Genomic DNA, 136,233 nt, shown 5'->3' on the forward strand with positions numbered 1-136,233 from the left:
AGCATTCGATCTACGATTTTGTTAAGTGGATCTTTGTTCTTTGACCGAAAAGAAAGGGGGGAAAATCTTTCTTCAACTTTGAAGTAGCCGTATCTTCCAACGATGGCGTTCATACTTTTCACCCAAAAAGAACAGTTGAGAGTCAACCTAATGAAGTCTCAATACAATTGGATCACATCAAAGATCATTTGAGCCTTTGTCTAGTCATCTGTTTGAGCACATCATGGATGAACTAATTAAAGACACCCAACATGAGCTACCTTGGTGCATGTTTTATGCTAATGACATTGTTTGATGGATGAAATATAAGCTTGGATTGATGCCCCCCCCCCCCAAGGTCATGGAGATCAGCCTTGGAGTCAAAGGTCTACATGTAATTAGTACAAAGCCAAGATATTTAGTTTGTAACTTCAACAACTCTAGGAGCAATATTTTGTTGACCAAGAATTAGATCTTACTCGATCATTACGGAAGATGATATTGAGAACAATGTCTCAAAGGGGATTAAAGTAGGATGCACGAAGTGGACAGAGGCAACCAAAGTGCTATGGGATCAACGGATCCCTTTAAAGCTTGAAGCAAAGTTTTATAGAACAATCATAAGCTAGGAATGATGGATTCCACGTTGTATTACATAGTTAATAAATCTCCTATAGATTAATGAAGTATCACGATGATGAGGGTATTGAGAAGGTTAAGAACTATCATAAGCAAAGCCTATTGGTGACAAGTACGGTGAGATGGATGAATTGGAAAACCAGAAAGAAAAATTCAAGATTGACATATTAAAGTTGGTTTAATAATAGCAAGGTTTCAAGAGGTTTGAGAAAGTCATTTAAGGTAGCTATGTCTTTTAGAAAGAGTAAGGTAAATGTAGCCAAGACAATTTAGGCAATGGATTATGACACGTGGCAATTACTATCCAAGGGTCATGATTAGAACCCATCTAAGAATTGAACATAATAAATTCCTAAAATTAAGCTTTGAGAAAAAGGAAGAGACTATTTTAAAATAAAGAGAAAATATAGAATACAAAGAAGAAAGACAAGATCAGTTCAGCACTTCTATTGAGTTAGTCATTACATATTTATAATGGAACTAGCATCTTCTCTGATATGGTAATGTCTGAGTCTACAAAGAAATACAATATATGATTCTCACACACAATAAAATAATATTGATATGGAATGATAGATTGCCACCCAAGATAGAAGGTGCATAAAATGGAAATATTGACTGTCAACATTGTGTAATGAGATGGCTGTGATCTTCAATTAATATTTGAATGTGAATCATCAGGATTGCGTGTTGAGGTGGCCGAGATCTTCAATTGGAAGTATAATCTCTTTGGGGGTAATGGACATCCATAAATAAATATTATTTATAACACTCCCCCCTTGGATGTCCATCAATAGATAATATACAACGTTAAAACCTTACTAAGAAAAAACCCTGTGGGAAAAAATCTTAGTGAAGGAAAAAGAGTATACATATCTAAATAATACGTATTGGTAGCTGCAGCATTAAAAACTTTACCAGGAAAACCCAGTGGGACAAAACCTTGACTAAGGGAAAAAGAGTGCAGCACGTATTTTACTCCCCCTGATGATAACATCTTGAGTACCTACATTCCAATATCATATACCAACTTCTCAACATTTGAAGTAAGCAATGCCTCAGTAAATAAATCTGCCAAAATATCACTTGAACGAATTCAATGAACATTGATTTCACCATTTTGTTGAAGATCATGAGTGAAGAAGAATTTTGATGAAATATGTTTCGTTCTATCTCCTTTGATGTATCATCTCTTCAATTGAGCTATGCATGCAGCATTATCTTTATGTAATATTGTTGAAATTCCTTTTTCTAGTAGAAGATTGCATGCTTCCTGAATGTGTTGTATTATTATCTCTGCATTATTTGAAGAAGTGACAACTATAGTTTTTGAACACCATAAAATAGCTAACATTCACTTGTGAATAAATAGACTGTTTGAGATCTAGCTTTATGTAGATCAGATAAATATCATGTATCTGCATAACAAGTAAGTTGATATCCACATTCATAAAATAATATCATGTCAATAATTTTTCAAATATACTAAAATATATTTTTTATAACATTTCAGTGTCTTTATATTGGAGAAGAGATAAATTTTGCTAATACACTTATAGAAAATGTTACATCCAATTGTGTATTATTAACAAGATACATTAATGCTCAAATTGCACTTAGATATGGTACTTTAAGACCAATAAGTTCTTCATGTTTTCATGGGGTTTAAATGAATCTTTTATTTATGTTAAACGATCATACAATCATTAGGGTACTCAATTGATATATTTTATCCATGCAAAATCATTTTAAAACCTTCTCTATAGAAGTTAATTAATGAACGAATATTCTATTTGTCAAATTATCAATACTTTGTCTCTCCAAGATTTTTCGTTTAAAATTCTTTCTTCAAATAGTCTTCTGCTTTTAAAAGCTCTTCAAGAGTTCTAATGATATTTAAATCATCATCATATACACTTATTAAAATTATATCTATATCTTTTAATAAATGCACAATAATAAATCGGATCATTTTTATATATTTCATTCGGTAAATATCCACTAAGGAGATTATACCATATATGCCATGATTATCTCTGATGCCTTATTAAACAATCTTCCTAGGAATTTTTATGTGCTTCTGGCATTTTGAATCCCTCAAGGATTTTCATATAAATTTTACACTCGAGTGAACCATATAAATAGGCTGTAATAATATCCAATAGACGCATGTCAAAATTTTTATATACTGCCAGATTAATAAGATATCTGAAGGTGATTGCATCCACCACAAAAGAACATGTTTCCATATAATCAATGCCAGACCTTTGTGAAAATTCTTGTGCCATAATTCATGTTTTATATATCACGATTTCATTCTTTTTTCATTTCATTTTTCGCACGAAAACTCAATTGTACCCCACTGGCTTTATACCTTAAGATGTTGAACTATAGGTCCAAAAATTTTATTTTTTTTAAGCGAATTCAATTATGCTTGAATTGCTTCTTTACATTTTAACCAATCATTTGTTGATGAAATATTGATTTATATCCATCAACAAATTTATGTTCAAGATCCTCGTCTTGTTGCATTATTTCAACAACAACGTAATATGTAAAAATGTTGTCGACAACATTATATTTTCGGTTCCATCTTTTTCCTGCAATGACGTAATAAATCGATATCTCTTCATTATTTTAAGGTATCCGAACCTCTTCCGGGGTTTTATAGAAAGTTATGTCTTCAGGATTTTCATTATCAATTTTCTCCATATTATGACCATCTTGATCATTTGCTCATTTCCTTTTTCTAGGATTTTATCCTTGGAACCGATTGATCTTCCACGTTTTGAACATGATTTAATTTCATTTGCACTGATAGATTGTCCTGCTAGAATATCAATTATAATTGGAGCATTTGTAGCTGGAATATGAGATTAATAATTCTTAGCAAGTCAACAAATCTGGCAGTTGATTCATAATATTTTGTAAATGCATTATCTTTTGAACTTCAAGTTCACATTGCTCAGTGCGATGATCTAATGAGATAATGATAATACATTACAAATAATCTCTTTTTCCAACTGTTTATTCTCTCCCCCTCATGTTGAAAAAATTAATTCATCAAAATAATACTCAGCAAATATTGCTTTAAATAAATCTCCTATCCTTGGCAAAATATTGAATTATATAAGGAGATTTATATCCAACATATATTCCCAACTTTATTTGGGGACTCATCTTTGTGCCCTGTGGTGGAGCAATTTGAACCTAAATCACACATTCAAAAATTTTAAGATGAGAAATATTTGGTTTCTGACCATAAGCCAATTGTAATAGGGAGAATTTATGACAACATTTTGGCCTGATGCGTTATTCTCATAAACAATGGTTTAACTATTAATTTGATACATTTAATAAATGATTTTACTAAACCATTTTGGATATAAACATAAGCAACAGGCTATCCAACTAGAATCTCAGTTGTTATACAATAATCATGAAGCTTGATATGTAAATTCACCAGCATTATCAAGATAAACAATCTTTATCTTATAATCCATAAATTTTGCTCTTAATCTAATTATTTAGGCAAACAATTTCGTGATCATTTTATAGATGCATCTACTAAAATCATATGGTATTTGAATGATCCACATGATGGATGAATGGGCCCATATATTTTACCTTGTATACGTTTTTCAAAGACGTAGAGTGTTCAATCTCAACTTTAGCTGGTGAATATCTAATAATAAATTTCTCTTGAGAACAAGCAGCACAAAAAATTCATTAATTGAAGAATCTTCTAGTTCTTCAATGGATGACAAATGAATTTTCAATAATTTTTTTCATCATACTTGATCCGGGATGGTTTAACCGATCATGCCAAATAATAAAACTATCGAAATCAATGTTCTTTTGATTTACTCAAGCATGTGTTTCAACTATGTGAATATTTGTGTAATACAAATTGGGAGAAAATATCTAAGACTTTTGTAGAAATGTATAGATATTCACTTTTGCCATTATTTGTAGTCTCAATCTGATAATCATTTTGATAAATAACTTCGAAACTTAATAAGTTTCTTTGAGACTTATTACAAAATAATGCATTATTTATTGCCAATTTGATCTCCCAAATAATAAAATATTAGCTCTTCCGGAGCTCTCAATCAATATTGTACTACCAATTATTGTATGAATATTGGCTTCTACATCATCAAATAAGAGAATTTTTTTCTCTCAATATAATATGCGTCATAGCATATTAAGAAATATTCATATTCTTCATCAAAATGAAACAAAATACATCAAAAGATGTATAAAAATCAACAAAAAAAATTAGAAAGGAAAAATATTAAATTTAAGATAAACTAACATATGAGATGAGATTTGAGGGGAAAGAATTACAAAGTAACATAATATCAATTTTATTTTTATTTGAACTCCAATAACATAATCAAATATTTAATTATTATCTTCCAAAAAGTCTACAGTATCTAGATGTGTAGTATCTGTAAGTTCATCAAAGTCATCCACATTATGGGCAAAAATTTGCTTCAATATCATTGCTTTGAAAAATCAAAATTTTCTCCACATTATCTTCATTCCTTTAACTGAAGCTTGACAAAACTTAATAAAATATTGTTGAGTATGACAGATACTCATCCCAATAACATTTCATACTCATCCCAATAACATTTCATACTCATCGATGACATATATTATCTTTACTCCTTGAAGAGTTATATTGAGAATCCTTATTATTCTCTTATTTATTTTCATCATAAGAACAGTAATATTTTCATCTTTTGCCTCTTCCACTTCCATAGTCATGACCATAATTATAATTTTGCCTTCTTTTAGGCATATCATGAATTGCTACATTCACTTTAGGGAATGAAGAAGTGAATGTAGCTACTAATAATACGAGCTTCATAACTTTTCATTAATAGTCTATTATTTTACTCAGCCACAAATAGGCATTATATCATTTAGAGAATTTCTTAAAACTCCTTTTACAATATTGCTATTGTAACAACAAATTTGAAGCTTGAAAATTTACTGGCATATTTTCATCAATAATATTTTCTCCACATAATTTCGATAGAAAATTAATTTAAAAAACTACAGAAATGTATTTATTTACAGTTTCAAATCTTGTAATCTCATGTGCATCTGCAGAACTGTATTCATTTACGGTTTTAAATCTTACAACTTCATGTGCATTTGCAGAACTGTATTCATTTATAGTTTTTAAATCTTACAACTTTATGTGCATCTAGAGAACTGTACTCATTTACAGTTTCAAATCTTGCAACTTCATATGCATCTATAAAACTGTATTCATTTACAGTTTCAAATCTTGTAACTTCATGTGCATTTAATAATATTTGTGGTGCAAGACTAACAACCACTATATACAATAAATATAATCATTATGTTTAGATTAGTTAATTACAAACCACAATTGTTAAGGCAACCTAATATATTATTTGATTCTTATATTCAATAAAATACATACTTTTTTTATCACAATGCACTTACATTTCAAGATGAAGAAGGTAAACGCCATTGTTTACAAAAACACATGAGGAGGTCGATCATTCTTTTCACTTTGGAATAGAAAACATAATGATATATAGTATGCTGTCCTTCTTTTCAAAACACAATATTTTGAGAGGAGTCGTTCAAAATTACTTTGAGCGGAATTGTGCTGATAACATGTTATAAAATAAAGAGAAAATATAAAATACAAAGAAGAAAGACAAGATCAGTTCAGCACTTCTATTGAGTTAGTCATTACATATTTATAATGGAACTAGCATCTTCTTTGATATGGTAATATCAGAATCTACAAAGAAATACAATATATGATTCTCACACACAATAAGATAATCTTGATATGAAATGATAGATTACCACCCAAGATAGAAGGTGCATAAAATGGAAATATTGACTGCCAACATGTGTAATGAGATGGCTATGATCTTCAATTAATATGTGAATGTGAATCATTAGGATTGCATGTTGAGGTGGCTGAGATCTTCAATTGGAAGTATAATCTCTTTGGGGGTAATGTATATCCACAAATAAATATTATTATAACAAAGACAAATTTGAGAGAAATTTTAGGGATTTATTAAGTTCAATTCTTAGTTGGGTTCTAATCATGGCCCTTGGATAATTAATTGTCACGTGTCACAATCCTATATAGGAATTACATGGAATTGTAGGAGGTGAGAAATGTAGAAAATGTGAACCCTCAAGGTTCAATTCCCCTTATTCACACATTTGATGGGTTCAATTCCTGTCATTCACACATTCTCTTTTTTCTTTTTGTTTTATATAAATGAAGAAAGATATTCATTTTTCTATCATATTTAAATTAGAACAGTGACATAAAGATATTCAATTTTCTATCATATTTATTGTTTTCAGGTTAAGGTCATGAGAGATTTCACAATAAGACCAAGTGTTCTTTAAAGAAAATAAAGCTCTTTAAGTCTAGAGAGCGGTGTGAAAAAGAATCAACTCAATCAAGCTAGTAATAATGGAGCTATGCTCCAAAAGTGGGAAGGATCAAAATACCTTGAAGGTAGCAGAGTAACTAACTTCAAACCTAGATTTGGGGAAGTTAGAGATGGAATTAGACCAAATATTTTTCAAATGAAATGAACCTCTTTAATAAGTCTATAAACTAATGCAAAAAGAATTAAGTCAATTGGATGAGTATTAGGGATTTATGGTCCAAATAGTGATTAGATGTCAAATTCTACCACTGTCAAATAGGGGGTAGCCGATTGGATGGGCCAATTGCTAATCAACCGGTTGGTTCCTAGACAATTGATCGGCTAGCTAATAATTTAAAACTTATGTATAAAAATTGACCGAAAATGACTCAAGTGCCCTTAGAGGTTGCCTTAAAGCCTTACTTAAAATCCCTAGTCTATTTTAGAGACATTTTGAACTTGAATAAGGGAGAAAGGGAGGCTATAGGTAAGAGACCTGGAATCCAATAGTTAGAATTACAAAAATTGTTGAGAACTATGCAATAAATCTTTAGATCAGGTACATCTCTCAACCCTTTACCTCCACGGATAACTTTGTTAAGTATGGTGAAGTTTGGAGGCATGAACTATTGGACTTGGGACTAACATGGGGGATAACCATTGGGCCTATAAAAGTGGGGAATTGTCGGTCAATCTCCTTTTACCATGGAGGACATGAAGAACCTCAAATCGTTGTAATAGTAGCAAAAAAGAACTCAAGACCAAGTTTAAAGTCATTTAATTGTTGTTAACCAATTATGGGAAGAGGTATTGTTGTTGTTATGTTGTATGCTAATGTATCTTGTATACTAATGTTTTATACTCAATCAATGGGCTAATCAAGCCTAAGAACTATCGAAAGGATGGATTAAAAATCAAGGTGAAGCCCAATAATGGGTTAGTAAAGTGGTTAAAGGCCCAACCTCCCTAGGGGAGGTCTTGGATTCGCACCCATTTGGCGGCATTAATTATATAAAAGCTCCCTTGAGAATGTAATCGTGGTGCGCGCAAGCTAGTCCTAGATGAACCTCATATAAAAAAAGAACTTATGGATTAAAACCCCAAATTTTGAATGTAGTCCTTGGCAACAATGTAAGCGTGTCAACCGGCTGCTCAGTTGCCAATCAATTGGTTGGTTACCTAGTTAATCGACCGCCCATTGCTGTGAAGCCAATTTGAGTTATGGAACAGTAAGGAATACCTAGACATATGTATTAATGTTTAAGCATCACTTTTATGAAATAAAATAGTAAATTGGAATGATACTTCTAGGGTTTCACCTCAATAAAAGTGAAATCTATACTATAAGAAGGTGAAGGGAATTTGATGCTACACTCTTGGTTGCTTATGTAAGATTGGTTAGAATTGTTTTTAATCTTTTGTGGGGATAAAAATTGGTTAGAAAAATTTAAGGAAAACTGAATAAGGGAATTTCAGATCTTGGATGTCATTGTGTTATTTGTTAAACCAATCAATAATATCATTTAATATTAATTTCAATTAGTATTAAAAAATATTAAAATTATTATGGTTACAATTACAATTATAGATTTATTAATTACATTCAATAAGTTAATGAGATGGAGAGTACTTTAGAAAAGAAAATGTAGCTATATTCTTTAGTTCGTACTTTTATAATGGTAGTATAATATAAAAATAAAAGAGTAGTTGTAAGGTTGACTTCAATTTTACTCAAGGTTTGGAACTAACTATGATGCTGCTCTTTCTACCTACCCTGGTAGGAGGCCCTCTCACCTCTATCAAAGACTATGAGATTGAAGTGACATTGATATAGAAGCTCTTGGGGAACTTGATTGGTTTGTTTCCATTCCAAAAATAGTTTTAGCGAGCACAAAAGAAAAGTGCTCCAAGGAATCATTTTCAGCCTATGGTATTGTTTTTACTTCCAAAAAGCAAGTTTGATTAAACACTTACAGGAATGTTTTTACTTTCAAGAACACTTATAATTGTATATGGTGTAAGCTACCCCCTAAGAATGTAGTCAAAGTGTTCGTATGTTAGTCGGAGCAAACCTCGGCTCAAAGAAAAGAAAAAAATATAATAACAAATTTACCCCAATAAAACTCATCCTCTTTCTTTTCTAGTTTAGCAAAAGTATAATTGGGTGAACTTGTCTTTTAAATAATATGATACATCATCTTTTTCTTGTAAATAATTATAAAAAGTGCAAGATTTTATATTTAATAATTATAATGAGAGTTTTTTACATGGCGTCCCTTTAAGTGGGGCTCAAATTTGGAACTGCCCCCTTAAGGGGGATATATTCCGCACCTACTTTGAACAAAAGTGAAAAATTCCAACTTACCCCCTTAACAGTCAAGCATTTTGACCATTAAGTTTGGGGTGTAAAATGTTTAATATACCCTCCTAAGTGTACAAAGACCAAAATACCACTTAGTTATCTTCCCTTTATTTTGCTCCCTAGGTGGGTGAAACCATAGAAAAAAATTCGAGGGAAATTCAAGTTTTGATCAGGTGAAAATGGGAAACCTAAGTGGGAAACGGAAAATTTCAAAGAAACTTATGACTTTTTCGTGCAAGTTTCGACAAGTTTTAAGGAGTATTTTAAAGTGGGACTCTGCATTTAAGCTAATTAGAGTATAAAGAACATATTGACTCTATTTTGCTAAAAAAATCAATGTAGATATGTCATTCAATGTACATAACATCAATGTAGAATTGTCTGAGAAGTACACTATAAACTTAACTACTTAAGTACATAACATTCAATATATAATTTCTAACTTCAAAACATTAAATACAAAGTAACTGACAATAAAAAGGAAAGTACAACTTAGTGCCAAGAGTGGATCCATCCTATGAGCTGAGTAGTACTATGCCTGCAACATCTTCTTTTCCAACCAACGAATATAGACATCCCATGACATTTTATGCATATGGTTGTCAAGATAATCGACAATTGCAACTTTATAAGTTTGGTCATCAACATGCCTAAGATAATTAGTCTAAGGGAATATGCAATTTGAATAGGGAAGTCATGCAATTTAGATAGGGAAGTCCTGATGGAGGGGGTATTTGTCGTGGTATTTGAGGAAACATGAAAGGAATAAAAAAATTGAAATTTTGGGAAAGCTACAAAACTTGTAGGAGAAAATCTCAAATTTCCACGAAATTTCCCAAGCTTCCACAAAATTTCTCAAGTTTTCACGAAATTTGGGAATTTTTTTTCTCATGAATCAACTGGTACAACTGGGTTGAACCAGGTTTCGACAAGTTTTGACGAAATTTCAATGGAAACTTAGAATTTTTTTCGGTCCTCTAGTTTTTCTTTTCGAGTTCCCAAAATGGAAAATTTCGATGAAAATTTTGCAAGTTTCAACAGAATTTTGTTCTATGGTGAAACCCACCCCTACCATTGATGACCACCCCTTGTCTCTCTCTCCAGCAAATAAATTGAAGAAATCTCTCTGGGTTTTCTTTTTCCTTATGATTTTTGTTTGCTTCATTTCTTGTCTTACTCTCTTAATTTCTGCTTCTTCTTCCTCTCTCCTCTTTCTTCTTCCTCTCTCTTCTTTTATCAGTTTCAAAACTTGAGACAAATATAATTTACAAGGGTGAAAATTAATAATTATTAGCACAAGGGTCAGAAACCAATAGAGGGTGAATGGGCTTACACATCTTGAATTAGATTACTTTTGTTGAAGTTGATTCCACCGAAGATATGGAAGGGTAACATTGCACCACTCTTCTCCTTCTATATATCTTGATTTTCTTGTTTTTACTTGTTTTTCACCATTAGAATCCTCAATTGGTTCTTGGGTTTGTTTATTTTTTCGTTGCAGTACAATGAAATCCTTAGCAAAGAGGTTCAAAAACAGTGTATGACCGCTTATTAAGTTTCGTTATCAGCAAAATTTGAACTTTTCTGAAGTGGGTCCTCGACCAAGAACCAGAGAGGCAAGAGAGGTGGAGCTATGTCTTCAAGGAATCGGAGAGACAATTTTTCGATTGGTTTCTCTACAAGGAATGGAAGCAGTTCCCATGGCGAGACTGGGTTGTGTTCCAAGAAACGACTTAGTAGTGTTACAGAGGAAGAGGAAGAGGACAACAATGAAGAATATTCTCCAAGTATGAGAGGGCGTGAATTTTGAGGTGCAGTTTTTTCTCTCTAAAAGAGGTTTGTTGGGGTAATTGTATTACAAATTCTTCAAACATACAAAAGTGAAATTGCAATACAATTGAGAGATGAAGATCTTTAGCAAATCTGAAGAGCTTGAAGTAGCAACCACTGATCGATGAGATTGAGTCACACATTGATGCTGTCTTTAAGGTAATTGATGCACCCTACTACCAAGGGTTCTTCGCACCACCACCTCCAAGATAAAGCAACCTCCAACTAGAAGATGAGGTAGTTCTTCTAGTCCCTTCAAGGAGCCAAAAGCTAGAGCACAACACTTAGACAACTCAAGAAAGAAATGAACTTTGTAAAACAAATAATGTGAGTGAGTAGTGTCACAATAGCACACAATATGCAAGGAAGGGTTGGGTTTATATAAGCCCAAACCACACCTCCTCACAAGGGGAGAATCAATTCTCCACTAATGGAGAATCAATGGTTTGTCCCTCCTCCACTAATGTGAATAAACCCCCTTGACCTAACCTCCCCACTACTTGGGGAAGTAACTCTCATATTCACTTCTTTGGAATGAATAGGCTTTAACCCATTCAAAGACCTTAACCCCCACTCATGGTAATGGTCATGAAGTTGAAATGAGAAATAAAGGTCAAGAGTTAGAATTTGAGTAATTCCACCATTCAAGTTAGCCCACCTCATCACCAAGATCAAGACCTTTAAGACCCATGACCAATGTCATGAAGAGCCTCATAACCAAAGTCATGAAGGGCCTCCTTTAACCATGGTCATGAAGGGTCTTCTTTACTCATAGTGCCTCATTACCACCCTTACCTCAAGGGTCCCACACACAAACAAAACAATTACATAAAAGAAATGCAAAAACTAATTTTGAAACTTAATATATAGATAATATAGATTTTAATAAAAAACCTAACAGAGGTTTAAGGGACTGTAATTTCAGTTTTGTAAAGGAACGTAGGGATGCAAATTTGAAGATCAAGGGAAAAAGCTTCAAAGCGACCTGGGGAAGTGCTGGCGATGTGGGTTTTAGGGGTGTAGGGGAAGAAGATGGGTGAAGAGAAGGGAGAATCTCTTCACCCACCTAGGTTGGGTCATTTAAGTTGGGAAATGATACTTTTGTACTTACACAATACCAGAGGTATATTAGAGATTTTACAACTTAAACTTAACGGTAAAAAAGACTGACCATTAAAGGGTAATTTGAAAATTTTCACTTTATACAAAGGGGGAATGTATCCTTCTTAAGGGAACAGTCACGAATTTGGGCCTATTAAAAGGGTGCCATGCAAACAAATCTTAAGGGCCTGTTTGGTTACATGAATTCACAGATTTGAAATCTCTAGATTCATGAATACTATATTTATACCCGTTTGGTTGTGAAAATCTCTAGATTCATGAAATCTAGATATTCATATTTTTACACTAAAAACGTGAATCTGTAGATTTATAGATACGGAGTGAAATCCAGAGATTTCATCTCTACTATAAAAACGCTAAATACTTGTAAATTCACAAAAATCACAGATGAATTCACATATTTCATTCCTCATATTCGGTTAACCAAACAGTTTAACTTTATAAATTATGACTTCATAGATTTCAAATCTCTAGTTTTTAAAATCTTCGAACTCATGTAACCAAATAGGCCCTAAAATAATTAAATAAGAAAGTGGGGATTGCAAACACTAGACATCCCCAATAAATGTGATGTGAGAGATTGCAAATTGTAGAGTTAAGAACTTCCACCTACATGAAGAAAAAAAAATTTCAATCCACATGGTTGTCACAAAATCTTATTTTTTAGAAAAATTAAAAAAATGTAAGAATCCAAATATTCTCTCTTTTCTTCAAAAAAAATTGTTTTAATATATGTCAATCATCCAATCATTTAGGTTGAAATTTTTGCTCTTCTTGACGATGGAAAAACCAGAACTTGTAAATTTTTGGGAAAATTACTTAATAGTTTTAAGTTTTCATTTACAAAAGTAATCACTCAAAGTTTCACTTAACAAAACTAACTAAAACTGAGTTTGGATTCACAAAACTAGCCAAAATAATGATTTCTCATCCATTTGGACATTTTTTACCTCTAAAATTAATCATACCAATATAGGGGTAAAAATGTCCAAAAGGAATGAAAAGTTAGTGATTTTTTCCTTTTAAACAAAATAATGATTTTTCCTTTTTAATGTGGTTAATTTTAGGGGTTAAAAATGTCAAAGGAATGAAAAATTACTATTTTTGCTAGTTTTATAAACCCAAACTTAGTTAGCTAGTTTTGTTAAGGATTGTTATAAATAATATTTATTATGGATGTCCATTACCCCAAAGAGATTGTACTTCCAATTGAATATCCCAACTACCTCATGATGCAATATTGGTGAAGATCACAACCATCTCATTACACAATGTTGGCAGTCAATATTTTCATTCTATGTACCTTCTATCTTGGGTGGCAATTTATCATTCCATATCAAGATTATCTTACTGTGTGTGAGAATCATATATTGTATTTCTTTGTAAACTCTGATATTATCATATAAGAGTAGATACTAGTTCCATTATAAATATATAATGACTAACTCAATAGAAGAGCTGAATTGATCTTGTCTTTCTTCTTTGTATTCTATATTTTCTCTTTATTTATAACACGTTATCAACACGATTCCGCTTGAAGTAATTGTGAACAACTCCACTTGAAGTATTGCGTTTTGAGAAGAAATACAGCAGACTATGTATCATTATGTTTTCTATTCCAAAGTGAAAAAAATGATCGACCTCCTCGCACATTTTTGTAAACAATAGAGTTTACCTTATCCATCTTGAAATGTAAGTGCATCATGATAAAAAAGGTATGTGTTTTATTGAATCTAAAAATCAAACAAATAATAAGATATTAGATTGCCTTAATAATTGTGGTTTGTCATTAACAATTGGTTTTTTTTTTTTTTCAAATACTGTTAAATGCACATAAAGTTGCAAGATTTGAAACTGTAAATGAATATAGTTCTATAGATGCACTTGAAATTGTAAGATTTAAAATTATAAATGAGTACAGTTCATGCACTTGGAGTTGCAAGATTTGAAACTGAGTTCTGCAAATGCACTTGAAGTTGTAAGATTTGAAACTGTAAATGAATATAGTTTTGCAGATGCACATGAAGTTGCAAGATTTGAAACTGTAAATAAATACAATTCTTCAGATTTGTTGTTACAATAGCAATATTGTAAAAGGAGTTTTAAGAAATACTCTGAATGATATCATGTTTATTTGTGGTTGAGTAAAATAATGGACTATTAATGAAAAATCATGAAGCTCGTCTTATTAATACTGCTCTATTCCCTTAAATGAATGTAGCAATTCATGATATGCTTGAAAGAATGCAAAATTATAATTATGATCATAATTGTGGAAGATAACGAGACAAAAGATGGAATAATTACCCTCATTATAATAGAAATAAATAAGAAAATAATAAAGATTCTCAATATAACTCTTCAAGGAGTGAAGATAATATTTGTTATCGATGTGGTATAAAAGCCATTAGACATGTATCTATCGTACTCCACAATATTTAATTAAGCTTTGTCAAGCCTTAATTAAATAAATAAAAATAATATGGAGATAAATTAGATTTTCCATAATCATGATACTTGAGTAATTTTTGCCTATAAAAGGGATGATTTTGATGGTCTCTAATCTTACAAATACTACACATCTAGATACTGCAAACTCCTTCGAATATAATAGTTAAAGATTTGATTATGTTAGTTGAGTTTAAATAAAAATAAAATTAAAATTATATTAATTTGTAATTCTTTTCTCTTCAAATCTCATCTCATATGTTAGTTTATCTTAAATTTAATATTTTCTTTTATAATTTTTTTTTATTGACTTCCTATATATCTTTGATTTATTTTGTTTCATTTTGATGAAGAATGTGAATATTCTCTTATATGCTACGACGCATATTATACTTACAGATATATATATATATATATATATATATATATATATATATATATATATATATAAGCTAATCTATTATTATCTGGGAGATAAAAATTAACTATAAATAATTCATTATTTTGTAGTAAGTCTCAAAGAAACTTGTTAAGTTTCGAAGCTATTTGTCACAATGATTATCAGATCGAGACTACAAATAATGGTAAAAGTGAGTACCTATGTATTACTACAAAAGTGTTAGACATTTACTCCTAGTTTGTACTACACGAATATTCGCATGGTTGAAACACATGTTTGGGTAAATCAAAAGAACATTGATTCTGATAATTTTATTATTTGGCATGATCAGTTGGACCACCCCGGATTAAGTATGATGCGAAAAATTATTGAAAATTCAATTGTCATCTATTGAATAACCAGAAGATTATTCAATTGAGTGAATTTTCTTATTCTAATTGTTCTCAAGGAAAATATATTATGAGATATTCATCAGCTAAAGTTGAGATTGAACATTCTACGTTTTTCAAACGTATAGAGGGTGAAATATATGGGCCCATTCACCCATCATGTGGACCATTCAGATAATATATGAATTTATAAAATGGTCACATATATGTTCATTATGAACTCGCATTTGGTATTTGCGAAATTGATTGCTAAAATAATTAGATTAAGAGCACAATTTATGGATTATAAGATAAAGACAGTTTTTCTTGATAATGTTGGTGAATTTACATCTCAGTTTGTTGGGATAATTGTATTACAAATTCTTCAAACATATAAAAATGAAATTGCAATACAATTGAGAGATGAAGATCTTTAGCAAATCCGAAGAGCTTGTAGTTGCAACCGAACGAACCACCGATCAATGAGGTTGAGTCACACCTTGATGCTGTCTTTAAGGTAATTGATGCACCCTACTACCAAGGGTTCTTCACACCACCACCTCCAAGATAAAGCAACCTCCAACTAGAAGATGAGGTAGTTCTTCTAGTCCCTTTAAGGAGCCAAAAGCTAGAGCACAACACTTAGACAACTCAAGAAATAAATGAACTTTGTAAAACAAATAATGTGAGTGAGGAGTGTCTCAATTGCACACCACATGCAAGGAAAAGTTGGGTTTATATAGGCCCAAACCTCACCTTACACCCCTTAATTAGGATTTTTAAGGCAATGAATTGGATTTAATCCATTCAATAACCTCAACCCCACTCATGGTAATGGCCATGAATGGTCATGAAGTTGAAATGAGAATTGATGGTCAAGAGTTAGAATTGAAGTAAATTCCACCCTTCAAGTAACCCCACCACACCACCATGATTAAGACTCATGACCAATGTCATGAAGAGCCTCATAACCAAGGTCATGAAGGGCCTCCTTTACTCATGGTGCCTCATTACCACCCTTACCTCATGGGTCCCACACACTAACAAAATAATTAAATAAAGAAATGCAAAAACTAATTTTGAAACTTAATATAGATTTTTTAATAAAAAACCTAACACAGTTAAATAGCCTGTTGTTCTTGATAAAATTATTTATTAAATTTTTCCAATTAATAGTTAAACCATTGTTTATGAGAATAAAGCATCATTTTTACGCATCAGGCCAAAAGGTTGTTATAAATTCTCCCTATTACAATTGGCTTATGGTCAAAAGCAAAATATTTCTCATCTTAAAATTTTTTGGATGTGCGGCTTACGTTCTAATTGCTCCACCACAGCGCACAAAGATGAGTTCCCAAATAAAGTTGGGAATATATGTTGGATATGAATCTCATTATATAATTCAATATCTAGCCAATGATAGGAGATTTATTTAAGGCAATACTTGCTGATTAATATTTTGATGAATTAGCTTTTCCAACATGAGGGGGAGAGAATAAACAGTTGGAAAAAGAGATTGATTGTATGCATTATCATTATCTCATTAGATCCTCGCACTGAGCACTGTAAACTTGAAGTTCAAAGGATAATGCAATAAATATTATGAATCAACTGCCATATTTGTTGACCTACTAAGAGTTACTAAATCTCATATTCCAGCTGTAAATGCTCCAATTAGAATTGATGTCCCAGCAGGATAATCTTTCAATGCAAATTAAATTAAATCACGTTTAAAACGTGAAAGATCAATCGGTTCCAAAGATAAAATCCTAGAAAAAGAAAGGAACAAATGATCAAGATGGTCATAATATGGAGACAATTGATTATGAAAATCCTAAAGGCATAACTTTCTATAAAACCCCACAAGAGGTTCAGGTACCTGAAAATAATGAAGAGATCTCGATTAATTATGTCATTGCAGGAAAAAGATGGAACCGAAAATATAAAGTTGTCGACAACATTTTTTGTATATTATATTAATGTTGAAATAATGCAATAAGACGAAGATCTTAAACATAAATTTGTTGATGAATGTAAATGAAGAAATGATTGGCCAAAACGTAAAGACACAATTCAAGCAGTATTGAATTCGCTTGAAAAATTAAAGTTTTTGGACTTGTAATCCAACATCTAAAGCTATAAAGCCAGTCGGGTACAAATGAGTTTTCGTGCGAAAAATGAAATGAGAAAAAGAATGAAATTGGGTTATATAAATCATGAATTATGGCACAAGAATTTTCGTAGAGGCCTGGCATTGATTATGTGGAAATATGTTCTCTTGTTGTGGATGCAATTACCTTCAGATATTTTATTAGTCTGGCAGTATATGAAATTTTTGACATGCGTCTAATGGATATTATTGCAACCAATATGGCACACTCAAGTATGAAATTTATATAAAAATCTCTGAAAGATTCAAAATGTCTAAAACATATAAAAATTCCTAGGAAGTTTGTTTAATAAGACTTCAGAGATGATCATGAAGGGGCTAAATAATATGCTATTGTAAATTAAAGAAACAAGCAGAGAAGAATTTTAAAGTGGAAGAAACCCGCAAGGGAAAAAACCACGGGACCTTTATCGGAGTCCACCCAAAACTTCCACTATTAATAATAATGCGGCAACCATATATATAGGAGAGTGAGGTGGCAATAGAGTTTCAAAGAAACCCTACTACTTCACTTAAAGCTGGGCCCCACATGGCTTTAATGGGCCACGGGCCGGACCCAACAGATCATGACATATATGATATAATCTCCTTAGTGGATATTTACTAAATGAATAATATATGATCTAATTTATTATTGTGCCTTTATTAAATGAGATGGATCTAACTTTGTTATAATAAGTGTATATATTGATATCATCGAAACTCCTGAAGAGTTTTCAAAAGCATTATATTATTTGAAAAAAGTTGAAATGAAAATCTTGAAAATACAATATTTTGTCTTGACTTGTAAATTGAGCATTTGACGAATGAAATATTCGTTCATCAATCAACTTATATAGATAATATTTTGAAACGATTTTTCATAGAAAAAGTACATCCATTGAGTACCCCAATGGTTGTGAGATTACTCAATATAAAGAAAGATTCATTTCGACCCCAAGAAAACAGAGAAGAATTTCTTGGTCATGAAGTACCATACTTAGTGCAATTGGGGCATTAATAGATTTTGCTAATAGTATAAGACCAGATATAGCATTTTCTATAAGTGTATTTGTCACATCCCGCCCTAAATCCACCAAGGGGGTACCCTATCTGGATTACCCGGGGAGTGAATCACTGTCCCGCCAATCAAGTTTAGGAACGATCATAGCCACTTAGCACAATAATATAATCAAAAGCAAGAACAATTATTTTTATTCAAATAATTTAATAATAAAAGTCAAGAAAAGATCTCAGAAGGATTCAAAAATAACATCAGAGTGCGAAAATGATTCAATTAGGATAAACAGCCAAGTGTGAAAAGGAAGGAGGAAACCCATCCTATAATAATAGCGGAAGATAGATCGACTAAAATTAAGGGTTACAACCAGTTCCCAAAATGACAAGGGAACAAACTAAACTACGATTTCGACGAATCAAATAAAAAGGTTAAAAAGAAAATGGGACGATATCCCAACACTAGCACACAAGTGCAAAGGCCGAACTGCTCCAGATAAGTGATAATCTCGGACTGCTAGTCTTCACCAATGTAGTCACCATAATTAGTAGTTTAAGAATCATCAACTTAGTCTTCATAGTGTTGACCATCATAGTCAATAGTAGTAGTACCTGCAGTAAAGTCTAACAAAAGATGTTGCAAAAAGGAGTGAGTTCAAAAGAACTCAGCAAGACAGGTTATTCCATAATAACATAGATACATGATACAAAGCATAGCACGATGCAACATGATATGAAACACATGATGCAATTATGATTCTAACTCTATGTATGCTAGTCTCTATAGTAGACATGCTTTAAGTCATAGCACCATACTTCTTTGGGTCGTCAGTCACTCCCCCTCAACCCATTCCGTTTCTTGGGACTGCCGTGGTATTTGGGTAAAGTGCTCTCAAACCATGGTAGGGGATTCGGTCACCACTCTCTCACATCACCATTTGGTCTACGTATTGGCGCATGTCACGGCAAAGCCTAGCCCAATGAAAGTCTTCTACTCAGTCATATCATGTCAGATCCAGATACGTCCATTCCTCGCCCCAGGCAATCCATTCCGGTATCCTTCACACTAGAGTCAGCATTGTCCTAGACTACAGACTCATCAACCCTATTGGTCATCCAAAAATAATAGACGGGAAGCTCTCACGTCCTCTCACAGGTTGGTTACCGGTCTTGAGCGCCCGTGAGCCCAAGTTTAGCTATTTGCAACCCTACCAATAAATGGCCCCTTTCGGGTATCCGTAGTATGGTTTATGTCTTCTCACGGGTTGGTTACTGGTCTTGAGCGCCCATCAAACCATACCCTACCATGGGTCATTCGGTCTCAATTCCCTTCCGATTCGGGTCTGATACGACAGGGACATCCTAGCCAAACAACTAGACAGTCCTATGTATGTCATCCAATAACCAGGGAAAGTGTCGATAGGCATCTTCGGAGAACATCACATACTATTCCCTCGATGCCCAAAGACCAGAAGCGTCAATAGGACACTCCCCAATCCCAATCATACATATTCAATCACATTCTCAATTCCATCACATCATACATAAATGATATTTTATCATATGAAACGAAATATAATATAGCATGATCAATGACATATGTAATTAACAAGAATACATAATCATGATAACCAAAATATTATATAACATGGTACTACTGTCTTGAAGTATATACAGCAGTCATATGATGTTAGAAATGCAACAATTAATGTGAATCTATCAAGTTTCCAACATAGAGGCATAATTCACATAATCCATGTAATTATGGTAATAACCGTCCTTACCTTAAGTCGCAATGATGATAATCCAATAATCTCGAAAGAATGATCCAAAGATGGTATTAAAACCCTAGACAAACATAAATGAAAGATTAGAAAAGAAATCGGGAAAATCGGAGGTCGAATGGTCAAAACGGAGAAAATTTGCTGTCAACATGTTTGGTTGATGCTCTTTGGTTGATGGCATCGACCAAATAGCATCGACCAAAAGTGGTTTCAGGCAGCAAGTTGGATTTTGGTGATTTGGTCCGAAATCGGTTTTCCGGGGCTCGAATCAATCCGAAACTTTGAGGGATGATTAATAACAATGTAAGAACACTACCTAGCAAGTATTATCACAATCCAATGGTCCAAATGAAAACCCCTAAATTGAGGTCCTATGTTCTAAAGACAAGAAACCTAGCATTCATGAGAAATCGATGTAATTAAAAGGGAAGCTAAAGAATTAGTTGGGGAATAGGTTAGGAACAAGATTACAATCATTTGCAAGCCAGAAATTAGATTAATCATACTCTACATTTCAGTCTAGTATAAGAAATCAAATTGTTAAGCAAGGAATCATGGTAATGTATATGCAAGGATCAAGATGCAAGTGAGGCATAGCAAGAATGAAGGAAAAGCAAGTATAAATGGGAAGAGACATTCATGGCAAGGTGTTTGCAAGGTTGTAGCACCTTGGCCATGGTCTCATCATTAAAAAGAAGAAGAGAAGTGAGTAGGATAGAAAGCAAGAGAGAGAATCATACCTTGGAAGATGATAATGGGGTCAAGAGACAATGATTGCAATGATTGGGAGCAAGAGTCTTTCACAAATACTAAGAGAGTGCATTGGGAACCTCCACTCTCGTTCTCAATGGTCTAAATGAGTGTAATATGGCTCAAAACACGAGGCTAGCATATATAGATAAGAGAATATTCCAACAGCATCTTTTACTCGAATCTGGGCAACTTTGGTCGATGCACTTTGGTTAATGGCATCTACCAAAGAGCATCGACCAAAACAGGTTTCAGCAGAAAATCCAGAAATAGTTCAACAACTTCGGACAGGGATTCGGAGGGCTATACGAGGTCAAATTGAGTGGGGTTTTCTCCTACAAGTCCATCAAGAAGTCTAGTTTCGGGAAATATCTTCAAATTGAGCACGGGAGTTCATTTGGTACTTCAACTAATTCACTCCTTTTCGGTGCACAGGTTCTCACTAAACATCTACAATGTACCCAAGTAAGGGGTATCATCGTCAATGTCCATGGGTTTCGGGTCAAACACCATGTCTTCCATAAAGAGGGCCCACGAGGACTTCTTCCTTCACTTCGGGACATTGGATCTATTCTAAGGAAAAAGGTCGGACATAACCTCCTAAAGCTTTCAAAGATAAAAACACTGAAATCAAGGTCTAATATTAAGGTCTAACATCAAACAAGTCTTTCTTTATCTCAAAGCAATTAGGGTGTCCTGGTTAGGCTTGGGCTGGATTTCATAGTATTAGCAAGATTTATCTCTTCTCCAATACGAAGACACTGAAATGTTATAAAACATATATTTCAGTATATTCGAGAAATTATTGACATGATATTATTTTATGAATGTGGACATCAACTTACTTGTTATGCTGATGCAGTATTTTTATCTGATCTATATAAAATTAGATCTTAAACATGCTATTTATTCACAAGTGAATGTTAGCTATTTTATATTTGGTTAAGATCAATGATACAACAAATTCAGAAATCATGCGATCTTTTACTAAAAAAAGAAGTTTCAACAATATTATATGAAGATAATGCTACATGCATAGCTCAATTGAATAAATGATATATCAAAGGAGATAAAACGAAACATATTTCACCAACATTCTTCTTCATTCATGATCTTCAATGAAATGGTGAAATCGATGTTTAACAAACTTGTTCAAGTGATAATTTGACAGACTTATCTACTGAGAAATTGCATACTTCAAATCTTGAGAAACTGGTATATGATATTGGAATGTACGTACTTAAAGATACTCAATGATGTTATCATCAGGGGGAGTAAAATACGTGTTGCACTCTTTTTCCCTTAACCAAGGTTTTGTCCACTGGGTTTTCTTGGTAAGGTTTTTAATGAGGCAGCTACCAATACGTATTATTTAGATTATTTAGATATATATATATTCTTTTTTCCTTCATTAAGATTTTTTCCCACAGGGTTTTTCTTAGTAAGGTTTTAACGAGGTACATAATCTATTGATGGACACCCAAGGGGGAGTGTTATAAATAATATTTATTATGAATGTCTATTATCTCAAAGAGATTGTACTTCCAAATGAATATCTCAACTACCTCATGATGCAATATTGGTGAAGATCACAACCATCTCATTACACAATGTTGGCAGTCAATATTTCCATCCTATGCACCTTCTATCTTGGGTGGCAATCTATCATTCCATATCAAGATTATCTTATTGTGTGTGAGAATTAATAATTGTATTTCTTTGTAGACTCTAATATTACCATATCAGAGAAGATACTAGTTCTATTATAAATATGTAATGACTAACTCAATAGAAAAGCTGAACTAATCTTGTCTTTCTTCTTTGTATTCTATATTTTCTCTTTATTTTATAACAGCTAAACATTTGTACATTAACAAAAATCACAGATGAATTCACAGATTTCATCCCTCATATTCGGTTAACCAAACAGTTAACTTTATAAATTATGACTTCATAGATTTGAAATCTCTAGTTTTTTTAAATCTTCAAACTCATGTAACCAAATAGGCCCTAAAATAATTAAATAAGAAAGTGGGGATTGCAAACACTAGACATCCCCAATAAATGTGATGTGAGAGATTGCAAATTGTATAGTTAAGAACTTCCACCTACATGAAGAAAAAAATTTTCAATCCACATGATTGTCACAAAATCTTGTTTTTTAGAAAAATTAAAAAAAATGTAAGAATCCAAATATTCTCTCTTTTCTTCAAAAAAAAAATTTATTTTAATATATGTTAATCATCCAATCATTTCTGTTGAAATTTTTGCTCTTCTTGACGATGGAAAAACCGAACTTGTAAATTTTGGGGAATTACTTAATTAGCTAGTTTTAAGTTTTCATTTACAAAAGTAACCACTCAAAGTTTCACTTAACAAAACTAGCTAAAACTGAGTTTGGATTTACAAAACTAGCAAATATAGTGATTTTTCATCCATTTGTAAATTTTTACCTCTAAAATTAATCATACCAATATATGGGTAAAAATGTCCAAAGGGAATGAAAATTAGTGATTTTTCCTTTTTAATGTGGTTAATTTTAGAAGTTAAAAATGTCAAAGGAATGAAAAATTACTATTTTGGCTAGTTTTATAAACCCAAACTTAGTTTTAGCTAATTTTATTAAGTAAAACATTAAGTGGTTATTTTTGTAAAAGAAAACCTAAAAGTGGCTAATCATGTAATTTTCCCAAAAAAAATTTCCTTGTCAAGTTTGAGATTTTATTTTGCCAATGGTGGGTTGAGCAGTGAAAAGTTCAAATTCTCCTAGGGAGTTCTTGGATTTGCACCTATCCTGTTAATATACCCCTAATATAAACTAGGGGTGTCAATGGTGCGATTTCGAGCTGAAAAACACCTAACCCAAAGATGGCCCATTAGCAAAATAACGGTTTCGGACCGGTTTTGGTTTGCTGCGATTTGGGTTTGGGCTAACTAACGGTTTAAATTCGGGTTGACTAACAGTTTATGGTGTGTAAGAAAAAGAACATGAAGAAATAATTGAGCATCCTACAACAAAAGCGAAAATTATATGGAAAGCTAAGTTGCTATTGGTCAATTTCCATTAAAAAAAAAACCACCCATTTTATAAATCAAGAACCTAGATTTTAAATAGTAAAATGACTATTTGATCTTTGAATTCATGCTTAATTTTTTTAATTGTCTATATCAACCAAGGTTCGACATGTCGTCGTGTCGGACCCTAGCAACACAGCAACACGGGAGACATGTCGCCAAAAGTCGCCCGATATATTGTGAATAAATTAATATTTGAGATGCCGACGCTGTTCTTGACGGTGATCCTTTCATCGAGTTTCGACAGTTATCTGAAAGACTAAAACCCCAATTTTTCCCAGTGTTGGAGATATCTCTGTTTCCCTTCACATTTTGATCTCTTCATGGAAAGATTCATGCATGAATATCGTGTGGAAAAACATAAATTATCGATAATGGGTTTCGTAAAGCTCTTTGTCCATCGAAGCGAGGGATCCATTGCCTGGCTTGAAATTCTGTACTGGTGCTCTAAGTTACAGTCATTGGAGTCTCTCTCAGATGAGTAAGTTTTTATTTAGAATTCTTTCCCATACGTTTTCTATTCAATGAAAATTCTGAGAGATGGTTTTCAAACCCAAGAACTTCAGCGATTTTCCTTTTTTTGGGTAAATCGGGTTATCTCTGCAACAAAAAGATAAAGGCCTGAGTTCTAGTGAATTGAAACATGGACTCTGGTTAGGCAATCCAGCTTCTTTGAGGAAGAATTGCTTGCTCTCTTGCCCCATTTCGTCTCCATGGTAAACAGTAAACCTCTGCACTTGCTCTGATCTCGTCTGTCACTAACGACGCCTTTTGCTTCTCCTTCTTCTTCATCATCTTGGTTTCAGTCATGTTGAGGTTGCAGAGAAGAGGAAAAAGATACAATACTCATTGACGACGTCGTCGACTTTTTCGACCGTCGGCGATATAACAAAGGGTAAAGTCGATGTCGCTGGGGGGTTTCATGTCGCCCCCCAGCGACACCTCGAAATATCGCCCTCGTGTCCGCGATTAATCGCCGACACGAGGTACCATGATACCAACTACCTAATGGTAATATAATAATTCAAATATTATTTAATGTAAAATTACAAAACGAGTTGCGGTTCGGTTTCAAGTTGGTGCAGGCTCCACAACCCTCAGCCCAATTACGGCCCATTAAGGTTCGGTTCGGGCCTTTAATTTTTTTAGCATGGATCTCTATAATGATTGATATCCGTTTTGATTCGCGAATCATATGGACAAATATCGGGTGGGGAAATGTGGATCCACTTTGCCAAAAGATTTTTCTTCCTTTATTTTTGGCATGGATCTATTGATATCCGTTTTGATTCTATCGGGTGGGGAAATGTGGTTTTTGCCCAAAAGATGAAAACGGAAAAGCAGGATGTGCAAATATGTTTAAAGTGCTGGCTGTGGGGTTCGAACCCACGCGCACTTATGTGCAGAAGATCTTAAGTCTTCCCCCTTAACCTCTCGGGCAAACCAGCCGTTCTTAAAATGTCCATACTCCTCAGTGGAAAGGTCTTGGTTTTAACCCTTGCAGCGGCATTACATTTCCAAATATTAAAAAAACACCAATACAAAAAACAAAAAACAAAAAAATAAAAAGAAGCAAGATGTGCTCACATGTGACAAAATGTCGGCGACATATCGCCGACACAGGGCGATATGTCGCCATGTCGCTCGGGGGCGATACGACACCCCCCAGCGACACCGACATCGCGAGAAGTCGGCGATTTATCGCCGACTTCTGGCGACCGAATTTCGTTCGAATTTTTTTTTAATTTCTCTCTCTTCTCTCTCTTCTCCAGAGCTTCTCTCTCTCATTTTTCGCACTTTTCACTATATTTTCGTCCGATCTTCGACATCTACGGGTACATCTTGCTTCCTTGTTGCCGGATATCACGTTGTTTCTGTCGATCAGTAGCCGTTTCGCATGATCCGAGAGTTTTTTCGTCAAACAGGTAACCATTCTTATCCAAGTAATTTTTCACAAAATGCATGCTATATGATGTTGGATGATTTTGAAATTAATATATGTTGAATACCATGTGACGATCTACGATTTCACGGAGTCGGAATTTTTTCCCAAAGTATTTAATTTTTTTATTTTTGTGGGTAAAAAATGATATTTTGATTATCTTGTATGATTACTTTTTAAGTGATACAGTGGTTGTATGATGATAGAAAAAACATATGTGGAACTCCGTGAGCCGATCTATGGACTCACGGAGTCGAAATATTTTTTGACCCAAAAATAAGTTATTTTATTTTTCAAAAAATATCCTGATATTAATAAAAATATCAATAATTATGAAAAATGCAAAAAATAGGGGAAAATGGGGGGGGGGGGAATGTTTTGAAAATTATGGAATAATTATATAAGTATTTTTCAACTGTTGGTTGTGTTGTCCATGTGGCTTCATCGCGGTTTTGATATATGGGCAGCTATTTTTATAATTATATCATACATGCAATATTCATAATTTCATATATGATTGTTTATATGTGTATAAACAATTATAATGATGTTGTTATTTGTTAATGTTATTTGAATGCAACAGTCATCATGTCTGCTAGTGGGAGTCAGAGGGGAACTGGGTCTTCCCAGGGTGGACGAGACCAGGGACAGGGACAGGGTCAAGGACAGGGTCAGGGACAACCTGAGAGATCAGCAGTAGGAGGGAGGACTGACCCAGCATGGCAATATTGTACGGCTATTGATGGAGACAAAAATAAAACTGAGTGTAATTTTTGTCACAAAAGAATATACTCAAGTGGCATCAGTAGGTTCAAGGGTCACATCACTGGGAGTTCAAAGGATGTGACTAAATGCACAGAGGCCCATCCAGATGTAATCAAGTTACTCAGGGATTTACAAAAACAAAAGGGGAAGAAGAAAGATGATCGCAGGAAAGTCAACAAAGCACTAGATGATGCAGTGCGGGGGCCGTCATCATATGTGGATGATTCAGATGATGATAGGGATGTTGATCCTGTTGATGTGGACAGAGATCAGGAGGAGAGGGATATGCGGCGGGCCATGGCAGAGAGCAGACGATTGCACCATCGGGAGCGGGATATGGCCGAGCTAGAGCTACGGGAGCTGGTCCATCTAGGCCTACGGGGGCTAGACCTTCCGATTCGGGGGGAGGGGTGGTGTATTTGGCATGTTTGGCGGATCACGAGTCGGCGGGCCCCTCATACATCGGGTTCGGGACCGTTCGGTGCCACTACCACGGCAACCATCGATTATCCACGCCGTCCGGACCCGACCATGGAGCAAGATCCCGATACATTCGGGAGAAAAGGGGCCAAGCAGCCCAAGATATCGGTGCATGGAAAGGTATGGCAAAGAAGGTAAAGAAGGCAATGTCAAAGTGGATTTATTACAATCACATCCCAACAAACACAGACAGGGGTCCATACTATACGAATATGATTGATACTATTGCAGCGGCAGGCCCGGATATAGTGGTCCCAACCCTACGAGTTGATGACCACCCTCCTTCAAGAGGAGAAGCAAGAGCTGCAGGAGTATATTGATAGTATGAAACCCTTTTGGGATACTTATGGATGCACCATCATGTCCGATGGATGGACCGGCCCGACGAGAAAGTCCATCATCAACTTCATGGTATCTTGTGATTGGAGAACTGTCTTCTTGAAATCGAGTGGATGCTATCGGTCATACGAAAGACCACGGATATATCATGGGTCTCTGCAGGATGTGATTGACCAGGTTGGTAGGAAAATGTGGTGCAAATTGTCACCGACAATGGCTCCAACTATAAGAAGGCCGGTGAAGTGTTGATGGCTTCACCGATTATAACCTTATGTGGACACCTTGTGCTGCACATTCAATTGACCTAATCTTTGAAGGACATTGGAAAAATCAGCATTGTCCACAACACCGTTGAGAGTGCAAGACAGGTAACCAACTTCATCTACAATCATAACGTTGCTTTGGCAATGATGCGGAGATCATGTGGAGGTGAGTTGGTGCGACCTGGTCCGACAAGATTTGCGACAAATTTCGTCGCCTTGAGCAAGCATGCAAGATAAGAAGTCGGGCCTCGGATCCATGTTTGCATCGCAGAGTGGTTTGATTGGGTGGATCCAAGTAAGATAACTATCTACTATTTCATCTTATAAATTATTATATTTATATTATGAGTTTATGATTATCTTGTATGATATTTATTGTCTATTGACTTAATGAGTTTGTGATAATTCAGCACGACCAATGGGCGCGCCGCACACAATACACAATATCATCGATGATTTCCGGAGATGTGTTCTTGTAGTGTTGCGACCATAGATCCTATAGTAAAGGTCTTGCGTATGGTGGACTCTTCCTTGAGGGGACCCACTATGCCCCACTTGTATGCATCCCTTGAGCGTATGAAGGATGCTATAAAGGCGACAAACCCTAGAGGACATCGGGCTTTCTTAGATATTGTCGATGCACGATGGACGACTCATCCGATGCATCCTCTTCATAGGGCCGGTAAGTAAATATTACGGGTTGTTGATTTGTAGTTGTAGACTTGTAGTCTTGTAGACTTGTGGGCTTGTAGCATTGTAGGTATTGGTACTTTGGTAGTTGGTACTAATTTTAAGCTTTTTTAATTATGCAAGATATTTTCTAAACCCTAAGTATCAATATAGTCAACATTTAGGGTTGGACACAAACCTATTGGATGCCCTGATACAGGTGATAACGAAGTTGGAGCCAGATGAGATGGTCCAATCATTTTGCCACAATGAGGTGAGACATTGGGAATTTCAAACGATTAGTGAGTTGTATTAATTGTTTAAATAATTTAGATAACCAATCAATACTAATGATTGTATTATTGCAGATCAAATTGTTTAGAGATGCATTTGGGTCTTTTAGTGGAGTGGTCAGTGTCTGCAGGGGCGAGAAACCATGGATCCAGGTTAGATACTTATATAGTTAGATCCTTAGGGCTTAGATGCATAAATGTTTTGAGTCTTTTGACTTTTGAGTTTCTAACTTAATGTTTTTGTGATAATGCAGCTGAATGGTGGTATCTCTATGGCAATAGTTCATCAAACTTGCGAAGATTGGCAATCAGGATCCTGTCTCGGACTTGCTCGCTTTCCGGATGTGAGAGGAATTGGAGTACATTCAGCATGATCCACTCCCAGAGGAGGAACCGGTTGGGAAGCCTGGCGTCTAAATGACCTCGTATTTATTCACTATAATATGAGGTTGAAGCTGCATATGCCAGGGAGCAAGCTCGGGAATGAAAGGCAATACATCAATCTCGATGATATATTTGATGTTGCCAAAGATGACCAAGATCCCCTCACTCGGTGGATGTTGGACGGGGGTGAGCCGGTATTGGACCAACCTGGAGGGAGGCCCGACCCGGAACTAGCTCAAGTCGGCAGGGTTAATGTGGGTGATTATATGGCCACCGAAGAGGGTCGGGCACATGCAGAGGCAGCTGCCACTGGCGATGAGGATTGGATGATGGCACCAGGCACGGAGGAGCCGCAGGACAACAATCCCGATGACAACTCTCGCCTAGTCAGACTGGTGGAGATGATGATGGTGGTGGTGGTGGTAGTGGTGGTGGTGGTGGTGGTGGTGGTGGTGGAGGAATTGGAGAGCGTATACATGTTCCACTACCAGAGACACAGGAGCCCCCACCCAGATACACTGGGGAGAGTCATTTTGATCATGCCACTCAGGATTATGATCATGGTGGTGATTATCAGCGTGGTCGTCAATATCCTGATACGAGGCCAAACCACCATCAGAGGGGAGCTGGCCATGACTATGTTAATCCTTGGGATGCGGCGATTGCGTCAATGGGGTCCATGAGCTTGGATGAGTCCGTAGGCTCCACACCGGGTTATTGGCCTACGGGTAATTATGGTGTCCCTCTCCCTCCTTCGGATGGACCGGATGATATGGGAATTAGTAACCCCTCTAGTTCTTCGTATCGTGGGAGCTATGGTGTCCCCTCTAGTTCTTCGTATCGTGGGAGCTATGGTGTCCCCTCTAGTTCTTCGTATCGTGGGAGCTATGGTGTCCCCTCTAGTTCTTCGTATCATGGGAGCTATGGTGTCCCTCTCCCTCTTTCACAATCAGAGTCATTCGTACCAACAAGGGCATCCGATGGCATGCAAGACGTTCCTTGGCCCTATTCTCACTTCCCTCAAATTGGAGTTCTCACGGCTGAAGATGACCGCTATAGAACTGCAGTGAATGATTACTTAGACAATTTTCAATATCGTATGAGATGGGATGAGTATGTGAATTTGTTGGGGGGCATCAATGGAGACAGCCGAGTCGGAGGAATTCGATCCACCTAGGCACAAGATTTGGTAATGCGAGACCGAGAGTTTCAGATTTTATATGGTTGGATGACTTTATGTATTACAGTATTTGTACAATGAATTGTAGACTTTATATGATTTGGTTTTATGAGTTTTTAGGTTTTTAGTTTCGGGGCTTTCGTCCGCGTATAGTAGGACATGGGTCGATTAAGAACATTAGTTTAGGTAATGTTTTAGATCAAAATAACACTACCAATGTGTTTATTAGCCTCAAATTAGGCTACACATCAAATTTCAGGTCAAAATGACCAAAAAAACCCATCGAAACAAGGGTTCGATTTTTCATCGAACCCCTACCAAAAGTCGCCCGACTTTTGGCGAAATTCCGCCGTGTCGCGCCAAGACGCCAAACAACCCCCCAAAACCCCCACCCCAAAAAATAAAAAAAAAATATTTTTGTGTTTCTTTTTCCCTTTTTCAGCATAGAACAAAGTTTAACGAATCTAAATTCTTTTTCGCCCAACCTAATGGTGTCCTTATTCCTTCATACTCACATGAATGTAGGGCTCAAAAAACTATTATTTTTTTTTTTTTGTAAAGAAAAACTAAATTATTCAATTTGTTAAGCTGCATTTGTTTGCTGGAATAAAGTGGGGTGGGAAAATTTTTGAAAAAAGTGTATATTTCTTACTTTTCCCTTAAATTCCAAAATTGTAAATTGTTTGGTTGTTTGTAGTGGGAAAGCAAGAGACAACTTTCCTTGAATCAGGGAAATTTGTCTGGTGACGTGGCACTCCAACTTTTCCATCAGTCATTTTAAAACCCCACAAATTTTGTGAGATTTTATGGAAAAGTTTGAAAAAGTAAAATGTGAAATTCATTGCTATCACTTTTCTACAAAATTCTTTCTCTTTCACCTCACTACACATGGGATTCATATTTTTTTTTTCCACTCAATTTTTTCCACCCCCACCTTTGCAAACAAAGCTCAGCTTTACTTTTTAATTGTTACTGGATTTATCGGAATGCAAGAGTGGAGTCACGTGATCTTCGCCGCCACGTGAGGAGGTGGTCGCGGAAGTAAGCAACTCAGCACATAGGCATAAATGATAAATCATCCATGAGAGCATCGTTGAAGTCGTCGCGCTGGGAATGGCGTTCCGTAATTTATTTCATTCGATGTTTATCGTAATTCTAGGATTCACAGTTTTTCTCGAAAAACAAAAAAAATAACGAAAATCTAATTACACGACGCATGATGGACTGAAAGCGTATAATTACAGAAAAAATAAAAAAAACAAAAAAGACTGAAATGAACCCCATCCCACAATAATGAATTAAGATGGATCGGATCAGGCCATTAGGGTCGGGTAGAGAATTGGTCCCCAAGTCCTCCCACGTGTGGCCCCGTGAGGGTCCATAACCACTCGTACAAATGAGGCTTATGTGGGTGTGGTTGGATCCCTAGGAATATAATGCAGCCATAAAGGATAACCAATCTCCTTGGAGGCCACCATGCCCATGCTTTAACCCTACATATAATGACACATTTCATGTTCTTGTGCTACATTTGGGTCCCATTGAGAAAATCTCCACACAAATCATCGAGTTTAAATCTTCTACTCGCATGGAGAGGAAACTATCCAAACCCATATTGGTGTGTTTTTTTATACATGTTCAATCTCGAGAGTGTACATCCTCTTCATCAACCTATTCGGCTATTCCTCCATCCATCTTTTCACACTCACATGAAGTATAAAATAATGTTAAAAAATACAGTGTAGATCTCACATTCACATGAGGCGTAAGATGATGTTAAAAAGCACAGTGTAAGTTCTACACTCACATGAGTGTAAGATGATGGGTGAAGAGAATCTCTGCTACAATCTCGAAGTAACATTCTCCTTTTTTTTATAAATTTTTTAAGGGTCTGTTTGGTTACATGAGTCTGGAGATCAAAACGAAATCAAATATAGACAAACAGAAGTAAAATAAAAAGAGTGGGGGAATGAAATCGAGGACAACAAAAACATGACGACGGATGGAAGCAAAGAAGGAAACTCCGGACATCCCACCCATAAAATACAATCACGAGGAAAAGGAAACAGACAGAACAGAGAACAACCAAACGGAAACCAAAAGACAGATCAAACCCGGAAGCCCAACCAGGACAGAATTTAGGGGGGACAGAACATAGATTTGAAACCGGATCAGAAGCGAAAAACCCGGGAGGAAAAAGATCAGAACAGGATTCATCTACACTAAAAACGACGAGATTAGGGAGGGGGAAACCAAGATTTCATCATGCTATAAAACATGAACATGCGCACCAAAACCAAATGAATCCATAAATTTTTTCCACATACCGGTTAACCAAACAATTAGTTCATAAATTATGACTCCAAAATTTGAAATCTCTAGATATTTTAAATCTCCAAACTCATGTAACCAAACAGGCCCTTAGAGATTTAAAATCTCTACATTAATGAATGCGAGATATATATCCGTTTGGTTGTGAAAATCTCTAGATTCATGAAATCTAGAGATTCATCTTTTTACATTAAAAACGTGAATATGTAGATTTATGTGTATGGAGTGAAATCCATAGATTTCATCCTTACTATAAAAATGATACACATTTGTGCATTCACAAAAGTCACAAGATAAATCCAAGATTTCATTCCACATATTCGGTTACCAAACAGTTAATTTTATAAATTATGACTCCATAGATTTGAAATCTCTAGATATTTGAAATGTTCAGACATGTAATCAAACAGGCCCTAAAATGATGGTGACTAATGATGTAGGTAAAGATATACTTTGCCTTTATCAAAAAAAAAAAAAAAAAAAAAAAGATATACTTTGCCAACAAAGATTGGTCAACGGGTGAAACTCACAGCCTCTTAGTTAAGAGGTCTTCGCAGACAAGTCTCTTACTGATGACATATGTAATATCTCTATCTCCAATTTGTAAAAATTATTTTAAATTTTTTTTTTAAAATAATGAATATTGTGGTCGGAGGAACGGACCCTCATCATTGATCCCCGTGGACTAATTTCTTTATTTGGTAACTCTTACCTATTTACCATCTTCACGCCTCCCAACCGTTCGCAAAATTAATGGTATTAATTTCTTACAGCTACAGGCTTTCAGGTAAATTTAATACACTGTATTAATTTCGATATATAGAATAAAGGACTAATGGGTCTGATTGGTGTGACAAACCTGACTTGGAGAATGGAGAGAGGATGTCACACCTAAGCAGCTAAGCTATACTGGTGAACCAACCGGAATTGAACCAACAACTTACACGAAACCAAATCGAACCATAATGAATTGATACTGAAACTTTCCGTACTGGTTGAATCTAGCCTGGACCAAATCCGGCCCAACTCAATTGACACTGAAAATATTTATATGACCCTTTTATATTTTGGTTTTAAAAAAATGTAAAACAATATCATTCTTCTCAAGTCCGTAGAAGGATAAGAGGTATAAATGGATCGGATCTGTCTTGGAGAAACCGGAATCTAAATTTGATAGACAAAACTACTATTCGAATCCGAAACTTTATCGAATATTATAATAATCCGATTCAACGAACCATCTGATTACTTGATTTCTGATTTTTTTCTTCTTTAATTTATGATTTTCAAATATCGATTTTGTGGTTTTTGTATATATTTGTAAGCCATTTTTAGAGAATTTTTTTTTAATATTTTCCTATAATTGGATAAATTTATATCTGGATATTCATTTGATTCATAAGGGCCTGTTTGGTTATATGAACCCAAAATTTTCAAATCTCTAAATTCTATAACGGGAAATTTATACCCATTTGGTTGTGTGAATCCCTATACTTATGAAATCTAGAAATTCACCTATTACACTAAAAATGTAAATCTATAGATTTATGGGTATGAGGAGAAATCCTTACTATAAAAGTACTAAATATTTGGGGCATTTACAAAATCACCTTGACAGAAAGAACTATAGATTTATATTAACTAAACAATTAATTTTATAAACTATGATTTCATAGATTTGAAATCTCCTGACTCAAGTAATCAAATCGGCCATAACAATTATTCAAATTCAAATCAAAATTACTTATCATAATTATACAAATATTTTGCAGTAAGAAAAAAAATCTAGATTCGAACACTCTTAAATAAATACAAAGAGTCTAGATCCTTTCTATCTAAGTTGTCTATATAATCATACACCCACACTTGCATGAGCGTGGGACCCAGTTTTTATGAAGATATCTAAATTTTATCAGATATGACAATAATTCGATTTGATAAACTATCGAATTGCCAATTTGCTAATTGTGATTTCTTTTAGTTATTGATTTTTTATTACCGATTTTCCAGTTTTCCTTTGTTTATCAGCTATTTTTAGAGAAAAAATATATTTTTTTTGGGTAGAAAAAAAAAATTAATACTTTACTTGATTTTTGGTAAACCAAATACTTTACCTTAAAAGAATAAATTTGTATATGGATATTTATCCGATACGATAGTAATTATCGGATTGCTTACCAGACCGATATGAATAATTTATGGTAAAAAAAATCTGGAATACGAATTATTTGGAGGTGTCCATTTATAGGTATGAGGGGTTTTAGACGAAAAAAGGGGTAAAACTGAGGGGCAAATTGGTAAGAATAGAAAAAACAGCGTCCCCTCGTTCCCACTCAAAAACCCTCGCGTCCAAAGAAGTTATCAGTGATAATTGAAGGCTATCCGGCCAAAAGGAAGAACAAACAAGCAGAAACAGCAGAAGCCATTTCTCGCATTCTCTCTTCATCTGAACTCACGCAGAGACTATCACAGTTTCGTGTCTTTAGGAGTTTTTCATTCTCTCAAAGATGTTTTCTTTGGGTTCTGGGTTCCTTGTAGAAGAGTTACTTGACTTCTCTTCTGACGTAGGTGAAGAAGATGAAGGAGAAGACAATAAACAGAGCCACAACATCGATTCCTGCAGCACTACGACGAACAAGAACAACAACAGCAACAAAGCCCTTTCTTCTTCTTTATCATCTTTGGCCATGGACACCAAACCCTCAAACTCTACTAATCATCCAACCCGTCAAACACAACATGAAGCACAAACTGTGTTCAACATTTTCGACCCAGATGATGACAGCCACCACTCTTCTTTTCCCGTAAGTGGAACAAAAAATCTCTCTTTTTTGTTTTCTCAGGCGTTAAACTTCTTCTTGCCCTCATTTCTGCTGGCCTGATGAGTTTAGAGTTTAGACTCGGCCGAGTTTTGCGTTGTTTTGGCTTTCCATGCTTTGAAAAGCCTACTGACTCGGTTGGAGTCCAAATTCCAAAAACCTAATGAGAATCAGAGATAGGAGAACCCAAATGAGGTGTAGCCCAAAATGGCAAAAAGAAAAAAAAAAATTTTATTTTATTTTATTTTATTTTTGGTTGAATTTTTTGTGACTCGTTCGAGTCCGAGCTGAAGCGCTGAGTGTCTTCCGAGTGGACTGCTAGTTTTCACTTGTTTCTCGGTTCTGTATTCCCCCTGTACTCAGGAATTTTTAGAAGAAGAACTGGAATGGTTAACAAACGAAGACGCTTTTCCGGCAGTAGAGACATTTGACGACATTTTCTCAGGAAAGCTCAGTCAGGAAACAAAGAATCAGAGCCCTGTATCGGTACTTGAGAACAGTAGCAGCAGTGGTAACAATGGCATTATGAGTTGCTGTGATAACCTTCGTGTCCCTGTTCGAGCCAGGAGCAAGAGGCAGAGGCGGAAATGTAATGGGTTGTCAGATGTATGGGGTAAGCAATGGTGGTGCTGGGGCGAAACCAGCAACAAAAATGACACTTCAGTGGCAACCAGTGCGACAATGATGAAGGCTACAATAGGTAGGAAATGTTGGCATTGCGGGGCTGAGAAGACACCGCAATGGCGAGCGGGGCCTTATGGATCAAAGACACTCTGCAATGCATGTGGGGTAAGATACAAGTCAGGCCGGCTCATGCCTGAGTATCGGCCGGCGAGTAGCCCTTCTTTCTCTAGTAAATTGCATTCTAACTCTCACAGGAAAGTATTGGAGATGAGAAGGCTGAAACAGAAGGAATGTTTGATGGACTCTATGGATAATGGATAGTGCTTGTATTCTTTTATTGTTAGATATTAGAACAGATTTTAGGGATTGTTGTATTGGATGCTTGTTTGGATGCTTCTTTTTCCAACATTAAACCAGTTTTAGTAGGAAATTTGGTGCTTCTAACATAATCTGTTTCTTCTTTTAATATTCATTTATTCATTGTTCAATTGCAACTGGGAGTGGTGATAAACTTTACATGATAAGATTGTTTATTTCAGAAAATGGGTTCACGGATAGTCTTGATTCGCAGACTTGGTTGTCTCGATTCACCTACTTATTGCATTTTAGTTGTTGGTCGATAAATCAAGGAAATTGGCATTGTTTGATTGTTGAAGTTGGTTTTCTTCTTTGGATGCAGTTGGAGATGTACAAACATACATGTCTGTGTGTGAAGAAACAGACTTTTATACCCATTTGTTGTTCTACAGTAATGTTTCTGAGTCGTTAAAGATAATATGCTTAATTCCAGTCCGAATAGTAAGATGAGCTTACGTTTTGTTGATCATGCTCATTGTCTTCTTGGCTTGTATGAACTTTTTTAGTGGCTTACATTCAATCTATCAATTTTAAACACACTAATAGATTTGGAATGGATCAGATGATGCTGCTTGTAGGTGATTTTGTTTATACGTTTAATGCTTCGCTTGTCAGTTGAGTTTGCATTTCATGACTTTCTTTGTTGAAAAGGAAAATGTCGATATTTATGTTGCCATTGGATTGAAATGGATATATTATGGTAAGGATTTGACATCATACTCATATCCATGTCCCAAAAGAACATTTCAACAAACAAGGGATGAGAAAGGGTTAATTTGTTCACGGAATTGCAGAATTCAAGGACTCAGACAGGGAAATTACTGGATTCAAATGTGGAGACGTTGCATCTGACTTCCTACACCCTTTTGTTCCTTCTGTTCCAATTTTTTTCTGGTGAAGGCTACATAACTATTTGATGTTGGTATTCAATTTTGTTCTGCAAAATCAAGTGGTACTTTGTCTGAAATGTTAATGTGCAAGGAAGCTGTGAATACTTTTCCCATCCATTTATAGTTTTTTGTCTCCTTTTCTTAACTGCTTTCACATGTTGCAGCTTTGACAAGGTATCATGCTACATGTGATCTATGATACTAATGTTCTTTGTCTTCTGTTGTATCAGATTCTGCTGAGAATAAATATATCTTTGTCAAATCCTGTCTTTGATCATTTTCCTTTCCGACTAAAATAAATGGAATTCACCTGGAACATGGCTTGCTGCAAATGCTCTCTGTCTCTCTCTATTTCTCTAAGGGAGCCTCTGAAAAGAACAAACTGATTTTCTATCACATTTATTCTTCAAATCTATGCATTTTCCTTAAGTAGAGTGCTTTTGATTTTGTTCTCATTATCATTTGAACTGTGCCATGCATGCATTTCATTGTTCATTGCAAATTGAGCTACACTTCAGTGCAGGAATGGTTAATTTGCGTCTGGTGTTATATTGGTTTTGTGGGTCTACTTTCTAATAGTGTCGTCAAATCCCCCCAGTTGCTGATATGCTCTCTTTTAATCTACTTCAGTCTTGTTGTTCAAGTTATTTGTTGATTCTTTTCTATTTCTTATAATATGCAGTTGTTCTAAGTTAGAATGCAAGGGAACTTTGGTCCCTAGCTTGAGCGTCTTACAGAGACTAAAAAAAGAGAACATATATGGTGCATGAGACTCTTGATGTACTCTTGATGTACTGAAGAGATACATTTTCATACATACACACGTGCGCGTGCACACACACACACACACATATATCCCTGATGAAGTTGATTTTCTGGGATCCCAAGACATATTTGGGTTATTTAAGTTGTGTCCTGCCTTTGCATGGTATGTTTGGATGAGAAGTCATGTCTGGAATGAACTTAACATTCATGTCGAATAGCACAATTACCTGTTTCTTTATTGGAGATCTCACTTTTAGATCAAAATAATGTAAAAGGGCAAACCTGGTGCCGAAGCCTTCAAACAAGCAGAATCCAGGGGGGGGGGGGGGGGAGGACATTTTGGGTTAGTTAAAACCCATCTGTGTTAGATATTAAGAAGCCCCTCAACTTACTCTATAAGGAGTTTGGTAGTAATTTTGCACACCCTAAGTTTTATTCCTTGCTGAATAATGTTGTTCTTTCATCACTATACTCTACACTTCTTGATCACAACTTTAGTTCTTGATATCAATGGATGCTTATTACAAATCATCCCAGAATTTGTTTTTCATTTTCTAGGTGGTTGGTGTTGCTATCCTTTTACTAATCAAAGTGGGTTTCATGTTTTTTTTTTCTCTGGGGGGTGGGGTAATTCATGGGTGAAAAATATCAGGAAGTGGAATTAGAAGCTTTGAGAGCTTAGGCGTAGCTTTTACAAAATAGGGCATGTTCTCACACTTACAGATATGGGGTATGTGGTATGTGTATGATTTAAATTTCTCCCCTTTTGCTACTTTGAACATAGTGGATTTAGATTCATTATTCCTGGATTAAGGGGATTTACATCTAGATTGGGTCAGCCTAGTATGAAATAGGTTGAAGGGTTTGAATCAATTCATTCTATCATCTTTGGATCTTTTTGAGCATTGGAAGTACCCAACATTTAAGTATCAAAATTGACATCACATCAAGGATTTGAACTATGGAAATGATTACCTGAAGTAGAGTGAAAGTTGTTTCGAGTGAGAGTCATTGAGGGCGACAATTGTGGATGGTTTTTATGAGCTCCAGTTTTAACATGCTCAAGTTTGCTCATGTTCGCCCTTAGATTAGTGATAAATGTATTGTTTTGTTCCAAGGGAAAATAATTTCTTAACAATAATATTTGTTCACTCTCTCTCATCTTCTTCTCTCACAACCCTAATTCCTCTCAGTGTCCCTCCTTAGCTCTGGCATTGACATTGGCACTGTCTGATCCTCGAGTAGAACCATGATAGCTCTGCCATCAATGCTGTCGACGGAATCAAATCATCAGTCATCTCCGCACATTACTAATGCTTTTGTTTGAATTTCATGACCTCTCATCGACACTCTTGCTTCCATCTTGCCTTCCTCCGCCTATCAAGTCTCCTCCCCACAAAACGACTCCTCTCTCCTCATCTGAATTTGGTTTCTTCCAACTCACAAGCCACTCAATCCCCTCCCAACTAGCTCTCGCAGCTAAGCTCGAATCACACTCCCTTATTAGTCTCCTTGCTGAATAGAAACAAAGGTTATTCCCAAGAAATTGACCCCTTGGATTTGACTAGGATGATGAAGACAATGGAGATAGAAATGGTGTGTTTCCATGCTTATTCACCGATTCTCCAATCGAGTTCCAACCAAGTTCAACTTACCATCTCTTACTCTGGAGAAACTTGGTTTGGAGATTGTAGAATCATTATCACAAGCCCTAAAGTTTTGTGGATCTTCTGCCTGTAATCAAAGAGACCGGAAAAAAATTCTCAATCTCATCCATAGAGTTCCTTGTGGATTTTTGAGGGTGGTGCAAGGAACAAACCCTATGTAAGAGCTAAAGGAGGGCGAGGTGAAAAATTAGGGTCGTGAGGGAAAGATGGGTTAAAGTAGAAAGGAAAAGCAAATATTATGGTTAAGGGTTTAGAAAATTATTGATCTTTGGATCAAAATAAAGTCCTTGTTATTAATTTAAGGGTGAAGATAGCAAACTTAAGAATGTCAGAACTGGAGCTAATAAAAATCTGATGGTATATTATGTCTAATGGGGCTCACTTTGATGTAGAGATGTTAGGCCAACGTATCATGGAATGTGTTAAATTTTGAGATTTTATAAATTTGGATACAAATCAGTGGTCCTTGCTTTATGAAAATTCTTGAATGTTAATTGATCCGTCTACAAAAGTGATGTAATTAAAGCCTAAAGGCTTAAAGCTATGGGTCTTGTTTGTATATTGCGATAAGGAGAGTGTCTCTGTCATGGTTGGATCTTTATCTCTTAGCTTAGCTTTAGTTTGTCTTATTTTCGTTATAGGTTAGATCTCCGTTTTCTAGTTCGAGTAGGATATCTTTTTCAATACAAGGATTCTTTTCTTGTTTAGATGTGACTCTTTTGTTTATTATTATTTATTTTTTGATAAAAATATCAACTAAATTACTAAGAAAGATAGTTACTTGCTTACTTAAGGGCTTGTTTGGTTACGTGAATCTAGAAATTTCAGATCTTTGGATTCATGAATGCAAGATTTATACTCTTTTGATTGTGAAAATCCTAGATTTATGAAATCTAGAGATTCATTTTTTTACACTAAAAATGTGAATATGTAGATTTATGGGTATGGGGTAAACCCCGATTATAAAAGTGCTAAAAATTTGTGCATTCAAAAAAATCATGTCGACTAAATAGTTTTTCAGAATGAATCCATAAATTTCATTCCATAGATTCAGATTGACCAAAAATTTTATGAATTATGACTCCATAGATTTGAAATTTATAGATTTAAAATCTCAAAACTCATGTAACCAAACAACCCATAAGTCAACTACATTCCAATCATTCTTAAATTCTATTGACGATCTATATGCTAAGTAGATGAACCATAGCTGAAGTTGGGATTTTTAAAACTATTGATGTTTAGATTCTTAATACAAGAAGCTACATTTGCTAAAAAGGGGATTTGACCAAGCAGCCATTGTTTGTTTTTCAGGGTCCGAATTAGATCAATCACTTCTTGCATGTTACACAAAAGTTCGTAAGCTTGACTTGTGAGTTTCTGGTTTAGTCTATTCTAGACCTGTAAATGGATAGTCGAAATCCGCCTCCGAATTCGCATTCGTATTCATTTAAGGGTATCCATATCCAAAAATTTTCTTACCGGAAAATATCTGTATCCATCGGTTAAGCAACCGGATTCGGATTCGGATAATTGCTTATCGGATAGGATAATATCCGGATAAATTTTTATCCGGATAGAGTAAAGTATTTAACATTTTTTCTTTAAAAGTAGATGATAATCGGATTCGGATACGGTAATCGGATTCAGATAGTGGTATTCGGTAATCGGAAATTAGAAATTTATAATAAAAATGTAAAAAAGTGACAATTATCAATCAATAATCGGATATTTTATTGGATCGGATTATTATCGGATATCCGATAAAGTTTCGGATTCGGATGCCTTCTCTAAATTTTTGCCGGATTCGGATTCGGATAACGGATTTGCTAATCGGATTCGGATACTGGTGTATCCGAGCCGAATCCGGTCCGTTTACAGGCCTAGTCTATTATGGTGCAAACTCCAACAATTGAAGCCTTAATAATATCTCGATCCATTCCCTAAGTCTCCTGTGCTGATATACTTAACTTGGCCTTCCCAACACAGACCCACACTTTATCCCGCAATGTTTAGTTGTGAGTTATATACCCTTGCACACAATAAAATGGGTGATTGAAACAAGTTAGTAAAATTCATACTTAGGCAAAAACAGGTAGGTCTTTACACATAATCCATTGTATTGTTTTGGACTTAACAGGATCTATGATCCATTTGGGAGTGAGATTTAGGTTACTAGAGATATTTTGTAAGACTTTGTGGGGTTGGGTGCTTGTTTATTAAAGACTTTTTGGTTAAGTTCTTGCCACACATAGTAACAAGTAATTATAAACACAGAGATCAACCACTGCTTTAAATTTTTATCTAGAGTATTGATTGAGAGGAAATACGTGCATAGGTGTAGGATGGATTGGTGCATAAGTCCTTATGTTCGCAGGCCTAGAGGGTCAACTACCCAAATTCTCTTAGTCTAATCACATGAAATGAAAGTATGCTAATATGATTCTTCACCATTTTCACACAATTCATGATTACCAAATGATGTTGTCCACTGAACAAGTATTGCCTTTACCGGAAGTCCTGCATTCAAGAGACGCCAAAATAAAGTTTTAAATTTGGAGTATAAGGGTAGTTTTCAAAAAAAACTTCCACCATAGTTTTGAGGTGTTATTTCTTGTGGCCATTCTTGATTTTGACAACACTTGTACTACCAATTTGATTGAGAAAATTTTATTGTTTGAAATAAGAGATTGCCAGGAGTCAGCTTTTGCTTATTATTTGATGCCGAAGGCTTCCACACAAGTAATTGTTGAGTTTGTTGCTTATTGACTATGTTCAAATTAATGATAATGACCAATAAGGGTGTTTAAACACCAAAAAAAAAAAAAAAGAGAAGAAAAACAAACAAACAAGGTGTCAATTTAGTAAGGGATTTGCATTTGGCTAGGTATCAGACCTCAATATCATTACCATACCAAATATCAAACAATACAAATACGTCATATCACTACCGAACTATGTTTATTTAGTACAAAGCGGTTTTTATATTTGCCATCATATATAATTTATTTGTATAATTTTACATGCCATTATTATACCATTGTTAAATGGTATAACTATATCATACTGATACCATATTATATTTATTCGGTATGGTATGACATGCTACAAGCAATATGGTTTTGGTAGATGGTACAAAGCATGAGTTGACACCATTACAAACAAAGTTATAAAGGCCAATCTTAAATCTAGCTTTATAGTGTTGCACTCTAATACAACACAATTCCTATTGACACAACTTGGGTTGTTGAAGAACTTGAAGGAGCTAGAGGCTTTTCTCTTCTGTTGAGAGGACAAGGCGATTATTTGTAGACATTGATATCCCGTTATTCCAGACAGTCAATGAACGCAACATGAAGCACCACATATTCCTCCCCACTGGCATTGAGCTATCTTCCTCTCCTTCTCCCACCACCAATGCCCTTTCATCGTCTAGCGGAGATTACGAGATGATTGAAGTCAGCTCTAATACCTAGTTGCCCATGAAAAAGATGTTAAGGATAATGGATGCACAATTACGAACAGAGAAGAATACAAGTAAAATACACAAGAGGGATTTAACGTGGTTCGGCAAAACCCTGCCTATGTCCACCAGAGAGAAAAATAGTTCCACTATTTCCAGGAAACTACACACCACTCTCACACCCACAAAGTGCTACCCTTTGCTTGCCCCCCATCCTTATCCTTAGAATAGGTTCACAATCCTTGTACAGGGATTGATTCCCCAATCTCCTACAGAGATTGATGCCTATAGGTTATCCCACAGAGACTATTTATAGGGAAACCTAAAACCCTAATCCCAATGTAATTACAATTTCACCCTAGTATTAGTAATTGACCCAAACCCTATTTCAATTACAAATACAACCAAAACCATAATTACATGGATCCACAGAATACAAGACACTCAAACCCAACAGAAGAAGCCCAACTCTGTTTTTTCACTCTACATCGAGAGTGACATCATTGGCTTTGCTATCCTTCCATGGTTGGGGTTTCTGAAAGCCTTAAACCTTGATTCTCATGAACAGTGCATAATCAAATACAAAAGCAGTTCATTGTTCCATCATATCTTACAAAATGAGGGGGTTTATATTCTTAGGAAAGGGTTGGGTATAGATTGGGCACGCCATATTTTTGCTACAATCTAGTAGTGTGGGTGTGTGTGATGGAGAATTGAGAAAGAAAGAATTACATCCCGTACTATTCAATCTCATATTTCGAATTTTTTAGTTTTGAATTTGTCATGAAGTTTGATTGGAGTCTGAGTCAAGGGTATAATATAGTGAACTCAAAATATTAAAAACTCTTGAATGTAAAATAAAGAATTATGAATTACAAGTACACTCGTCTTTTAAATATACATTGTTAGATCTAATTGGACTTAGATGGCACAATCGTGATGATTGATGATTGCAAATAAAATCCACTGCATAAGGATATTTAGTCATAAAAAATGACGATCTATCCTTAATTTTTATTTTGGGATACTAAGGGAAAGCAAATACATGAAAATGACCCACTAAATAATAACAAATATTCAATGAGTAAAGTCAAAACAAATCAAGGTCTCCAAAAATACCTGGACAAAATAACTAAACCCAAATATTTTTTTCTTTTGAATAATAGCGATATCTCACTTTTTAATTTATTTTTGAAAGCCCTCTTATATCTTTATTTTACAATTGAATAGATGAAATAAGACAAATAAAAACTAAAAATTTTGAATTTATCTATAAATGCATCCTTAGATACTCCCATTAGATAAGGACATAATCTTTGTAATATTTCATATAATCTATTAGAATCCTAACAATATCAAATCCAAAGGACATAAAATAGAATGACCTAAAGTTGAAGATCACATTGAGCATGAATAATGCATTTCATCTTAGAAGAGAACGACAAGAAGTAGAAAATCACATTAAGAGCATGAACAACGCATTTCGCCTTAGAAAAGAATGACATATTATATATATACACATTAAGAGTTATCTTTCAATTAATCAAAAGAAGCATTTTTTTGGTTAATCAAGATTTCATTGAGAGGAAGGATGAGAAAAACAAAAGGCTTCCAAGTTACGTAACTTAAGAAACCAATGAATGGTATTAGGCCAGAATGTTTTGCTTGCTACAAACAGGATCTGCGTTGCTAGAGATTCGGCAATAAATCAACTCAGCAACAAAAGAAACATAAGTACTAGAGAGCTGGAGGTGGTAGATGGTAGGAAAACCAAAATTAAATTGAAAATTGAAAGCATAAACTACAATGGATCATGAGAAATGTAAAATTATCAAAGCAATCCAAAGTAGCTGGAATAGTATGTTAGACTTAAGAACAAATTGCAATGGCACCCCTTAAAGCATTGACACCCCACTTTATGTTTAAAAAACACAGAAACCCCAAAATTGGATTTTCATTGGATATATTTGTCCAATTTGTCATTGAAAACCTTTCAGACACTATTTATTATAGGGATATTTTTAAAAATAAATAGTGATTTAACTATTTTCAGTGATAAATTTGACAAATACATCTAATAAAAATCTAATTTTGGGGTTTCTGTTTTTTATTTTAGAGCAAATTGCACAGACACCCCAAAATGGAGGCATTAAAGCAATGACACCCCATTTTATGTTTAAAAAACACAGGCATCCCAATTCAATAAACATACTAGTCCATTCTATTATTGAAACCATTAGTCCACTAGTTATTTTTATAAAATTCCAAAAATGCCCTTATGTAAAACAAAAGCCAAATGTATTCTCTCTCTTCACTCAGCTCTCCACCTCCGTCGTCGATTACCGCCTTGCTCATGAACACCGTCTTCTCTCTCTTCACTCGGCTCTCCACCTCCGGCGTCGATTACCGCGTTGCTCATGAACACCGTCCTTTGGCGGCCTACGATGATGGATTCTGAAATCTTTGTCTCTCTCAGTTAACCTCTTACTATATTTTCATTTGATATACCTGTGACTAACTAGATTTTTTCCGAAAGGTAAAAAAGGATTCGGTTTTAATTAGTAATGGGTCAAGTGGCTTCTTCTGCAAGTGGTTTTAATATTTAATGTGGTTATTATTGATTCCTTTGAATGATTTTCAGGTAGCGAAGAGAAACAGAGAGAGAGGAAGAGAAGCTCTCCATAAATTTTGGGAAGAATCTCACATGTGTCTATTATTTTGAAAGTATCCATTGCCGTTTGGGTGGAATTATACAAAATTTGGATGAACAAGAAGGGTTTTGGGTCGACTGAAACCTCCTTTTTTGTGCTTAGTTTTGCATTTCGCATATCGCTCAAAACCTAGAACCAGAATGAGATCTTCTGGTGAGTTCGATATCAATGACTGGGACAAGATTGTTCTTAGAGAGTTTCGCAGGAGTTCTGCTGAGGTAGGATGCATTAATGGCTACTTGTTTCTAGTTCTTTATCCAGTTAATGGATCCGATGATATTGTGAATGGTTTCCTTTTAATGGAACCGATTTCTTGAAATCCAATGATTTCCTTTTTAACGGAACCTGGTTACCTGAAATAAAATGATTCCGTTTTAATCGGAACTGACTTCTTGAAATCTTCTTGCTCTCTTTCCCTCTAGGCTTATTTGTTAGTTTAGGTGAACAAGGAGGGTGGAGGTTTTGGTTTTTTTCTTCTGAAACTTTTTGTGCTGTTGATTTTGTAGATAAACGGAAGCGAAGAAAAGATATTCCAAAAGGCATGGTTCTAGGTTTTGATCTATATGCGACAAGCGCGACGGGAAGCAATGGAGCGGATTGATCGAAGCAAGATGGTATACATAAATATCAAATTTGGGTTTATCATCTTGATTGCATTAGTAGGAAGAAGGAGGGGAAGAGGGGGGGGGAGGAAAGGGAGAGGAGGAAGAGAGAAGAGACAAAGGGCAGAAAAAAAAAAAAGGGAAGAAAGAGGAAGAGGATTGGGGGTGTTTTTAAACATAAAGTGGGGTGTCGTGTATGGGGGGGTTTCTTTAACGTGGGTGCTTTAAGACTTCTATTTTGGGGTGCCATTGCAATTTGCTCTAGATTTAATTATAAACTCATGGGTCATAGTCTGAGCCTAAAGATAGCTATCCTCAACAGATACTTAAAAGAGGGAGTTGAATAATGAATTTAGCTTTTACAAATGGCAGGTTACATTGATTGGTTGGGCCGCCTCCAACGATCAAGTCAATATTTCGCACAACAAACAGAAGACACTAGTCGTGAGTCTTTAAACAGTAATAGTATGAGCAAATTGAGTTACTTTCCCTTAGGCTGCGTTTGTTTGTTTGAATAAAGTGCGGGTGGGAAAATTCTTGAAAAAAGTGTAGATTTTTTACTTTTCCCTTAAATCTCAAAATTGTAGATAATTTAGTTGTTTGAGGAGGGAAAATGAAAGACAAAATTCCTTGAATCAAAGAAACTTGTCTGATGATGTGGCACCCCAACTTTCCCACCCCAAACCATTTTAAAACCCCATAAATTTGGTGGAACTTTGTGGGAAAGTTTGAAAAAGTAAAAAGTGGGACTCACCACTATCACTTTTCTACAAAACCATTTATTTTCTTTTCATTCTCCCTCACCCCATTAAACATGGGACCCACATGTTTTTTTTTCCCCACCCCTTTTTTCCCACCCCACATTTGCAAACAAACGCAGCCTTAGTGTAGGGTATTTATAGTCTAAATGGGTGATGGATCATTGTCAGATTGGATTGGCTAGCCGCTTTCTTTAGCATCCAATCTATTACTAGAGTTAAACTCCTACTAAGTCATGGAGCTTGGTTATGCATCGTGTGGGAGGAGTGTTCCTTGCAATCGACATTTCTTTATAACTGGGCTCTTACCCAAACCACTCGTATAGGGAAACGTGGCGTGATCTCACCGTGAGATGGGTACCGAACCTCCTGAGCTTGATACAGGTTCAGACTGGGTTGGTTTCTAGCGAATCCACTCCGGTTGAGCCCTTTCGGACAATCCGGGCACAAGACCTTTCAACCAAAAGAAATCATAACTTTGGAATTTGTAACAAGCTTCTCACCTTTAAATGACCAGGAAGGCAAACTCTTTCTTTATAATTTATAGAGTTTTTTTTTTATAATTTTTTTTTAGAACAAATTGCATTAGCACTTCAATGTTGATGCCTTAAAACATTGATATCCCACTTTATGTTTAAAAAGCACATACCTTAAAATTGAATTTTCATTGGATATATTTGTCAAATTTATCATTGAAAACAGTTAAATTACTGTTTATTTTAAAAAATATCCCTGTAATAAACAACGTCGTAAAGGTTTTCAGTGATTAATTGGACAAATATATCAAATGAAAATCCAAATTTGGGGTTTATGTGCTTTTTAAACATAAAGTAGAGTGTCAGTGCTTTAAGGCCTCTATTTTGAAATTCCGGTGCAATTTGCTATGTTTTTATTTTGTCCACTTAAATTAGGTGCAAACAAGACTTTGGGCCCAAGTTAGGTGGCAAAATTAAATAAAAACTCTATTTATATTTCAACTTACGGCTTGAAATCCACAAAAAAGTACAACCATGAAGCTATTTCAAAAAACTTACCTACTCTATCGGCGAAAAGACGCCAAAAGTCGGCAGTGGTGACAAGAGGTTGTTACTTGCGTTAGGCGCAAGGTTTAAAGTATCCCACGATACCATACGATACTAGTTGATACGTATCCATATTTGCCCAACCGATACGATACATCTCGATATGTCTCTCTATTAAATTACACTAAAATACATTAGCAAGAGTGATACAATACTCGATACAGGACGATACATCTCTTAAAATCACTTGATCGATATGATATTTAATACTGATACTTTAAACCTTGGTTAGGCGCATTACACTTGTTTATTTTTGTATTATTATTTGAATCCAACGGATATCGGTTACTGAGATTAAAGATCCTAATCCAGCGCTTTCTAGACTTGGAGTTGCAGTATCTGCTGCAAGCCCAGGTTTAACTCCGTTTTCCTCCCGCCATTAAAATCACTTCTCATTTCTTCACAAGTCCCAATCACCTCATTGAGACTTTGTTCTTGGGTATTCAGAGAAGAGATGGAAAACGGTTTCGGATATGCAGGAGTTCTGCCAAACCATCTTTTGTCCCCTTTATCCAGTGTCACCAGACTCCTCTTCCCTGCTTCTTTCTGGGCCAGAAATCGGTTACCTTCCTCATATTTAAAGGTTTATCTCTTTTTCTTGGTCTTTTGACTTCAATTTCCCATTTAGTTTTTGAAAAAATGCTTATGATGAGTATCGCTGGAAGTGTTTGCTTATAATCTGAAATGTTTCTCGTTGTAACTTCAGAATAACCTCCGCTTGAGCTTCTCTGATCATCTCCAAGTGATCTCCAACACGCGTTGTGAAGCAATGCCATTGTCCACTCCTGGGTTTGTTCTCTTTAGAGTCCTTATTTCATTTTTCCCTCTGGCACAAAATGCTCATTGACTCGATTCATATAGTTACAATGGTATTACTAGTTGCTGTATGCTCTAGGACTGCAACAGGGCAGGGTTGGGCCGGGCTTTTGCAATCCCAAGCCCAGCCTTATATATTCTAATCTAAGTCTATTCCCGCCTTGACCCTAATTTAGGGCCAAGGATTATTGTCCTTGACCTTAAGCCCTACAGGGCCAAGCCAAGCCCATTTCTGCCTTGATTGGCCTTGGCCTTGCCTTGATTGGCCCTATCCTTTTCCTTGTTACTAATTCATTGAGATCAAGCATCAGGGACAAAATTAGGGCCATGATTAAGGCCATAATCATGGTCAAAATTAGGGTCAGGGGTCAGGGCAAAAATCAGGGATGGGTCTGGACAGGCCCGGTGGCCTAAGAGTAATCCCAGGCTCACCTTGGCCCTAACTTGCCCTTAGGGCCAAAATCTTAAGCCTAAGCCTTATTCGGGTTCAGGGAGGGCTTAGGGCGGGTCAGGGCCATTAGGGCCAAACTTGCACCCTTAGTATGCTCTATTTCCCGTCTATAGTGAGGTCCCCCCCCTTGCCGGCTTGCCCCTTGTGTTTTTAGGCATTTTCTACTGATCTAGGAGGACATCAAGTGGTGCTTATGGAAGAGAATTGTGTGATTGTTAACTGAGAACTCTGAGTAAGTAGGGATATCTTATCAAACACTGGAACTTAGGTTGGAGTTTCATTCTATTGCATTTTCGGTTATGACTCGACCGCCAAAATATCTGCAAATAACGGGCTGACCTCAGTACTTCACACAATAGGAAGAAAGACTTTGGTTGCAAAAGTAGTGTGATAGAATTCAGTTACCTTTACCCTGTTTGGGTCCAGGGTTTATATAGTCTGACCTGTGTATTTCGAAGTCATCGGATGCAATCCTCTTGCTTCTGTCTCAGTCGTCCTATCCTTGTCAAGCAGATAGACTCCTCTTGGGTTAGGGAGTTCGGATATGTGTCATTTTTTAGGACTTGTCCCAGTAGTCCATATTCTTCAGAGTAAGGGTTCTTATCCGAGCTGCTCATAAGGGTGGAAGTGGGCGCAATCTTGGCCATTAGATGTTCTCTGTGCTACTTTGGTCTGAGCCCAATTGAGATGAGGTTGGTTCCTTCATGAACCTTCTCCAATTGGATTTGTTGAGGCAAACTGGGCATAACACATTCCTTGCAACATTGGACATTTTCAACTTTGGCTAATCGGAGGTGATTGTTTCTCAAACCTACATAGACTCTATAAAGGATTTAGGCTTGCAATAAGATAGTTGAACATTCGATGATCAATGTAATAGAGAAGAGAAGTGAAGAGTATGAGAAAGATAGAAGGAGATGAGTGGAAGAAGGGAAGGGAAGAGATAAGGGAAAGAGAAGTGTAGTTGTGTGGGGAGATAGAGGGTGAACTCTTCCTACCCATATCAATTTATTAACATTGTAGCAGGAATTATGTTTATCTCCCTAGGGAGCTAAAAAGTTAAGAAAGAAAAGTACAATACATGACAATAAGAAGTGAACATTTTTTGAAGTAGTGCCTGGTGCACTCGGTCAAGTGCTCACTTCATAACGCTTGGCCAAGGGTTCATGCCTTGGAAACAAGGTAAGACTGTCTCTACATTGGACCTGTTTCATACCTTGCCAAAGATGGAGCTTTGTGCACTGGGTACACCCCTCCACACCTCCTCTCTTTTTTATGTTAAGATGCTAATTCAATTCACAAACTCCCTAACACTCTCCCTCAAGATGGAGAACAAACATCCTACCCTTGCACAAAAGGGTAGTAAACTAATTGGTCTGGCGATCCAAAAAAAAGTTTGTGGCTTAGGAGTTTTATGCCCCTGGAAGAAGGGCTCTTAGGATCAGGTTTATGGGAGAAATTACGAAAGCTTTGCATCATGAAGCTTGGATGGTGTTAAAATTGATACATGAAAGAAGGTGCTTTGTCCATGGAAGGGTATTTGGAAGAAAAAAAAAAGAAAGCAAAAGGTGTAAAAGGCCTCTCATTGTAGTTTATTAGGAATGGTACTGGGTTAATGGTGCCCAGAGATAAACCCTTTGGTGAAAACATCTGCCAGCTGATCACCTGTCTCTACAATAGGCGTGCAAATGTGTCTAGGGTCTATTTTCTCCTTTTGATGCATTTTGTGCCTTCTGAGATAAACTAATAGAGAAACATCGACGTCTAGAACCAGCACCTCTAAATAGGTCTAAATGCCACTGACAGGCCCCTGGCTTGAGTCTACACCAGGAAGAATTGACACAGGACAGTGGGCCAGCCAATGTAGGAAATTAGTTTTGCTCTCAGTTACAGGTTCAAACTGTTAATCAGTTAGTGAGGTAGTTGTTTGTGATGTATTTATCGGGGGTGGGGAGGATATCAAATTATTGTATTGGGCTATAGGCAAGGTAATTTGCAGGGTAGTGTTACTTGGTTTCTGTAACACTAAAGTCTTTAGTTGCTGTTATGCCCTGTTCTGGGCTGAACTATTGCATTCCATAATCTAATCTAAGTGAATAACAAGAGGAGACTACATTGCTGTAATTGGGTTCCTAACAACCACGAGAAGCATTTGTGCCTTCTGAGAGAAACATTTTTTGTTCTTCCCTTACTTTTATGTTTATGTCATTAATTCATCACTAATCTGGTTTGGTTTCTGTTAAGACCTCTGTGTAAGTTGGTGAGGCCTCTGTAAGGGTGCTCTTCTGACAGCCAAACACACAATTCACCAACCACACATGCACGCTGCAGCCGAATGGTATAACAGAGCTTGAAGAAGACTGTAAGGAGATTATCTAGTTTAATTCAACAACTAAAAATGCAATACAAGACGTCCCAAACCTGAATAGATTACTAGAATGCCCCTACCCGAGAGTCTTTCCTCTCTCTTGTGAGCTTAGCTTACCCCTTTCTGACTCACTTCTTGCCTACCCATTCTCCTCCCTTCCCCCTACCAGAACCAAAGCCAAATCCTGACTAACTACTTCCATATAGGCCATATCCCTGTGAAATCCCAGCACGAGTGTGGCTGCTCCCCGAAGGTTCCTGCCACCTGTCCCTGTTCCTTGTAACTGATTCTGTCCCCACATGGTCATTTGGGTTTGATCCCCTATAGCTGCTCTATCCCTACGATGTACACCACCAACATTACTGACTTATCTTCTCTCTTTTAAATTTTGTAATTGAGTGAAATTTATTTACCATTATGATTCCCTTTGAGTTCGGTGTTACTAATAGAACAACATATTAACATTGCAGGTCTTAGTTGTAAATCATCTTGCATCTAACTGATGTTGGATGTGTTATATAATTGGTGGGGTGCAAAGAAAAATGAAAATATTCTTTATTCTGTTATTCCATTGGATGAAATTAAGTAATTTCAAGTTCCACTTTTTTGTTCATCTTATACATTTTCTTATGAATATTGAAATATAATTTTGGAACCAGCAGTGAGACATTGGAGTTGGCTGATATAAATTGGGACGATCTTGGGTTTAGTCTTGTGCCGACAGATTATATGTATGTCACAAAATGCACCAAAGGTGGCAACTTTCCTGATGGTGAATTAGTGGGTTACGGGAACATTGAATTGAGCCCATCAGCTGGAATTTTAAATTATGGCCAGGTTTGTTATTTGAAGTACTGCACAGGGTTCACATATATTTTGTGGGCTGCAACACTTAAATACTTGTCATTTCCATGTAAGGGAATTTGTATCTATTGCATTCCATTATATTGTTTGCTCTTCTCTTTGTCCTTTAGGGAGTAAAAAAGTTATAAATATGGGGTCTCATTGTTTTTTAGATCTTCAATTTTGTTATACTTTCTTGTGTCTTCAGGGGATTTAGATCTTACTGTTTGTGTTGCTCTTCTTCCTTTTTATTTTTGAAGTCAGAAATAATTATATTCTGCTCTGGCATTCTTTGTTGTATTACCTGTAGTTCCTCTAGATACAGAATTTGGAAGTGCAATGGATTTGGATCAGAGTTGCAATGAATTTTATGAATTCAAATATTAAAAGTCTTATAGGGTTGAGTTTTGCTTGAATTTGGCTTGGTTTCCATCCCTCATAAACAGTCGCATTGCTAAGGAATCTTGTGTTGGGATAGCACAAGGCTTTTGTATTTGGTGAAGATGAGATGAAAGTCTCTGGTATGGATTATTTGGATCTTGCCTCACAATGTTCATGATGTAGTTAATCTATCTGGTCAGGTTTTGCTGTAGTTCTGTTGGGAGTGTTGTACTCAACAGTCTCAACGAGAATAATGGGCACAATGACTTACCCAAAGAGGAGAAAAAAAGAACGTAGTCAACTCTTTGTTTTTTTGGCAGTGAATAATATTTGTATTAATCAGAAGTGAAAAGAAAGAGGAAATCCCCTAGGGGGTGGTGGGAAAGAAACAATAGTACACACAAGGGGAAAACCCTTTACCCACGCCTGGGGGGGGGGTAGTGAGGAGAGGGAATGGAAGACCTAGTGGGAGCGTGATCATCTCATATCATGGGAGGAAACTTTGCACAGAGTTCCATTATTATTAATGGGTGGTTCCGTGACTTTTTATGGGCGCAGGCATCCCAAGTAATTCAGTCTTATGGTTCTTCATTATCTGCATATGGCCTTTTTTCCCTAGGTGCTCATTTTGTATGGGCTTTGAGTTTAGTGTTTCTCTTCAGCGGCCATGGTTATTGGCAAGAACTTATCGAATCCATTGTTTGGGCTCATAACAAATTAAAAGTAGCTCCTGCTACTCAGCCTAGAGCCTTGAGCATTGTACAAGGAGGTGCTGTAAGAGTCACTCATTACCTTCTGGATGGAATTGCCCATGTCTATTCCTTGGGGGGCTAACAAGAGTGAAGGATCCTAGGAACTTTGCTGAATACATCAAAGAAGATGAGATCAAATTCTGACAGAGGGATTGTGAGTTTAAGGTCCATTTTCTAATATGGCCCCATCCATATAGAAGATGGCTACACAAAGAGCAAGCTTCCAAATCATATCACAAAAATACTTAAGAGGAATTTATGTCATGTCCACTTAAATCCCCTATGTATTGAAGGTAGTGTGTAAGCATGTACTGCCTCTGCCCTTGGTAGGTAGTTTGCAACTCCATGGAGCTTAGAAATAAACTGGACTTTTTTATTGTCTGTTGGTGATTTTAGGATCAGCCAGGAAGGCAACTGACAACAAGGCCCGGGGGGAGCTGGGGGGGGCCCTTCCCCCCCCCCCCCCGGGGGGTAGAATGGGAAGCTAGCTTATTTATAATTAAGGGAAAGGAATATACAAGGAAAGAACATAGAATACAAACAACAACCAAACAAGACAGAAAACACTCCCCGGAGGAGAAACGAACGCACAAAGGAAGGAAACAACGGAAACAGAGGCGGGAACAAAGGAGGATAAGCGCCAACCCGAAAAAGCAAAAGGAGGACAGGCGGAAAGCAACAAGAGCCGGCCAAAACACGGGGGGAACGGACCAAAGGAGACAGAGCAAACCACAACAAGCCAAAGGACGAAAGCACACAGACCAAGAAGAACCAATAAAGGGAAGAAAGACGGGAGAAGAGAGGGAGACAGAACGGGGGGACAAAGATGAGTCAAGAGAGAAAGACAAGAGAAAAGGGAGCAGAAGACTAATACCACAGTAAGAAGGGCGGGTGAGACAAGTAGATAAGCTTCACGGGATCTCCGCACGATCTCCTCTTCTAAGTTAGCTAGAAGGGGACAACACACACCAACATCCACCGATAATAGAAGGACAACCGGGAAGGAATATAAGAGAGAATAGAAAGAACCCTAGATCTAAAAACGAGAAGCCAACTGAACCACAATCCGTGATGACAAATGACAAGACAATGAGAAGTGTGATGTTAGACTTGACTGACAAAAGGAGAGAGGGAAATGAAGATGAAGGCGAACAGAGAGGAAATATATGATAAGAAAACTGGATGTCATCGGAAAAAGGGGACCAAAGACCGAACCAGAAGAAGGCACGAGGGGAAGTGGTGACAAGAAAGAACCGGAAGTTGAAGGGGAAGGCGATAAAACAGGGGGAAACCCGAACAGAGCTAACGGGATCCATATAGTTTAACACAATACCCAGAGAGGCGGAGGAAGGAACGCTCCAGGATAGGATACCATAGCTTCCTTATCTCTATCAAGATAGGCTTGCCAACTTAGGAACAGACACGGATGAGAGAGAGGATATAAAAGCACGGAGGAGTCGGAAAAGAGTTATAAGAAACATATTAGCAGGGATGTTGAGAAAGAGACCCTTTAAGAATAGGAAGATGAAGAAGATACCCGAGAACGATGGAGCGGAGAGAGGGAACGATCCAGCGGGGATTCTCCTCGATAAGGACATTTGGAACGGTGAAAGACCCAACAGGTGTCTAAGGAGGGCTCCGGAGGTTCTCACATGGTTGAAATTGAAGGGGAGGATAGAGCGGAGGCGAAGTCTCCCCGGTGGGAAACTCTCGGGACTCTAAGTGTGTTGGTGTGTGAAAGGAAGATTAGAGTGGAAAGAACACCCCTCGGACTCTCCCCGGAGAGGTGTATAGAAGGGCAAAACCAGAAAAAGTACACCATGGATACAATGGTTTTCTTGGAGGGAGGATGATAACATGACCCTCCGAGAGCGAGAATACCCAAAATAGAGCGAGGGCGGGGAGAACTACTCGGGGGGGGGGATTGGCATAACACACGCATCCAAAACCGGGAAATAACAAAGAAGAGGCTCCGAAGAATCTCATTAGGACATTTAAAACCAAGATCCTCGGGATCCTATTCATAAGGTAGAAGCGGAGAATAGCATCACAGCGGTCAGGACATCAAGAATCATAATAGAACGGGTATCTCAAGAGATGCGATTCTTCGGCACCCCATTTGGGCAGCCGATCAACGCAACAGTCGATGTATTATGCGAGTGGAGAGATATCTTGAAATTCACCATCAATATACGGATTGTCAGCGAAGGATCTTAAGGGCATTGAAGAGTTTTAATCATATTAGAAAATCACGAAAACATGGAAAACTTCATTTTTGTTTTAAAAGATAAATCATGTAGAACGAGAGTGACAATCAATAAAAGTAACAAGTACCATGGCGTGATAGACACACGGGGGGGGACCCCACACACGATGAATTAACATAAAAGGAATATTTTTCTATATGAAGAGAAGGTAAATAAGAGAACGAGGGAAAAGAGCTCACAAAAAATCATCCTCATTACAGAAGAAACAAAGGAAATATTTTCAAGAGTTCGAGGGGGGAAGCTACGGGCAGATGAAGGTGAAAGAATGGACCCGATTAGAAGATGAGTGAGGAGTAGATCCTAATGGCTCGAGCAAATAAAGTCCATTGTTAGTTTACCAGCCAATCTCCTCGTAGGATCCGAAAGACACAATAAGATGGGAAAAATGTCACTTACAATTTAAGTCATGTGAAGGTGCTGATAGAGAGCAAGTTAGTAGAGAAAGAGGGAACAGTAAAACTGACAAAGAAGGGATGGAGAATGTTGAATGGTCCTTTTCCAGAATGGAAGAATAGGAGCCATCAGAAGAACTTATCCTTCGAAGTTGGAGAATATTGTAAGAAAAAGAGGATAAAGAATGATCGGGCTCGGATAATAACCAAGGAGGAAGCGAAGAAAGGAAGCGTAAAAGTTTTACCGAAGAGAAGGTAGGAGTTGGTGATTAGTAGAGGAAGAGGGAGAGGGGGAGAGAAGAGGGAATACGGAAGAAGTTAACCCTCCCGTGAGAGACCAACACCGGAGGGGGAAACCGGGAGAAGAGCTGATGGTCTTTTCTCAAAATCAGAGGCTTCAGGAGTTTCCAAAATTCCTTAGTATGATAGGGTTGGAGGGAAGAAAAGGGATGATTAGGGAGACGAAAGGATTTCTCCAAAATAGGAGAAAGAGAAGAGACCACACGAACAAGAGCAAAGACGCAGAGAAAGGGAGAACAAGAACACAGACACAAACCCAGAAGAAAAACACAAGCAAAGACACACGAAGGGGAAACAAAGACAACGCCAAAGAGAGAAAAAAGCCAAAGAGCAAACTTCGAGCTCAAAACGAATAACGCATATGTTAGTAGTAGCACAGGAAAAAAGAACCAAAAGAAAAAAAAGAAAGAAAAAAGAGAAGAGACCAAAACGCGGGAGAAGGGAAGGGCCAAGAAAAAAAAAAAGAGACCAAAAAAAACCCAAAAACGAAAGAGAAAAAACAAACCAAACAAAAAAAACAAAAAAAAAAAAAAAAAACAAAAAAAACCCCTTTAACCAAAAAAAAAAAACGAACAAAAAAAAAAAACACAACAAAACAAAAAACAAAAAAAAAAAACAAAAAAACCCAAAAACAACAAAAACAACGAACCCACACAAAAAACAAAGAAGACGAGAAGAAGAAAAAAAGGAGAGGCAAAAAACAAAAGGACAAAAAAAGGGTCCCCTCCCGCCAGGGGAACGAAAAAGACGGGAGGGTAAAGGGAAAATCAAAGAGGGGAATTAGGTGTAAGCCAAGAAAAACGGAAGGGTTGGGAAAAAATCGGGGGTATAGGTTGAAGAAAAAATAAGAACAATAATCGAATAGGTGATGCATGTGAAAGAAAGTGTAGTAGAATGGTATGTCCATGATCTCAAGCCTTATTTATAATTAAGTGGAAAGTAGATATAAGGAATAAATTATTTACAAACTAAAACTCTACAAACTTATTACTAAGTAACAAAGTAGTTTGAGAGGTAAATTTTGATAGCTTGGAATTTGATATTTTACTGTGGATTAGCATTAGACTGCCATAAGTAGGAGTCTTACGAGGTTTGAGATTATTATTTGAAATTTTAAGTTTGAGACTTGAATTTGATTAGTTGTTTTGAGTGTTTTTCATGGTTTTAGCGATGGTCTGATTGGTGCCAGTCAGGATTTAACTCTGACCTTCATCTGGGTTTGGGTTGTGATAGAAAAACTCCAAAAACATAAAGTTAGCAACTAACAAGAAATACAAATTTTAGCAAATTGGGTAACTAAATGATTACCAAGTATCCAATGCATACTCTACTCTCCTGAAGTATAATTATAATTAAGATTGCAATGGAATACTAAGATAATCCAAATCTTCTGTATGATCCCACGTGTTACTGCATCACTTGTCATTTGAGGGTTGGCCTCCTTGAAAAAACCCACTTGTAACGTAAGGAAGGCTGACTGTAATGTATTAAGTTCTCGACTCATTTATTTTGTTTAAAGAAGAAAAAGAATTGGCCCCAGTATGATTTTTAAATAGTCGTTTAAATGGTTAAAGGGGTCAAAGCAGTTTCTTTCATGTTATGGCATGGAAATTGTTAGAAACTGAAAATCGGGCCAGTCTATTTTTTTCTGGGTTGGATTTATTTAGTCATTTCTGGGTGTATTTCTTTTGCTTGTTTTTATTTGTAAAATTCTTATTTTTAGTGATGAAGGAGTTTTCAAAGTTTTGAGTTTCAAGATCCAAGAGTTGATTTTTTGAGGGAATTCCAGCTGGAAACTAGGAATAGCTCTATGCATATAATTTTAGTTTCTCTTTGTTTCATGTGCTTGTCGTTAGACGAGATTGGTTTTGTTGATGGAGATTCAGTTAATAAGTGGCCAGGTTTTTCGTGTCATTTCTTTTTGTCCTCATGAATGATAAAACTTTCAGCAAGTGCAACTTAGATCCTGCAGAAATGCATCTTATCTGTATAATGTTTACTGCAAGCATACCCACATTGGCGTGTTTTTATTGAAATCCTTGTAAATTGATTGTCACTTGTATTATACAAAAATGTTGATCACATTACTGTCATACGTGAAGGCAAAACTTAGTTTCTTTAGAAGTAGTACTTTATTGCTTCATTGCTATTTTGACGATATTTTTCTGTGGGGGGGGTGTTTTAGGGATTACTTGAAGGTTTGAAAGCATACAGGAAACAAGATGGTTCTATTGTACTTTTTCGTCCCATGGAGAATGCTTTAAGGATGAGGATGGGTGCAGAGAGGATGTGTATGACGTCCCCAACTGTTGAACAATTTGTAGAAGCCATTAAGCTCACAGTGTTGGCAAATAAGCGTTGGGTAATTGCTTTGTAGTTCAACATATGGTTGGCAGTAATGCTATGTTTTTAAGCTTACAAACCTCAGTGCCTCACTGCAGGTTCCTCCTCCAGGTAAAGGCTCCTTGTATATAAGACCACTACTTATGGGGAGTGGAGCTGTTCTTGGTGTGGCAGCTGCCCCTGAATACACTTTTCTGATTTATGTTTCTCCTGTTGGGAACTATTTCAAGGTTTGCTAGTTAGCTTGTGTTCTGTTACATGCAGGCATTGAACTTGATCTTATGTGTGAATATATGTCTTTCTTTTAGTTTTGGCACTCGTTTTAACTTCTTTCTATGCCTTCCTGTTTTTCTGTATATCTACCTGTATGGAATAATTGCTTTCACACTCTTTAGCGGCAGCAAGTTCTTGCTTTCCTTGTGCTGAATATGATTCTCCTTTTAGAAAATTCAAACTATAACTTGTTTTATGCTCTTTGAACATCTTATTCCTTTTCACATTTTTACTCTGGTTCATTCCTAGTTCCTTCCTACAACCCCATCCTGGTCATCATCCCATCAACCCCATTATTATCCAGTGTGGAGGTGGTGAATATGAAACCATGTACACTTTGAGAGCCAGCCAAATAGGAATTGGGACATTGGCACATTGTGACATTAGTCAGAAATTTAATTTGCTGGAGTTCTAGTCAAACCTTGTTCTGTTACTGATTCGACAAAATCTAGGTAAATCAGGTCTACTAGTAGTAGTCAAACGGGACTGGATTTGTTGCTGCCAAACAGACCCATCTCTGATCAGTCCACACCACTATCTTGAAAGGATAAGTGAACTTAATGCCTGCTGGAAGGGTAATAAACATTGTCTTTAACTAGTGTTTGCAATTGTTTGCATCTTGGCTTCCATGTCACATTATCAAACATTGCCGTATTCTCATAGTTTTCTCACCCAAATTTGTACTTTTGTAAAGCCATATGATCATGGAAGATATGTGATTGCTGGTACTGTCTAATTTGTCTTTTGGAAGATTGGTCAATAATAGCTTAAAGGTAAGAGGGTACTCTGAGCAAGCGGTGTAGGAAATCGCACCAATGAGGTTTGACAAAATGGTGTTTTACATAGGAGTCTAATGAGTCATTTCATGTGAGAAAATAGACATTGAGATGCTTGCATTCCCTGCCCTGGTAGCAGAGTGCCTTTTCCCTAAAATTCTTATCTGCTTCCTCACCCTCTTATTTCTGTTTTGTGCCCTGAACTTTTCTTAATGCATATTGTCATTCCACAGATATTTCCATCATATTACTGATCTCTGCACATTTATTTAATTGATTGATTGTAGGAGGGTCTAGCACCAATTCATTTGGTTGTTGAGAATGAATCCCATCGTGCAACTCCAGGTGGAACTGGAGGTGTAAAGACCATAGGAAACTATGCTGCAGTAAGCTATCCATCGATTATATCCTTTTAATGAGCATGCTTGACCGTCAACTATATTCGTAGTTTCTATGTTATTCATACAATATGTCTTCATTCTTGTGATGAAAGTTTTTAATAGCATTTATACATGGCAATCCTTACACACTGCATATTTTTATATGTTGCATTCGTATCATGTTAATGAAGGAACACGATCACCACCATTTGTTGTGGCTTGATCCATTCCAATGAATGGTACACCCTGTATGTCAAAGGGAGGAGATAGAAGAGTGAAGATACTGATACATGAGAAAGGTTATCTCATTGGAAGGAAAAAATTGAGTCCATTGCAACTAGTAGTGTTACTGCTTATCTTCAATGATATAATGTTTGTGTTATAAAAGAAACACCCCCAACTAACGTGTATTTACACATAAGTATTAATAAATTAAGAAACTTAGTTTTGGAGGTGAACTGAAATTAGAAACCTAGTGATATACGAGGGACTTCAAGTGATGGAGGGGATGGAAAATGGATGTTTTAACTGATTAAATTAAGTAAACTACCTGGTTTGGTTGGAGGAGTAGCAGCAACTCTATATTGGCATTTCAGCTAGATGGTCTCAGCAGCAGCAGCAATTCAGGAACAACAATAGCAAATAGTGATGAAGAGAAGATGGATATAATCCTCTCAGCAAGGCTCCTTCAGCCTAGGATTTAGCTGTTGACATCAAGATTCCCTAGACCCTAGGTGTTTAGGTCTCACACCAAGGTGCTTGTCCTTTTTGTCTCCAAACAGGACAAGAGAATAAAATACTCAAAGCATAGTTCATTAATCAATATTTATATAATCTTGTAGGGTGGGCTTTACAGCCTTCACAAATATATCAAGCTTAAATGGCTTGTTGCCTAGTGATATTGAATATAGAAGCTACACATTACTAAACTACCAGGCTTTATTATTCAGCATTACCCACAGTGGAATGTTCTGTCACTTAACAGTTAAAGAGACAGTGTAGTGTGTAGATCTGTAAAAGACAAGGTGAAAGAAAGAAGACCTTGGTCAAACACTCAATCCCAAGACCCAAAGAAAGATACAACTAAACTCTCTGCACATTCCTTTTAAATACGGCAGGAAATTGCTCTTTTGAATAAGCCTTGTTGGCAGGCATGAACAAGTTAGGTGTTGACCAGCAATATCATTGTATTTAGATATTTAGAACACCTTGAGAAGGAAAATTCAAGTTGGTGAAAGAATGAAAACAAGGTTTGATGACTTGGGATGAATCAATGGACTCCGGTATTCTGCTCTCGAAGGCATTCCCTGGTTTTGAAATACCTTGCTTTGCTTCACAGACAAGAGTGTGGACAGTATGTTTAATCGCCTCTACTAGTGTAAGTGCAGTTCTCGCTGGTCAATTATATAGAGTGGGCTTTTCTTTGTCTCGCCCATGTGTAACAGAAAATGGTGAACAACATGTAGTCTCTTCTTGGGAAGCGCAATACTCATAATGATAGGTGGGAGAATTCCAGGTAGTGAGCATTCCACATTTCCTATTGAAGGCTGAAGGGAATCATAGAATTCAAAGGCAATTGAATCTTACTAGAGAGGCAGATGCATTCAGCCGTGTGTGTAATGTTTATGATGTAGGCACATTTCCTATTGAAGGCTGAAGGGAATCATAGAATTCAAAGGCAATTGAATCTTACTAGAGAGGCAGATGCATTCAGCCGTGTGTGTTATGTTTATGATGTAGGCTCAATGGACTGACAGTTTGATGCAAAGCATCCAGCTCATCCAAGTCATCGTCCACCATCCAACAGGCCTGATCAACACTTTACTAAGAAGTATTCTTGAATGAATACCCAGCCCAAGTTCATGCCCACAATCAAACACAAGTTTAAGGCCCAACCTAAGAAATGAGTTGGCCTACAAAGGTCCAATCCTAGCCTAAATGGTAGACTTGGTCCAAGGTGGACTTTTATGATTTGTTATCATTAAACACATTTTATTTATGGGTAGTAAGTAGTCAGTTGGGGGGAGTTTATCAATAAAAAAGGGATGTTTAGCTGAAGTTAGGCTGTAGTTGAGCAAATGTTGGACTTCGTAGTAGTTTTTCGTTACTGGGTTAGCCTATGACAAAGATGGGCTTCTTTCAAGAAGCACAAAAATTTCAAGAATTACCAAAGTTTTGTTCTCTTATGAGATTGTTAAAACGAAAACCAAGAAATAGCAAACTGAAATCAAAACAAAATAAAAACACATAGAAATTTAACATGGTTCACACATCAACATGGTGTGCTACATCCACGGGGGAAGAGAAAGAACTTTTCACTATGTGGAAGAAAAAATATTTGAGATCTCACAATCAGTCCCCAAACACGGTGTTACAAGAACTCACCCAGACCCTAAATCTCTAAATCTCTCAATAATCTCGTAGACGAACATAAGGCACATATATAGATTCCAATCAGGTAAGTGGGTTGATCCATTGGGTCGGGGCGTACCATATTGAAACACCCCTCCATGGATCTAGATCAGTAATGGGCTCCGGGCTTGGGTATCATTGTAGATCTCCAAAACTAGTCATTTGGGTCACCCCTCAAACTATATCAGTGCGGGTCCATCTTCGAAGTCGGGTATAAGAATTTGGGTCGCAACATAACAAATCTCCACCTTGGCCTGAACTCACATGTAAAGTTAAATAATCTTCATCTTCTCCAATAGCCCCCTTCATGGGCTAAGTTCTAATGCAACAAACTACAATCATGTCCAAACAATGCATGAACTTGGTAGTACATAAAGGCTTTGTCAACAAATTAGTTGGATTGTTTTTAGTTCCAATCTTCAACACCTATCTCTTTGACATAATGATATCGAACATCAAAGTGCTTCATCCTCTCTTGATACATCTGATCTCTAGTCAAGTGAATAACACCCTGGCTATCACAATGGACAACAACATCTCCTAAACCATCTGAGTTCTCCAATCAACCCTTTAAACCAAATAGCTTCTTTAATTGCTTTAGTCACCATCATATATTTTGCTTAGTAGATAATGCTAACTGTAGCCTGTAAAGTATGTGTTGAAAGAAACGATTGTAGTAGAATGGCTTGTTGATCAATGATCTCAAGCCCTCTATTTATAATTAAGTGGAAAGTAGACTATTACAAGGAATTGAATTTTACATAAATACAAACTCTAATTTAACTCCTATACAAACTCTAATTTAACTCCTAATAGAATCCAACACTCCCCCTCAAGTTGAGGCATAGATATTAGTCATGCCAACTTGCCTACAATAGGGAGGAAATCTCTTTCTTTCAAACCCTTAGTGAAAACATCTGCTACTTGGTCTCCAGATCTTACAAAAGGCATGCAGATAAACCCTTGTTCCAACTTTCCTTTGACAAAAAACCTGTCAATTTCAATGTGCTTAGTTCAATCATGTTGCACCGGATTATTAGCAATACTAATAGCAGCCTTGTTGTCACAATATAACATCATAGGGTTTGGAACTTGGACTCCAATGTCTTGCAGCAAGCCTTTCAACCATAGTAGCTCACAAACTCCACGAACCATAGCTCTATATTCAGCTTCGGTACTAGATAAAGCTACCACATTCTGTTTCTTACTTCTGATTTTGATGATATGGAAAATCACAAACAGGTCCCTGAAAGTTTGTAAATTTACAAACCTAACCCTCAAACATCGTGTTTACGTTTTCTGTTTTTCTTTTTATTTTGGTTGGGCTGATCGAAACAGAAAACATAAATACAAAAGCAGTAGTCTTCACTCTTCAGGAGTCTCTTTCAGCGGAAGTTGCAGAAGCTCCGGCAGTAGAAGCAGCAATAGCAGGAGCAGTGGTAGCGGAAGTTGCAGAAGAAGCAGCGGTAACCGATTCTAATCTGCGATTCTTATCGCAAGAAGCAGCAGCAGCAGGAATTCTTGTCGCGAGAAGCACCAGGAAGCGTGGTTCTTTTTCTCTTCTTCTTCCCTTTTTTTCTTTTCTTCTCTGGTCTTCGAGGTGGAACTGAAACGATAGTGCAGCGGTGCGATGGGTTTGAAAAGGGAAATACAAATTCTGCCAAACGATGGTTGCAGAATTATGGTTTGAAGAATTGATTTCTGCGATGGTTGCAGAATTAGGTTGTAGAAGAACAAGAAAAAACTGCGAAGGGTTTTGGAGAAAAAAAGATAATCTGCTGTGGGTTTATGGGTTTGAAGAAAGAAAAAAAATAGAAAAAGATCCTAATCGAACTTAGGCTCTGATGCCATGTTGAAAGAAACGATTGTAGTAGAATGGCTTGTTGATCAATGATCTCAAGCCCTCTATTTATAATTAAGTGGAAAGTAGACTATTACAAGGAATAGAATTTTACATGAATACAAACTCTAATTTAACTCCTATACAAACTCTAATTTAACTCCTAATAGAATCCAACAGTATGTTGTGTTCGTATGGGCAAGTGCACAAGGTTGCCCAAGTAATATGGTGAAAGAAGGAATATCACTCCCACGACGATCGGATTGAGCCAATCACTTCTAAGTTCCAAAATACTTATAATTATCTAGTCGATCGAATTGCTATGAATGAATTAAGATTAAGCTACTGACTATACTAACAAAAGCATGAAACAAATCAATTAACAGAAAAACATTAGAGCTTCAATTTCACCAAACGTCATAAGTTATTGATTCAACCCCCCAGCCTTAGACAATCAATTTACTTTATTCCCTTGTCAATCAATCTAATATGTTGCATGAAACATAAGAAACCCACAAAGAATGTCGAATAAACTGCCTAACTTATTATGCATTAAATGTAATTTATCATTCTTCACCCAGGTTTAGCATACATTCTCCACTATTACATGTATGAAAACATACCATAAAATTCATAAATGTTGATCAAGCATTTAAACATTAAGAAAAAAAGTGAAGAAAGCAAAGGAGATAATTAAATTGCATGAAGGGGAAAAAATCAATAATTTAATTTATATAAGGATCCATCTACACTCTAGTAATAGAAAATTAGAACATAGAAGAAGAAGAAGAAGAAGAAGAAGAAGCAACTCCAGCAGCAGCAACTCTCCAAAGTTTGCCCAAGGCAGCAGCTTCCTCTCCAATTCGTCCTCTATTCCTCTAGCCAAAATTGTCTCTTGAAAGCTCCTCCTCCTCAATTCATTCAAAATGGTCCCCTCTTCTATAGCCTTTTAGTGTTTCCCATATTAAATAGGAAAGGAATCCTAGAACTAATCAAATTACAAATTAATTTCCTTTTAAAATTTCCTAAATAAAACCTAACTTAAAACATGGGGAAGGCTAGCTGGCATCCCCTAGTGCTGGAGTTTTTCCTTCTTTTTTTATTTTTAAAAATTTTCTTATCAAATTTCAATTTCCAAATAACAAAGTAGAAGAGAACCACATGTTTGTGGAGTCGTTGTCTCCATATGAAACCTCCATAACTGAATCTTCTATAGATGTGCCAAGAATGCCCCTGCAACTTGTTTGGTAATATTCCTCCATTGTTTCTTCCATAATTAACCTAATAAAGACCACAAAATTATTCGTCCACATTAAAATAGGATAGGAAAATATAGAATTAGCATAATTGTAGAAATTTAGAGAGGGTTTGTCTAATATGCAATTTTTTTGTAAAATGTTAATAAAATAAATATAAATCAGTGAGCCATGCTTGAAAATATAGCCAATAATTATTCAAAATAATATTAATGAAATGAACCTGTCAAAGTAGCCTTCCAACTGATCGCACAACCTTCGAAGGTAAACATATATCTTGTGAGTGACCTTCTTTTGTCAAGATCACCGGCATAATCTGAATTAATACAACCTATTAATTTGTTAACACTCCTCCCAAACTCCAAACACACATCCAGAGGCCCCCTTCAAATACCTAAGTATGCATTTCATTGCTTCCCAATGAGTTTTACTTGGATATGATAAATATTTGCTCACCACATTGACTACCTATAAAATATCAAGTCGAGTGCATACCATAGCATACATAATGATAATGGAGCCAACTGCACTAGAGTATGGCATGAGACATATAACTCACCTCTTCATCTGTCTAAGGTGATAAAGTTGTTGAAAGTTTAAAGTGAGATGCAATTGGAGTGTTAACAGGTTTTGCATCTTTCATGCAAAGATGCACCAACACCTTCTCCATGTATTTTTGTTGAGATAGCTATAGCTTCCTTGCCTCTTTATCCCTCTTGATTTCTATACCAAGTATCTTTTTTACTACCCTTAAGTCTTTTATCTCAAATTCAGTGCTTAGCTGTTGCTTTAACCAGTTAATCTCATCCATATCTCTAGTGGCAATCAACATATAATAACAAATATATGAATGGACCATCAAAAAGTCTTCTAAAGTATACACAACAATTATACTTGCACCTACTGTAACCCAAAGTAGGCATGACAGAATGGAACCTCTTATACAATATAAGAGACTGCTTCAAACCATATAGGGACCTTTTTAATAAGCAAATCTGGTCCTCATTTCCTTCTACAATAGAACCTTCAGGCTAATGTATATAAATTTGTATTTTTAGTTCACCATGCAAAAATGCAGTTTTCACATTAAGTTGCTTTAACTCCAAATTATTCATAGCAACTAAAGCAAGCAAAACACGAATGGAACTATGCTTAACAATAGGTGAAAATACATCATTAAAGTTAACACCTTGTGCTTGATTGTAGCCTTTTGCAACCAATAGTGCTTGTATCTAGCATCTTCATCATTTGTGGTGGATTCTTTCTTCTTGTAGACCCATTTGCAACCAACAATTTTCTTCTCTCTTGGCGACTTGACAAGCTCCCATGTCTAATTTTCATGAAGAAACTTATTCTCCTTATTCATAGCAAACAACCACTTTGAAGAATCAATTGAAGAAATAATGAAATAGCTTCTAAATATGTTGCAGGTTCGCTGTTATCAATTGTATATGTAACAGACAATGCATAAGCAACAATTTTAGCATACCCATATTTTTTAGATGGCCTAATGTTCCTCTTTGGCCTGTTTTTGGCAATGTCTTCCTGATATGGAGCACCTTCTTCTTTAGTAAGAGTGTGCAGCTGAACTAAAGATAATTCTGCTTTCTTTGAAGATGGATTATCCACTTCACCTTCTCCCCATAATTTTTCTGACTTTCATCTCTATGAATATGGTTTTCTTTTATAGGGTTCAACATAGTAAACTCATCAAAACTTACATCTTTGCTAATAATGAACTTATGATTATTTTGACCAAGACACCATAACCTGAATCCCTTAACTCCAGATCCATATATAAGAAATATACACTTTTTAGCCCTAGGTTCCAACTTCCCATCATTCACACGTGCATAAGTAGGACATCAAAAAAGTTTTAAATTACTGTAATTAGCAGATTTACCTGACTATACCTCAATAGTTGTGTAGGAAGACCTATTCACCAACCATGCTACTGTGTTTATTGTTTTTGCTGAAAATTCCTTCCCAAGCCCTGCATTTGATAGCATGCACCTTGCCTTTTCTAATGAGATTTTGTTCATACGCTTTACAACTCTATATTCTGCTGAGGTGTCTTCACAATTGTTGGTGTCTTGCAATTCCCTTATTCTTGTAGTACTCATTGAAGTCTCTTCACAAAATTTTTGGTTATTGTCTGTTTTCAATCTTTTAATTTGCTTCCTGGTCTACTTCTCAATCAAAATTTTTTATTACTTGATTCATTTTTTTACTTTAACATTTAGACCCAGACCTTCTTAGAATAATCATCAATAAAAGTAAATACTTGACACAGTTCCCTTTGAAGGAACCTTGGATGGGCCCCACAGATCTGAATGGATATAGTTTAGAGTTCCTTTAGTCCTGTGAATAGCAATATTGAAGCCGACTCTCTTTTGTTTCCCAAACACATAATGCTTGTAGAATTTCATCTTTCATGTACTCTGACCACACAATAGACCTCTTTTGCTCAAAACAGCCATTCCTTTTTCACTCATATGGCCTAGTCTCATAATTTTGGAGTATCTGAATTTGAAATTGATGAGCTGCTGCAACAGATCTAGTGACTGTAGTACCCTGTAAGATTTACAAATTGCCAACCTTCTTTCCTTTCATTAATAAGAGAGCACCCTTATTGACCTTCATGACTCCACCTTCAGTTGTGTGTATTTGCACCCGTTTGTGTTGAAGGTCCCTAAAATGATGAGATTTCTCTTCAACTCAGGAGTATGCCAAACATCAGTTAGAGTTTTGATAATGCCATCATACGTCCTGATTCTGATATTTCCCTTCCCAACTGTATTGCAAGGAGAATTATTCCCCTTTAACACAACTCCACTTCGAAAAGGTTCATAAGTAGAGAACCACTTATGGTGGGAACACCCATATCCAAGGGTCCATTCATCTTGTGATCTAATTTTGTCATTCAGACACCAATAGCATTTCATAATCACTCCCATCTTCAACAACACTAGCCTCTGCAGAGTTTTTTCCCCCCTTCTTTTTTCCTTCTTTTGTTGGTTAGCACCACCACTTGCTTTTTACTTGTTTTGAAGCTTGTAGCACTCAGATTTGATATGCCCCCTTTTTTTTTGTAGTAATTACATGTCAAGTTGTTATTCTTTGACTTTGACCTAGACTTCCTCTTTTCACTGTCTAAATTCCTCTTAGTAGTTCTACCCTTAACTGTCAAACCAACACCCTTAAATTTAGTTGTTGTCAATTCATCATCAATTTTTTGTTTACTCAGAAGTTTCGTTTTTACATCCATAACTGGGATGGTCTCTTTACCATAGATCATGGTGTCTTTAAAATGCTTGTATGACAGAGGCAGTGAAGGATAACAATTGCAGGGCTAAATTTTCATCCTCAATTTTAACACTTATCTTTTGCAGATCAGTAACGATAGAGTAAAAAGTAACAATGTGAGATTTGGGAGAAGAACCTTCACCCATACACAAGTATATAATTGTTGCTTTAACCTTAACATGTTAGTGAGGGATTTTCTGAGGTACAAACTTTCCAGAGCCAACCACAGTTTTTCCGCTGTCTTCTCTGAGAGAACTTCTCGCAAAACTTCATTCAATAAGCATAACTGAATCACAGTCAGGGCTCTTTCATCCATATCATTCCAATTGTCTTTAGGCATAGCCACTGGTTTCTTTGTCTTTTCAAATATGGCTTTCTTCACTCCTTGCTGAGTAAAAACTACCAACATCCAAATTTGCCATAAACTAAAGCTAATGTTTTTGTCGATTTTTTTAATATCGTATTTGTTGATGTAGAAGCCATAGATGTATAGATCGAAAACAACCAGGAGCTCTAGTACCATTTTGTTAAAACGAGCACCAAGAAATAAGGAATTGAAATAGAAATAAAACAAAAATACAGAGATTTTACGTCGTTCACTTACCAATGTGGTGTGCCATGTCCACGGGTGAAGAGGCAGAGCTTTTCACCATTTGGAAGAAGAACTATGGAGATCTCACAACCAACAACCAAGAACGACATTACAAAAACTCTCACCGAAACCCTAAATCGAATCCCCAAATCTCTCAATAATCTCATAGGCGAACATAGGTTACATATATAGACTTCAATTAGGTAGGTCATTCTATCGGGTGGGGCCATACCATACCGTGAAGGCTACGTCCCTGCACCTCCTCCATAGATCAAGATCAGTGATGGGCTCCGGGCTTGGGTTGATAACAAAAACGGATCATCGCATATCTAAAAAAAAGGGGTTATTTAGGTTGCCCATCAAAATCTGTCGGTGTGGCTCCATCTTCGAAGTCGGGTACAAGAACTCAGGTCATAACATAATAGAGACTCTTGTAGCGTTGTAGGTCTGCACCAAGGCCAACGATCCAAGACCTCAAATCAGTAAGTTATCAGGGCCAGTTACAATTACAGGAGAGGCTATAAACTGTTGGGGTCTATTGTTTTGGTTTAAAACAGGGATCACATTCAATGCTGGTTACCTCCATTAGGGTCTCCAAGTTTAGGAAATCTCTGATGGATGATTGCTGAATTATGTACTTTCAAATTCTGGACTTGGGTTAGGGTTCTTTGGATTAGGACACCACGGAATCAAGGTTTTGAATTGGTCAAAAGGGCTCTAACTGGACTTGAGTGCTCGTGGGGATGTTAGTGTAATGGGCTGGTAGTTCAGGGAAATTTTGATTGGGGAGTGGCTTGATATGAATGTGAGGTTTGTAAATATGGAGAAGGATTTTTATGGGATAGGATCCATAAAGAAGCAAAGTGGAACAAGAAGAGGGGAATGTAGATTGCTGCCTGCCCACCTTGGTGAAGAAGCCTTGTTCAATGCTGTGGGGAGGGTGGACTCTGGATGCAGGCTGAATCCACAGGTATAGAAGCACCTCAATTTGACTTCTCTAGAGACCCTTTACTCAAGCACCTGGAGATACTTTACCATGGCTGGACTATTATTTTTGAAGAGCAACAATGGAATTTGATTGAAATAGCTGAATTTAATATACTAAATTCTTAGCCAAATTGGGAATTAATTGAATTAGAAACAGTTTTAAATTAGAAGTCCTAATTGCACTCTTAGAAGTAGCTTTAATTAGAAACTAATCTATACCAAAATTATATACTAGTTAGGGCTGACTTTAGAACCTAACTAGGATTATATTTTTAAGTAACTAATTGGACCATTAAGTCCCTAACAAAGGAATTCATTCTGGAGTACAATAATATGGGCAGAGTTACCATATGTTGTGGTGAAGACCAATTTTCACCATATGAAATGTTCCGGGGCTCACTTGGGCCAAAACATGCTGAAAGATTGCATTGAGTTGGTCCATGTAGGGACGCTGGACACAAGGAAGCTGTTGCAAAAGGCAAGATTGTGTTGACTTGGAGATTCCATGTGTGGACAATGCACACAAGGAAGTTGTTGCCATAGGCAAGAGGCAGAATCTGTGAGGGGCCCCCAGGGTATGTCAATTGGGTTGTTGGGGGTGCTAACCCAAAGCAAAGGCCGGATATATGAGGAATAGTGGCCTCTAGCCTTGAGCAGCACAATGGGTAGATGACTTATGATGGTCAGGTAAGATCCTTAATGCATGCCAGCCCTGGTCGTGCATTTTCTTTCAATGGTAATGGAAAGGGAGTGGACTGAAAACCCCTTAACCCGGTTTTGATGAGGAGTGGTGACCAAAGCCCTTTTATTCTCGGTCGATGAGATGTGAGATAATGATTGGAGACCCACCCAAGAGGGGGTGGTTCCATCAACGCGTGTTCACTATAGATAGAAGACTAGCATCTTATTACATGTATCATTGTGACGGCGTATACGTTGTAACTTGCTCATGCATCTGGATGTTGTCTTTCCCCTCACGAGTTAGGTGGAACTCACCCTGTGGATACGCTTCTTTTTATATAATGGAGTAGGTCATGAGGTGCCTATTGAGTAGGAGGCATTTCCATACCGCTAATTTGCGCAAGTTTGTATACAGCTGCAGACCAAATTGGATTGCTGCAGTCTGGAGTTTCCTTTTTGCATACTTTCTATTTTTCCTTTGTTTCTATTTTGACTACTTCCTATTTCTGTTTGTTTCTGTTTTGGACAGAATTTTCTATCATAGTTCTTTCCTTTTTTGAGTGGATATAGAATAAGTCCTTAAATACCATGTTAGAAATCGGACTTCAGGAATCAAACCAGATGCTAAACTGAAGAAGAAAGCAAGGAGAAGAAGAAGAAGAAGAAGTAGAACCAGCAGGGAAGAACTGCACTCTGTAATTCTAGATTAACTTTCCAGAATTGCAGGCTCTTTATTTATGTATCTCAAATGCTTAATTACAAACTTGTGGAACATGTAATTGTGCACACTCAGAAAAGGAAACAACCATGACAGAAAAATCTGTCCAAAATAGAAACAAACAGAAATAGAAAGTACTCAAAATAGAAAGTATGCAAAAAAGAAACTCCAGACTGCAGCGATCCAATCTAGTCTGCTGCTGTATCCAAACTTGTGCAAATATTAACACGTACGATAGAGACCACCGAGCCGGTGAACTCAGGGCATGATGCCTTGTGTGCCTGTTATACTTGCTCGTATGGTACACATTGGATTCATAGAGCAGGTATACGTATAGTTGATGGAGAGATGTTAATGTTTCTTAGATGATTATGTATTTGGAAATTGGATGGTGGATGTGTTGGATTCTATTAGGAGTCTAATAAGAGTTTGTATAGGAGTTAAATTAGAGTTTGCATTCATGTAAACTTCTATTCCTTGTAATAGTCTACTTTCCACTTAATTATAAATAGAGGGCTTGAGATCATGGATCAATAAGCCATTCACCACAATCGTTTCTTTCAACATGGCATCAGAGCCTAAGTTCGATTAGGATCTTCTTCTATTTTTTTCTTTCTTCAAACCCATAAACCCATAGCAGATTATCTCCTTTCACAAAAACCCTTCGTAGTTTTTTCTTGTTCTTCTACAACCTAATCTGCAACCATCGCAGAAATCAATTCTTCAAACCATAATTCTGCAACCATCGTTTGGCAGAATTTTTTTCCCTTTTCAAACCCATCGCACGCTGCACTATCGTTTCAGTTCCACCTCGAAGATCAGAGAAAAAAAAAAAAAGGAAAGAAGAAGAGAAGAAGAACCACGCTTCTTGCTGCTTATTCTGCAACTTCCGCTGCCGCTGCCGTTGCTCCTGCTATTGCTGCTTCTACTGCCGGAGCTTCTGCAACTTCCGCTGAAAGAGACTCCTAAAGAGTGAAGACTACTGCTATATTTATGTTTTCTGTTTCGATCAGCCCAATCAAAATAAAAAGAAAAACAGAAAACGTAAATACTATGTTTGAGGGTTAGGTTTGTAAATTTACAAACTTTCAGGGACCTGTTTGTGATTTTTCATATCATCTCAAAATCAGAAAAGAAAAGAAAAAAAATGTTACTTCGAAAGGTTGAAGATTGAAGAACTGCAGATAATTTTGTCAACATGACAACTAGTGACGGTACAACCTCGACCACTGCTTCCTTTACTATCCATACCAACTCCTACCTTGCTATATCAGGTAAAACTTGTACAAGCTTTCAAGCTTCTTCAGTTTCTACTCCTTGGATCATTGATACAGGAGCCACAGCTCATATGACAGTTTTATCCTCTTCTTTCTTACAATATTCTCCAACTTCTGGAAAGGATAAAGTTCGAATCGCTGATGGCTCATATTCTTGTATTGCTGGAAAAGGAACCATTCAGCATTCTCCATCACTTTCTTTGTCAAAAGTTTTACATGTTCCCTCTTTCTCTAGTAACTTGCTCTCTATCAGTAGTCTTACACATGACTTGAATTGTAAAGTGATTTTTTTTCCATCTTACTGTGTCCTCCAGGATCTGGTCACGGGGAAGGAGATTGGACGTGGTAAACTAGACAATGGACTTTATTTGCTTGAGCCGATTGGAGAATCTGCGTCTGATTTGACTGCATCTTCTAATCCGGTCCATTCGGTAAAATCAGACCTTCATCAGTGGCACCCTAGGCTAGGTCACCCCCCTCTAGGAACTCTTAAGAAAATATTTCCTGATTTGGTTTCTTCTTATAATGAGGATAATTTTTTTTGTGAAGCTGCATTTTTTGCAAAGCGGACTCGTTCTACTTATTTACCTTCTCTTCATAATAGAACACCTATTCCTTTTATGCTAATTCATACTGATGTGTGGGGTCCCTGCCGATGTGTATCTATTACTGGCCATAGGTACTTTGTTACTTTTATTGATTGTCACTCTCGTTCTACATGGATTTATCTTTTAAAACAAAAAAATGAGGTTTTTCGATGTTTTCGTGATTTTCATAATATGATTAAAACTCAGTTCAATGCCATTGTAAATATCCTTCGCAGTGACAATGGCACCGAGTATATTGATGGTGAATTTCAAAGATATCTGCATAATACATCAGACCAGTTGCGTTGATACGGCTCCCCAAAATGGGATGGCCGAAAGGAAGAATCGGCATCTCTTAGAGATAGCCCGTTCCATTATGATTGCTATGAATATACCTGACCAGTATTGGAGTGATGCTATACTCACTGCTTCTTACCTTCTGAATAGGATGCCCAGTAGGATACTTGGTTTTAAATGTCCTAATGAGATTCTTCGGGGAGCCTCTTCTTTTGTTGTTCCCCCAAAGGTTTTTGGATGCGTGTGCTATGCCAGAATCACAGCCCACCGGAGTAAGTTGGCTCCCCGTGGCCTACGTTGCATATTTTTGGGGTATTCTGCTACTCAGAAAGGGTACAAATGTTATCATCCTCCCTTCAGGAAAACCATTGTATCCATGGATGTAATTTTTCATGAGTTTTGCCCTTACTATACACCTCTCTGGGGGAGAGTCCTTGAGGAGAGGTGTTCTTTCCGACTCTAGATCTTCCTATCATAGACCAACACAACTTTAGAGTCCCAGAAGAGTTTCCTGACCAGGGGGAGACTTCGGCCAGTATAACCGAGGACTTTAATCCACCCCCTTCGTTTTCTGAACCATGTGAAGAACCTAGCTAAGGGGAGACCACTCCTGTGAGACACACTGTTGGGGTCTTTCAAAACCAGATTGACCAGAATAAGGAGGTGAAGACTTATCGGAGGAAGAAATACAACCGGCTAAAGCGGTGGAGAAAGGTGATACGTTACCACTTTAGTCTCCTCGCTCCCGGAATCGGATTCTACCGAGGTATCTTCTTCCAATCTTCCTATTCTTTGTTAGAAAAGGGGTCGGATCTTGTACTCAACATCCCATAGCTAAATATGTTTCTTATAACTCTTTGTCCGACTCCTACCATGCTTTTATATCCTCTCGTCATCATCGTATCTGTTCCTAAAAGTTGGCAGGAAGCCTATCTTGATAAGAAATGGAAGGAAGCTATGGTAGAGGAAATGCGAGCAATGAAGAAAAATGACACTTGGGAGCTAATTACACTTCCTCCAGGAAAAAAACCAGTGGGCTGCAAATGGGTATTTGTGGTTAAACAAAATATGGATGGATCGATCAACAAGTTGAAAGCTAGACTAGTTGCAAAGGGGTTTACCGCGATCTATAGGATTAATTATCGGGAGACCTTTGCCTTTGTTGTGAAACTAAATACCGTCGAGTTACGTTGTTGTCGTAACTGTGAACAAACACTGGAACTTGCACTAACTAGACGTAAAGAATGCCTTCTTACATGGGGAGTTAGCGAAGAGGTCTATATGGAAATCCCACATGGTTTTTCCGATGACAATATCTGCGAGGAAAGTTTGTCGATTGAAGAGGTCAATATATGGGTTAAAACAGTCTCCTAGATCTTTGGTTTGGACGCCTTACGAAGGCAATGACTTCTATTGGGTACAAGCAAAGCAATGCTGATCATACACTATTTGTCAGAAGTCGGTACTAACATCACACTTCTCATTGTTTATGTAGACGATATTGTCATCACAGGGAATGATGGTGAAGAAATTCAAAAGTTGAAAGACTTTCTTGGCAGAGAGTTTGAAATTAAAGATCTAGGAATTAGGTACAATTTCTTAGGGATTGAGGTGGCTCGATCAAATAAAGGTATATTCCTATCCCAAAGAAAGTATGTCCTAGATCTATTATCAGAAGTGGGAATGTTGGGGTGTAAACCAGTTGATACCCTTATTGAAGCTGGAGCTAAACTTAAAGAAAAAGAGGGAGAACCAGTGGACAAAGGAAGATACTAAAGGCTGGTAGGGAAGCTTATTTACTTGTCCCACACTAGGCCAGACATCGCTTATGCTGTAGGGATAGTGAGCCAATTCATGCATGATCCATATTTAGCTCATATGAAGGCTGTTACCAGAATACTACAGTATTTGAAGGGAATTCCTCGAAAAGGAATACTTCTATCACCCACCGATAATCTAAAAGTAGAAGCATACACTGATGTAGACTGGGCTGGATCTCCAGATAGGAAGTCAATTTCAGGTTACTGTACCTTTGTTGGAGGTAATCTAGTTACTTGGAGAAGTAAGAAACAGAATGTGGTAGCTTTATCTAGTAACGAAGCTGAATATAGAGCTATGGTTCGTGGAGTTTGTGAGCTACTATGGTTGAAAGGCTTGCTGCAAGATATTGGAGTCCAAGTTCCAAACCCTATGATGTTATATTGTGACAACAAGTCTGCTATTAGTATTGCTAATAATCCAGTGCAACATGATCGAACTAAGCACATTGAAATTGACAGGTTTTTTGTCAAAGGAAAGTTAGAACAAGGGCTTATCTGCATGCCTTTTGTAAGATCTGGAGACCAAGTAGCAGATGTTTTCACTAAGGGTTTGAAAGAAAGAGATTTCCTTCCTATTGTAGGCAAGTTGGGCATGACTAATATCTATGCCTCAACTTGAGGGGGAGTGTTGGATTCTATTAGGAGTCTAATAAGAGTTTGTATAGGAGTTAAATTAGAGTTTGCATTCATGTAAACTTCTATTCCTTGTAATAGTCTACTTTCCACTTAATTATAAATAGAGGGCTTGAGATCATGGATCAATAAGCCATTCACCACAATCGTTTCTTTCAACAGGATGTTATGGATAGTTGTCATTAAAACTTCAACTTGTATTTTATTACCTTACTACTTGGGTATGTAAATAACTCTTAATTTCTTTCAATATTCATATTACCATTTCTATTTCTTATTTGTTGCCTGTGATTGGTATTATAAGTTGATGATTGCCTGAATGAAGGTCTACCTTTGAGAAAACCGTTGCCCCTTGCAACTAGTCGAATAAATCATCAGGAAGTGACTATTGGTACTTATTTTATATGAACCCCATTAAGCTCCGACGTTTGATGCACAACCTCATTGGGCAATCCTCTTTTACAAATAAAACAGGATCACCCATGGTGATGCACTAGGCCGGATGTACCCCTTATCAAGCAAATTCTATAGCTGCTCCTTAAGTTCCTTTAACTCAGATGGAGCTATATGGTAAGTCGCTTCAGAAATTGGTGCCGTACCAGGACCAAAGTCAATGGTGAACTCGTTCTCTTAATCAGGTGGTAACCCTTGCAACTCTTTTGGGAATACATCTGGAAAATCCCCAACGACTGAAATATCCTTGAGGGTTGGCCGTTGGCCTCAACATTGACTAAATTAGCCAAAAAGCCACAACATCCCTTCTTAAGTAATGATTTGCTTTGAGGGCTGATAAAGGTGGAGGAGATTTAGCTTTAGCAGAAAAATCGAACTCAACTTCTCCTTGAGGTTTAAAAACTGTCTCCTTCAAACAATCATTATTGGCATGTATGCGGGCAACCAATCCATGCCTAGAATCACATTAGAGTCTTTCATGTCTGACAAAACAGGTTTGCAGCTAAATTATGACTGTCTACTTTCAGTAGACAAGACTCAAATATCATAAAGGACTCCATAACATCTCCAGATGTGGTGGCCACAAACAAAAAATTCCTTATAGTTACCTCTAATGTTTATCTTTGTTGACAAAGCATGCGAGATAGAAGAATGAGTAGATCTAGATTCTAGAGTAAAAAAGAACGCAAGCTGGTTGGTTGGAATCAATTAGTGTACCTGTCACCACATCAGGTGATACTGCAGCATCATGCTTTACAATTGCATAAACTCCTTCTTGTATCTTGGGCTTTTGACTCTCTTGATTACCCTGATCTTTTTGCTTGGACCATTCGGGACAATCTTTGATCATATGTCTGTCCTTCCTGCCTGCACTTGAAGCAAACCAGTCCCCTTTTCTGTTTTGTACAATTATTAGCATAACGTCTCATTTTTCCACACTTGTAACACTTTACTGACCCCCAAAGACACTCTCCCAAGTGGGCCTTGCCACTCTTGGATCAATTTCCTGAGAGCCTCTTGCTGGGACCAGAATCTTGTCCTCCCTTAGTGCCACTTTGGTAGTTGTTTGGCTTAAATTTCTTTTTTGGTTAATTTGCTTCAGTGTGGCTGCCACTTCACATATTCTATCTGCTATTAAGACTTGCTTCAATATGCTACTATAGCTTTTTGATTCAAGGGGGAGCAATTACCATCTTAATCTTTAGTTTCAAGTCATCTTCAAATTGTGTAGCCTTCCTTTCGTCAGTTTCCACCAGATGTGTTGCGAATTGAGCTAGCTGTTCAAACTTCCTCTCATACTCAGTCACAGTAACACTCCCCTGCTGTAGTTGCACTAATGCTACCTGCTTCTGTTGACGGACTGGGGCTGGGAAATACTTATCATCGAACATTTTCATAAACTCCTCCCAAATGACTGGCTGGTTCTGTCCACACACCTAGTTGTATGACTTGTATCCCACCAGTAGCCTGCATCTCCCTGCAACATAAAAGTGGCACACTCCACCTTCGACTCATCATTGATCCTCATTAAGCTGAAGACCTTATTCATCTCTCTCCCAGTCTTCAGCAACTGATGGATCTGCGGTACCCCCAAAAGTGTGTGGCCAAAGCTTCCTTAACTGTTCAATCATTCTCATTGGTTCGTCGATAGCTGCTCTTCTCTGTTAGTAAGCCATTCCTTATCAACAAAAGAAATCACTCCAAATTAAGACAAAATTTTCCCTAATTAACTAATTAGTCTATCAACAATGCCATATGCTATGAACTATTCTATTCATTATGGATGTCCCTGTGCCACCAGACTCAATCTTAACCATACTTTGATACCACTTTTGTCATGACCCAGACTTGGATGAAGGTAGGGATGCAACCCTCATGGGCATTGATCAAACAGTCACTTAACAAAACCAGTTATGATAAGAATCACACCACTTGTACCACAAGCCAAAACAATCAAATCATAACTTCAAATTCCCAGATAATTCCTAGTGGTAGCAAACTAAATTCTTGTCCCAACTAATAAGTGTTCCGAATTCAAATGATTATAAAGTTTGCATCTCAGTTGTACCCTAGTACATCAACTAATGAAATAAAATAAAAAATAAAAATAAGCTTCATCTTCAAGTCGCCTTAGAATCTCTCCATCCGAATTTGAACTTCACCTCAATCCTTTGTGATGTAAGAAAATTGGGTGAGCTATATAGCCTAATAAGTTGGAATATAAAAGAATCACCGCAAAAGAAAAAATAATAATAACATAAATAAGAAAGAAAAAAGCACCATCAAGTAAAACAAAACGGTGGTTTGCAAACATAACAATTCAGTAATCATTTTGGATTTCTATAGAGTCTTGTTACTTTAGTCTATATAGAGGGAAGATACATAGCTACCGTGATGAGGATATCAGTGGGCCATTTTGAGTTTATCAGCGACGCCGACATAGAGATCATCCCACGGCAGGATCTATGTGGATGGACGACGAGCTTGGAGGTTATCGGATTGTTGGATCCTATGGTTCGATGAGAAGCACTGCTTATAGGCAGTTTGTCATGTTATTTTCCTTAGGCTTAGTGGGTTGGGTAGTAGTTTGCTATTGAATTTTTTTAATTTTATGTTTGAGTCTTTATGGGGCTGGGCATAGAGTCTATTTTGGGCCCAATTTTGAATTATTTTGGGTTCGGGTTATATTTGCTACTTAAGTTAGGGTTATTTTGGGAATTAAGCATGTAGGGTTGGGAGGGATCAATTCTTTTATTTAAATCTTGTATGGAATTCTTTTTTGGCAGCATGAATAAATGAAAAATTAAAAGATTTCTCTCTCTCTTGCATGAGTCTCTTTCTTGGCGTGGATTCTTCTCTTTCCGAGTAAGTTCTCTCTTCTTCTACTTTCTCTCTCGTGGATCAGTTTTTCTTTCTTCTTTCTTCTACATATTTATCTTCTTCTCTCTTTTCTTTTCCTTTCTATCGATTCTTTCTATTCCTCTTCTCTCATTTTTCCCCCTCTTTCTTCCTCTTTCCCTACTATTCTATCCGTTAGAATTTTCTTTCTTCTCTGTCATAGCTTTTTTTTGGTTCCCCTCTCCTTCTCTATTATCACCCCTAGTACAACAGTCTTGCTGTGGTTCTCCATTCTAACCCTACTGTCCATTCTTGGGTTACACCATTACTTAGAAATATTTTTCTCTCTTTTATTTATGCTCCTAGATGTTTTCTAACCCCTGTTTTGCAGCCAGGACCTGCAGATAACTTTATTAAGCCTCTCTTTGAATATTTTTAATTTATCTTTCTTCCTTTGCAGTAGTTTCTTTAAAAACAAAACCTCCACAGATTTCTTTGCATTCTTAATTGCTGAATTCTTTGTTAGAAACCTGATTTTGACTAGGACAGTACTATTTTCTTTAGAATTCTTGATATTCTTGGATTCAATTTAGAGTTATGGTGCCAATATCCCCATTCCCTTGTTTCCCCTATTGATTCTTGTTTAGTTGTTTTCACCAGTTAGGACTTATTATGTTTCTTTCTCTGCTTTAACTGTCTTATAAGCATGCTTAATCAGAATTCGGGTGCTGCAATTCCTTTTTTTTTTTTTTATTACCTGTCAAGGATAGGTGTCTCATTCTAAGAGTCTAATGGCCCACTTTGTAGGTCCCTTAGTTTCTAGGGTTTCCCTTACATCATACCGTCCATAATACAAGTGAAACCTGCCCACACTAATGTCACCTCCTTTGTGGCAATACGTACATCATATCACCCACTCGACTAATGCGCACAACCCATTGGCACCCACTCTGCACCAATGGGTGTTTCTGCGGCCCCACAGATTGATTATTGTACAAACAGCAGTTCCAAGTACATTGAACAGTAGTAATAAACAGCATTAATAATCTTGCAAGACAGTAGAATTCCTTTTACAAATCAGCGGCAGTAGGTTCACAAAAGCATATGATAGTGTCTGCACCTAATATATCCCACTTACTTCGATTGTAAGATGATCCGTCCACTTCTCGTGTTTCAAGCGCTGAGTTTATTCTCAACCTGCACAATATATTCTTTATTAAACACCTGCTCACCAATAAATTTACTGCTCTAGTTTTCCCCAACAGGTAAGTCAATCATCAAAAATTGATGAATTGCAGTGTTTGTCTCAAGCAGAAAAACTAGTTCCACAATGAAGAATCTAAGAAATCCATGGTAGGGAAAACCTGTTTATGATTTGGATTAAGAGAGTAAACTAAAACCAGAATTTGATCAATAAGAATACTCTTACCTAAAACCAGTATTTGTTCAGTGAGATCTACTCTTACCTAAAACCAGAATTTGATCGCCACTCCCTCTTCTCCTTTCTTTCTTTCTAACTCCCTTTTGGTCTACTTTTTTGTGGCTGATCTCTTTCTTTGTTATGCTATCCTGCCAATCTTCTCTTTTATATCTCACAATTCCCACTCTTATTTCCACTCTCTTTGTTTTTAATTAATATTCTTTCTCTTCCTTACCTTTCCGTCATGATCTGTTTTCCCTTGTATTTCTCTTTTAGCCCTATTTCGTTTCTAGTTACTCTCTCTCCCCTTTTGTTTTTTTGTTTTTTTGTTTTCCTTCCTATTATCTCACTTCTTCATGATTCTCTCTCTGTTTTATTTATCTCTTTTACATTATCACGACTTATCTACTTGCAATTTAATTCAAACTCCTACTGCCTTCTTTTTGTTGATTTATTCAAGTATTCATTTTACTCTTGCTGCCCCCTTTTTTCTTGATTTATTCAAATCATTCATGTTCAGTGGAGACCTGTAAATGCCCCTGTATGGAGGAGTGATGTAATCCGGATTGAAGGAAGTAGAAGAGCTAGAGACAAACCTAAGATTACTGCATAGCTTAGGCCTTGTATCTAGCATGGCCTGAAACAAAGCTGATTGGGAGGCAAGAATCCATATAGTTGACCCCATTTAGTTGGGACAAGGCTTTTTGTTGTTGTTGTAGCATTTTATTCATTCATTTGTCGATCCAATAGTAAACCATTAAAAATATTAATAATAATTTGATGCATATTAGACATGAACTTCGATCTCTTAATACATTAATCGAAGTCCCAACCACATGGCTAGATACTCACTTGTTTACTATGTTGACTTTTAATATTTAAATAGAAGGACTAAACTACATTAGTACACTCTAAATCCATAAAACGTCTATCAAATAGCTCTAAAGTCACCTAATAATATTTGAGAAAACACTTATTTCTGAAATCACATATCTGCCCCTGATGTGTAAATTACAAAAATGCTCCTGAGATGAAATAATGGATTTAAAACATATTCTGATTTAAAAACCTTTGGGTATTACATTGGTGGCCCAGCTGCCAGGGCAACAATAGATATTAGTGTACTAGGAATAATGGATATTCTGGAGTACCTGACCCACAACTGAATCAGCATGAGGTCTTGATAAGTACTGCATTGCGGTGGTTGTGGATGGAAAGTATTCCACCCTAAAATATTCCTTTGATGCATAAATGCATGGTTGTAAACCTTAATGTATGTGCAAGTGGGTTCAAAATTCATTAATTAAAATTTGAACCCTTGACGAACAGAACTATATATATATTTTTTTCATGGTGTTTCTTTCTCCTTCTCAAGAACAGAGTACTGTTCTTAATTCCTCTGTATTTAGTGGACTAATCTTTAATTGTTTAATAATACCTTCTTCTTTTTTCCCGGGGGGGGGGGGGGGGGGAGCAATAGATTACCTGCCATCTTCAGTTAGAAGTACTGTTCTTTTTTGTTTAATTCTGTTCAAATTAGGGTTGCAGACCTTATTTTAGACTCCACTATCTATCGATATTACCTTTTCCATGCAGGTTTTGAAGGCACAAAGCAGAGCAAAAGCTGAAGGCTACTCTGATGTCCTGTACCTTGATTCTGTCAACAAAAGATATTTGGAGGAAGTTTCCTCTTGTAATGTGTTTGTTGTGAAGGTATGCTAAATATTAAACAGTCCATGCTATTGACAACAAGAAATTTCTTAGTTGGTTAAGATTTTGTAAAACAAGCTCTATAGCTTCCAATTTCTTTCCCATATTTTAGCTGCCCAGCGTGTTCCTGTGGATGATCACTTTATTGTAAAGCAAAGAAGAAGATCAGAGAAACATCTAATGTGGGACCCATGGTTACTCTTATCCCTTAATAGAGAATCATTGTTTGTTGGTTGTACAAAGAAAATATTCCAATTACAGAGGACAAACTATACCTGGAGAAGGAACCAGTACAGAAAGAATAAGAAGCCCTAACAGGGCTCCAAGGAAACAAGGGATCCCAATAATCCATGACGAAGGGCTAACTGTATAGGTTTCAATTGAACATTTTCCAGTTGGGTCTAATCAGTTTCTAGTGCATTGTTTTATCTCCTGGTTAAAGGATCCTTTGATGTTGATGATCAACTATCTTCTTAATGTATATCAACATGCCCAGTAGTTGGGAATTTTTGTGCTGCTTGCAGAATGGATGTGGTCATTGGTCTTCTGTTTTTGCTACCATCTATATGTCGTTGTGCATAGTTTTATTATTATTGTTATTATTTTCATCTGGTGCTTCATATTTACCCATTTTCTGGGAATATCGTCTTTGTAAAAGTCCTATGAGCATGATCAGGCTACAAGTTTAAAGGAATTATGTCATTTTTTTTTCATCTGAGACACCTTCTTTCTACATGATTTAAATGAAATAATTCTTCTCTGTTTCATTGGTTATGCACTTAGGATTCAGTTATTTCCACTCCAGCAATAAAAGGAACAATCTTGCCTGGCATTACACGGGAGAGTGTAATTGATGTTGCTCGAAGCCAAGGATTCCAGGTAATTTATTTCACATCTTATAGATATAGATCCCTGATTGAGTTGGAGTCATTAGTTTGATGCACGCTTATATGCAGTTGAGTGTTCTAATAAGCTAACTATTCAAGTTGGTTCCATTAAGGCCACTTTGGCAAGTGATTTACAAATTACAACAATAACAATAAGCCTTTTCCCAACTAAATATGGTCGGCCACATGGATCCTTGCCTTACAATCAACTCTATTTGTGGTCATATTAGATACAAGGCCTAAGCTATGCATGTCCTTTCTTACCACTTATTTTATGGTTATTTTAGGTCTACCCCTAGTTCTTTTAATTCCTTAGATCTGGATTAAATCACTTCTTTGCAGAAGGACATTTAAAAGCCTTTGCTGAATGTGGCCATGTGAATGTAACCCCCAAATGAAGGGCCAGTCTTCAGAACCAATCCAAGTGAACCAGCAGTAGAACTAGGGTTTTAATAACCTGCGGTTTATGGTGTATGGCTGGTTGAGGGTTCTTAGGGCTTGGGAATAGGGTTAATATGTTTTGAGTATGACTTATAAGTTAGGGTTTAATGGAATTCAAGTCAAAATCTTTCTGTAGTTCAGATTTCAGAACTGATCTCTCAGTTTAGGACTAGGGGAAAGGCTAGGGTTTATATTTTTTAGGGTTTCTAGGGTCTGGAGGTATTTTAGGGTGAGGGCAGGGTTCAGCCAGCAGGCTTAGGGTTAGGATTTGAAGAATCCAAATCTGAATTCTGTTGTTACTAAAATTCAAATTCAAATTAGGATTCTCAGGTTTGATGAGTTAGGGTTTTCTAAATTTTAGGGTTTCTTTAGGGATGATTAGGTCTAGGATTACAGTTGAAGGTCAAGGAGGGTTTAGGGAGGATGCTCCTGATAGGGTTTAGGGTTTGGATGGATGGTTTGAAAGTTATGGTTGAAAGTAGGTTTAGGTTTCTAGGGTTTGAACAGGAAGATGAGATTAGGTTTTACTAGGGTTTAAGGAAAAGGGAAGGGTTAAGATGTGAGACTGATGGTAGGAGAGAAGAAGGGGGTTTAGGTTCCTAATAGGGGTAGGTATAGAGTTAAGGGTTTGGGAAATCTAGGGATTTTGGGTTTTAGAAATCTGAGAAATTCCTAGGCTGCCGCAAGGTGAGAAGAAGAAGAAGAAGAAGGAATAAACTAGAGAGGGTCTGGAGAATGGAAGGGATGGGGGAATAGGGTAGGGAAGGGTGGAGGAAGGCTGCCACAAGGATTGGGATAAAAAGGAGGGGATCGCGAAAGAAATGGAGGGAAAAAGGGTTGGGGCTTGAGGAGCTTGTATTCTGCAGATAAACACAAGCAGCCGCAAGTTTTCCCTCCTAGGGAAAACCCATTACTCCGCTCTCAATATCCTTCAATCCCAAATTTTATAATCATCAAATCTGTCTTTTACAAATTTGTTAGAATTTGAAGAAATAATTGCTCAGAAGGTTATTTTCATTCATAGGCCCCAATGGGGTATTTATAGTTACAATCTGAGTAAATCCTACTCTGAGTAGGATAAGGAAATACAAAGCAAATAGAATAGAAGCATAACTGAAAGAGGAGTCTACTCCAATTAGGAAACCTTAATCATATTTCCAACACTCCCCCTCAAGTTGAGGCATGGATATCACACATGCCCAACTTGACCAAAAGAGTATAAAACATCTGTCCAGGTAAACATCTGCAATTTGATCTTCAAACTTATAGATTTCTTTTGCCTTATAGACTTCCATTTGCTTTGTCTTCATCTTTATTGCAACTTTATGTCTCCAAGGAAGAACGCCCAAGAAAAATGGTAGAATCTTCAAATGTTGAGAAGACTAAATTTCTGCGCAAATCTGAGGGAAAATATATTTTTGGGGTAACAATTGCTAGGGTAAAACAACCAAAGTGAAACTTTTGATTTGTAGCAATGTTAGATCTTTAAAGGGAAAGTTTGCCAAGGGACAATCTCCAAAGGTAGGGGAAAATTTGTCAAGATAAGTGACAATCTCCAAAGGTAATAGAGATCAAGTTCTGCAAAGGTCAAACGACAAATCTTTTGCAAGGTTAGATCTCCGAAGGGAAGATGTCAAGTTAAGGGGCAAATCTCCAGGGTTAACAGAGATCAAGTTCTGCATAGTCAAAAAGATAGCTCTATAGCAATGTTAGATCTCCAAAGTAGAAGATTGTGAAGGTAAGGGACAAACTTTCAAAGTTAACAAAGATCAAATTATACATAAAGAAGTCTACATGAAAAGCATTGAATTGTAGACATCTTCAATCTCCCCCTCACGTGTGGCTTTACACGTGGGAAAACAATAACAAAGGAAAGGAATAAATTGTAATGGTAAGATGAAAGTATCAGGAAAACAAATCTAGAGAAAATGACAAAATTTGAAAGGTGGATGACCAAGCCTATGGTGCCACTGATGAAGGTCTGATATTACCGAATGGACCGGATTAGAAGATGTAGTCAAAGCAGAAGTAGATCCTCCAATCGGCTCGAGCAAATAAAGTCCATTTACCACGTCCAATCTCCTTTCCCATGACCAGATCCTAAAGTAGCAAGGTAGGAGTTGGTAGGGGTAGTAGAGGAAGCAGTGGTCGAGGCTGTACCGGCAATAGAAGACTGCAGAATACGTCGCAGAGTAGCGAACTCCTCCTGTGAAAAACCAACGTCTGCAGAGGGTGTGGTGGAAACTGTCTCAGAAAGATTAGCCTTTGGTTTTCCCTTTCTTTGTGCTCGTTTTTGCTCAAAATCAGCAGGCTTCCCATGCAGTTTCCAACAATTTTCCTTGGTATGATATGGTTTGTGACAGTGCTCACACTTGACAATCTCCTTAGCCGGATCAGATTTAGTGTGAACAGACTGTAAAGCTAATTTCTCCATAATAGGAGTATGAAGCATGACTAATCGATGACTTTCCTCACACTAAACAAGAGCATAAGACTTTTCTAGTGTAGGAAAGGGAGAACGACTTAAGACTTGCACTCTGATCTGATCGTACTCCACGTTCAAACCTGCTAAGAAGTCATATACTCGAATCTTATTAATGTGCTTCTTATATCTCGCCACATCATCTGGATTAGTGGGGTGATAATCCCCATAATGATCCAACTCTTGCCAAAGAGATCGCAACTCAGCATAATAGTGGGCCACAGTTAGTTCCTTTTGGGTAGTCTCATGAAGCTTATTTCGTAGCTCATAAACCTGTGCATCATTCCCCAACTGTCCATATATTTCAGTAGTAGCCTTCCAGATTTGGGCTGCAGTATCAAGTAATAGGTAACCCTGGGCAATATTTGGATGCATGGAATTCAAAAGGAACGACATAATAAGAGAGTCATTTGATATCCATTTATCCTGTAAAACACCTGTGGTAGTGGGTTTGATAGTGGTGCCTGTAATGTATCCAACTAGTCCTCTTCCAGCAATAGTCGGTAAGCAGATCGAGACCAGATCAAGTAATTTGTGCCGTCAAATCTTACCGAAAGAGAATGAAGTGTGGGAAAATATTCGGATCCAGTGGGAGCAGTAGTATCATTGGTGGCTGCCATGTTGAAAGAATTGTTTGCAGTTCTTCAGTGTTCACCCCTTCTGAAAAAAAACTAAAACATCGCAGAATGCAATAGCCGAACAACCCTCTAAGTAATGACAAGTCTGGGTAATGATATGATATGAGCCAATTCTGCTTCTTTTTTTTTTTTTTTTTTATTTTTCTTCTTTTCTTCCGATTCTAATTCTGATTCTGAAGTTATGGAAAATCACAAACAAGTCCCTGAAGATATATGAAATCACAAACAGGTCCCTAAAGATATGAAAAATTACAAATAAGCCCCTGGAGATTTATAAAATTACAACTAGGTCCCCGAAAATATGCGAACTTACAGGTAGACCCCTGAAAATATGCAAATTTCCAAAACAAGTCCTTGAGAATGGAACCGTAGGTTAGAAAGGAAAAAAAAAATCAAGATATGGTTCTACCAGGATTGAGCTGGTCTTGGCATGTGGAGAAAAGCCCAAAGTGAAGCAGCAAACAGTCTTTAAGGAATAGTGTAGGATTCTACTGCTGGAAGGCAGCGCTTGTTCCTACGATTAAAAAAACAAAAAAGGGTCCGGCTGCTCTTGTAGTTCTAAAAAGAAGAAACTGCTGCCGGAAGGCAGCGATTGATTCTTACGATTCCAAGAAAAAAAATCCTGCTGTTCTTGCGATTCCAAAAGAAGCTATTGCAAGAATAAAAAAAATTGCTGCTCTTGCGATTCCAAAAAAAACTGCTGGTGGAAGGCAATGGGAATGGGAAAGAAAAAAACAGCCAAAATCTACTCTTGCGAGAAACAAGTACCTGCTTCTGCACGGCAATAGAATAGGAAAAAAATAGCCAATTGCTAGAAGCGATGGATGCTGAAGAGTTGAAGAGCAGCGATGGTGTAGTCGCAGCGGTAGCAAGCCTAGTCGTAGAATCGCGAGAGAGAAACGATCATTCCTTTCTAATCGATTTTTGGCTCTGATGCCATGTTAGAATTTGAAGAAATAATTGCTCAGAAGGTTATTTTCATTCATAGGCCCCAATGGGGTATTTATAGTTACAATCTGAGTAAATCCTACTCTGAGTAGGATAAGGAAATACAAAGCAAATAGAATAGAAGCATAACTAAAAGAGGAGTCTACTCCAATTAGGAAACCTTAATCATACTTCCAATAAAATTAGAGAGGGTTTATTTATATATTGCCTACATGAAAGAACTAACACTAGGACGCAAACCTAAAACTTATAAGGTGAATCTAATTAGGACTCTACTTGGACTAAGGCTTCTCACTCAGCATGTACTCTATTATAACTTATCGTAGAATGTTCCAAATTACAAAACAAAGGTAGTTCAACTCCTTATAAAAAGTGGACTATAACTCAACCCTCACTAATTGGGACTCCTACCCTAACTGGGAGTCTAGGACTCTTCAATAACTTGACTAAAACAAAACCAAACTTCAAAACAGAAGTAGAACTATAGAATTTTTGCTACTACTAGAAGAGTCGCTCTCTAATTAGACTCCCAGCCAAGGTTCGATACGTTGACTGAAGTCGCCGTGTTGGTGGACACCACCGACACGGCGACAATCGTCGAAATATCGGACGATTTTTGAATCACCAGCGACTTAGGGGAAATTTGTAGTCATCCTTCACTCCTCTACTACCTGGTTTAGGGTTTAGAGAATGGGGGCGATCGGGAAGACAGTGCTGGATTCAGGATGGCTAGCTGCAAGATCTACTGAAATTAATCTTGATTCTTGATGGAGTTCAGCTCACCACTACAGAGAGACAGAGCATGTTGTTGCAGGGGCACATCTGTGAATTAGGGAAACCGAAATTGCCGGAGAGAGAGAAGAGAGAGAGAGAGAGAGAGAGAGAGAGAGAGAGAGAGAGAGAGAGAGAGAGAGAGAGAGAGAGAGAGAGAGAGAGAGAGAGAGAGAGCTCACATGTTTTTGCAGCGAGAGAGAGGGTTTTTGCAGCGAGAGAGAGATCGTCGGAGATGGGTTTTTGCAGAGAGAGAGATCGCTAGAGATGGGTTTTTGGAGAGACCGTTGGAGATGGGCTACGGATTTTTGCAGCGAGAGAGAGATTGGCGGTGGCAAGAACTCCACAAAATCGCTGGAATGTTGCTACTAGCCCATTGCAGGAGATTCTCACTCCAATCGATTTCTCTCAACAACACAGAATCGTTACTCCTCCACTGCCATATCTTCTCTCCATGGTTCTAGGGTTCAGAGAACTCCTGGTCCTTCCATGCGAACGATTCGTTCCAATTTCTTCCAAGATGATTCTTGTAACTCATTTGCTTCTGCCACCGACGATAATTTTGGAGTAGTTTCTAAGAAATTGTCGGAATCTGTGATCGATTTTAGACTGAGAGAGCTCGCTTTAGAGACGAACAAGCCAGAGAAGTCCTCTGTTCCTGAATCCGATCTTCTCGAACTCTCTCAAGTTTTCACTGAGTTTTCTGTTTGCAGCAGTGACATCTCCGGTGAATTGCAAAGATTAGCTTGCCTTCCGTCACCTGATCATGTTGATAATCCTGACGCCGGTGATGTGGAAACAGATTCTGCTAGCCCACTGCTTCATGCCTTCACCTGAAATGAGAGAGAGAGGGAGACTCACCGCCGGAAATCTGCAGCTAAGCCCTTTGCTTGAACTGAAAATACTCAAATCGCCGGCAAAGGGCGAGAGAGAGAGAGAGAGAGGGAGAGAGCAGTGAATTTTTTCCGTTGTCAGAGTCGGAGAAGGTGAAGAGCGGCAACGGCAATTCGATTTTGGTCGATATTTCGCTGTTCACTATTTTCCGGCGATTTTTCGACGACTTTCCGACGACTTTCGGTCAATGTCGTGTCAAAGTCCAATTTCGTGTCGCCTTGCAGCGACATGCCGATTTATCGTGACATTTCGGCAATAAATCGGAGACATAATGTACCTTGCTCCCAGCCACATTTGGACTCAACAAAGCACTTAAATAAAAAAATAAAAGTAGATATGGACTCTAAAAATTGTTCTACATTCAACCACACTTATTAGGACTCCAAAAAGGAAGGCAAAATGACCAATTTACCGCAGGTCAGGTTTGGCCTTTTTGGAGGGACCGCAAGAAAGGGCTTCTTTTTTTTTTTTTGGGGGGGGGTCCATCTGGTTGCATCACCGTGCCACGTCAATAGACTTTCTAGTAGATTATCATTTATGGAGCTACTCCTAGTCCAGCTCTAATATGATCATTCGTTAGCTTATCCTTCCTAGCTTTGCTAGTCATCCATCTTAGCATCCTTATTTGTGCTACTCTGAGTTTATCTATGTGAGGATGCTAAACTCAGTGTAAGCAGAAATGAGGATGCTAAAAATCTTAGTGGCAAGGGATTCAATCAACCAAAACCTATTTGTTACTGGTATATGACCAGCACCTTGTTTGATAAATGTGAGATTTGCCGGTTGAATTGGCTGGGTTATAATGCCTCTTGGTTTGCTATGTCAAGCTTAGCCAGCCCACCATTTATATAAATACTTTGCCTTGTAACTTCAGCTGTGAGGTGTTTAGGCTGCTACTTTTTGAAGTGCTTCTGGACTAGAATTACCATGAGTAGTGCATCTGATGTGTTTGTACTTTGTAGAAGCTCAAGGTTACCTAGTTCAGAAATATAATGGAACCAGAATCATGGTGACAGGTTTAGAGACCTGGTTCTGGAAGAAATTGAATAACAATTTGTCCAAGAATTGAGATGGGCTTAATACTCTGTTCTAAGGTGAGAAAAATTGAGAAGAATAACTCCTCACAATCTAAACCAAATCCAATGGACAAGTCTGAAGCTTTGGAATATTTCCACTATGTGAATGGCCTTGCAGTCATTGATCTAACCAGGATCACTGTGTGAACGGCCTTGCACATCAGCATCTTACACACATGACCCAAATGCATCTCTGAATGTCTTGATTTACAATCATTTAATGGTTAGCTCCCAAGGGTTATTGACATTACTAACTTCTTTAAAATGGAACTCTTAAATCCTAAGTCCTAACTATCTCTCCCCAATGTTAATAATGGTCTGTAGCATTGGATCTATATCTAACCCCAATTTTTTGATTCATTGGCATTTGGGGTTAAGATAGTAAGCTAGATAAATTAAAAACTCACAATTAGATATAAGTCATCGATGATCTTCATAATGTCTTGGTGTCTCTTGGATTTATCTATAAACAACATCCCTCATTGCTTTAGTGGTAGTACACATATGGGCATGGTGGGCCCCTTCGAAGAAGAGTCCACCAAATTAGGACCTTTATAATGGCCATCAGCTTCGCCACATGCCCCAATTGTCTCCAAAGTCATCAAATGAAATGGTAGCACGTGCGTGCCAACCACTTTAAGTGTTAGACCCTCTCCACTGAAACCAATCCTTGGATGTAGACATGGATCTTAGCCCAGATTTCTTCTCCTCAATTCTCCTCAAAGCAATGTAGTTCGTGGCAAATCTGGTGATACCTAGTGGTTCTAGGTCACCAACGCATTCTTCCTTAACACTTGAAGAGTGTAGTTGTGATTGTAGATGAGGTAAGTGACATGTCTTGCCCTCTCCACTACTTTGCACAATTTTGATTCTCCCAATGTCCTTCAACATGAGATTAATGCAGTGGGCAGTTCACGGTGTCCAAAATGGGTTGTATCTGCTAGTATGCAACATCGTTTCTCCAACCTTCTTGAAGTTGCTACCATTGTTAGTGATAATTGTCACAATATTTCTCACCCCCACCTTTTCCACCATTTCCTAGAGGATCCCGTTAAGGTACCTGTGATCTCAACTTTCAATCCATCAACTAATCTAAAAAAGATTGTCCTCTCATCACAGTATACCATAAAATTGATGATGGACTTTCTCATCCGACAGGTCCATCCATCACACATTATGGTTAACCCGTAACTCTCCTAGGAAGTCCTCATCCTGCAATGTATTCCTCAAACTCCCTCTTCTACTCTGGAAGATATATTCATGATCTCATAAGGTGTGGGGCCTTGGGAACCTAGACTAGCCTTTGGGATGGTGTCATCACTGTCTAACAGTAGGACCCTGTGCAGTGTTGGTTGGAATGGTGTTGAAGAGCATCCTCCAAGCAACTACTTCTTTGACTCTCCCCTTCATGTTCTTCCATGCAACGTAGGCCTTAAGTCTGTTTTGTTCCTTTCTTTCCTAATACCCCTTGATCTTGCTCAAAGAATGTGATCTTGTCATGGAGGCACTTTGTGTCCTGAAAATGCCAAAGACACCACCTGACCTAGATGGTCCACCTTCTGCAGCTCCAGAGGCACCAGCTTCTACACTACCTCTAGCCCTCTCCTACTCCTATGCTAATGATGCCCAACGTTGTGCCATCACCCAATGCAAATCCTTAGCCTCTACAGCTGTCTGTACATCCAGAAGATTATCATCAAGAACAACATCATATGAAGGCCTCCTCGCTGCCTCATCCAGTTCAACCTTGACTCTTTCTTTATCGGCCTTCCTCTTTGCCCCTCCCCCGATCAAATCTTTAACTACCTGTGCTACCTCAATAGAAACCACGTGGCATTGCACATCTTTAGAACTTTTCCAGTTAGATGTTGCTTTAGTTTAGTCATGCCACTAGTCACCTCCCACAGACTGCTGGTGATAGAAGTTGCACTAAGTTTTTCATTTATCTCTATTAGTTGTTGTACAATATTGCCATGCAATGTCACCTCTAGGAGTACTAGGTTGTCCCTCTGACTTCCAACCTTGTAAACTCCCCTGCCCTTACCTTTATGATGATGATCGTCGCATACTCGCATACTCCCTGAAATTTTCACTGTTGCAGCATAAGTCATTGAACTAACATCAAAGTAATTTTTTTAAGGTAAAGAAAACAATGTTTTACCTATTTAGTATTTTTTTCCCTTTGCCCATAGATTTTTTTTTTTTTAATATAAAATCATTTTTAAAATATTTCCCACAATAAAATTGGTTGCCTATAAAAAAACCAACTATGAAACCATATGGACAAAATTCAAAACATATAAAAGTCATTTTTTATTTTTTCTATATTTTCAAAACCATAAAACATATTTTTCCGTATTTATTTATAATCTTTTAAATTATTATACTAACTTTTGGAAAATAAAATAAATATTTATGGTGTGGAATAATATTTTGACTCCTTAAGAAAGACTTGATCAACCCATGGAATTCAACATATATTTATTCCATCACCATACAAGTTGTATATCATATATATTTTTTACATTTTCTATGTAGGAAAGTAGATTTTTTAAGTTTAAAAAAAAATCCACTTATTGAAAACAATTTCAACACTATGAGTTCATAGATTGGCCCACGATGTTTAACATATATTATTTTCATGCCTGTTGATCTACTATCTAACATGAATTTTCAAAAAAAAAAAAAAGTTTAGGGAAGAATGGTATACCTCAAGGATGAAAAACTTCCAAAATTTGATGAAATAAAGCACAATTCACTTCCACACCACGCTTGCTTCAAGATTGAGGCAAAACCCCCAAGATTTGAAGAAGGAATCACTCGAGAAGGTGAAGATTTGTAGAAGTTTGCACTTGGGGGAGAAAATGGTGTCGAAACAAGTCTCCCTGTCATCTCACCGATTTTATAGGCAAATTTCACAAAGAGCTTCCCCCCCCCCGGGTGGGTGGAAGTCCAACGTTTAGACTTAGACCATCTCATCTCAAGATTTCACCGATATCTCGGCAAGATATTGACCAAAAAGTATCGTCTCACCATGCTCGAGATTACCGAAATCTTGCGTCAGATTTTGTACTACGCTTCCAGTTTTTCCCATGTTTTAAATCCAGCCAATTTATTAGAACCCACCAGATTCTTCCTGCTTCTAATGTGTTTCCTCATCTGGATGGTAGGTTTTATAAGATAGGTCATTACCATTTTACCCTGAAAATTGTACACATGTTCAGTGCATAAATGACCAGAAGTTTTTTTGCCCCAAAATCCGGAATGATTCTTGAGTCTATTATCATTTTGGGGATGTTTTAATTTGTTGTGATGATAAACAAGTAAAATAAATGATACCAGACACAGAAAATAAAAGCGAAAGTGTAGTTGAAATAGGAAACACTCTCCAGTACAGGAGTTGATGTAAATAATTATTAAAACTGTGTCTTGACTAGTTTGGATGGGTGTTCCACATGATTAAATCTTTATCTAAATAGGAATATCCAGTTCTATTCCAGTAAGATTCTATCCTACTGTTAACAACAAAAGCAAATAATAATTATGTAATTGAATAAAATTTCTCAACTCAACTTAATAATGTAGATCCTGTGTTCCTTCATTTTTACATATGACTTAGGCCCATATGACATATTACAAAGAACAGCCATTGGACATATATAACCCAACCCAAGGGTTATTTCTATTAAAATAAGCCAAATCTGTGATTTACCTGCATCAGTGTGTTGCCTAAATGTTGATCCTTCTGTTGGGGCTTCCACAGCTTAGTGCAAATTTCTTGCATACCCAGCTGAGTTTCATTTCGCTGGGACAACGAACCACTGGGAAGGCTTTTCACATCTTCAGTAACAATTGATGCAAAGTAATTTTACCGAAGAACAACTGCCTTACATGACTTGTATTTTCCACTGGACAGAATAGTTTTAATAGGAGTTACTTTGAGTAAGAATGTGAGTTTTTAAAGGGGTTTTAGTGTTTTTGAGCAATCCTTTCCTTTCCATCCATCTGATTTCTTTCCTAAATGCATTTGCTTTGTTTATCTCGGATTTGAGTGTTGGGCTTCTTGATTGCATTTGAGATTCATAATCTGGATTTTCAGATTGCATCACTGCTCTCTTATTTTCAACAACCTATTCTAAGGATGCCTAAAAATCTAAATTTTGACCACCTCAACTAACATCATCTCTCTCGGGGTCTTACCAATGCCACTGAACCAGCAAGTGAAGAACAGATGGGCCACTTCCACATTCATGTCAGGATTCCACTTCCATTAATGTCATGAGTACTTTGTAGATGTGTTGGTCAAGGATCCACACTTTTATTTGGTTATTACCCTACTTTTACTTGTCTTGCAGCCAGTACTTAACCCAGATTTTTTTTGTTCTTGAAATTGTTGCCTACTATTTTAGATCAGGCGTGATTTTTCTTCAAGTATGATGAATCTTTTCCAAGATGCTTCTGTGTTTGTAGGTTGAGGAACGCCTTATATCAGTGGAGGAATTGCTTGATGCAGATGAAGTTTTCTGCACAGGAACAGCTGTGGTTTTGTCACCTGTGGGAAGCATAACATACATTGGTAAAAGGTAAATTTCATGCTAGGCTCTGTGACCTTTCAATATACTCATTGGTGTCCCATCCATGCTATAAATTTAACGTTTAGAAAATCTCCTTTACGTGGTCAAGTCACAAGTGTAGGGAGCCCTTATGGAAGTTCAGTTGGCTCTGAAATTTTGTGGACATGTTGTCTTTATCCGCATTTCTTTTGTCAGGTTCAACCCAAGTGTGTTTTCTATCATGGAGATACAGAGCTTTAGAAATTAGCTGAAAGGAACAGTTCTTCATTAAACAGTAGATCCTAATTGAGTAGTGCATGTTAAGCTCTTTCTAGTTGAAGGAACAGTTGCATTAGGTGGGTTATTGAGTACTGAAAAGAGTCTTTCTTTTTTCCCCATAAAACTCAAAACTGAAACCAGATTGGTAATGGTTGATCTGGGTTTGGTTTCTCTGTTCAGTTTTAGCCTTTTGGAACAGTTCAACCCACATTGTTCCAGTCTAGCCAACATAGTCCTGCTGCATCAACTTGTAGTCTGACATTTTTGATAGGTCAAATGTTTCATATGGTGCTTGTGAATGACAATGAACCATTGGACTGATATCTGGTAAACATTATCTTTTACTTTTCAGGGTGTCTTATGGAGATGGAAAGGTCGGTTTTGTGTCACAGCAACTCTACACAACACTCACAAGTCTGCAAATGGGTCTTTCTGAGGACAAAATGGGTTGGACTGTTGAGTTGGAGTAGCATTTGATTTGTTAGCTCATTACACGGGTAAGACCCTCCCTCACCGTTGCCGTCATGTGTAAACAATATTCAGCATGCATTAGGATAATAATACTCCAAAGTCTTTTTTTCACCTGACCTAGTAGAATTTTGTTAAACTTTGAACTTTTCTCAGGGTCCCTTTTGTTGCAAGGGGAAGTAAAGGGAGGGAAGTGCAAGCGCAAGTAAACCATAGAGGGAAGTTTTGTAACATGATTGTATAAATTGCTTAAAATTTTAAGTTTATTTAGTAATTATAACTTGAGCAAATTGCATCGGCATCTTAAAATGGAGGCCCTAAAGCACTGACACCTCACGTTATGTTTGAAAAACACAGACACCCTAAAATTGGACTTTCTTTGGACACAGTTGTCTAATTTGTCACTGAAAACCATAAAATCATTATTTATTTTCTTTCAATTCCAAAAATATCTCTATCAAAATATGAAGGGAAAAAAAAAATGTAATATTAAGAAAAATAATAGGGATAATTACGGTTGCCCCCTTGTACTTTGATTTTATTATTACTTTATCCCATGTACTTTTTAAAATTACTATTCCAACCTTTAACTTTGTCAACAATTATTAATGCCCCCCTACCGTTAAGTTTCGTCAGTTTACTGATGATGTGGCATCTATATATTTTTTCAAAATCTCAAAAATAACCTTGCAATTATCTTTTTACTTATTTGCTCTTTTTTCAAGTTATAATACTACCCTTAATAGGAAAAAATTAACTTTAATTTCACTTTTCTTTTTTAAAAAAAAACCACCAAATAAAGGAAAGATGTGAGTTTTTTTCTCTCTAAAAATAAATCACCAAATAAAGGAAAGATGTGATTTTTTTTTTCTCTAAAAATAAATCACCAAATAAAGGAAAGATGTAATTAAATAGAAACTAAAATATTAAGAAATATCAAATTTAATTCAAAGCTGAAAATTGAAAATCACCTAATATATGTTGATCATTATGTATGTTACCAAATTTTCTATCAATTAGATCTTATATGCTAATTTGTTTGTAAAACTTCTATCATTGTGATTATGAAAAATTTAAGTAGAATGTGAAAATTTTAACAATCATAAGTATGTGGTCCCACCAAATTCAAAATTAATTCTAAAATATAAGATTTTAAGGATATAACTGACATGCAATATAGTTTCTACAAATGAGGGTAATGTCATATTTTTTACTTCTTAATTTTAAGGGCAAAATAGACATTTCATATTTGATGTTAACAGCCACTTAATACCTTTAGAAGTGAGGGGGGCAATAGTAATTTCACAAAAGAAAGGGGTTTGATTAGTGATAAAACCAAAGTATAATGGGGCAATAGTAATTATCCCAAAAAATAATACGGTGAAAAATAATAATATACTAGTATCTTTCTTATATCTTTTCTTTTTACCAACCTTGGGTATGATGAAAAGTTTACCATAAAATCACTGTTTATTTTATTTCAATTCCAAAAGTATTCCTATCAAAATGTGAAGTAAAAAATAAAATAAAATAAAATAGGGATAATTATTGTTGCCCCCTTGTATTATGATTTTATTACTACTTTATCCCCTCTACTTTTTAAAATTGCTAATCCAACCTTTAACTTTGTCTAAAATTACTAATGCCCCTTTCCGTTAAGCTCAGTTAGTTTACTGATGATGTGGCATCTATATATTTTTTCAAAAACTCAAAAATAACCCTACAATTATCTCTTTACTTATTTACTCTTTTACAAGTTATAATACTATCCTTAATTAACTATGGAGAAAAATTAACTTTAAATTAATTTTTCTTTCTAAAAAGAAACTACTGAATAAAGAAAAGACTTGACACTGCCAGGTGTGCGACGCGGGTCGAACATCGGTTTAGTCAGGGCAAAGCCTTGTAAACCGGGGTTTGGAACCCAAAAAAAAAAAAAAGAAAAGAAAAGAATTGATTTTTCTTCTCTAAAATGAAATCGCCGAATAAAGGAAATATGTGATTAAATAAGACTTAAAATAGAAACTAAAATATTAGGAAATTTCAAATGTAATTCAAAGTTGAAAATTGAAAATCTCCTAATATATGCTAACCATTGTACAAAGTGTGTGGTCCCACCAAAGTCAAAATTTATTGTAAAATATAAGATTTTAAGGATATAATTGACATTCAATATAATTTCTAAAAATGAGGGTAATGTCATATTTTTTAACTTCTTAATTTTAATGAAAGGCAAAATAGACATTACATATTTGATGTTAACAACCACTTAACACTGTTAGAAGTGAAGGGGGTAACTGGGGGTTTTGGAGGGGGGGGGTAAATTCATGTAAATGGTTTCCCATGTATGCTTTTGGTCCATTAACATTGGCCTATGGATCATATACCTTGATCATTCTCTTAAACGAATTTATTAGAATATATTATGAGAAAAACTATCTATGGTGAACTCATCATTCATGGAATGTTCCTTTCGCTGCTTCAACAGTTCTTAGTAAATCTATGTTTAGCTCATTGTATCAGAAGTAATGATCGAATACCACGTTGGTTAGAAGATTATGTTCCACTTGCACTTCTCTACAACACATTTAGGAAGATGATTCATCTTTGAGTATATATGGTCTATTATATCAATGCTTAGAGGTAGACACCCTCTACTAGCATGCTCTAGGATAGAGGACCCTAATAATGATTTCCAATAAATGTGTTTTAGTAAGTTTATCAATTCAAAGATTAAATCAAGACCTTAGCTTCTATATATTCCGGATCCTCTATCCTTGAGAGCTTCCCTTACGTCTCTCTATTACATATTTAAGAGGAAAGCATCGGTAAAATGGGCCAGAGGTGGGTCCTCTCTTTAACACATGATAAAAGAATATGAGGAAAGTTCATGGATAGAGGGGATCCCAAACTCTGGTGGGAAAGGATTAATATGGGAGATTATGCTAATCACATCATTAGTCAACAACTATCAAAAACTAAGATTTTTTTAATTATTTGAGTTGCTTGAGCAATGGAAGTGGGGGCGTAGGAGAGAATCAATCATGAATGAATTGAAAAACATGTGACATTTTGTGAGATTCTAAATGTGATTGCCACTCTAGGAAGGTAAAGACAGAGACAGAGAGACCACAAAACACCATAATATGCAATTAAGTCACTAATCCAACACATGAGGGCCTCTTCCTCTTGCCTTCTTCTCTTTTTCACTTTTTCACTTTTCCACTTTCTAGTCCTTAATGGCTGTGTATGATGCATTTATTTTAATAATCTTAATTAGCGTGTAATTAAATGGGCATGTCATCATATACATGTAAGAGAAGTCGTCACAACACACTTCCCTTGCAAGGTTTGTTTATGATATTATCGATGATGATCAAAGTGTATCAATTCCATAATGGTAGGCTAAGGTTTAAAAATATTAGTATTGAATATCGTATCAGTCAAGTGATTTGAAAAATGTATCGTTTTCGTATCAAACATTGTATCATCTAATACTAGTTAGGATATTTTAGTACAATTCAATAGAGAGACGTTTCGATATGTATTATATCGGTTGGATACGTATCGACTAGTATCATAATGTATTTTACGATACTTTAAACCTTGGCTCTGGAGTATTGGTGTTGTATTGCTTGTGTTAGGTGATATTATCATCACTTATACTGATCCACATATGACAAATATTTGAAAGAAAATATCGAATAACAATGAAAACTGACATTAGTCACCAATGGAGAGAGAGAGAGATTTTCTCAAGAGATTTGTAGTCAACTAGAAAGATAAAAAGGCTTAGTGATTGAAAACCTACCCTCTCTAGAAAGAGTATAAATCCATCAATTCTCCAAATCAAAGTTTGGCACTTTAGCATTAAATGCAATTATGCAACTAAGAATGCAAAGAAGAAAGATTCAAACAGCAAGCTAGGTAAAGCACTACATTAATAGGTAGGTAAAAGTCCATTAAGAAAGGTTTGCTAGGGTCGCTAACTGCTAAGGTTTGGAAGATCTAGATGAATTAGGTCAACCCATGGGCTTGAAAAAGTCATCAAAAACTAGAAAATACATAGAATCTAACTCAAACTGAATCACAGTTTACTCAAATCTGGGGGAAGTTGAGAATGAAAGTTGGGCTTGGTTCGAGTTCGAACTTGAATCATGTGAGTTTCGGTTCTTTGGGTTGGAGAATAAGTCTCTTTCGGGTCTGGAATCTCTATCCACATGGAGAGAAGAAAAAAAATATAAATTCACGTGATTAGATGCTTAACACGTGTCCAATCTAAAAACAAATCTTCGTTTTTGAAAAATAAGAATGAAGATTTTTCAAAAAAAGAAGATTTGAAATATTATAACACTTCCAGAATTTTCTTAAAAAAGAGAATCTAAAATTTTCCATCCTATTTTATACATGACAAAGTCATTTCCATGGTTTCAAGTGTGTTTTTAGACAATTCAAAACCATCTAAAACCATATGAAGATCTCAAATATAAGTGGGGAATCTTTTCCCATAATTGATGACACTTTGGCGATACTAGCTTGTTAAAACAAACACCATGAAATAGCGAATCAAAAAGAAACAAAGCAAAAACACACAGAGATTTGATGTGATTTATACACCAATGAGGTGTGCAACTTTCTTGGACAAAGAGAAAGAGTTTTTCACTATGTAGAAGAAGAACAGAAGGAGATCTCATAACCTATCGCCAAGAATGGCCATACAAAAACTCTCACTCAAAACCCTAATCTGAAATCCCAAATCTTTTAATAATAGGGTAACGAAAATAAAATACATATATATAGATTCCAATCAGATAAACAAGTATATAAATCCCAAATTAGGTAAACAACAGACCCATTGGGTTAGGTCAAGCCCTTTGCTTCCATCACAGATCTCCAAAAACAGATCATTTGAGTTGCACATCAAATATATCGGTGCTAGTCGATATTCAAAATCAGTTACAAGAATTTGAATCACAAGAAAACATAGCCTACCCTACACAACCTAAAAACTTTCTTTTTCTTTGACTATCGTTTATTCACAAGCATATAAGTTGTGTCCCTAAAGCATGAATCTCGACTTGGGGGACATGTGGTTCACCCTAAGGGTTGTGGTTTCAACTTTCTGTATAGATTAATAATACCATGCACATGGCTTCACATTGGGCCAATAACTAAATTAAATCACATGACCTTTCTAAAGTTGACTTTTACAATATTTATTATTATTATTTTTTCATCTGAGATTTATCTGAACCAATTTAACTGCATCTCTATTACATTTTCGATGTAACTTTTATTTATATATAACTTAAATATAAGTAAAGTTTGCCTCTACTTCCAGTAAGTTTCAGTTTTTAACCTCATCCTATGAAGCATTAGTTTTGTATTAACTAAACTGACCCCTTGAGATTAGTATTTATATTTTTTGCATGCGATGCATGATGTTATAATTGAGGTGCACGCAATACCTTCCTTCAGTATTAGGAGATCAACCTAAGCTCCCTCGAAGATGTAATCGATGTATACGCAAACTGGCCCAAACTGACCCAAATGAACCTCAAAATACCCAAAAAAAAAAAAAAAAAATAATAATAATAATAATGCCTAAAGCATAAAAAGTTAAAATAGTATTAGAGCAAATACTTTTTTATATGATGTTAGAGTAAATGCATGATATTTGAAGTAAAACAAGTAAAATGAAGCTAGAATGATGTAACAACTCTAATAAATTACGAGATCAACCGAAGCTCAAACCAGCCTTTCATGATGGCTTGGCATGGTTTATGGTTTTCAAGTCAGAAAAAGCTAGAACCAGCTTTCATAGAATTTGGATCCTCCCTATCCATATTTTTCGTTCGTTCGGTCCGTTCGACAATAAGGATGCGCACTGGGTTGACAATAAGGACAGCAATTGTTGGATGCTGTCAAAACAAATACCACGAAATAACAATTCGGAAAAAAAGAAAAAAAAAAAACACGAAAACACAGAGATTTAACGTGGTTCACACACACACACTGATGTAGTATGCTACGTTTACGAGCAAAGAAAATGAGTTTTTCCACCATGTAGAATAACAGAGGAAATCTAACAACTAATCGCCGAGAAAAGCGTTACTAGAACTCTTACCCAAAATCCTAATCGAAAATCTTAAATATCTCAATAATGTGGTAGGCGTATATATATATATATATATTCCAATCAGGTAAGCGGGTCGACCCGTCAGATCGGGTAATACCGTATCATGGGGTTTAGCCTCCGCACCCCCTCTACAAATCCTTGCAAACGTGTCATTTGGTTTGCCCACCAAAATATGTCAGTACAAGTCCATCTTCCAAATCAAGTACAATAATTCGGATCAAAACATAACAGATGCAAAGGTTGAAATAAAATTAGTCCATTTAGAAACAAAAACACAACTTTTGAAAACGAGCTATTGTTGTTTCAGCCAGTTTAAACGGATTGATTCCATTTCAGGCTTTGATCCCAAAATGTCTACCATATTGTTTGTAAGATAAAAACCGCTAGTTCTGTGGGTGAATAGACCCCAATACTGCGTAACATGCAAGATCCATATGAAAATAATGTGATATCATTGACATACAATCCCTTATTGTGTTATAAAGGGAATCCTTGCTTCAATGGTGCGTCTAATGTGGTGGCACATGGATGCCCATTGTTGGATCGATGCTACGTGGATTTTATTAAATTTCAATTGCTCAAAAAAATAGTTCTTCATTTTAAAGAAAAACCGATTTTGTATCACTTAAGTTGGTTAAATGTGCATATAATGTTTTGAGCGGCTATGATTTAATAAAATTTACGTGGCACAAATCCAACAATGAACACCAGAGGCACCATTACGTCAGATGCACCACTGAAGCACAATCCCCATTCCGGCTATTTTTCCACTTGTGTGAGTGTACTTCTAGATTATTGAGTGACTGTTTCTATTTAAAGACATAAAGTCTAAGGAGGTCAATGGTTCAATCTTCTGTAAACCCGTCCACTTTGGCTTCAGTGGAGCGGTTGTACCTGTAGCCAACGGTTCCCTTCACACATTTTCCTTCCCCTATCGTAAGGGTGTCAATCGGTACGGTTTCGGTAATTCGGTATGGTTTTGGTACGGTACCAACTTTGAATACCGAAAACCAGAACCGTACCGTACCGAATTTAAACGGTACGGTTCGGTATTTACAAAAATGGTTCGGTACGATTTCGATATTAAATCGGTACGGGAAAACGGTTTAAACATAGTATCTAGTGCGATACAATTTTGATACGAATGAACTTATGCCACTTTTGTTATTAGTTCATTAAGATCCTAATGAAATTGTGATCAACCAATCAATATAATTTGAAATTAACATAGATACATAAAGAGACATAACAAGTAAATCTAAGAAGAGCAGTGAATGATGAAAGGAAAAACTGAAATAGGGAATTAGTGATAGGGTAAAGGTAAAGTATTTTAATTATAAAATTACAACTTATATCCCATAATTTGGTACGGTACCAATTCGGTACGGTTTCGATATGTACCGACGGTATGAGTACCTAAAACCGGAACCGTACCGAAGAAATTCGGTTTCGGTACGGTACGGTGTGCGGTTTTAGACAGCGCAGTTTCGAAACGGTTAAACGGTTTCGATACCCAATTGATACCCTTACCCTATCGTACCTCCCTTGGATGTGTGGGCCTAGTTACTATCACTAGCAACAAAAAAGCAAAAAAAAAAAAAAAAATTCCCCCGCCTGTGAGTGTGGATATCATTATGATGAAAATTTTATCCAAGAGAAAAAAGAAAAAACAAAGTACATGAAAACAACATAAGCCAACTTGCCTAAAAAAGTAGAGTGACTTTGATTAAAAAGTAGGAAAGTAAAAAGGTAAGTGAGTACCGTACGGAATATAAAAGTGATGACGATAGGGTTTGGAGTGGATTTGGAATAAAAAGATCTTCTTCACACACTCACCAAAACTAACCATATGCGACCACCACACCCCCCACGCTTCTCCTACCTCATCCAATCCAATCTTACGGCGTGAAGGTGGTGGAACTCCACCACCACCAACGGCGGTCGACCACCAACTTCATAGTCAAAAACTGGCCGTCATTTTAATCATCTCTCCCAACACTGCCCCAAAGTGGAAGTCCATGGGCAACTTTGGAGCCACGTGGTTTAATATAACTCTACATATTGTTTTTGAATCTGAGGTTCATCTGTGTCAGCTGACGAGCAGCACCTAGATTACATCCCCAGAAAAATTTTATATAATTAATATAGGCAGGGCTTCACCCCTGGTCCCAAGGGGATTTGAACTCTAACCTCCTATGTAGAAGCGTTGGTCTTTTACCAACTGAGCCACCCTTCGGAGTTATAACTATATATTTTTGAATTGATGAAGTTCGCATGAGTTAGCTTTTACTCATCGTAAATGTATTTCAGTGGTTTCGAGAGAATTCAAACTCTAACTTCCTATTTATAAGCGTTGTTTTCTTTTTAATTTTATGAGGGTTACACCTGGCCAATATACCCTTTTACCTATGTGTGGGGAATTTTTGGTTTTTGCCCTATGGCTAACTCAAAAGGGCTCTTGTTAAACTTGATGTGGATGCCTCGCAACTCTTTTTACAAGTTGTATCGGGCAACAATTGAGCTACATGTAAGCAACTTGGACCCATTCGGTTAATTGATGTATTTTTAATCTCACATAGTGATCATTTTAGCGAAAAAATGGCTCTTGTTCGACACAAAGGAAAATTATTGCAGCCGTTGGTAGCTTTGTTTAGAGTAAGTTTAAGTGCGGTGGCACAGTAGTTTGATTGCTGGATAAGGAGTACTATCGCACGTGGTTGGAATAAGTAAAGTATCAAAACCTAGTGCAAACCATTAAGATTGATTAAAACTAACATAATCCATTGTTTCAAAAGCAATACCTAGTGGATCAAGATGATATAATTTTAATTACTCAATGTCAATAATACATTAATTAATAATCATTGACCCAAATGATGACTGATTAAAATTTATACAAAGAAATTCAAAATTTGTTACTATGGTTCATTAGGTCATTAAGCAAAAGTCCATCAAGAACTTGATTCAAATTGAAGTGTCTTTCTACACATCTTTATTTTTTAAGTCTTTGATGAGGGTTATTGGTTTCGTGTTTGAACAAAAGTAGAAAAAATATAAAGAAATTAGAAACCTGTGCTTGTTTCTATAGATTTTTTTTATTTTTGTTATCAACATGTTTTTATAACTTATCACAAACGCAACTATGTAGTCAAATGAGGATAGAAAACTTTGAAACACTTTCATTAATCGTATTTATTATTGTTTGTTGAGATATATTATCGTTTTTCTTCCTCCATACCAATCACCTCCATAGTCTGATGACACTATTCATGAAAAATTAATTTTGAGTTGTCTCTTTCCAAATCCCATCAACATTCTTATCAACTTAACCAACCCACGACTTATGGGATCAATGCTAAGAAATCCTACACCCACTTTTAAATAGATACTACTCTTATGAGCTGTTTTTCTTTTCTTTCTAACGAAATTTCAATCGAAATGTACGATCCGACAATTGTAAGTCTTACTGAACAATTTAGCGCATTTATGACGCTGAAGTGAAACAATTTTGAGATCACTCATAAAAATCCAGCCATTAAATATGAATTGTTCATCGTAAACGGTCCAGACTTAATTCAATAAATTTAATGATAGTGTTGATACGGAATCTCGCTCGTCCTTCCTTGTCACAAACCTGCAAGATACGAGCTTGACCTTGGGGGGTCGAGGTACGTCTCCGACGAACAAGTCAGTACCAATAATATGATCTCAACTACTCAATAGAGAATTCAAGTAATTGATCACAAGAAGTATGAATACCTGCCTCATAGTGTTTACCTGAGGTGTTTATATAGAGTATGGTAATAGAGTTATATTCGGAATATAACTTTAATGAGAGTTCCCTTAGGAGAGTAACTCTTTGGGTGAGTTCTTTTACCTAACAGGGACTCCCCCAGGGTCGTTAGTTGGTAGGACTCTAACCTTATAAGATCTTATCCTGTTAGGGTAATGCCGTTGGTCGGTCCTACCATAGGCCGAAAGGTCGAACTTCATTAAGTATTGGACCTGGTCGGACCGTTCAACTGCCGGTTTAGACCAGGGGATATAGAATGACCATTTTAGTCATTAACATAAGCCCCCCAGACCATTGTGTTCGAGAACTGTGTGATCGGATCAAAGGAGTATGTTATTCTAATTCGTGAGGTATATGGTCGAACCGACCTACATACTTTACATCGAAATTTGTAACGTCTCACTCATGACTAGCCGTCATTTGAGCGCATTTATCGATGCACGTTCTTCGAAGTTCGTGTGTGATCGACACGTGTCACAACTGTCGTTTTATCTTAAATACTTGTCATGATGACCAATAGACTCTTCATCTCCCACTGTCTACCCACTTCTTGTCGTAGCCGTTGGATGTAGATGATTTGAAATCATGGGGGGGCTCTTCGTCTTCCACCGTCCATCTGTGTATTGTCCTAGTCGTTAGATCTGGACCTTGGTGGTGATGCTTTTCGTCCGTTGATGGTATTTTCATATTGCCCCTTAGATTAGCATCTGGACTTTTAGAAATATAACCTTCCCATTTTCTTTCTTCTTCTCCCTTTTGCTCTGCATTTCCTTTTGTCTCTGCGTTTCCTTTTGCAACTGTGAGATTTTTCTTCATTGGATACTTCTTCTTTGCCTTGCTTCAAGCTTCGGTTTTTTGTTGGAGGAGGTCTATCACTAGTTTCCTTTTTCTTCCTCGTCATCCTACTATCAACAAGTAAGTTCTTTTGTCCTCTGCTTTTTATTTTTTCTTGTTTTGAAGCAGTAAGTTCAGAGTTTGACATAAGCGTTTCTTCTTGTTGTTTTTATCTTCCTTCCTTTTTCCTTTGTCTCTGGGTACGTTTCTTGTAGCATTTGTCCTCTATTTTTTCTTTTAGGAGGACATGGTAATCCTAAAGAGAGGATCTGCCTTAGAAAATCGTAGGAGAGACTTAGGAAAAGAACCTTCTGGTTCTTCACTGTTTGAACCAGAAACCGAACAGCTCCCTGATCCCGGGCTTCCCATAAGTGGCCAGTCCGAAGATAGTTTGACGATCAATGTGGTCGAGAACCCTCCAGTAATGATGGCGAAGAGGCTGAAATGGATTCTCGACCTAGGACCGACCATCTTAGTGCCCGAGCTCGCTTCAAAGCTGAGCGTAAGAGGTGGAAAGCTAGCTTGACTCTTGAAGAATATAGGCTCGAGCAGGCTAAGGATTTGAATCCCGACCATATAGATTATGATCCTTATTCCTCGGGCCCGGATTTCCTTCCCTCCCAAATGACCGACGAGAGGTTAGATTATCTTAAGCAGAAATATGATGTTCCTTTCGATCATGTCCTTCGTGTACCCACTCCCGAAGAGAGGGCGAACTCTCCTCGTCCCGAGGAGTTTGCCTTGTATGAGGATGCCCTTAAGAGTGGCTTTCGTCTTCCCGTGCATCCTCTTTTTCGGGAGATCATGCTACATTTCCATATGTGCCCGGGGATGTTCGTGCCGAACAGTTGGAAAAATGTTATTTGTTTTTGGGGCTATTGTCAGAAAGTGGGTGTCCGACCATCCCTTGCCTTATTCCTTCACTTCTTCATGGCGAAGAAGCAGGAACAAGATGGTTGGTTTTACTTGTCAAAGCGTACCTTTTCTCAATGTGGCTGGGATGGCAACTCGTCGGGACGAGGGACTCTTCCATCCAACACGAAAGGGTGGCGTCCCAAGTATTTTTTTGTTCGGCCACCGTCCAAACCCTCCTTCCCAATATTCTGGGTTCGTAGACCGACTACAGGTTCCAATAACACCCCTAACCTTTCCGAAGCCGAGCAACGTGCCAGGGAGAAGATTCTTCGGCTTCCAACCGAGGATAAGAACATGTTTGCCGTTCACGGCTATTGTCCGGAATACCCCAATATACTACGTTTTTGGGGTTTCCTTCCTGGTGAGCACTCTTTGTTTGTACCTCCATCTTTTCAGCTATCTCTTTGAGTTCGGTATTAATTGTTCTATCCTTTTTCAGTGATGCTTAGTCGGAAAAACGTTTCCCGGGCAGCTGATGAGGATATGGAAGAGGCTGAAGCCCGGATTCCTACCAAACCTGAACGTCTTCGTTCTGATAGAAAAAAGCAAGTTCTGCCAGGCCCGAAGAGATCAGCTGAGGTGTCTGACGTTACACTTAGGACCAACAAGAAAAAGGCTACATTGTCTTTCGTAGCAGGTTCGGAAGTTGAGGTGGGTGCCTCCGATTCTGCTCCTCCTGAGGATATTCCGAGCACTCAATCTGCTGATGCTCCGTCCAGCGGTCCACTTAAAGCTGGATCTTATGTTTTGAGTAACATTACTGATGGTACTGAAGTTGCCAAGGCATGGTTGCCTACAGTTCTACTTCCTACCGACCAGCAGTTTCTTCAAAAAATTGGACCTACCCGAACTGAGGATATAATGACCAGGTATGTGGTTTCTGTACACGGTTGTTTTTCCCGTACAGTCCTCCTTTCTCATTATTTGTATTTTCCATTGGTAGGTTGGTTTGTGCCTTAACCCAGGCATGGGGAGGTAATTTGGAGGTTGCTCGGAAAGATAAGTCAACCATTTATCAGCTTAACGACCAGGTCAAGGATATAAGTGGTCGGCTGGAGAGCGCAATTGGCGAGAATGCTGCCTTGAAGGATGAGAAGGCGATCATCAATGCTCGGGCTTTATCTGCTGAAGAACGTATTTTGACCCTTGAGCGTGAGGTTGCCAATTTAAAAATTTCCTTGGAGGATAAAGATGTTGCCCTTAGTAAGATCGAGCAAGAGAAGGATCAGTTCATAAGAGATTTGACCGATCAACTTGCTCGAGCGTGCCCGACCACTTTCGAGAATCTTTCCGAGGAGTTACGTCGGGAAGTTATTCACAAATGGGTATGCACTAAAGGTTGCATAGGATTTGTCTCCAAGGTTGCAGCCCCAGGCTTCAATTATGGTCGGAGAGATGCCTTTACTAGGGTTATTGAAAATTACCCAGAGATCGATCTTGGACTGTTGGAGAAATATGTTGATTCGGGCATCTTTGATGAACTGAAGCTTCCTTGACCATCTTGGGCGGCTGGTAAGGAGGCTTTCCGTTTGCCGAAGAGGGTCAGTGTATAGGATTTTTTAGACTCCGACTGGGAACCGGCCCCTGAGGAGGAGGATGAAGCCTGCCCCTCAACGACCACCGATGCAGCTGATACTTTGGCGACCACTAGTCCAAACAATTCAACTGATTTGATGTCTTCTGACAATGTTGTTGCCGACTAGCTTTCTTTTTAAACCATGATGATTTTGTAATGGATAATTTATCATAGGTTATTTTTCCTATGTAAATTTTTGCTTGTCAATGGTTTTTTCAGCAATGGTATCAGAATTTTTTCTTTTTGTACAAGTATGCTTGTTCGGTATATATCATTTCTGGCATATTCCCCCTTTCTGTACAAGTTTACTTGGTCGTGAGAGTACCATTGTTCGGTATATATGCTCGTTCTTGTCATGTACTTGTATCATTCCAAGCCATGCTGTTCGGTATAGTAGGGTTTGTTCGGCCATGAACTAAATAGGTGTTCGTCAACAGCTGTTCGTCCATAACCCCTACCTCCCGGGCATGATAACTTGGTATGTCTTTTGAAGTATTCGTGCCTAATGAATGTTAGGTCTTTATTGCCTATTGAGTGTAGGTCTTTTTCTGCCTAAGTGATATCCTGCCTAAGTGATATCTTAGGTCTTCTGTGCCTTAAGATTCGTAGGGCCTTCCTCGGAATCTCAGGTCTTTTTTGCCTAGGTCTTTTTCTGCCTGAGATTTTCAGGTCTTGTCTGCTGAGATTTTCGGGTCTTTTCTGCCTGAGATTTTCAAGTCTTGTCTGCCTGAGATTTTCGGGTCTTTTCTGGCTGAGATTTTCAGGTCTTTTTCTTGAGCGTCATGTTGGAGTTGAGTAATAATTTGTACGCATGTCTTTATTTATATGTAAAAACTAATATGACTTCTTGGGATTATGAATCTCCCATTTTGTCTACATACTGAAATAAATGGCAAAAATAAAACGCTCAAAATTTGTCGTGTTTACGACTTTCTCAGATACTATTCTTATTGATAGTATTTCCTGAGATTGTTCGAATTCCATGATCGAGGGATCCTGTCGCTCGTCTCCGGATCTTGTAAATGATATGCTCTGGGAGCGACTTGTCGTATGACTATGTATGGTCCTTCCCAATTGGGGGATAACTTTCCTTGATTGGTCGGATCTGAAGTAGCTGTTCGGCGAAGTACCAGTTCGCCTGGCAAGTATTGTTCATTTCGAACCTTGGCATTATAATATGTCGCTATTCTTCTTTGATATTCTTCAAGACGGACTGGGCTTTGTCCTTACTTCATCAATCAGATCCAATTGGTTCGCATTCCTTCGATGTTTGCCTCTTCTTCGAATTCTATTTCTCGAAGTGATCCAATTTGGATTTCTACCGGGACTCTAGCTTCTGCTCCATAAGCTAGTCAGAATGGAGATTCTCCTGTGGTCGTCCTTGGAGTTGTTTGGTACGACCACAGGACACTAGGTAGTTCATCTACCCATCTCCTTTAGCTGGTCGAGCCTTTTCTTGAGCCCGTCGAGCATGGTTCTATTAGTAACCTCGACCGGCCGTTACTTTGGGGATAAGCTACCGAAGAAAATCGTGCTCGATCCCTTGTTCTTTGCGGAATGTTGAGAATGCTGCATTCTCGAATTGCTTTCCATGGTCGGTTACTAATATTTTTGGAACTCCATATCGTACGATATGTTATGCTTGACAAAACGTTTCATCCGTTGATCGATAGTTGCAGGGGTTCAGCTTCTACCCACTTTGTAAAGTAGTCTAGCCACTACCAAGTATTCTCTTCCTCCCGATGCTTTAGGTAGTTTCCCTACGAGTCTATTCCCCACCTTGCAAAGGGTATTGGGGATAGAGTTGATGTTAAAGGACTGGGGATATGGGAGATCTTTGCATGTGTCTCGGCACTTGTCACACTTCTTGACGAAGTCTTTGGCATCTTCTTCTAAGGTCGGCCAATAGAATCCTTGGCGTATAATTGTATTAGAGAGTGTTCGGGATCCTACGTGAGATCCGCAGGTTCCTTCATGAACTTCTCTTAACACATTTGTAGCTTCTACTGGTCCCAAACATCTTAGAAGTGGTCGAGTGAATGATCTTTTGTATAACAGTCCGTCCCTAATGGTGAACCTGGCTGCTCTCTGTCTTATTGCCCGAGCAATTTTTTGGTCTTCTGGGAGTTGGTCGTTGTCAAGATAATGTATGATCGGCTTCATCCACCCCAGGTCGGTTGAAATTTGCATGTGGTCGACCTTGTTTATGCTAGGGCTATCCAGTTCTTCAAGGTAGATCACTGGTGCTTGGACATTCATTCCTTCCGTAGCCAATCGAGATAATGAATCAGCCTGGTTGTTTTCAACCCTTGGTACTTGAGTTATTTTTAGCTCTTTAAAGTACTGTTTGTAGTTGTTGACCAGGTTCAAGTATTTCTCCATCCTTTTTTCTTTGGCTCCATAAACTCCCTTTACCTGATTTACAATCAGCTGTGAATCGCTTTTGATTTCTAGATGTTGAATGCTTAGAGCTTTTGCCATCCTGAGTCCTGCTAACATAGCTTCATATTCAGCCTCATTGTTGGATGCTTTGAACTTGAAGCGAAGGGCATATTTTATTTCAAATCCCCCAGGACTCTTCATTAATAGGCCTGCTCCACTTCCTTGCGAGTTGCTCGATCCGTCCACGAACAGAGTCCATCTTTTGATAGATTCTACCCGTTGCTCGTCTTCTTCCTGACTTGTTTCTTGTTTTTCAACAATGAAGTCTGCCAGGGATTGAGCTTTGATGCTTGGTCGGGGTTTGAATTCTATTTGATGTTCGCTCAATTCCACTGCCCATGTCACCATCCTTCCTGCCAGGTCTGGTTGGTGAAGGATTTTTTTTAGTGGTAAATTCGTCAGCACTGTTATGGGATGAGATTGGAAATACGGACGGAGTTTTCTGGCCGCTATAACCAATGCCAGGGCATGTTTGTCCACTTCTGGGTAGCGAGTTTCGGCATCATTCAGGACATGACTGACATAGTAGACAGGTTGTTGTATGTTACCCTCTTCTTGTACGAGGACTGCACTAACCGCTACCGATTGAAGCGCTAAATATAGTTGTAGCTCCTTCTTTTCGGTCGGTATAACAAGCAAGGGTGGTCGGGATAGTTTGTCTTTTAGGTCTTCAAATGCTCCCCGGCATTCATCATTCCAGATGTTTCCTTCCGACCGCTACCTGCTTTAAAGTTTTGAAAAATGGCAGACATTTCTCCCCTGATCTAGAAATAAATCTATTCAGTGCCGCCACCCGACCAGTTAGGCATTGGATTTCTCTAATGGTTTTGGGTGCTTTCATATCCAAAATTGCCCTGATTTTCTCAGGATTGGCTTCGATTCCTCTTTGGGATACCATGAACCCGAGGAATTTACCGGAAGATACCCCGAAAGCACACTTTTCAGGATTGAGCTTCATCTTGTATTTTCGGAGTACTTTGAATACTTCTGCCAGGTCAGTTAGATGATTTTCTTTTGAGATGCTTTTCACCAGCATGTCGTCCACATACACTTCCATATTCCGACCAATTTGATGTTTGAAAATTTTATTTACCGCTCTTTGGTATGTCGCTCCCGCATTTTTTAGACCGAAAGGCATTACTTTATAGTAATAGCTGTCCCTATCAGTCATGAATGCCGTATGCTTTTCGTCATCAGGATGCATAAGGATCTGATTGTATCCTGAATATGCATCCATGAAACTGAGCATTTCGTGTCCTGCCGTTGCATCTATAAGAAGGTCGATTCTTGGTAGTGGATAGTGGTCCTTTGGGCAGGCTTTGTTGAGATCTGTATAATCAGTACACATCCGCCATTTCCCGTTTGCTTTTTTGACGATTACCACATTAGCTAGCCATTGCAGGTGGTCTGTGCGTTTTATAAAGCCAGATTGTTTTAGCTTTTGCACTTCGGTTCGAATGGCTTCATGTTTTTCAATGGCGAAGTTTCTTCTTTTCTGAACAACCGGAATTGCCTGTGGATCAATACAGAGTTTATGCTCAGCCACCTCCCTGTCGATCCCTGGCATGTCTTCAGCCGACCAAGCGAAAACATCAGAATTCTTTTTTAGAAACTCAGTGAGCTCTGATTTGAATTCTGCTTCTTGCTCGGAACCGATCATGGTACCTTGCTCCTTCTGGTCGGGATTGAAGTGGATTCTTTCTAGTTTTTCCATTGGTTCAGCTATTTGCAAGGTTTCTTCATCGCGGTCGTCCCTAACTTCAATGGTCATGGTCGACTTCGTTCTTTTCTTTTTCCGCATGTAGTCGTTGTAACTTTGCCGGCTACTTTTCTGGTCGGCTACACATTCTCCAATTCCCTCAGTGGTCGGGAATTTCATCTTCATGTGTAGCGAGGAGACCATTGCTTCAAGTGCATAGAGGGTTGGTCGTCCTATGATTGCATTGTATGCTGATAAATCTCGTACGACCATAAAATTAGTCTGTATGATTCTATCTCGTGGGTGCTCTCCAATCCGTAGCTCTAATCGGATCGTTCCTTCTGCTCGGGTTGATGATCCCGTGAAACCATAAAGCTGGGTTTCGCATGGGACGAGCATGTTTTCTTTTAGCTTCATCTTTTTGAACGCATCTAAAGATAATATGTCTGCTGACAATCCAGTATCTACCAGCACTCTATGAATTTCAGTTCCTTCCAGGAGAATTTTAACTACCAAGGCATCATCATGAGGGATTGTGATATCCCGTAGATCCTCGGAAGAGAAAATTATTGGCTCAGTAGATATATTTTTATGGGTTTCAGTATTCCCAATATATCGTACTTTTCTTTTTGCTTGTCGATTTGATTCTTCTGTCGGACCACCAAATACAGTATAGACTGGAGATCTTTTTCTTTGTTTTTCATCCGCCTCAGGTCGGCGTTTGGCCGGACTTCTTCTTTCTTCTCTGTGGCTCGACCTTTCTCTCTTCGGGATAGGGTTGTCCTGTGGTCGGCCATCTTCTTTAGATTGGATATACTTCTTTAAGTGTCCTCGGGAGATTAAGTTTTCTATCTCCGTCTTTAGATTTTTGCAATCGTCCGTCAATGGCCGTGATCTTTGTGATATTAACAATACTTTCGTTTATCACGTTTTCCTGGCGGTGCTCGAATTTTATCCGGCCACTTCATATGTCCTTGATTTTTGATTTGCATCAAGATTTCGGATATTCTTGTATTCAGTGGTGGAAGATTACTAATCTCTGCTTTTTTGGAGATTCTCGCTCGACCTTTCTTGGTCGAGCTTATCCCTAACATCCTGGTCGGTTGAGCCCTTACTCGATCGCTTCTTCTTTCGCCCTTGGTTCTCTTTTTTCAAGATTCTATGGTTTCCAAATCTCTCGCTTGTTTGTGACATCTTTCATTCAGTTCCGCATATGTTTTTGGCATATCTTGGAGCAGTCGCTCTAGCAATCCTTCATGAGTAATTCCTTGGTATAACGCATGAAAGGCAATTTTCTCGTCCATGCTTTCAATTTGCATGGTAAGATTATTGAATCTCTGAAGGAAACTTCGGATAGATTCCATTCTACCTTGTTTTATAGAAAACAAAGTATCTTCTCTTTTCTTCAATCCGACTCCTCCTTGGAAGCGCAGCACAAACTCTCGTCCTAGTTGATCGAAACTCATAATAGAACCACTTGGCAGTGCCAAGAACCAGTCCAATGCGGAACCGGTTAAAGAGGCTGCAAAACTTTGGCACATGGCTGCCTCATTATGCTTATAAATTGACATGGTTGATCTGTAGCGAGTGATGTGATGTTTTGGACATTGTGATCCATCAAACAGTATGAAAGTTGGGCATTTGAAACTCTTTCGTATTTCCGCCTCAGAGATAGCTTGGATGAAAGGATCCTCTTTTACAAAAGCATATAGCTCTTCTTTCTTTGGATCGTTTAACTTGTTTACCTTCTCGTCTAACTCTTTGATTTGTTTGCTCAAACGATCTTCCCGCTTGCTCGGTCCGGACTCAACTCTCTTGTTTTTTGGTTCTTTGAGAGGATCGTTGCTACTTCCTCGATCATGATCTTCATTGAACAGAGGATTTTTATTTGGAATTTCTTTCTCAGATGCCTTGGATTTTTCGCCTACCTTCTCTTTTGACTTTTGTCCGTCTTCTAGAGATGGTCAGGCGTTCGATCAGGAAGGACCAAGTGGTTATTCTTGCTTCCCTCAAATATTTTTTGAGTATTTTTAGGATCTGCATTAGGGGCAATTATATGACCCACGGCCATCCTGAGTAGTTCATTCATGGAGGATAATTCCTCCCGAAGCTTTGTTTGTTCCTTCTGGAGTGTCTCAACTTGATTTGCTAATGCTCCATGATTCGGGTGTTCGGGGTTTTTCTCCCCTTGATCGGTATTTTTCTCCACCTGGTCGGAATTAATTTCCACCTGGTTGGGAATTACCGATTTTTCAGGTTGAGGAATTCCCTTCGAAGCATCATCCTCCACCTCCTTCTGATTTACAGCCTTCACTTTCGATCGCACCATGACTTTTTGATGCAATTCCCACAGACGGAGCCAATTGTTAATACGGAATCTCGCTCGTCCTTCCCTGTCACGAACCTGCAAGATACGAGCTCGACCTTGGGGGGTCGAGGTACGTCTCTGACGAACAAGTCAGTACCAATAATATGATCTCAACTACTCAATAGAGAATTCAAGTAATTGATCACAAGAAGTATGAATACTTGCCTCATAGTGTTTACCTGAGGTGTTTATATCGAGTATGGTAATAGAGTTATATTTGGAATATAACTTTAATGAGAGTTCCCTTAGGAGAGTAACTCTTTGGGTGAGTTCTTTTACCTAACAGGGACTCCCCCAGGGTCGTTAGTCGGTAGGACTCTAACCTTATAAGATCTTATCCTGTTAGGGTAATGCCATTGGTCGGTCCTACCATAGGCCGAAAGGTCGAACTTTATTAAGTATTGGACCTGGTCGGACCGTTCAACTGCCGGTTTAGACCAGGGGATATAGAATGACCATTTTAGTCATTAACAGGTAGGATTGATTTATATGGTTTTGTCATAAATAAAATTTAGTTAAAAATTGCCAAAGGTGGTAATGTTAAAGTGGTTAAATACCCAACTTCCCTAGGGGAGGTATTGGGTTCGCACCCACTCGGCATTAATTTAAAGCTCCCCCCTGAGGAAGTAAATCGTGGTGCGCGTAAGTTGGCCCAGATGAACCTTAGTTCCAAAAAAAAAAAATTTAGTTAAAAATTCTATATTTCTTTAATATTTATTTTCTATTTATCCTTACATTCTTCTCAAAAGTTTCATCTTTGATTTCTTTTACAAAAGAATAAAAAAATAATAAAAATAAAGATTTTTTTTAAAAAAAAAATTAACCTTTAAATCTTTTATCCTTGGCATTCTAAAATGGACAAAGTACCCTTTGTTTTTACCTCTATGGTATGTCTTCAATGGTTCGCTTGGAACGTAGTCTATTGTCATAAAGAGTGTAAAGCTTTGCAAGTGATGGTGCAAGATGTCCTTTTTTTAAATGTTGTATATAATAAATCCTATCTCACATGATATATTTCTACTTTTGTTAATGAACATTAGACCTTAGAGTGTCAACAACAACGGTTTTTCTATGTAACTGTGGTGATGGGTGTCGAATCCACCAAAGATAATCCTTCTCTCAACTGAATTTGTAATAGCAGTGAGTAGCGTCAAATCCGCAGAGATTGGTGAAGATTTATTCTTTGATAAAAATTGGGAGAATTTAAATCAAGAAACTAAATAATGAATAAAACTAATAAATGAATACAGTAGTTAACAAGAAAATCAGAATAATAAAAACTTTCATTCAAGATTTAATTTTAGTATTGATTCTCTCAATTGATCATTGACTTAAAAATAAAAACTTTAATTTTGGGTAGATTGGTTATGGTCATTGAGGATCAGTCCTCTAACAACTAATCTTTCCCTACTTTATCGATAACCTTTGGATCCATCCTTTGAGTTATTCCCTAATTAATAAACATAACCTTCGGATCTGTCCTTTGAGTTATGTCTATTAATTGCATAAAAAAAGACCCAATTCCTAGTCAGTAAACCCGGAAAAGCCATGTTTATTTAAACTAGGATATACATTCTCATAGCAAACTCTCCAGGGCATTGATTACCCATTCAAGGATACTATTTATCACTTATATAAGAATAATAAATGATTATTCTAATTGACTAAGTATTGTATTAATCATAAAACAACATGCCTCTTGTCTAAGTATTAATACAATAACATAATAAACATGGAAAACGCATAAATACCTGAGAATTAAAGAAAACTAATAATCCGAAGTCTCACAATTGGCGAAAATCAAACTTCCATTAATTTTGATTGAAAGATGTAATTAGCTATATATGGAAAAGAAAAATAAAGAAATGAAAATAGAAAACATTGTGCTGTTCTTCCTCAGAACTGTGGCTTCCTCTTGTTGTAGCTTGTGATCCCCAATCTCTGAAAATGCGTTCCTTCTTATAGAAGATTCCTGACAATTTTGTCATTTCCATTGTTCGCTTTAGCAATGCAATTCTTCTCAATTCGGTTGTTTCCTTTCTTTCTCCTTACCCATTTGATGGTTTCCTTCTTCCTCCTTGCCAATGCAGTGGTTTCTAATTTAGTCATTTTTCAATTCAGCTTCTTCCTTAGATGTCTGATCGCAAGAAATAACGAAATATCTTGTTAGAACCAGAAGACCAGAGACACAGTATAGACAGACCAATATCATACAAAGAGAAACAAATATATAAAGTATACCTTATGTCAAAAGCACTTACCCGAATGTAGTAGAAGAAGCAAATATAAACTAGTACGAACTCGAACAGAGTGAGTTGAGGTGTACGTACAATACTTTTCTTTAAGGTATTTGAACACACCATTTAGTGCATATTGGGTTTGACATTGACGTTCTCACCTCCAAGATACAACAACTCCTTAGATCTGAAAGCTAGCACTCCAACAGATACTACTTGCTAAGGAGATATGAAGGTAGTACACAGCACATGAATGAAGAAAACAAAATAGAAATTTTCTAACTCTAGAATACGAATTTCTGTTTTTTTTCACCAAAATCAGAGTGAGACTTTTGTTCAGAACTTCACTTCTATTTATAGACTCGCATGGACACCTTCAGAGAGCTACATCTGTACGTAAGGTCACCTTTAGAGAATTATGACTATATGATCAATCACCTCCCTCTTGCATGCGCGTGATCCACACTTAGCTCTCTACCGGCATACACCCCACTTAGGAGCTTTATATGCATGTATAAATTATATAATCGTTAGCTCCATCCAATATAGAACTAAACACATATGGTAAATTAAATTACCTAATATATATGTCGAATTGCCAAAACCCTTTGATTGGAATCTATACATCCAGAAGAGTTCTCTGGAGTAAGAATTAAACAAGAGTCCTAAAACAAAACTAGGGAGATAGAGTTTTAATGTTTTGAAACTTATCTAAATAGTATATTATATTATATTATATTTTTATTTTAAAACATTTCACGAAAATCCTTCTGATTTGGACAAAATCAAATCTATAGCTTTGAACATAATCAAATATATAGCTTTGAACATAATCAAATCCTCCATCTTAATTTGGGTATTATTCTTTGATTTGATTTAATGTGGTAATATGGTTTTAACCATTCTTTTTATGGATCAAATGCTATAATCTGTGATATCCAAATAAAACAACCAATTAGTCTAATTAAAATACAAAGGATTTGATATAATATTAATGCAATTGAGTGACCTATCATGTGGCCTTCCCCTTGACTCTCCTAATGTTGAGTCAAGTTACTTCATAGAATAGTAGAATGAAGACTAAGCATCAATGCTTTTTTACATTGATTTTTTTAAAAAACTATTTTCTTATTTTTCGTTCTTCCTTTTCTCCCTCTTTGTTGAAATACTAGATGCATTTTATTTTACATTTTTTTCTTCTTCCTCTTTTATAAAAACTCTTCAGTTTTTATTTTCGCTTTTTCCTTTATTTCGGGAAGAGTCTGTTAAGTGCGGTTAGATGTATTTTTTTTTCTTTCTCCCTTCATCTTTTATCAAAATCTATTAAACATAATATATTCTTTTAATTTCTCCCCCTAAAAATCCATAAAAAAAACAAAAGCAAAAACTAAGAAAAGCTTCTATAAAAGAGGAAAAATAAAAGATGAAACATAGATAATCACATATAATGGTTTCATATAAGAAGAAAAAGAAAAAAGTTGATAAAAATAATAATAATAAATTACTTTAATTGACTTAAGTGACAAAAAAAAAAAATGTAATTTGGCCATCTTAAATATTAGGGGAGAAGAAGTTTACTTTTATGGAGGAATTAGAAGTAAAAGTTTTGAGAGGAAAAAAAGAAGTAAATAGAGTATTTTAAAAAAAAATTGTAAATAAAATGTAAGTATAGGGAAGAAATTTTTTTGTTAAAATTTAACATTTAAATAGTATTTTTCTCCCAAATGTCAAGACTGAGCGAGATGAGGTAGACATGCCTTTGGCATAGTGGTCCGAGCCTCCTATGTAAAGACATGACACTAAAAATGTTTTGGATTTGAAGTTTCATCTTCCGTATCCCTTCCACCAAAAAAGGGTTATGAGTCTTCTGATTGGTTTGATGATGGAAAAGAGTGAGAGAAACAAAGAGCATGAACGCATGTATTAAGTTTTAAACTGTAGTCAAATGAAGATGTATTAAGTTGCAGTCAAATGACGAAACCTTTAATAAATAATACCTATAGAGAGAAGTGGAATCCTTTCATTACATGGATTGGATAGATTAGTAAATGGATTAGCCAAACATATGCCATTCATGTGGGTCCCACAACATATCTCCATTGAAATTTTTATATTTTAGTGAACAAAGAGTGACTGTATTGATAAAATAAAGAGACTTTCACATGTGAGTCTTCGTAGTGAAGCATAAATTAATGATTTATATATCTCCTTAGTGTAATATATTAGGTACCAGTCCCAACCAGATTAACACCATTAGCCGCTATAGTTGTATTCAAATTTCAAGCCTGGAATGATCAAAATACCCTTCAAGTTATTTAATACAATGTAGGGTAAATATCACTTATCTCCCCTCCTAGTTGGCCAAATGGTACTAAGACCCCATTTTAGTTGGATAATATCACTCACCTCTCCTCTTATCTAGCAAAGTTATCAAATGCTTTCCTTCTGTCTACTTTTTCCTTAAGTTCTAACTTTATCATTAAATATTTTTCTAAAGTCGCAAATTACCATAAATTAAAAAGATATTTTAGTTTAAATTCCAAATTACTCTCAAGTAATTTTATTATTAAAATCTTAAAATATCCTTAATTACCTTTGTAGTTAAAACATTAAATTACCTTTAATTAATTTTATTCCAAGACCCACAAATACCCATATGTCTTTTAATCCAGATGCATTTCTTTCATTAGGAAACAAAAGAAAAAGAAAACCTAAGAAAGATGGTTAAATTATTTATTTATTTTATTTAGTTCTAATGAAGAATAACATATAAATAAAGAACATATGAGCATTTTGAATTTTTAATAATAAAATTTATTGAAGATAATTTATGAATTTAACTATTAAAATAATTGAGGTTATTTTAGGTTTTAATAATAATATTAATTGAAAGTAATTTAAGATTTTAATTACTGTAGTAATTAAAGATAATTTAGAATTTAAATAAAACATATTTTCAATTGAGGATAATTTGGGGTTTTAAAGAAGTATTTGATGGTAAAAATAGAATTTAACAGAAAAAGTTAACAGAGGAGATAAATGATATTATCCAACTAAGAGGGGTCCAAGTGTCATTTGGTCAACTAAGAGAAGAGGTAAGTGATATTTACCCTTAAAATTATAACTAAAATGCTTCTTAACTATTCACAACATATATTTTTTTGGGAATATATACTAATTAGTTAACTTTTTTTTTTTTTTTTTGTCATTAAAGGTTTATTAATATGTAGTTTAATATATATATTAAACATAGTTAAATGGCATTTTTAGGTAGGGGTGTAAACGGACCGGATTCGGATCAGATAGTGGTAATACCATATCCACATCCTATTATATTAGGACGGATCGGATAATATCCTATTAGTTATCGGACAAATTTAGTCGGATTCGGATGATAATTGGATAGTTATTTCTTAAGTAGATTCTTTTAAATGAGCATGAATACAGGTTTTCGACTATCTGTTTACATCTTTACCATCTTATTTGTGAGGGCTAGGTTTGAAATTTAATAATTCAGTGACTTAGCTATTTTAATAAAAAATAATAATAATAAAAAAATATAAAAAAATAGTCACATATCAGAGGTGAATTCTTTTATAAAAATAAGAAAAATAAATTTAAATAAGTAACTTAGTCGAATAATTTTATCAGACGGATTATAATCGGTAAGAAAGGGGTATACCATATCCACATCCTATTAGTAACCGGACGGATTCAGATACCCCTAAACAGATGCAGATGAGAATTCGAAAGCAGATTTCGATTATCCATTTACACCCGTAATTTTAGGGTAGTACTGTATACGAAAATTATCCTCATACTTTACTAATACAGAAGCGTTTGACACCAAGTTCAATCGTTCTATGGCTTTAATGCACAAAATGACACTGTATGTGATCAACATAGAAATTCTTTCTTCTTTATTTTGTTTTCATCATCATCAAACTAGTCAATTGGACTAGGCGTCCATAGACTCAGGTGATAGAAGCGGAAGATAAGGTTGGGGTGTGGGGGTGGAAGGACGAAAGTTGGAACCCAATATGCGCGCAGAGTCCTTTCCTCCCAATTATCCGTCCTCCCATCTCTCTCTCTCCCCCCTTCCCCTTCCCCCTCCCCCTCCCCCTTCCTCACATCTAGGATTGCCTTTATGAGGATGGGGGCATGGGGAGACAGTTTGCCTAGGTGGAGAAGATCTGGATCCACCCAAGACCTTAGTCTTATTGTTTCTACATAAGAAGTTGCTACTATAAGTAAGCCAACTAGAAAGTCAAGGATAGCTCCAAGAAATAGGTGTATTGTTGTTACTTGGGTCTTGATACCTCTTTACTTGTTTCTTCCAAACGATCTTAGTCTGGTATTCCTTGTACTCCTTGTTTATTGTTGCCATTAGTACGCCTTCCCTCCTTGTACTCGAAAAAGCTTCAATCCTGCTTCTTGCGAAATTTTGGACTGTTGGATATGAGATTTCAACCAAAATCTCAATCAAATTTGGAGTGTATATAATAAATTTTTATATTCATAAATTTTTTTAATGAATATTGATAATATTGGATGAAATTTGTCCTAAATAGAAGGATCTGGACAGGATGGAACAACAATATGATATGAAGAAGATACCCATATAACCCTGAGGGGTGGCTCAATTGGCAAAAGACCAACGCTTCCACATAGGATGTTAGTTTTTTTTATTTATTAAAATCTATATTAAGTTTCAAAATTAGTTTTTGTATTTCTTTTATTTAATTGTTTTGTTATTGTGTGGGACCCATGAGATAAGGGTGGTAATGAGGCACCCATGAGTAATGGAGGCCCTTCATGACCTTGGTTATGAATTTCTGCATGACATTGGTCATGGGTCTTAAAGGTCTTGATCATAGTGATGTGGTGGGCTTACTTGTAGGGTGGAATTTACTTAAATTCTAACTCTTGACCTTCAATTCTCATTTCAACTTCATGACCATTCATGGCAATTACCATGAGTGGGGTTAAGGTTTTTGAATGGATTAAATCCAATTCATTCAAAAGAAGTGAATATGAGAGTTACTTCTCCAATTAGTGGAGGAGGGACAAGCAAAGAATTGATTCTCCTCCTTGTGAGGAGGTGAGTCATTATGATTCAATGACCCAATTCATTGCCTTGAGGAGCAATTGATTAGGGAGGAAACCATGTGGCATCAAGAACAACAGTTTCTTCCACTCTACCACGTTGCAGTGACACCACAAGAATAAAATTGCGAGACTCAAATTGCAGTCAGGGAAGTGGACTGAATCAGAAGAGGAGATCACTACTGAAGTCTTGAGGCATTTTTTTGACGCATTTAAGTCTGAAGGGATTAATGCCCAATCGTTGCAAACAGTTTTAGAGCATCTCCATCTATGGCTTGAAGAACAGACAACCAAATGCTATAAAAAATTATAGATTCTCAAGAAATCAAGAGAGCCCTCTTCGCAATGAAACCTTCAAAGTCTCCGGGCCCCGATGGATTTCCACCAGGTTTCTTTCAAAGATATTGGAATCTAGTGCAAGATAATTTGATCTCGGTGGTTCAAGACGCATTTCAAAGATCAAAAATCAGTCCAATGCTCAATCAAACCTACATGTGCTTCATCCCAAAAAATTAGAATCCTGAGAAGATAGAACATTATTGCCCCATCAGCCTTTGTGGTGTGATTCAAAAGGTAATCACAAAGATAATGGTAGATCGTTTTAAAACACTACTAGACCCTTTGATTTCAGAATGTCAATCTACATTTGTTCCTAACCGATCCATATCTGGCAATATTCTCTCTGCACATGAGACATTTCATTTTCTTAGAGGAAAGAAGAAAGGGAAACAAAAATCCATTGGCCTCAAACTAGATATGCAAAAAGCATTCGACCGCCTAGAATGGTGTTTCATAGAAGGAGTGCTGCGTAAACTGGGTTTTTGCAATGCTTCGGTCAACTTAGTTATGGAGAGCATTCGCACAACTTCCTACCAATTCTTGATTAATGGCTGTATAGAAGGGAACATATCTCTTACTCAGGGAATACGGCAAGGAGACCCTATCTCCCCATTCATCTTTATTCTCTGCACCCAACTTTTGTTCGCATCAATCAAAGCAGAGGAAGAGAACAAGATACAAGGAATGCAGATAAGGAATCGTGGAATCCCAATTACACACTTACTCTTTGTAAACGATTGTTTAGTCTTCTGAACACTCAATTTAGAGAAGGTGTTTAATTTAAAATCTTGTTTGGAGGAATACTGTGTAGCAAGTGGACAAGCAATCAACTTATGCAAATCATCCCTGATGTTTAGTGCAAATACTCCTCTTAAATTCAGATGATGGTTTGCTCGTATCTTGAAAATAAAGTACTGTTCTCCTCCATCTAAATATCTTGGTCTCCCAACAGCAGTGGGGCGTGATAAACTACACTTCAATAGTGATCTGCAGGAGATATTATCCAACAAACTTCAAGGATGGAAAAACAAATTGTTGTCTCATGCTGGGACAACAGTTCTCCTCAAATTCGTGGCTTTCTCCATGTCAAATTATGCAGGTTCTCACTTTAAACTTCCTCAATCTCTTCATGAATTCACTAGACAGCAGGCTGCAAATTTTTTATGGGGTGAGAAAGAAGGTAAAAAGAGAATCCATTGGATAAGCTGGGCAAGATTGTGCAAGTCCAAAAATAAAGGAGGCCTTGGGTTTAGAAATTCAAAGTTACAAAATCATGCTTTACTCACCAAACTGGCTTGGAAGCTATATTCAAATCCTTCCTCTCTCTGGGCTAGACTGATGAAAGGTATTTACTATAGCCGCTGCGATTTCATGAAGGCTCGACTTGGATCATATCCATCGTGGGCATGGAGAGGAATCTTACAAGGGAGAAAAGTTCTTGAAGAAGCCTCATCTGGAGTGTGGGCAATGGGTGAAAAATTCAAATATGGAATGATAGATGGATCCCCTCTCTCCCTACAGGTAGAGTTAAAGCTCTTAGACCAGCTGATTGTCGTATCAATGGGGTCCATGAACTCATTGATGTATCTAATAGATGCTAGAAAGTGGATCTAATTCACCAAACTTTCCCTGCTCAGGTGAGTAAAGCCATTTTAGACATAAATCTGAGTCTCTTCCACAGAGAAGATGAATTGATATGGGGAGCCTCTCAAACAGCCTCTTCAGTGTCAAATCTGTGTACCACCTGCTTAGCAATTTAGAAGAACAACAAGAATTGGAGAAGGTGAGCACCTCACGCCCTCGTAGACAGGTTCCTGAACAAGCTTGGAAAAATATCTGAAAGATCAACACCGTACCAAAATTGAAGGACTTCTTATGGAGATCAGTAGCATGAGGTGCGGCTTCAATTGAAGAACTTAATCGTAGAAGAGTTGAGATCGATCCATCTTGCTCATTTTGTGGTCATCCGATGGAAACCATGGACCATATTATTTTGGACTGCACAATGACTAGAATGGTTTGCCTTGGGTCTTCATTATCTTTCATACCCCCACCTCTCGCCATCGATGAGTGATTGGATTCAAAGCTGGTCACACCTACCAAATTTGGGGAAAGAAGAAAAAGGCAGAGTAATTTCCTTATGCAGTTTTGTGGTTTGGCACTTGTGGATGGCCATAAATGCATGACTCTTCTCTGCAAAAAAGATAACCCCAATGGAAGTGATTGAAGCAGCGGAATGTGACTTCAAAGAATTCACAATTGCCTACAAAATAGAGACCCAAACTCCTCCACACCGAGTATCATCTCAGGAAGAAAGACAATGGGAGCCTCCTCCATTGGGATCCTTTAAAATAAACACTGATGCATCTTTTAATGCCCAATCAAGGAAAGGGGGTATTTCATCCACGATCACTCAGGCAACCGCACTGTGGCTGTCTCTGAACCTTTCTCTTTCCCATCTGCTGCAATCAGTGAAGCAATGGCAATTAGAAACGGAATCCTACATGCGATTGGTGAAGGATATGATCATCTAATAGTGGAAAGCGATTGCAACTTTGTAATTCAGTACATAGTAGACCTGGAGAAGTCGATCCCATCCGATATTGAAGTATTGATTTCAGATATTCGAAGACTAGGAAACTCACTATTATCTTGTTCTTTTTCTTACATACCAAGAGGCATCAACATTGTAGTTGATGCTCTTGCTTGGAGTGCCTCTCTACTCCATGTATAACGATTTGACCATGCTCCTCTCCTTGGATTTGGGGTTTGTGTGTCCCTGTTTCCTTGGTTCCTTCGCGCCTTCTTTTGAATGAATTACTTTCCTACCAAAAAAAAAAAAAAAAAAAAAAAAAAAAAAGAGAATCTTAAGGGGTGTAAGGTGTGGTTTGAGCCTATATAAACCCAACCCTTCCTTGTATGTGGTGTGGAATAGAGACATTCCTCACACTTGCATTATTTACTTACTTTAATAGTTTCTTCCTTTGAATTTGTCTAAGTGTTGTGCTCTAGTTTTTAGCTCCTTGAAAGGACTAGTAGAACTACCTCATCCTCTAATTGGAGGTTGCTTTATCTTGGAGGTGGTGGTGCAAAGAACCCTTGGTAGTAGGGTGCATCAATTACCTTAAAGACAGCACTCAAGGTGTGACTCAACCTCATTTATCAGTGGTTCATTCATTGCAACATCAAGTTCTCCGGATTGGTTAATGATCTTCATCTTTCAATTGTATTGCAATTTCATTTTTTTGTTTTGTATAATTTTTAATACAATTACCCCATAGGAGGTCAGAGTTCGAATCTCCTTGGGGTTAGGGGTGAAACCCTGCCTATATTAATTATATAAAAGCTATTGTATTGCAATTTCATTTTTTTGTTTTGTATAATTTGTAATACAATGGTCCCATGCTTAAACTGCCAAATGAACCTCAAATAAAAAAATTAAAAAAAAAAAAAAAAAAAAAAAAGAAAAAGAAGAAGTAGATGCCCATACTTAAAATATGGTGGACCATCAGATAAAGTGGAGCCCACACCTCAATTGTTTGATAAGTCCCTCGGAGCTGTGGAGTGCCTTTCAAGCATGAAAGAAGATGGTGTCTCTTGCAAATTACAAATACCCAAGTGGAAGACAATTCAGAGTATTGAACTGATCTAACATAAAATACAGGTTCAGTTTTCACTTGAAAATGACTTTCTTATTTTTTTTCTGGGTAGGATCTTGAAAATGACTTTTCAAGAAACGGTTTCTTCTGGAAGGATTTGAGATCAGAAAATATAGCTTTGGATATAAAGGGAGAAGAAAGGTAGAAATCACGCTTTGTCAGCCATTAGAGAGCTTTAGTGAAGAGTTACCTTCCCTTCTCTGGTATTCTAATATAATATTCAAGAAATGATACCTGGGCTTTTTTGGTGATTAATTAAGAGATTGAGAGTGTGGGGAAAAAGGCAAAAGGTAGTGATTCATTGCACTCAGTTTCTGCTAAGAACATAAAAGGGAAACTTGGATACCATGATTGAGTTTGTCACTCGGAAAAGGTAGATTTTCATTGTCTTTGGAGTGCTAGTTGGAGAGGTGAACTGGGTTTGCTCATATCGTGCATTTCATGGTTTTGATCTGTGAACAGGGTGGAGTTTCTCTGTGCTGTTCTTTGACGAGTTTTGGACTTAGAGGTATGTTAAATGACAAGGGTTTTATTAAGTCCTTTTGAAGATTGAACTTCTGTTTTATCTCAAGTGGTTGGAGTTCATTTAGCCTTGAAGAACTACTCTCTTTTGAGTTCAAAGAACGAAAATAACTTGAACGATTGTTTTCGTGATGTTTGACTTCAATTGAAATCAGAACGATACCAATCATTCCGATTTTCTTTGTTTAGGAAATTGGAAGTCTTAAGATTTGGATTTACTTCAATTTTTCGGTTATGGGTGTTCTCTTCCAATTACGAAATGTGGTATGTCTTGATGATAAATGCCGTGGCAGGGGTATTTTCTGAATCAACTAAGCTTCTCGCTGCTCTTTGCTTCTGGTTGTTGTTCTACTTTCAAACATAATTAGAATGCTTGGGGTCTATGAATTAAAGAGAGTTTTGGTGCTGGGGTTTCCTGGATTTGTTTTGCTGTTTGCCCTGCTCTCTGGTTCTGAAGGATTAAACACAGAAGGACAGCTCCTGTTGTCACTGAAGAGTAGCCTTCATGATGACTTCAATCATCTGAGTAGTTGGAATTCTGATGACCAAACGCCATGTGGATGGAGGGGTGTGAATTGCACACTCGATTATGATCCACTTGTTCAGTCCCTTGATCTCAAAAACATGAATCTCTCAGGTACCCTATCTTCGAGTATTGGTGGTTTGTTCCACTTGAAGTATCTCGATTTATCATTCAATAAGTTCTCTGGCAGCATACCCAAGGAGATGGGAGACTGTTCAGTTTTGGAGATTCTTAATCTGAACAACAATGGGTTTGAAGGTATTATTCCTATTGAATTGGGTGGTCTATCTAATTTAATAAAGTTGAATATATACAACAATAAACTCTCTGGATCATTTCCAGAGTCGCTGGGGAATCTTTCCTTCTTGGAAGAACTTGTAGTATTCACTAACAATCTCACTGGGCCACTGCCTCGTTCATTTGGAAATCTCACGAGATTAAAAATTTTTCGAGCAGGTCAGAATGCAATTTCCGGAAGCCTGCCAGCGGAAATTGGTGGATGTGTGAGCTTGCAACTACTGGGTCTTGCACAGAACTCTTTAGGAGGTGAAATACCTAAAGAGATTGGAATGCTTGGAAACTTGACTGAGCTGATCCTTTGGCAGAACCAGATATCAGGAATTATTCCCAAGGAGATTGGGAATTGCACAAACCTTAGGACTCTTGCTCTGTATGGGAATGAACTTGTTGGTGCGATTCCTGTTGAGATTGGAAACCTGAAAAATTTGGATCAGTTATACCTTTACTTGAATGGGCTGAATGGGACAATTCCAAAGGAAGTTGGCAACCTTTCTCTGGCAACAGAAATTGACTTCTCTGAGAATTATTTAATAGGAGAGATACCAGTGGAGTTTGGCAAGATAGAGGGTTTATGTTTACTCTACCTTTTCCAGAACCAGCTTACAGGTGTCATCCCTGATGAGCTTAGCAGGTTGGTGAATTTGACCAAGCTTGATCTCTCAATTAATCAGCTCACTGGTCCTATTCCTGTTGGATTTCAATATTTGAAAGAACTACTCCAGTTTCAGCTCTTTGACAACTCATTGAGTGGTACCATTCCTCAGGGCCTTGGAGTTTATAGCCAACTGTGGGTGGTTGACCTTTCGAATAACCAGCTAACTGGACCAATACCTCGTCATCTCTGTAGACTGTCTAACTTGATTTTACTAAATCTAGGTTCAAACATGCTGAATGGAAACATACCTGCTGGAGTTACAGAATGCAAATCATTGGTCCAGCTTCGTCTCTCTGGAAACCAGCTTACAGGGAGTTTTCCTTCTGATCTATGCAAATTGGTCAGTCTCTCTGCTGTTGATTTGGACTCAAATGGGTTCAGTGGGTCCATTCCTCCTGAAATTGGGAATTGCAAAACATTGCAAAGACTTCACCTATCAGCTAATAACTTCATCTCTGAATTACCAAGAGAAATAGGAGATCTTACCCAGTTGGTTATCTTTAACATCTCGTCAAATATGTTCACTGGACGGATACCACGAGAAATCATCAATTGTAAGATGCTTCAGCGTCTTGATCTAAGCCAGAACAACTTTGTTGAAGCTCTACCATATGAGCTTGGAACCCTTTCGCAGTTGGAACTTCTCAAACTTTCAGACAACAAGTTTTCTGGGAGTATTCCCACTGCATTAGGAAATCTATCCCACCTGACTGAGTTGCAGATGGGTGGTAATACATTTTCTGGTGTGATACCCCCAGAATTGGGTGCACTGTCAAGCTTGCAGATTGCTATGAATCTTAGTTACAATAATCTTTCTGGCAATATACCACCTGAGCTTGGGAATCTCAATTTACTGGAATTGCTCCTGCTGAACAATAATCAGTTGAGCGGGAATGTTCCCAAGACATTTGGAAGTTTGTCAAGCTTATTGGGGTGCAATGTTTCATACAATGACCTAACTGGAACTTTACCTTCCATTCCACTGTTCAAGAACATGGATGTCAGCAATTTCATTGGCAATAAAGGCCTATGTGGTGGGCCTCTTGCTGACTGCAGTGTGCCTCCATCTTCATCTTCTTCCCCAACATCATCAAAAGGTGTATCTGCCTCTATGGCTAAAATCATTGCAATAGTTGCGGCAGTTGTTGGTGGGATTTCTCTCATTCTAATTGTAATTCTTGTACACTTCATGAGGCGTCCAGTTGAGATAATTGCTCCTCAAGATAGACAATCAACTTCTCCTGTGTCAGACATTTACTTTTCCCCAAAGGAAGGGTTCACTTTCCAAGATCTGGTCGAAGCCACAAATAACTTTGATGACTGTTTTGTTATTGGAAGGGGAGCTTGTGGAACTGTGTATAGGGCAGTTATGGAATCTGGACAGATAATTGCTGTGAAGAGGCTTGCATCTAATAGAGAAGGAAACAATGTTGACAACAGTTTCCGTGCTGAGATTTTAACATTGGGAAAGGTAAGGCATCGGAATATTGTGAAGCTGTATGGCTTTTGCTATCACCATGGTTCCAATCTTCTTCTTTATGAATATATGGCGAAGGGCAGCCTTGGGGAATTGCTTCATGGAGAATGCCGTGGCCTTGACTGGCAGACAAGGTTCATGATTGCTCTAGGGGCTGCTCAAGGGCTTGCTTATTTGCATCATGACTGTAAGCCTAAGATCATTCACAGAGACATAAAGTCAAACAACATTCTACTTGATGATTGCTTTGAAGCTCATGTTGGTGATTTCGGATTGGCTAAGGTGATTGACATGCCACAATCCAAATCAGTGTCTGCAGTTGCAGGTTCATATGGTTATATTGCACCTGGTAAGCTTGTCGTGTCCCCAACCTCTCTGTCTAATCAACTTCTGAACAAGCAGCATTTAGTGAATTTTCTGTGAACCCAGCATTTTTTTTTATGGTATCAGTACCTTGACCTAGTTGTCTGTCTAACATATTCTGCATAGGGACCTTGGTTTGACATTGAGTGAAACTTACATTCAAATCAATGTTTGTTATGGTAGCATCATATTATTGTATTAATCCTAGTAGGTTTATTTTATGTTTTTAGGATTATAATCAATATTCCAAAATTACTAGATTATAAGTATCATTGTTTAACTAAAATTAACAAAAGCTTCTACATTCTTTCTGTGTCCAACCATTTCAGCTGAACTGCCAGTGTCACCCAAGTTTAGGTCAGTTGAGATGACTGATAGAATGCACTTTAGGTGCACCCTGATGTGAATCATGTAATATGCTTTCATGGTTGCCGATCAGCTGTCAGCTATTAGCTCCACATTTGCATAGTACTCCATCTTAGTTATACTTTCTATCTGCTGGAAGTTTTATAAATTAGATGCATTAATTTAGGGTGTCCTCTTGAACACAGGATTTTTTTTTTGGGCGGGGGGTGGTCGGGGGTGGGGTTAGTAATATCGATATAAAATATAAGTTTTCCTTAGTGAGATTTCTGATAAAGAAATGCATTTCCTATTGTCATTTTCTGGCCATCTGGGTATTGTTGGATGCTTAAATTTCTACCATTAACACCAAGAGACAGAAAAAAGGCGGGCAGGAAGTAAATTAGCTTTCTGTGAGCTCCTTCTACATATCTCTTATCTAATATATCAAATTGTTTCTATGAATAATTATATGAGTAAGGTTGAAGCAAAATCCTTTTGTAGTCACCCCTAAGCCTATGAGGACAGACATAGCATTATGCACGCACACATGTCTGTTTTTCAACCTTTGGTTCACTTATGTCCATGCCTTTGTTGCATGATGTAGACATTGAGAGCCTCCAATGAACATCCCCAGTCCATGCTAATCCTTTAAGACTTCTTTTATGATATAATCCTTCTTCACATGTTGTATTCATACCATTAACATGTGGAAATGATTTCTGTACCAATCAGTGACTTAACACCAATCACATATCTATGCTATGGGGATCTTATATTTGTTCCACAAGTAATATCCATAAATTTGAAGACTGCTTCAAATTATGGGCCAGTTGAGGCCTATTAAGGGAATAATAGAAGTTACCTCATGAAAGAAATTGAAAGACAGTCTTAATGTCAAATTGATTTGGTTGCACAAGCAAAATAAATCTTACTGGGGTTTAAATTGATTCTTCACAAGGTCAACTGATGGCTAACAGGTTTTGGAAATAAGTTTTAATAAACTAGATTGAGTGACCACTTTGGAGCGGATGGTCTTCAATTTTCTTTTGTTGATAGTCAATTCATAGTTTTAACTTGTGGTTGAGATTGAACGATACTATTTCAAATACTTTGTATTGTTTTTTTTTTTGCCCTATTTCTTCTGATCTATATATATATGTTTTTCCCCATCAGAATATGCATTCACCATGAAAGTGACTGAAAAATGTGACATCTATAGCTATGGAGTTGTTCTGTTGGAGTTGCTGACTGGCAGAGCACCAGTACAACCATTAGACCAAGGAGGTGACCTTGTTACGTGGGTGAGAAATTATGTTCAGAATCACTCTTTGACATCTGGAATTCTTGATGCTCGATTAAATTTAGAAGACACGAGTACTGTTGATCACATGATTACTGTCTTAAAAATTGCTCTACTCTGTACAAGTATGTCGCCTTTTGACCGCCCAACAATGCGACAAGTTGTGTCAATGCTGATTGAGTCTAGTGAGATGAAAGGGAGCTTTATTTCTTTTCCATTTAGTGATACCTTCCCTCTGAAAGATACCTCTAGTGATTGAATCTACTATGTTAAATAATCTAATTATTCTTTCTTTGTTGCTGATTCCTCCTTGTATTATTTAAAAATAATAAATTGATAAAGTTTCTGTACATAACCGTTTTTATATAATATTGATCACTCACCTCTGTGATCACCTTCTGTTGGTTCAGCATTACTCAAATAATGTATCCTCATCTGCATCTCTTTCTTTCTTTCTGTCTCTGAAAGAATTACAATGGATTGAAGTAATGACAAAGCAAATAATAATAAGCTATGCAGGATAAATTGCCACAAAGTTAAATGTTTCATTATATGCATTTCATGGAGACAGATATGGAGACAAAAACACAGCCACAGTATTTGTCTATTTTACTGAAAGAAGTGGTTCTGCAGTTCTGAAGAGAAGCCTCCCTTTTTCTTATGGTGGGAACAGGATAGGGAGGGTGTGAAGCATGTTTTATGCTTTTATATGCTCATCTCAGAGTGGGGATGGCAAGACATTTCAAGAGATATTGGTAGGATCTACACCAACATCGGAATGATGGGTGAAATTGCAATATTACTTGGCCAGATTAAGTTTTTATTGCCTGCTCAATGTTTATGCATGATAGGTTGTTTAAGGGCTTTATGTCATCCTAGTTTGGCCAGTGAGGAGTGAGGACCACTGTTTTATGATGCATATTCAGGTTCACATGCCCCTTTCATGGCAGCTACAAATTCTGTTTTCCACCCTCACAATTCAAAGAAAAGATTGAACCTCCTTGGGTTGAAACTGAATAGAAGTCACTGTCACATTTAAAATTATCAGCAGACATCAATGTTGGATAAGCTTTAGTTAATTCTTGCTGTACTTTTTTGTGACATTCGAATCTCTTTCCCCTTGAATTAAATTATAGCTCACATGAAGCCCTGGCTTAATCTGAACCCTCAAACTTCTTAACTTATCAATAATGCTTTTGGTTGCTGTCTCCAACTGCTTGTTTAGTACTCTACTTAGTTCTCTGCTATGACTCTCTTGAGATCAATTCAAAATCTCTGGCTTTTCCTTTTATATATGTCACTTTCTTTCTTGCCACACAAGTACTGCCTGAAAATTATGTTGTTTCAGGTACCACCACATTTTGTTTTTCTTTTTGGGGTTGTCTGGGGTGTGGGGACCTATGATGGTAAATCTGATCAACTTAATCTTGTTTCATATCATAAGTTCAATACTGTTACCTTCATTTTCTGCTGTTATGCATTTGGGAACTAGGTCATCCTTGAACCTAAAGAAATACATGAAAGAAGTGAACCAACACTTCACATTGTCGCTGGATCATTTAGTGTTTGCTTGTTATGTACTTACATTGGCATTAGGCCAAGAACTGTGTGCCAGCATGAGCATTTTGTTTCTTTTATGTGACAACTTGTGCTTTCTTCAGTGAATAGATTAAATTATGACTGTTACCTGATAACAATATTTTATTTTTGGTAACACCTGATAATTAACAATATTTTGTTGCTTGCCTCAGTATTTTCTTAATGTTGATTCATTTACCATTATAACATAAACTAGTATAACTTAATTTGCTTGTGAAAAGGCCCAAAAGAGAGTGAAATGGGTACTTGCATGATCTTTTTGTTTGCCGGCTACATCTGATCAATGTGTTTTCTTGACGGTTTTCAACCACATAATTGTTGGGTGGGGTTTACCGTGGGACCCAATGGAGTTTTACTTTTCATTATTTTTTAACATTTATAGGTGGACCCCACCCATTAATATCTGGTTAAAAACTATCATGAGAGCACATTGCTTTTCCTTGACAAGAAGGTGATCCGACTCAAAGTGATTCATTTTGTCAGTATTTAGAGGTGGATGGATCCCACTCGTATTGTGTATTGTGTAATTGAGAAGTGTCGGAAAAGCATATTATTTTCCCGAAGAGGTGATTTGGAATCTTATGCACATGCAGCAGTGGAGAAGCATATATGTGGATTCACTCTTGGAATTTTTATTATTATTATTTTCTTTTATAGAAAAATATATTTACTCAAAC

The 136,233-nt window shown here is 37.1% G+C and overlaps 3 protein-coding genes and 1 non-coding gene across 7 annotated transcripts; 3 read left to right on the plus strand and 1 right to left on the minus strand.

Annotated features, from left to right (window-relative positions):
- Window positions 1-25,740: 25,740 nt before the first annotated feature.
- On the minus strand, window positions 25,741-25,823 carry TRNAL-UAA (transfer RNA leucine (anticodon UAA)). The gene has a single exon. It is a non-coding gene; the product is annotated as a tRNA-Leu (tRNA).
- A 9,552-nt stretch (window positions 25,824-35,375) lies between these two features.
- LOC149022864 (GATA transcription factor 1-like) lies at window positions 35,376-38,776 on the plus strand. Its single transcript, XM_089150754.1, has 2 exons — window positions 35,376-35,825; window positions 36,204-38,776. The coding sequence occupies exons 1-2, from the start codon at window positions 35,529-35,531 to the stop codon at window positions 36,783-36,785; spliced, it is 879 nt and encodes a 292-aa protein (XP_089006880.1). The 5' UTR covers window positions 35,376-35,528; the 3' UTR covers window positions 36,786-38,776.
- A 10,331-nt stretch (window positions 38,777-49,107) lies between these two features.
- Window positions 49,108-97,732, plus strand: LOC149022865 (branched-chain amino acid aminotransferase 2, chloroplastic-like). 2 transcript variants are annotated; one of them, XM_089150755.1, is made up of 11 exons: window positions 49,108-49,342; window positions 49,466-49,548; window positions 53,054-53,231; window positions 59,515-59,691; window positions 59,771-59,902; window positions 61,009-61,107; window positions 83,815-83,931; window positions 84,712-84,807; window positions 96,536-96,648; window positions 97,250-97,394; window positions 97,522-97,732. In XM_089150755.1, the coding sequence occupies exons 1-10, from the start codon at window positions 49,214-49,216 to the stop codon at window positions 97,365-97,367; spliced, it is 1,242 nt and encodes a 413-aa protein (XP_089006881.1). In that variant the 5' UTR covers window positions 49,108-49,213; the 3' UTR covers window positions 97,368-97,394; window positions 97,522-97,732. The 2 variants fall into 2 exon arrangements, with proteins under 2 accessions (XP_089006881.1, XP_089006882.1); XM_089150756.1 differs by having other exon boundaries at window positions 53,057-53,231.
- Window positions 97,733-128,504: 30,772 nt separating this feature from the next.
- LOC149022866 (uncharacterized) lies at window positions 128,505-134,540 on the plus strand. 3 transcript variants are annotated; one of them, XM_089150759.1, is made up of 3 exons: window positions 128,505-129,775; window positions 129,974-132,298; window positions 133,831-134,540. In XM_089150759.1, the coding sequence occupies exons 1-3, from the start codon at window positions 129,364-129,366 to the stop codon at window positions 134,214-134,216; spliced, it is 3,123 nt and encodes a 1,040-aa protein (XP_089006885.1). In that variant the 5' UTR covers window positions 128,505-129,363; the 3' UTR covers window positions 134,217-134,540. The 3 variants fall into 3 exon arrangements, with proteins under 3 accessions (XP_089006885.1, XP_089006883.1, XP_089006884.1); XM_089150757.1 differs by having other exon boundaries at window positions 128,505-128,980; window positions 129,288-132,298; XM_089150758.1 differs by having other exon boundaries at window positions 128,505-128,845; window positions 128,935-132,298.
- The last annotated feature ends 1,693 nt before the right edge of the window (window positions 134,541-136,233 follow it).

This window comes from Hakea prostrata, chromosome 3 (genome assembly GCF_041222555.1).
Source record: "Hakea prostrata isolate BN-2017 chromosome 3, UWA_Hpros_2, whole genome shotgun sequence".
Lineage (NCBI taxonomy): Eukaryota > Viridiplantae > Streptophyta > Magnoliopsida > Proteales > Proteaceae > Hakea > Hakea prostrata.

Excerpts from the sequence above, each read along its gene's own strand:
- LOC149022864 (XM_089150754.1), top strand. The coding sequence starts at position 35,529 with ATGTTTTCTTTGGGTTCTGGGTTCCTTGTAGAAGAGTTACTTGACTTC. Across the intron at positions 35,826-36,203 it reads GCCACCACTCTTCTTTTCCC|GAATTTTTAGAAGAAGAACT; the intron begins GTAAGTGGAACA and ends CCCTGTACTCAG.
- LOC149022865 (XM_089150755.1), top strand. The coding sequence starts at position 49,214 with ATGGAAAACGGTTTCGGATATGCAGGAGTTCTGCCAAACCATCTTTTG. Across the intron at positions 53,232-59,514 it reads GAATTTTAAATTATGGCCAG|GGATTACTTGAAGGTTTGAA; the intron begins GTTTGTTATTTG and ends GGGGTGTTTTAG. Across the intron at positions 59,692-59,770 it reads TGTTGGCAAATAAGCGTTGG|GTTCCTCCTCCAGGTAAAGG; the intron begins GTAATTGCTTTG and ends GCCTCACTGCAG.
- LOC149022866 (XM_089150757.1), top strand. The coding sequence starts at position 129,364 with ATGCTTGGGGTCTATGAATTAAAGAGAGTTTTGGTGCTGGGGTTTCCT. Across the intron at positions 132,299-133,830 it reads ATATGGTTATATTGCACCTG|AATATGCATTCACCATGAAA; the intron begins GTAAGCTTGTCG and ends TTTCCCCATCAG.